The 144179-nt window shown below is 36.1% G+C and overlaps 2 protein-coding genes across 2 annotated transcripts in view; both read left to right on the top strand.

Moving 5' to 3' along the window:
- The window catches only part of Tomosyn (syntaxin-binding protein tomosyn), a gene marked incomplete in the record, with an annotated part of 588696 nt that extends 566591 nt beyond the window's left edge, over window positions 1-22105 (top strand). Inside the window, 4 exon segments of the mRNA XM_081728737.1 lie at window positions 299-382; window positions 6511-6606; window positions 12370-12494; window positions 15682-22105. Of these exon segments, the coding sequence (XP_081584863.1) occupies window positions 299-382; window positions 6511-6606; window positions 12370-12494; window positions 15682-15929 (553 nt within the window).
- Window positions 22106-65039: 42934 nt separating this feature from the next.
- LOC145662823 (putative ATP-dependent RNA helicase DDX10) lies at window positions 65040-120120 on the top strand. The gene is made up of 15 exons (XM_081728723.1): window positions 65040-65423; window positions 70129-70320; window positions 73004-73154; window positions 77940-78061; window positions 80584-80705; window positions 83720-83921; window positions 87978-88140; window positions 90555-90741; window positions 93984-94160; window positions 96159-96370; window positions 99446-99654; window positions 100640-100800; window positions 108105-108401; window positions 116212-116367; window positions 120052-120120. The coding sequence occupies exons 1-15, from the start codon at window positions 65268-65270 to the stop codon at window positions 120053-120055; spliced, it is 2511 nt and encodes an 836-aa protein (XP_081584849.1). The 5' UTR covers window positions 65040-65267; the 3' UTR covers window positions 120056-120120.
- The last annotated feature ends 24059 nt before the right edge of the window (window positions 120121-144179 follow it).

Raw genomic sequence — 144179 nt, 5'->3', positions numbered from 1 at the left:
GCTACACGTATGGGATGTATATATTTATAGATATATCATTAATACTTCCTCAGAATATTTCGTTATGTGATATGCTCTATTGTTTTAAGAACTATTAAGTAGAAAGTTTAAACAATAAATTAATTTCGTTTTATTATTTCAGCTGTGCTTTATTTTGTTTTGAAAAAAAAAATAAAGAAAAAGAAAAACAGCCCACCTTTTCTTTGCATGACTTACAGACGATTTCAAGATCCGTATATCTAATCGTAAGATATACATTTGTAACAGACCCACCAAACTTTCTCTTTCCTTTCAACAGTTTTCAGACAACCAAACAAGGCATTGTAGACCCTATGTTATCCATATGGGGACAACAGATGTTTGTAAACGAAGATACTGACCAGTAAGTCAACACACACATAATATACACACAGCGGCGGGAAATTGGGAGACCGATTCTGACTGCCGTTCTGTGTTTGTGTTCTTCTGCATGACATGCATTTAAAGCATTCGTTCTATATATAGCGTCCAGCACGCCCACTGTATGTGCCTATAACTTTTCCATTGTCAGAAACAAAATTTATAAAAACTTGTCTGGACATCTCTCTCTTTCTATATATGTTGAAATAGATTGTAATTTACGAAAAAAATACTTAAGTATTGCTCACATACCATTTACCTATGCAGTGTAATTGTATTTATGTAGTAGAATTATCGTCCTTTCCTTTTTAGTTTATTGCTAAATATATATTTATATATATCCATATTCATCCGCGTGTTTCCTCTTTAATATATGTTATGGAATAAGCACGTAGAAACAAGTATTGTTTCCTTACCCTTGTGTCGTTAAACCCTTCGTACTACTGTCTACGAACCTAGCTAACAGTTCTACAACCTGCATAACTTATCGCTTTTTCACCTTCAAGTGTTCTGCGTGGATGTGCTTATTTCGTACTAATATTAGTTGCATTTATTATATGTAATTGTATTTTATGTACGTATATTTATATATTACTGCACTATAGCACTTAATTAATATTACTTTTAATAATTAATTATCAAAGGTACCTGCATGAAATGTTAACATGCACATTCATGCACTAATAAGGTTTGAAAAGCTGACACCAATATTCCTTCTTGTTTGTATTAAGATCCAATATGTATAGTTGAATATGTGCTATCTTACTGTAACAAACAAAGAATAGTAATTCTCTTTAATTTAGATCTTGTTATAAGGTTTTTGTTTGCCGATAAACCCTAAAGATTAACAAATGTTTGAAACATACAACCGTCAGACTTCTGAGTTGGGAAATTTGATCGAAACTTGTGAATTGAAATTCACTGGAATTTCGAACTCATCCCTTCTTCTTTCCCAAAGTCACCCCTAAGTTACACTTTCCCCGAAGTTGAATTGCTTTCCCATTGAGGGCTGTAGATTCTTCCAATTTTTTCATATAACACATTAGACAAACAAACAAGAATAAAATAAAAAGAAAATAGTTACTTAACTTTTATAACGTAATGTTTTACAAGTTTCTAATCATTCTAGAAATTTCAGTGAAGATATTTGTAAGGATTCTGTTGAAGTCGATCCAGTAATTTTTGGATTAAATAAAACCAAGTGCTTTTATCATTTAATATACCGATATGTTACATTTCTTATCTCTAGACCAGCCAATTTCAAACGACGACGTAACGTAACAACGGGAGAAAGTTAGGATATAGAAAAGGTTATTATTTATATGCTATGAAAAGAAAGTTAATTTTTATAGGTGTGTCGCATGGTTTTAAATAACACTGTTAGTGTGCCAAAAACGAAAAGAGATTGTAAACTGCTACTCTAGACAATGTTTCGAAAATTAAGGAAAAGAGATACGCTTTTTCTCATATTTGAAGTCAGTAGAGTAGCTATAATCTTTGTTTTTGTGTGTGTAGAGAAGAGAGATTACCGATATTATTATTATTATTATTATTATTATTATTATTATTATTATTATTATTATTATTATTATTATTATATTATTATTATTATTTATGCAATGTAACAGTGAATTTATAATGTATTGTTTTATTAAATACAAATATAAAAATATTTCATGGGAATGTAACAAAAGAAAGAAAGAAAATTTCGATGCTGGCGTAGATTAGCAATAAATGTGAATATTTATATCTTCAAGGATGGAATGAATTTAGGATAGATCAAGAGCATATATCCCCCTAATAAATATAAACTGTAGATTTATAAAGCAAAGATACTTGAAATTAAATACTTAACAGATGAAAAATGAGGAAGTAAGAAATCTTTTCATACAAAAGTTCGAAGGAAAGTACTCAAGCGAGAAAAAGGTAGGTGGAAATAGTAGTAGACGGTGGAAACATATTAAAATTTGCATTTAAATTTGATTTAAACTACTTGCTGAGCAAAACAATACGTTTATTTAAAAAAAAATATATATATATATATATATATTAACGTGTAACAGTTTCGTCAACTATCCACTTTGGCTCCATCATACACTATTAATAAATAAAGCCAAATGGTGTGTGATGAAGCCAAAGTGGATAGTTCATGAAACTGTTACACGTTAATATTTTTTAAAATAAACGTATTGTTTTGCTGAGCGAGTAGTTTAAATCAGATTTAAGTTTGTTAAAAGCAAAGTTTGTACAGTGGAAAATATTAAATTTGCATACAACAAACTGCAGAAGAAGCAGTAGGTTACTGCAAACACAAGACTGCTAAGAAAAGCATGGGTTACAGAACAGATGTTACAGAAAATGAGGGAAAGAAGGACGTGGAAACAAGTTAATACAAAAAATGGCAGAAAGATTTATAGGAAGTTAAACAACTACTTACGAAAGGAAATAGAGTCAGAAACGAGTTTTGCAAAAAATAAATAAATAAAAATAAAAAATAAATAAAAATGAACATTAAAAACTTAGAAAGAGTTGAGAACTATGAGAAAATGTACAAAGAGGTAAAATCTGTGGAACTTCGGAGGAAACAAGGGGATATTTCGGTGGCAGTAGAAAATAAGAATGGAAAAGTAGTCAGCGAGAGGAACGAAGTCTTAGGAAGTTGGAAAAAATATTTTGAGGATTTGTATGAGAGTAGGGATAGACCGCGTGGCCTAGATGTTACAAGTAGAAAATGGAGCAAGAGTTAGGAAAGCTATATCCGAGATAAGAAATGGAATGACAGTCAGGATAGAGTTCATTGAGAATATGGGAGACAAGGGCAAGAAAGAGTTGTTCCGACTATTCAATGAAATATATGAAACAAGAGAGTGGCTGAAAGATTTCCTAAAGCGATTGTGATACAATTGCCTTAGAAATCAAACCCAGAGAGATGTGAAGACTAAAGAACTATTAGTCTCATATCGTATGCAGCAAATAATATGCTTTCCTGGGTTGGTACGAAACTGAACAGAAGGTTGTACGAAAAATCAAGTGGAAAACTTGACGAGGAACAGTTCAGTTTTAGAAGTAAGGGCACAAGAAATGCGATTGACTTGTTAAGGATAATCAGTGAATGATTTACAGAAAAAGAGAAGAGGTTTATGTTGTATTCATTGATCTAGAAAAGACTTTTGATCAGGTGAACTTGGAATTATTGCTAGTCTTAAAGAAGGTTGGGTTGAAATGGGAAGATCGAAGACTCATAAGAAATTACAAGTAATAGGCAAAGAAATTACAGGAGAGTGCAATTAGAAGGGAAGGTCGACAGGGATGTTATCTCTCGCCGACGTTATTTCGGTAGGAGATAGAATGAGGTGTATACGGTTTACAGATGATATGGCGCTTGTTGCGGAGTCTGAAAATAAAATAAATTAATGTTAGAAAATTTGAGGATGAGCCGTGAAGAATATGGCATAAAAAAAAAAAGTTAGAAAGACAAAATCAAAATCCATGGTGATTGAAACGAAGCAGTTGGTGTCAAATATAGAAGCAGGAGGGGAGACAATGGAACAAGTGACTAGTTTTCGATACCTGGGTAGTATTATTAGTGTTAAGATGAGAAGCGAACGTGAAATAAAAGCAAGGATAGGAAAGACGAAAGAAGCGTCTAGGAGGTAGCAAAAGTATATTTTGTCGGTTCTTGAATAAAGAATTGAGAAAAAGGCTCATAAAATGCTTCGTGTGGAGTATTGTATTATATGAAGCAGAAACAACGCAAAATCGATTAAAAAAGAGCCGTGGAAGTGTAGGTGTGGAGAACAATGGGGAGAATTAGCTGGGTTGAACTGAAAACAAATGAGGAAGAGTTAGAAATAGTGGGTGATAAAAGGACAATTTTGTATCTAACTGAAAAAGAAAAAATATTTGGGATATTGGCTGAGAAGGAACTGTATCATGAGGGACTTGCTAGAGAGAATGGTAGTAGGAAAGAGAGGAAGGAAGGAGGCTACAGTTGATAGGCAATATCAAAACAGAAAAATCATACGTGAAGGTTAACTGAAGGCCATGGTGCATGGAAGCTTTTCAGTTGCAGCAAGTGATCTTTCAATAATGGCAGAATACCTATTATGATGATGATGACTTCCAAGATTAAGTATCTTTTTTCATCCGTCCTTGAAACAATTTGTATTTCCTTGTGGGTGAAAATGTATGTAGTCAACAGTGCTCCTATATCTCTAATTTGGAAATATTCCTTTAACTTTGTAACAGATTTAGGGGTAGAAATACTGAATATAATTCTGTGAACAGTTTTTTTTTCCTTTTCCTTTTTAAGGATATCGGATTAATAGATCTAAAAAATTCTCTCGTTCTCGATACATTTTTTCAAAATTAAAATATAGTGTAGTGTTCTTTTTTAAAAAAACAATATGACCATAAAACGTTTATGAAAAAAAAATTTTGGAAATTCTAGTTATAGTAAAAGTGTATTGTAACGTGTGTGTAATGTAAAATAACACTATACAAAGAGATCCTGTACACAAGTATTTGCAGTAGGGAGAGCCTTTCATAAGTAACGTACGAACATTTTTTCACTAGGCCATAACCCATTAATGTAAAAATAGTAATTATTATTATTTAGAGATGGTATACACATCAGTGGAAACATTACAAATCCTTTACATACATGAATAGCAGTAATATGTTAGTTAATGATTCCAGACTAAATCCCTGGAGAAATCAGGCCCATGTTAGATTTAAAACTGTCTTGTGTTCATTAATGTAATCTTATTAATCAGAATTTGATGCGATAATGTACTTAATAATTTCAATTCATATGCAGCAATTATATTTGTTTGAAACTTCTGTGTAAAATAATTGGAATATTGTTAGAAATGAATGGAAGTAAATGCTTCTTATAATTAGTTCGTTTAAAAATGTAGAGAATGTATTTTTCTTTTTTTTTCTTTCTTTTTTTTTTAAAAAAAAGGAAACGTAATGTATGTGTAAACTATTATCTAATATTGAATAATTATATTAGCGTGATATTGGTGTCAGCTTTTAATAAATAACTGCACTTTAAAAAAAAAAATAATCTGCTAGTTGATCACAATTTTGTTTTATTTATGAAAAATTAATGATCATTATACTTTGCTCAAAAGTTAGCAAAGCACAGGCTGTGAATGGTAATTACGAAATATTAACTCACGGAATGTTAGCTATCTTTGATCCCACCTAAAAAAAATACCTGTAAGAGATAACTGCATGGTATATCTACCGTTAAAATGCACTGAATTTTTTCACACTCCAAAAAAGGATTTGCACTTGAATGTCATTTGTGGTGGATAATTTTACTTTGAAGCAATCTATTGCAACAATGAAAAAAATATTTTTAAAAAAACAACCCTGTTAATTTCTCTATGGCTTTACTGGCCCTTCAATGAAGTTTTTGCACTGGTGCTGATATTCTCTTTATCAACTCTGCATGTATTTCCTATCGGTTAATGGAGCAAGTGCTATCCTTTACTTGAAATCTCTCACTAAAATGAAACTCTGAATAAGAGACTTAAGACTTTTGCATTTAACTTTGTTTGATGATTGTTAAGCTGTATACTTTCTAAATTCTTCATTAACATTTTTTGCCCTTTTTTTGCATGCCTCCCAATGTGCACAAGAAACATTGAAACCAAACACAGCACCAATTCATCTAAAACAGCCAAAAGACATTCTCATATGGGCACAATTCCTGCATTACAGTCACACATAAAAAAAAATTGCACTGTGGCTGTTTTCCTATATCAATGGAAACAGAAACAAGAACTAATGCCCGGTATCGAAAGCCTCTTTATCGTAATTTAACTGAAGGAAGTCAACAATGCTTGCGACAATATTCTTTCCGTGTTTGTAATGAAGTGTTACTTTTGTGCGATGTTTTACTGTGTGCATTCTTTATTTTTATTCTACATATTTTTTTAATTAATGTTTACTTGTATCATATGATATTATTTAAATATTAATTTTTTCATGAATTATTTTTAAACTATTTGTTGCTTATTACTGGTAACTATACGTACTTTCCTCTATTACTTCAAGACTATAACGTAAACTAATGATGTGGCCTAATTTCTTTTACAGGATAGCGAGAACATTTTGCTTTAGTAATCGTGGACACGGTTTATATTTATGCTCACCATCCGAAGTTCAGAAATTTACAGTGTCCGCAGAATTCTGGTATGTATTTCTTTCCTTGCTTTTTCTTTTTGTTACTTACTTCTTTTCAGGTATCCTACCAAACTATTCCGCATACTATTACACCCAGGTACGAGAGTTACTCCATAAAACCAACCTTGAAACTATTCTTTCTCATTCCTTCACGTAATGGAAACGCATTTAAGAACACCCTGTATACATAATTCAGACCACAGAATTATCAATAGAGGACACACTGATTTTAGTTTGAAGATCCCAGTGCACCGACCATTATAAAGAATAGGCTGATCTTACTGTTTATAAAGGGCATATTGCTAAGGGTTTGTGTAGGATTCCCTTTAGTGTAGATTTCATTCTTTGTCTGCAATGCAGAAGGACGCAAGCGAAGGGATGTTGTTCAATTAAGTAACTTAGAGCGTGGCTGTATAGTAGAGCTACGACAGCCGAGGTGTCATTACGCGAGATTTCTTCTTGTATAGGTTGTGACGTGTCAGTGATCTATCAGTGGTGTATATGATGAAAGGCAGAAGGTACCTGCGGAAGACGTGCCCTCCGTGCCCCTGCGACGCACGAGGAAATCCCTGGACACAGATATTTCTAGCTCCTTAATTGAAAGAACAGCGATTACCTGGTTGCGCTCGAAACCAATGTGACCATTTTGTGAGAGCAGGAACCCTAAACAATCGATTTTAGGGGACATGTTTATGAGAGGAACGATTACACTTAATACCCATTTATTACGAGAACATCTTACCACGGTCTGTAGTCGCGAAACAAATTAAGGACAGTGGTATTTTGTGATGAGAGTTGTTTTTACCTCAGACACATGAACGGCTATGTATGTGTGCAAAGACGTATAGATGACCTGGAAAATCTTGCATATATTCGAACTCGCTATAGAGCACCTTGACTTGACATTCTGTTATGGAGGCAGTAAGCTGCTCGTCTCTGATCTGAGTTCAGAGGAGTATGAGTACTGACATCGTCTGTCATTTTCTTTGTCATTATCTGGATACTTTGTAGGACCCTATCTTCCAATAGAATAATACACGGAATATTCCAATAGAATAATAATACAATCCAATAGGCCAGGGTGCACGCCTTCTACTCTGGCTTACACCCTACTTAATAGTACGTAATCCGTATCAACCACGTTTGAAAAATGGGAAGGTGCCCATCTGAATGACGGTAGTCTGAATGAACACCTGGTTACGTGACCTCTCGGGATTGTTACGTGTGTTATTAAGATGAGTATTGCTTTTTTTTTTTTTTTTTTTTTTTTTTTTTTTTTTTAACATCGTGTGTAACATCCTGAATATCTTACAAGGGCACCATGTTGAGATCACTATCACCTTCTTGTTTGCTAATTTCGGGCCAAATCTGTTAATTCATCCTGGGCGTTCTTAAGTGCATTTCCACCAGTCTATTTATTGGAGGGATATGAACCAGTTACATATGGTAATTTAAAAGTCATGTTAAAATTCTACTTACATTAAAGTTAAAAAAAACTCAGCTAAATAACATTTACGTCCGATGCGTATTATTCGTGGTTTAATCCACGTTGGAGATCATTTTTCTTTAGTCTCCAGGTCGGAATCATGGAATGCAAATTAATCTGATGAATGAACAGAATATTGCATGAATTCTCAGATTTTCGAGTAGACGTATAGTGAATTTCTAAATACATTTGTTTTATGTTTTGCGTATTTTTACTTTGAATAAGGATAGCATAAAATTATCAGGCTGGAATTAGTTTCCTCTCCCCAGTAGTTTATCGTTATTATCGAATGGGAATTCATGTTAGCGAAAAAGTATTCTTAATGTTAATTTATTTAACTTCGTAGCAGTGAGAGCCTTTAAAACGTATACACATTGTGACTTTCCGTTCGAGCGTAACTTTTAGGCAGAATATAGCGTAGTAAGTAGCTTACTATGCTTGTATGTAATTAGAATGTTGCATGTGTTTGCAGGGTTCCTACTGATCAGGGAAGTCAGACTGGAAATCAGGGAAAGGCAGGGAAATTTTATAGAAACATTAATTGTATATCAATTTTATCTTAGCCGACCATTATAATACCTATTTGGTTTCTTTTTTTTTCTTTTTTAAGTTGTTGATAGATACTAATCATAGTGTGGGACGTTGCTCAGATTTTTATGAGGGAAAGTGGAATGTACACTCATGTCCAAAATTATTGTCGCATGTCTATAAATATGTTGTTGTATTATTATAATTTGATAACGAATTCTCCCGGTATTTCTTATAATGTTAGTATGTGTATAATCGGCAAAGACATGTATGTGGCAAATTTCATGTCAAAAGAGCAGTAAATAAGAACAATAAAAGGAAAATAAAACTTTCTTGTCCATTTAGCAACATTTTGTTTTACTCATTCTAATTTTCGTATTTATAATTCTTTTCCTATGAAATTTACCACAAATATACATTTCCCGATTATTCAATAGTATCAGTATTAAAAGTACCCTACAAAATCATTATCAAATTATATTCTTACAAGAAGACAGTTATAGATATGCGACAATCATTTTGGACATGAGTGTACGTATGAGCAATTGATTACTATTTGTCTCTATAGAATACTATTACTATAGAATAAATTTATGTCAACATCGTCCGACACCTGGCATGAAAATCAGGGAATTTGCTGCCAAAGATAGGGAAAGTTAGGGAGAAGTCAGCGAAATAGACTTCTCCCGATCAGTAGGAACACTGGTTTGCAGTCTACAGAAGCATGGTGCACTTTTTGAAACTACTTGTTGTCCTTCGCTGTACGCTATAGGTTAAATTAAAAGTTCTAATTGTTTACATTTAACTTCTTTTTTTAAAATTTATTCACCAACTGTCTTGCGGTTATACAAATAATAATACTCAAATCCAAATATGGTTACGGTGCTTGTCTTAATAATAGTACGTTCATTTTTGTCCACTTTCAGATATTCAATTCAAACAATGTTTCAATTAAATCATCACAATATATTAATATAGAAATATACAAATATTAATGCCCAAATCTAAACTGATTACAATCTGTCTAAACATGATTAAATACTCTGTTTAATATATGTCTATTTTATGATTAATTCGTTATTTTTTTATTATTATTATTATTTTTTTAATTGAGATTTCTGTGCAAAATGAATCTATGCATCAATGTTAACAGTCCTAAACATTTTGTATTCACAGGCATTTTCTAAGTGTAGGACGCTTTATTCGTATTTTTCAGTTCCTTCACTTAAACATTTTAGATCCTTACAACCTGCCGTTGTCCACAGTCTATCCCCACAAATAACACACAATAAAAAAAACAAAATGGATTTTTCTTCTTTTCAATCACTGTTAACAATTACTTTTTACTGGACCATGTATTAGAGAAGGTTCTTTTCTTCTTTCCGTCAAGTTGAGAAAATGTGATATCGTTTTGTTGATTTGCGCCTAACTGTGTAATCTGAAGTTTTTCTTCTGTATTTAATGAATTAAACGGAGTTTTTAATAAACAATGTACTGTGTTCATTTCAAAATCACACTTTCTCGTCTACCAAACAATTCAGAATTACTGCAATAATCAAGCTTTCCCACACAGCTATACTATTGCAGTGAGCCGGTCCTTCTTTGCCCAAAGATCGTGATGACGAGCGTACTGAGAAGGAAATGGAAGTGACTCGGTCACGTGATAGTCACTGCTGTTGTTTGATTTGTAGAGAGGCACTTTCTCTATGCCGAGAGGTGCAGGGAAAACCGGGCCAGCAGATGCTATCACGCCGCCTTCTACGAAACCAAATTCAGTCAAAGTTAATCAGCACAAATCGTGTCATTTATAGAGGCGATTTGTGAGTGAAGTTACAATGATAAAACATAGCATTTTATCTCTTCAAACTAAGAGAGGAAAACTTACTTAATTTTCTAATTATTGTATAACTTTAATAATAATATAATAATAATAATAATAATAATAATAATAATAATAATAATAATAATAATAATAATAATAATAATAATAATAATAATAATAATAATCACAAAATTAAATGGAATACTTATTACTATTTTCGGTGGAACCTGGGTCCTCTGACCATTAACAAATATCCGCCCCTGCAATGAACAGTGCGTGGAAAGTTTATCTCGTACTATTCAAAGTGAGTAAAGTATACTACCTTCAGGTACAATTTTCGTAAATTAGATACTTTCTTCTGCTAATAAACAGTTTTCTACAGCAGGCTCTATTTCTGGCACATACTGTATTTATTTCATGTAATTTTCTCAAAAATATAGTGGATTGAAACAAGGAATTTTGTGTGAATATATTATTTATAACTTTTGTTTTAAACATTCTGCTTTCATGAAATGAACTTCCTCACTAAATTAGGCAGAGTTTTGAAGTACAGAGTCTTTGGACACCCTTTTATTTTATAACTGGAGAGAAAAATGTAAAATTTGCTAATGGGAGGTGGTAGTAGAGAGGAAAGGGCGCAACTTGTAGGGGACATATCGTATATAAAGTAACAACAATGTTAGTTCAAGAATTCAAAGGTGTAATTGTTTCTTTCTTATTTTGTATGATTTGCGCGTTATGAACACTGACATAGTGAAAAGTTAATTTCTACGGACAGGATCTCTTATTGTTTGAGGTGATCTATGATGCCTATGACAAAAGAACAGAAGTTAAAAATCATCCTAATATCCGGAGAACTTTGTCTCAGGGACATTGCAAAAAACTACAGCAGACACCCAGACAGACATTATTACATAGCGCAGTGATATATGTAGTCGCCAAATTCCTAGAAATACTGGCACTGTGAAAGATAGGGCACGTAGTAGACGACTAAAGACTGCTGCCGTTCAGGAGACGGCAATAACGGTTCTTACATCGGTTGTGAAGAGTCCGAAACGCAGTGTTCATCGTCTCTCACTGAAAAGTAGAATCAGTCAATCCTCCGTTGTACGGATATTGCACACAAATCGCTAGCATACTTATAAGCTGCACATGTAACATAAACGAAGTGGGAATGACACAGACCGACAGGTAGAGTTTTTCACGTGGGCTTCTAACCAACACGAATTGGATCCTTCCTTTACATGTGACATACTGTTCAGGATGGTCAGTCAGCATAATTGTCTGTCCTGGTGTGGTGTGGCGTATGGGACACCTGCATAATTGGCCCATTTTTCATCTACATTACATTAACGACACAACAGTACTTGATACTCCTATTTCCTTCCACTCTAAATCCAGACAGAAACTTTCCTTCTAATTTTCAGCACAAGGGGCCCTTCCCCTATGGCGTTGCTATGCTTTAATGATTCGATACACAGCTCCCAGGGAAATGGAATGGCCGCCAGGATTACATGATCTCCTTGATTTTTGATACGCGACATGTCTCACTTCCCATTTGAAATTTCGAACTTGCATTCAAGATTGTGGCTATGGTCGCCTTGTACGTATCCCCACAAGTTATGGTCCACCCTTTACTACCATCTCCTATTAACAGATTTCACATTTTTCTCTCAAGTTTCAAAATAAAAGTCTGTCCAAAGACTTCTGAATTACCCTATATAATGTGTAAGTATGGCTGTTTTGAAATACGTAAATAACTATTAAATAAATAAATAATGCCAAATATTTAACACCATAATTATCGTGACTAGAAATAAAAATTACGTCTACATTAGTAAGATAATTGTAGCCTGTAATTACTAGATGTAGATAGATTAGTCCTTCTCTGCATTGTATTGTATTGTATTGCATTTACTTGGTTCTCTTTTTACAGTACCACTTTTACTGAAATGGTTGGTGATCTTTTCCTTCCACATGATATGCCTGAACCACCGAAAGAGAGCTTTTTCAAAGGGTTATTCGGTGGTGGTACAAGGTCATTGGATAGAGAAGAATTATGTAAGTATTAGAGATGTATTAATCTGTATGAAAGATTTTTTATTTTTATTTTAATAGGGAATTATAATCTTGCATTATAACAGTAATAGTGAACAAATAAGTAATGGTTATTCAGCGGGTTCTAATCTGTTGGAGAGGTTCCTGGTATCTAAATGTTTATTGCACTCGTCTTCGGTACGGGAAATCTGGATTTGATTCAGCTAATATGGTTAGGATCTCACTAAAGCTGCAGATCCATGTTGTATAGTCTGAGTGCTAAAGGTGACGTTCAACTTTAAACTGTATCTTATAGACAGGTATTTATCGTTGATGTTAAGGAAAAAGGCATTAATTAACATTTTACAGGTTTTGTGAAAAACTGTTTTGCTTGAAAAGATTTGTATAGTATCTCAAGTGAATGGCGACGCCCTGTTTGTACCTCTAAATATTATTGCCTTTTCGGTCAGCAGACAGCATTTTTTATTGAGAGAGCAAATGACAAAATTCTTACATCACCGTGCTGTGTGTGTCCAAGTTGACAGTCGTTACTTGTAACACTTGCTATAGATATGTCATTCGAAAGCAATTTTTTAAATATCTTTCTCGCGTTGCTCGAGAGTTTCCCAGTTCTAAGAAATCTTCGAACACAATATCACCAATATCTTCGAACACAACAGTTTATCGTCCAGTTGATCGCCAGTTTATCGCCTGTTTGATAAATACACACAATAGTTTCAGAGATATGCTAGTTTTAAAATCGAGCTCCCAATTTTTAGACGGACTAACTCGGAAATAAAATTCTCTTGAATTTATGCTTAAAAAATCACAAAGGCAGTATACATATTATACGATATACAAAACTCCACAATCTTGCCCAGACTTGGCGTGGGGGTAAATATTGACTTGCTTAGAAAACGCGTGTAAAATATTTTCCTGTGAAGACGTTTGATTCCTGAGTTACTAACCATCAAAGTTGGGGTTCAGGCTGTCAAAGTTTCAGGAGAAAAAATATTTGAAAAAATCATTGATTGCTCTGTAGAACAGGAAAATACTAGTACACAAACAAAACCGTTAACCGTTAATTTAAGGTTAAATGTTAAGGAAACGCAGTGCATACTTACAAAGAAGATACGCCAAAATCAATTAAAGACTTTTTTTCTACAATTGGAAACTCTTAATCAATTCATATTTTTTTTCTTGACCTGAGTTATCGTCTGTATCATTTTGATCTTATTAATTGGGGACTATAACTACGTGATATTACGGTATTGATGGCAGAGTACAAATAGTCATCAAATCGTGTCGTAACAGCACCAAAAACTAAGACGACAGTAGCCCGCCCGGTCTTTGGTTGATAACATCAAGGCATTCAAAGCATTCGTCTGTTGCAAGGTCAACGTAGAACACACGTTACATTCCAATTCTTCAATTCCATGTCATTATATTTTTTTTTAAAAAAAGGAATAAAACACTTCCTGTGTGTCAGTTGTTTGACTGGCAAATTCGGTGATTTGAGGTGAGTGGGTAATTAAATCAAGCCATGTAAGAGGATGGAACACGTCACTTGCAATGCAAATGTGCGTGACATTTTAGTTAAGAAGCGTATGGGGAAATTATGCTCGGCTGAATCCATCAAATGACGGAACATTTATGTAAATAAGAATCGTGAGGAGCGGGTAATAGCTGTTTCGATTAACGGCATAGTACACAAGTAGAAAATGAACACCTAGAAATCTTGTTGTCACGATAGTGAAATTTTATACATACACTCTAGGTAGTGTAGAGAAAATATCATATGTACAGTGTCAATGTCAAACGCCTACAGACACAATATACGGCGTATGTTAAAATGCCGTGTCAATATTGTGTATCCTCTTCGAGCTTCAATGCAGGGCTGTACCCTTGCATAGAGACGGACCTAGAGTTGGCGGATATCATCCTGCGAAATAGAGTTTCACGATTACCCCACCTGCTGACGCAGTTGGTCAAGGTATGTTGCTTGGGTGGCAGGCCGAGGAGTTGATGCACTCCTTAGAGAGTGCATTGGGCAACTCGAGTGTGTAAATGGTCGTTAATGTGTTAAAGAGGACATTTCCGTGAAGGCGCGGAAATACCAGCACGACACTTCGGGTTGTGTTCTGGATGTACGCTGCACTTGTTAATGTTCCTTGCTTGAACGCAGAAATGTATTGTACTGTAGGTTATAGCTTTCTACACCATGATGCTTGGCATTGGTCTCTGTAAATTGTCTCTCTGCCACACACAATATGATAGGTACAGCTCATCTGAACGAAGCCACGCCCACCTAAAGTAGATGTGGCTCATATCGCTGAACACAACGACGCACTATTTATCCCACCAATTGCTTCTTTCATTACACATTGAAGGCTGGCTGCTAAGAGTCGAGGCTTGAGAAGAAGTTAGGCAAACGCCATCCATGATCATATTCCTGAGTGCAACAAGCGGTTGGAGATTGTTCTTGCTGATATCCGAGATGCGTCATTAGTCTCAACCTGTAATGCGGTTCCCATGTGACTCCCAGTAGCAGCTTGTCTGATGCCTATCTCCAAGCTTACATCCATATACAGCTGCATCCAGAATAGGGATTACGTACGTGTGTATCTTCATCGGAACAGTAATGCAGAGTGTAAATTTCCCGTGCAACGTATTACTCGATTCTGTGTAACAACCACCGGGCGTCACAGACACACGTTATGTTCTCGCTCAAACTCCGTTAACTATATGATATGAGCTCATCTCGTCCTGGTATGTCTCCAACGTGTAAAGAACACTCGTTCACTCTTTTGGCAAGATCATCATATGTACAGCCTATACCAGTAATCCACATGAATACTTCTGTACAGTATTTCAACATTACGTTGTTCTGGGTGCTCGTTTTCTATCTATAATTGTGATTTCTTAATTTTAAAGATTTGTTGATATTCATGTTCATACATCATTTAACCTTGTGTACTTGAATAGGAAAATAGAGAGTATTTACGTAGTTTTTCAGTAGTAGAATGAACAGCTTGAACTTCGATAGCACTTTGGGTTATCTTTGGACGAGAGAGACTGTTACATGTAGAAGTAATTACTTAACTATTCATTTTTATTCATTTTTGGATTAATAAAATTATGCTTTAGAACATATATCTATACTTGTATCTACCACATGAGGTTAATATCTAGTTGTAACTTTTTGTTCCAGTTGGAGAAGCTAGTGGCAAAGCCTCTCGTACTGTAGCCAAGCATGTCGGATTACCTGACATGAATCGGCAAGTAACTTCCGTAACTTCTGAGATATCTCAAGCAAGGCAGATGATGATAGAGCGAGGTGAGAAACTAGGTCAGTTGGAAATGCGAACAGCCCAAATGACATCAGAAGCCGAAGCATTCCAGAACAGGAGTCATGATCTCATGATGAAATATAGAGATAAGAAGTGGTATCAGCTTTGAAGTGGGTCTGACTCAGAACTGCTGTTATAAATCTTTTCATATTCATTTCATGTGGGATAACATGGAAGTGAATGGCAGGAATTTGATATGCCAATTTGTACTATACCCGCATTTTAAACTCGTATTGTGGCAATAGTCTGAGGGAAGTAAATATGATTGAGTATTGTTTAAAGTATAGTTGAGAATTGAAGCTAATTTATTGGCACGTAAAACAACTGGGAATACTAGCTTGCTGCTAGCAGCGGTTTGACTTTACTCCTGTCCTAGTTTAACTATAAATCACTTATGATTAACAGTTGCTAGATGCCATCAGATTGAGAGATAACATAGTTCTGTTTTTGTTTTGTGTTTTCATATTTTATTACAGTGTTATGCTTTAACCCGATTTTTTTTAATGAACTTAATTCCGTTAATATACTTTACAAATTAAAAGTCATATTTTTGTTAATAAATGTGGCTTTTAAAAATAACAAGAATTGTAGTTAGTGTTAAGTGATTTTGTATGTATATTGACATTGAATATGTTGTAAGACAGGGATAAATTATCCAGATATGTTGTATATAGTAAGCTGTACTGTTTAGGTACAAGTACTTCTATTCTGTACTTAAGATATGTGATATTCTATTCTGCCCACTCTCATTATCTGTTGAGGACCTAATCTTTGTTATAATGTGAGGTTCATTAGGTACCTGTTTGTTGACATTGTTGGAAGAAACAGCAGTTCCCCAGGTTCTAATATTAATAAGGAAATTGTATAGTAGAACTTCTTCCCAGAGTTTTGGTAACAGCGTACATTAATAAGTATAAATATATAGAAAATGTACTTAAGAAAATCGAAACCTTAGATGTATGCAAGTCTTAGTAGGAGGCATGATAACGAGGTAAATGGTTCTGTGACCAACCAAAATGGTATTTTCTTGCTGTATTTCTACATCAAAGTCATCACCTCTTTTTATATGATTTTTTTTCTTTCCGTGTAACTTGTACTTTGTTGCAAATTAAAAGATAAAAAAAAAGAAAAAATTTTGATCATTCTGAAATGTAGAAACTTTCATCATGCAGCCAATTATGTTTAACGCCATGTATGAATAATGTCATCGATGCAACCAGTTGAATTTGTATCGTGTTTGAATACCATATCATTGTCTACACTGATTGTTTGTTGTTTCTATTTTGTTTCTTTGCGAAAAAACTAAACAAAAACATTTTGGTGTAGTCTTGTAATGTAGGAAGTACGTATAGAAAGTTACAAACCACTGCGGATATTGATAATCAAATAATTTCATTAAAGACTTAGTTCACAAAATAATTACAAGGTACATATAGATATATAGATATATATATATGCTAGTGGAAAAAATCAAATTTTATAAACTTATTTTACACTCGTAGAAAGAAATTAGTCGTACAACCCAGTTGATTGTTTTCCAGTTTTTCTTTGTATAAAAGAAATGTTATTGCTATTTTAATGTTATATATAAAAGTAATGAGAGTACATAATTTAGCATGTAGATCACAATTGAAGATCCAGTTTGAGAGTTGCTAATAATCAAAGCAAAGATAATAACGAAGAAATTCCTGTGAAGATTTCTTCAGAAGTTGTTCACTATGCAAGGCTGGCTGCGTGTCAGGAAAGAATCTACCATTTCAGGAGTAGATAAAGAAGACCAATATATATCTAAAAAAGCGATTGACAAGTTCATCACTTCCTTCTCACATCATTGTTATCATTAAGAAAGAAAACATTATATGTCATAAGCATGGTAGAGAATAAACCTATCCCTGCCTTGAATAAAGTATTAATAGTAAGAATGTTCGCACTACATAAGTGCATGTTTACATACAAAAAAGATAAAAATGTATTGAAATGAATGAATGTTAGAGAAAGATCATTAATTTGAGACATGTTTATATGTGAATAGTTGTCTACAGATATTTAAAGAAAATTAATCCTATTTTTTATTTAGTATATACTCACCACACTTTCCTCTCTTTCCTCTCCTTGTGTTATGGTTGTTTCTTTTCCAACAACCGAAAGTAATATTGTTGTTGACCTAAATTGATCTAGTTGTATCTACTTTCAATTTTTTTACCTAATTTTTTTGTTTCGAAGCCTGTTGTATTTTCTTGAGCATTTTGTGACTTCTGTTCATTTTGTCGGCTTATAATGTATTAAGCTCTAATTTGCAAGACTGGAAAATAGAAAAAAATCAAATTGCATTTTATATTTTTCCTTTTTTTTTCTTTGTTTTAAAAATCTGGTATTTTTCTTTAATTTTTTTCACATTAAGGAAAGGCGTGCACGTTCTACAGCTTTGTAAGTATGTTGTTACTTTTTTTTAATCGACTGCATTCAACTTTTGTAAATTTTTTATGATTGCTTGAAGCAATATTTGATGTAGTACTGACCAGATTCTCCATCATGTACTATTAATATTATATTACTTTTGTTATTTTATTATTAAAGATAATACAAGCTGCCTTCAAAAACAAAACTTCGATATTAATTACAAATTATATGCTAAATTCTTCTTGTAATCACATATAATGGTTGGTTTAACGAAACACAATCCATGTATTAGATATTCACAAACATTAATTTGATACTGATGTTTATTTCTCTTATCTGTGATTCTCAGGTATTGTCAAGGTATCGCCAAAGGTTTTAGAATAAAAATGTGAGTGGTGCTAAGTTTTTTATTTGTTGATGACTCAAATTCATTTCATAAATCATTCCAAAATTCACCATCACATCGCGTAATGTATTTTTTAAGTTAAATATGTTTATTTGTTGTATATGTTACATGAACCTAATATTTAATTAAATACCGCCGTATACTTTGAATATCTACAGATTGATGTATTTTTGAAAAAAAAAAAAGTTGTAATAAACGATAAAAAGGGACAATCGCTTATTAAAAAAGAAGAAATTTAATATACAGCAACGTGTTACGTCAGATCATTGCTTTCTGAAGATGTTTTTTATATTATCTGATATTAAATTTAATGTATACTGTTTCGTCTTGAGTACGTACTGACTTATATTTTCTTTTGTTCACTCAATTTCTCACCTTTAGTGAAGTTCTTTGGTCATTTTAGACCCCTCTTCAAGCCACATTCGTTAGTTTTTATGTAACTGATGTTTTTTTTTCTTTTTTTTGAAACATTTATTGATATGAAATAAAATCAGTATTCGATTAATGATATGTATACATTTCTCTTTCAAAATTCTAATCAAGCAGTTGGTTTTGTAATTACGCTTAAAAGAAGGAAAAATAAAACTTTCAGTGGCAATGGGAAGGCTAACTAAAAGCTAACAAAGACGGAAGAATGTCACATTAAAGATATTCCAGTGAAATTTTAATGTACATGACAATTCAGAAATAAATTCTATATCTGATTCACTCTAAACTGTTCGATTTCAGAAGGACTGTATTAGCGAGTTCTCCGTAACAAACAGAATATATTCAAACATATCGTATCACTTGCCGTCACTATAGTTTTGGTTCGATTCCCAGCTGTATGTTATATTGTAACTTAATATTCGAGGAAAAAAAAAAGAACGTGCACTTCAGATGTTAGTAATTATTTTTCAGAGTAATTCAGATAAATAATAATATAGTGGTAAGTTTTACATAATTGGATTTTAATGTACTTGAATTTGTTAATGAATCCCATTCAAACTTCATCGACGTTGAATGGTAAATGTGATAACATTTGTGGGGAATTTGGTCAGTGATTTTGAATGCAGTTCGTGTTGGTTACTTAATTTTGTACATTTATTGTATATGTCTATGCTGGTTATTAGAAGAAAAAAGAAAGAAAGAGAAATACTAAATGTATATGATAGTTTTCTAGTTTTATCAAGTGTTCAAATTGTAACCACACGTACATATATGTATGTATATAAGAGATAAATTATCATGAAGAACTATGAGATACTGAAGAACATTCGTTGTGATATTTTTGTTAATTTTAGTACAAAATATTATAAGTTTAGCCACTTAATATGGCCGAATTTTCGATAATTCTGTGACACAAGGGACAATTTTGTCACAGTATATGCTGCTTCATCAAATGAATATTCTTTAGATAGAGTACTTAAAACAGCATGACTTATTCTTCAGTGGTGACCAAACTTCTGAATTATATTTGTCAATTATGTTTATTTTTTAAAATTTATTATTTTATACCATGTTTTATTTTTCCTTTACATAGTTGAGGTGGATTATGTTTTAATTCAGCTACATGCATTTAATAAATGCCCATTTTTAATGTCTTGAAGTACTTAATGAGGTGAATTTAATAAATTATACCTACATCACTGAACTGTAAGTCTCTTTGCATGTATTAAAGGCCTTAATAGATTTTTATTTATTAAACTATAATTTCTAGTCAAATTATTATTTACACTAACCTCAATAGTAATGTACTTACTGAAGAACAACAAATGTGAAATGATTAAGAGAATAGGTTAACTATTTACTGCAAATTAGAAAGAAATATATATATATATATTGTAGCTTTTGTTGAATCTCTGTTATATAAGTTCGAGAACATGAAATCTGTTTACTGATAAATGTTTTGACAGTGTTGGGTCAGGACATTAAGAATCCTGTATAATTATAACAATAATATAAAATACTTTATAATTTACATTTTGATCATTTCTAAATAAGAAAGACTGTTTCCATAACTAACGATGGTTGTCATTAACTAGAGACATAAAAAATAACTATAAACGACCTTCAGTAAACTGACTTAATATTAAAAAGTAAGAAATGTTGAAAGATTGTATTATCATTTTTATTGTTGTTAAATATTATTATCATTACTATTATTATTATTTAGTTTTGTCATTACTGAAATGTCTCCTCATAAATTAAAAATATTAGTTGGTAGAAATAAAGAAAATGATTTTGTACTTAAAAACATTATAGAGCAGAGTTAATGCTGTAAATATGATGTTAAAATAATATATATGTAATTATGAGCTACAAACTGAGAGAAAAGTAGTCAACTAATTTTAGTTGAAATAGAAAATTATATATTTAAAGAAGAAATATACTTTAGATATTATTTAGAAATTGTATATAGAATGAATTTATTGATGAGAATATAACTTTCCATCATTGAAGATACGAGAGGTATTTCTGTATAGATGGCGGTGCTTACAGTGATAATCGTAATTTATACTAACGAATGCTGATTTTAAAATAATTTGGAAGCACATTACGCTTGTTTCTCTCTTATTGACTTATGTAAATAGGTAGGTTGTAGCATCTAAAAAAACAATAACAATTGTTACATTAAAGTTCTCTATCGCTCAATCTTAACATTAAAACATATACATACTACATACATATATATATATATATATATACATACATACATAACATATTCCTTAATTCGATAACCTGTAGCTATATTGTGTTTTTTTATTTGTTTACTCTTTAACAGTAGTATTGTGGTGTGCGTAATCTGTTTTGAAAACAACCATCCATTGTTCGAGAGTTGTTTTCCTCTGTAAAACATAGAGAAAAGAATGTTAACAAAACACTTAGGAGCGTAGAATATACTCCTTGCCGTTATTTTTATAAGACTTTATGTTTAATGAAACCTTAATGGAAATATATGTTGATCGTTAAAAAAAGAATTAAAAAAAAAATTGTTGGTCTTTCATTAATGTAATGCTGTTTTGGTAATTAGAAAGGACTGAACTTTGAAACAATAATCAGGCATGTAGCTGAAGCCCATCTCATATCGAATTCTGTAGACATTATTTGTAACAAAGATTTGTGTTTCAATGTTGATTTCCTTGTGGTAACAATTATCTGAATGTTAATTATTTTTCACTTTTCTTTGTAGTAAATATTTTGTGGTGAGTCACTTCGCTAGAATAATTTGATATAAAAATCACCGTGAAGTCATTTCTGATTTTAAAAGGGACTAAGTAATGGTAAGACAATGGGATATGACTATTTTTTTAAATATTAAGAAATAACTTCATTAATGAAGAAACATGGAAGAAAATATTTCGTAGTGCTTCAATGCTTGATTACAATAAAGGTGCTGAAATGATTTAAGACCATTATGTTGAAAACATGTATTTAAAGGCTGTTTGAAGACTACTCACTGTAAGGAGTCAATATAAGAAGGTAAAACAGCTATAAAATGGAATTTATTTATTCCCCTTTCTTACTTGCTTTAAAAAAAAAAAAAAAAAAAAAAAAAAAAAAAAAACCCTTGATGTTGTTATTGATAACACATGAAATATTCAATATTAGGTAATAAGTAGTAGAAGTAACAGGTAGCATTAACCTCTTAATTTCAAGGAATTGAATTATAGGAACGCAGAGAGATTTTTGCAACTACATGTCTTTACAAAAATGATTTTAGTCTACTTTCGCTTAAAATTTCAAAGAACTAAAATAAAGTTATATATAATGGAATTAATAAATGAAAATAAATGGCAAAATAAATAGGAAGGGAAGGGAAGTAAGTCGATGAAAATTACGGATATTGTTCATCACATTGCTTGGGATCGAAAGTTCAACTCTGCTCAGGAGAGACGAACGCTTTACCACTATGTCATTTTCCAATATCTCCAATCTTTAAGTTTTACGTCCCACGATTATGCTGGCTAGGCTAAAGGAGACGGTGATGATGGGAAATGAATGCAATGGTGGAATGAAGAAAGTGGGAGAAAACGGAAAACCCCGAGAAAACCCACACACTCGGTGTTTGTCCACCACAAAGCTCCTTTAGCGCGATCCAATATTTCAAATATGATGTAGAACTAGATTATCATTAAATCTGGAAACGTTAGTAATTACCGTAGAGTATAATCACATACAACATCTGAAAGTGTTGCAATATGGATAAATAACGGTACTTTTCTTCTTACGTACAAAATTAATTGGGAACGTATGGTACATTCACGTCAAATTAGACAAGAAAATATTAAGAGGCGCCCATGCGCTGGTTGTTCCGTTCTTCGCAAACAGCAAGATTAAACGCCAGATTTTTTTTTCCTGTTGAGTGGTAGTGTTACAGCCATGAGACGTGTGTACGGTTTGTCACTATTTGACCACGGACTAATTGTTGGGCCTAGTAGTAAGGTGTACCTCTCGTATTACAGTTAATTGGCATAAATATTGAAAGTATAACAACCAAGCAGGGGTACACAACTGCAAAATGGTATCTACATTGACTGACCACTGAGTTTAGTGACCACTAAACAAAATAAAATAATTATTCTTATATTAATTCAATGCTAGTTTATTTCAGATCTCTAGTCAACATTTGTACAGCGTACACATCATTCTATAGGTTTTCTAGTCATCGATTAAATGCGAAGATTGAAGAGTAAGTCATGGCAACCCAATAATATTTCGATAATCGAAAACTGTATTAAAAATGTTTTATATACAACTGAAATAATATCCATAATGGATATTTTGTTTTTAGGAATCATGAAAGAAAACCTAAGCAACCCTGTAACATACACTTGTATTAATGTACATGTTATAAAACATCTCGTTATAATAAACCCTCCAAATAAGGGTAATCAAGTAATTTTAACATGATGTAAATATGAATAGAAAATGAAGATTGCGGAAGGAAGCCAACACTAGTACTTTACCCTCTGATCAATAGATGGCTCTGTGTGTTGTACTGGATGAGCGCGGGGTGCTGGTAAAACAGTTGTGAGTCAGACGAGGTGTAAAATGGAAGTGACCAAAATGGAACAGCGAAAGTACATCAAAGTGGCCGTTTTCTGGGGGAGAAATGCGAATGAGTGTAACCAAATATTGTTAGAGGCGTTAGAGAAGAATATTCTGCATGTCAAGCTGACGCAAGATGCGAGGACGCCAAGCAACTAGCAACATGGAACGGTCAGGCCGGCCTTTTAGTGTGCGGACCGATTGTGTCACATGCCGTATTGGAACATTTATTGGAGAGCGAGAAACGATGGACGCTGCGTGAGTTAGAGACGGAGACTGTGATTGAGAAGCACCCCATTCATAAAATTTTCACGCAAGATCTGATCCTACGTAATGTTGCATCGATATGGGTTCCACATGCCCTCACGGTGATTCAAAAATGGATATGATATGCAGATTGTTCCAATCGCCTACAATGGTGTGAGAGTAAAAGCAAACTTTTTTTTTTTTTTTAATTCAAGATAATCGCTATTGATGAATTCTGGGACTGGTCGTATGAACCTAAGTTGAAATCGCAGTCCTCAGAGTGGAGACATCCAGGGTCACCGCGTAGGCAAAAGTTTCAGCAGAATCCCTCGCCCACACGATTAATAGTGGTTGTGGCATGTGACACAAGGGGAGTACTTGTTTGTCTCTTCATTCCTCATGGCACCACAGTCACATCAGCGTATTACAAATACTTCCTGCAGTGACATCTACGCGTGCCATTAAGGAGAAGCGTCCAGATCTACTGCATAATGCAATCATATTCCATGATAACACAGAGCCATATAAGGCAGCTTGTGTACGGGACCTATTGCGTCGATGGGAAGAGTTGGAGTACCCAGCGTATTCACCGGATTTGTCACAGTGTGATTTTGACCTCATCCACAAGGTGAAGAAACCACCGCGTGGTAGATGATATGCAATCTGCCTGGACATTGAAAATGCTGTGAGCCAACAGATAAACTGTTTCAGGCATGGTGCAGATGACTTTCGACATCTTTCACATCGATGACAGCGTACTGTGCACAAAGTAGATCATTTTGAGGGTTCATCATGATCAGACAAGGTTTTATAGCATCGTGCTGTGGATAGCGCGCGAGGTTTTATTCTGAGGGATTATCATAATAAGACGGATTTTTGTAACATATGCATTAATATATGCGTATATCTCACAGGGTTGTTTAGGTTTTATTTCATGATTCCTACCAACAAGATATCCATTATGGATACTCTTTCAGCTGTATATGATGTTTGTAATACATTCGATTGCCAAAATATTACTGGCTTGCCATTACTTACTTCCTTACTCTCGTACAATTAATACGATTGTTGGTAACCTGACAGCAGTTAATGCGCACTGCTAGCCAGGGTGCGAAATCATCTCATTCAAAGTGAGGGGGAAGTACTTTTAAGCATAATACTTGTACACAAAATCATAACCTATCAGAAAGGAAAGAAGCTAACCTAAGCTTACCAGTTTGTCGCAAAACACACTCATTTCCAATTGTGATATTCCGTATTGAATAAAACTTGAACAATGCAAGGAAAGTGTACTCTGAACTCAAACGTTGTGCTTTATTTTATTGACTTACAGTGTGTTCTACAAGCTTGCATTTATAAGCCATCAAAAATAGAAATAAGGGTATTGTTCTAACTGGTGATCTACCAGGCTAGATTATTATCTAGTGTTACACCTAAAAATGATCGGCTATTTAAGTAATTTTATTTTTGATCAAATATAAATCCGTGTCTATTGGTTCATGTCCTTTATTAATATAACCACAAGTTAAAAGAATACTGGTTAGGTTAGAGCTCGATAGGTTACCAATTAGAACAATACTGAAATGAGAAACTATATTTTAAAAAATAAGAATTACAGCCATACGTTAAATCTGACAAACACGAGACTATCGATAACCTGCTAGTACTCCTTATAGAAACAAATTATGTTCATACTCATCTTCACTGTTCCGTATACTGGTATATTTACTGTCCGCCATATGGTTCAACTCCTTAACTCAAGACTGTACTACACTTAATGCATTCTACAAATTCAAGGGTGGTCCACACAATTTAACTGTCATTAAGGCTTCTAATGTATCTATTGTTAATCGATTTCTTTCATAGCTTTTCAAGTCATGTGCAACGCTGAAACCACGCTCACACTCTGCAGTCGACAGTACAACTGATTTTATTATCCGTAACACCAGTTTAAATACGGGAAGATCAGCAATAGATTTGAGACCAGATTTCAAAAGTCTCCATTCCATTACAGCTATAGATGGATTTATACTCAATAATTTAGCAGCCTTATAGACATCAGAATTGCCGTACAATGGACTACTTTTTTTTAACTTAAAAATTTCATCAAATACTTTGAAGCAGGAAATCTTCTTTCAGTTCGAAAATCTTCGTAGTTCATCTAAAATCTCTTGTAAGATTTGACATCTTACTCGCTCGAATTGAAATGATGTCGAGTCACTGTCAACACAATAACCCAGATACTACTCTTTGCAATTCGTGACAAACGTCATCATTTTCTTTCGTTTCAGTAAGAGTTGTGCACGCACTATGCAGCTGAGTTTCTATTTCTCGATATAATACAGATTTTTTGCATTGTTGTACTGACGGTAGTTAATATATAGTACGCGACAAAACATAACCAATTTTTTCCTCGAAGGTCAAGATCTAAGGGTTTACTTGTCCCTACCATAAATCTTTCATTGTAACTAGATTCCGGCGTTGCCGCTCCAACTCAGATAGAACTGTATAAAGCTCTCAATCATATTCTATTTTCCGATCATTACCGAAAATGCACAGTAACCCGAAACGGCTCGGACGTAAAAACTATCATATTATTATTATTATTATTATTATTATTATTATTATTATTATTATTATTATTATATATATTAATAGGAGAGAAAATTACTTGTTGAATGACCTATACATATTTTATCCCTATTTTAAGTGGTTATTCTGGTTTTATGTATCTGCTTATTGGTTTGCAACACTGAGAAAGAATAGTTCGAGACTTCATTGTTTATCCTGGCGACAGGGAGAACGGATAAGCTTTTGTAATATCGGCAACGCCCAACTGGTTGACAAACCGCACGTGGCTGCTAACAACCATATGACACTTTTACTGCTGATAAGAAAACTTGGTTTAGCTTTGAAAACCACTATATGTGCAGTGTCTAAAAGCGATCTTAACATAAGTATGGTTTGTCTTGAAGTTAGCTTACGATACAAACCTTCAAATTTTGCCATTGTTTGTTCACTTGACTCTTTTCTCACTTCGGCAAAAAACAAATAATCAATTATGGATAGATAGTATCTGTATAGGCTAAGAGCACATGTTTTTTTTTCTGGAAATCCAACTAATTCGAAACAGTTTCTTACTCTCTTAAAACCCTTCTTCGCCAATGGCTTTGGCAATGTTTTCGAGGCGAGCAAACACAGAAGGCTTACTGAAGACTATAAAGTTCGTCAAGCAGATTTTCGAAGTGGTGTACTGCGTTCACGACTCCAAAAACTTTTTCTGTTACTAAATCAAGCCTATGTTCCATGCAATGAATACTGACGAAGTGGGGAGCAAAATTTCTTCTAATGCGAGCAGCAACTACATCGTGGCGCCATCTGATCCAAGACCCACAAGCTTCTCTTTAATAATATCAGAATCAATGCCATCCTTTGCGGAAGCTTCAATGATCTTCATTTCTGTTGCTTTTGGATCTCCTTTCACGATGCGTACTAGTTCATGAAAACAGCTTCGAGCAATATTCCTCTCACCCACGTACGTAATATACAGAATCAAATGTTTTTCAGAGAATCGATCTGTAGACTCATCAACGGATATAGAGAAGCAATCAGTAAAATTCAAAAATGTTACCAATTTCTTGTGTTGCTGGTCTGCAATGAAACGTGTTATCAAAGCAGCTATTTGTCTGTATTGAGGTGCGTTCCCATGTTTAAACCATTTGCACGTTGTAATTTATTCATTTCTGGGTGATCCCTGAAAGTCCAACCTCGCTTTGTACTAGTATATACATTACGAAATACTTTTACCGTTACATCCAATTGCAGTTCTTGCTTTCTTAGACACATTTCCCTTGCTGTTTCTGCGCTTTTTTCCAGTGCCTCTTTCTGACGAGTAACTTCTGCATCTAAGCACAGTCGATGAACTGAACTTAGTTCATGTCTATACGGGATTCAAATTTTGCTTTTTATTTTTCTGAGAAACACCTTTCGATGACCACAGCAAGTCATTATTGGCAGTTTTAGTCTTAATGTTTTTACACACGAAAGAAGCATGCAGTTTACAAACATTACACATCATCATCTCCTGTCCTGCTTTTATTTCGAAAACAAGCCATGATCTATCTTGTTCCCACGAAATCTGAATTCTTTTCCATTCCATGGGCTGTTGACTTCCTTCTAACAATGTTACATTTTGGTTCATTTTACGAGTACTTTACATTGTTTTATCGCTTCCATCACACAAACTCTCTGACAAATGTATTTTAGACGCTTCCATCACAGTTACACTAAAACATTTCTTTTCAGCTTCACCCGTTTTACCACTACTGCATTCGTCACTACTTTTGTTCGTGAATAGTGGCCCGTTATTAGTAACATGCGAGTTGTTACTATTTAGTTTCCGAACTTTATTATCTGACTCGGAATTAACGTTGAAGTGGTTTGTAATTACATTATTTGTAGCACTCTTCCTACGTTTCATTTTTGTTGCATTCAAGAAGTCAATAACACTGCACTCAAGTATGGTCACCTTAGTAGTAGAAGGACAAAAAAGAATAGTTACTTCAGATCTCATCTCTATTTTGTTTTCAGATTTGCAGATCAAAGCACAGTTTAATTATTCACTGCATTTTTACCTTTGCTTAACGCTAATTGCACTTCGATGACTTTTATTATACTTTTCCTACTGAAATATTTGCAAATATATTGATAAGTGTGTTGAACTTGTATTAATGGGATATGTGTACTTTTAAAAGTATTTTGTAGCGAAACTAACGTTACATTTTCTAGAAATATGTATGACTTTTGACAAATACCGTCATATTCTCTTCCCCCCGGTAACTCTGCGGTGGGGGGGATTATTTTCCAAAAAACAGTAAGTGAGGGGGAATTCCCGCTCATCCCCCCCAGGATTTCGCACCCTGCTACTAGCCAGAAAACATCAAAATGTCGGTATGGAACGATAACAAGGAATACAGGGAGCATGGACTAAGTTGATAAATAACTGTATCAAATTTTAAAGTACTTGTTAAATCCATGTGAGAAAGAGGTAACAAAGCAATGGGTCCCGTCGACAACATTTGCAAGCTGATGTTGAATAATGTTGGGGGTATTTACGAGAGTGTACTATGTATTGACGTATTCAATGTAGACTTAATTTAGAATGTTTTATGATCAGTCCAACTAACTTTGAGGTACCTCCTCGATTCGGCGCTCCTCACTTTTATTCTGATATACTGGGTGTCAGAAATGAAGGTTCTTTGTAAAGTGGAGTTGAAATTAGAGTACTTCTACCAAAGGCTTTGAGTACTACTTAACACTAGAAGCACGAAGCAGTCAAATTGATTGCTTTCCACTTCTGAGCAAAATAAAAAATAATGGTAACACAGGATGACTGTTTTTATTGATATTCTCAATGAGACACATCTAGAAGTAAGCCTAGAAAGCATATTATTTATTTTATTACTTTTATTTATAAACATTAAACACATCAATATGTAATATTAAAAATATTTATAAATAAAATAAGTTTAATATCAGAATTTTAAAATAATAAAAATAACCAAAGATTACTGTCAACTGTTAGATATTCAATGTTTATTGTAAAATAACATTTGCTATGATATCTTTCGTAAACATCTTCTTAGGAGATCATTACAAAGTCATACTTCACACAGATAACTCGCTTTCGGATCTCTGCAGTACGCTTTCAACAAACATACCTTCAATACTTGAAACATATGTCAGCTGTTTAGTCGTTTTTACACAGTCGTACTTGACATTACTTTTGCCTGCGTGTGGAAGGATTTTCCCCATCTTCAGATACACTGTTACTGTCATTAGTGACATCCATCATCAACCACTCGGCCAAACGTTGGAGCTATTTGAATTTCTTTCCGGTAACTTCTCTGTATATTATCTAGGAATTCAAACATGACAAATCAACCACGTTAAAAAAAAAAAAAAAAATACATTGGTCACCGTCTACACGTACATCTCAGTGTGTGTGCCTTCACCATTTCATTCACGATGTCTATACCAAACTTCGTCTGATTGTAATATGTTATAGTTTCGGATGTTCTCTTTGGTGCCGGTGCAAACTGACACTGACTTATGCATGGAACGCAATACACAAACGCTTTTGTTCCGCTTATATTTTTATTCACTCTGATCGCGGTAAACATCATAGTATACAGGTCTTTTGGGGATGCACAACCTTTAGGAAGCTCTCTTCTGTTTTGTTTTATTGTCCCAACCAAACTATATCTTTAACCCTAAGAGATTCATCTAGTTTTCTTGTTGTGAAGAAGTTATCACATGTCACTTTTTTTTTTTTTTTTTTTTTATAGTAAAAAGATTTATCAAACTAGACACTACAAATTCACCTAACTGTGTCCCAGCAGAATGTTCCAAATCCTTGCCCAGATATAGAAAGCCATTGACGACATATTTTGATTGTACGTTAGCAGGTAACCAGAATTTGATGCCAAATTTATCGGGTTTATTTAGTATATATTGCAGAAATCGACATTTGACTTTCGTAGGATGGAATTGCTCGTCAACGGTCACGTTGTCGTGTGGTTTGTAACATTTTATGTAATTCTCAATAAACTCATCCCACATTTCCGACGCGAGTGAGAATTTGTCTGTTTGAAGTTTTGCAGATCTTGTTGCCTTTTCATCAGATTTCAAGTACCGCCTTATTTCACAGAACCTATCCCTATTCATTGTTTTCCTATGAATTGGTGACCCGGTTTTTCTATTACACAAGACCCTAATAGGTATTACTGAAGCACCAGTAGCACCTCGGTAAATAATAAGGCAAAATAAGATTGTAATTTCAGGGGTGAAAGTGGATCTGAAAAGGTAGGGGGACGCATAACGTAACGCTCGTCCTCCGTGTCTATTTTTGCCCATTGTATATATATATATATATATATATATATATATATATATATATTAGAAATTGTGGGGACGCCACAGATATTTTCTGGAAGGGGGTTGGCGTACCCTCACGTTCCCCTTTACTTTTACTCCTGTGTTGTTCTGAAAGAATTAACTTCAGTTGCCTATGTGCTTCAGCAACGGTGCACTTTAGGTTATGCCTCATCATTGACTCATCAAATAGTAAACGAAAAACACTACTACATTCTTCCTTAGACACTCGCCGCTTGGCAAAATTTGTCGGTCCTGGAGCTTCGTGAACAATATTCTGATTAGATGTACGGCCAACGTCACCTTGTCCCAAATCCAATTTTGTCCACATTGTTCTATCTGGAGCAATAAAACTGTCAGCACTACTGGCGTTGTCTTCTCATCACTGTCTTCCTCTTCTTCATCACTTGAGTATTAAATGTTCTCTTCAGGTTCAGAATCACTTCAGTATCCATCCCCTTCACTCGAATCGTGCAAATTATTTGAGGTATCATGTAAAACCCGAAGTATTTCTTAAGGTCTCACCGTAAAATGTCCCATATACACGGTTCAGCTCAACCAACTACATGTACACTCATGTCCAAAATGATTGTCACATATCTATAACTGTCTTCTTGTAAGAATATAACATGATAATGATTTTGCAGGGTACTTTTAATACTGATACTATGTGTATAATCGGGAAATATATATTTGTGGTAAATTTCATAGGAAAAGAATTATAAATACGAAAGTTAGAATGAGTAAACCAAAATGTTGCTAAATGAACAAGAAAGTTTTATTTTTGTTTTATTGTTCTTACTTACTGCTCTTATAACACGAAATTTGCCATATACATGTCTTTGCCGATCATACACATACTAACACTATAAGAAATACCGGGCGAATTCGTTATCAAATTATATTCCTACAACAACATATTTATAGACATGCGACAATAATTTTGGACATGAGTGTACATGCAGATATTGGCCGCATGTGCATGAACTAATTTGTCGACCATAAAACACTGCGAAATATCTTGTAAGACAATGAATCTTGTTGGAACTAGATATCACAATATAGCTAATAGAAGAATAAGTTTCTTATTTTTTTCTGTCTCAAATTACAATCAATAAAGGTTTTGTCCAGAAACAGGAAGTGTTTAATGCTGGCATCTGTAAATCACAAACAGAAACGCTGGTATTCCATACTCTTTATAAGGCTGTCAAAATGGCTGCTTCGTGCTTTTAGGTATAACTGACACTAGCGCCCCTGTAAAAAGGAACGTAAACTTATTATTAATACTATCAACAAGTGGGCACAAAAATATAAAAAGTCAACGAATTTCAGGGCCTTAGTGAAAACATTACAGAAGTAATACGAAATTATATTTCTTGAAGCAGTCAAAATGACTGCTTCGTGCTTCTAGTGCTAATGATTCAAGGGAGGCAAGGTATGAAGAATGAATGAGAAAGTAAATTACTTGTACGTAGCGTTGTTATTTTTTTATTTTATCTAAATCCTAATTATTTTGATACCTATTTCAGTAATTTGGCATCTTTTTTGACGTAATCCTTGAGTGTTTAAATCGAGTCCTCCAAAAAAGACATCAGATTGCTGAAATAGGCATCGAAATAATTAGAATTTAAATAAAAAGGAACATACTCAAAGTACTACTACTCAAAGTACTCATACATAAACTAACTAACTTTATGGACTTAGGAACCGGAGGTTCAATATCGTGTTCACAAAAGCTCCCTAATGACTTGTGTCCTTAGCCAATTGGATCCAATTTCTACTTTGTATTACTATTTCTGCGTGATCTATCTTAATATTATCCTCCCATCTGCGCCTAGATCTTCCTAATGTTCACTTTCCAATTGGATTTCCAGTTAAAACTTTGAAAGTGTTCCTACTTCCTCCTATTCTAGCTACATGACATGTCCACCTGAGCCTCCTAGACTTGATGGCCCTAACAATGTTTGGTAAACTGTACGGCAGTTATCAAGTTTCCACAATTCCCGTTCCTCTTGGGTCCGAATATTCGTCTTAGGATTTTATTCCCAAGTACTTTCAGTCTGCGTTCTTTCCTCAGAGTGAGCGACCATATTTCGCAACCACACAACACAAAAGGCATTATTATCGTTTGAGCTTCAAATTGCTTGACAGTTAAGCGTCAAAATTCACGACGACAAAAGATTTTGGAACTGAATTATAATACGAGTTCCCTGCTTTCAGTCGTCACTTAATTTCTTTGTGTTAATTTGCAGTATTACGATCCCCATCAGGATACACCATAACCTGGTGAATAACATTCGCTGTAAACCTTGGTCTTTGATTTTCCCTTATAGCGTACTCCAGAACGAAGTTGAATAATAATGAGGACGACCCATCACCTTGTTTCAGGCTATTCTCGGCATGAAAGCTCATGGACAAGTATTTTCCTATTCGGACTTTACTTTGGGATTCATTTAGACACATCTTAATTAATCTAACTAGCTTTTTTGGTATTCCAAATTCTAAAAGAATGTTGTACAATGTTTCCCTTCTAACCGAGTCCTAGGTATTTCTAAAATCGATAAATAAAGAAATGGCGTATTATATTCCCATTTCTTTGCGAGTATTTGTAAAATGGTAAATATCTGATCGATAGTTGATCGATTTCGCCTATCCGTACTGATATAATCTCCAATAATTTCACCTGCGTATTGGGCCAATCTTACTAATAGGATTTTAGAGAGTATTTTATACAATGTTGACAGAAAAAAAATGCTTCGATAATAATTACATTCAGTTTTATCGCTTTTCTTGTGAAGTGGAGCAATAATTGATTCATTCCACTGTTGTGGCCATTCCTCCTTGTTCCAGAGAAGGAGAATTTTGTTCCACATTTTCCCTCTCCAGCTGAAATTAAGTCAGCCGGAATTTCGTGTACACCCGGATATTTGTGTTTCTTTAAATTTCCTTATAGAGATTTCTACTTCTATTCGGTTAGACTCTGGAATATACGGTTCTGCTGTGTGCATTTCACTTTCTCCACGAACATTAGTTTTTGGCTGCGTCTTAAGTGAATCATTCAAGATGCTATCTTGTATCAGTAAGAATTGTTTCGCCAGCTTTCTTTAATATATAAGCACGAGATCGATAGCATTTCTTAAAGTCGTTGATCCCCTTATACATGTCCCGATTTTTTTTCTACTATTATCTTCAAGTTCGTTAATTTTAGCTTTCAAAAAATCACGTTACTTTGTTCTAAAAGTTCTGAAAGTTTCCCGCCTGATGTTAATATATATTGAACCTTAAAGACAGAGAGTAGCATACAATAATAAAACAAAATTGAGTGTGTTCAACTAGCACCATCTCAGTTCCTCCAATTTTGCGTCACAGTCACATAGCTCCATTTCTCATGGGTTATACTGGAGGAAATATGTTAAGTGTACATGTAAATCTTACACTAACATTCATAATGTAAGGTGAGACAAATGCGAAGAGGTATCCTGCTGCTAGAAAAGAAGTTTGTCGCACTCCCAAATGGGCGGATGACATGAGTCATTGGTTTCAGATGTAGGTGGCATCTTAGCCCTAATTTGAGGTAGACAGGTACCCTCCCTAATCTGCAGGGATTTCCTGACCATGGGATGGAATGTGTTGCTTTCTGGTTATATCGTGGGATTCGGCGTTCTGCAGTGTTAGGATGGCTTCTGGTACTGTACCAAAAGGTAATGTGAGCTTGCCTTAAAACGCTCAGGTGCTAACACTGGGGACCCTGGTATACATGCATTCACTAGAGGAATTCCCTCTATCAGTAGACATAACTGAGGCCGTGTCCAAAAGATACAAGTGCACATTTGAAGTACGCTTAATTCCGGAACTGACGTCACCTAGTGTGCGTCAAAAGGTCCAAGTTCACAAGTCTGCGAGTGCATAGTGCATAGTGTGCGAGGATGTACACTATGTTAGTGTACTTGTGTGCTTAACATGGCGATATCTAATAAAATAACCTATTAAAATTTTAAAAGCCATATTTTTAATATTTTTGTTGTGAATTTATTTGTGAGCTGATCTAATAATAATTTACTTGATAAATATACAATTTAGTGATATTAGAAGTAAAATATAAAAATGTTACACAAATAACAAATCTATTTACATTGTTCTCAGCATGCAAAGGGAGAGTTTCTTTAATAATGATGTAAAGCATTTGTGTTTAAATATTACATGGTTTATGTAGCTTAATTGAGATAGTTAGACTATCGGTAATACAGCTATTTGCACGTAAATGAAAAATGTCAATTCCGTATGAATTAAAATTTTAAGCTCTAGTATAGAATAATAATAACCTAGATAATTCATTTCTCTATAGCTACAGTTACAGCTGCAGCTGCAAATGTTAATTCTTAGGTAGATAGGCCTAATTTTCTAGTTTTGATTTTAAACAAATTCCATTCAAAGCTACCATATTTCCTTGCATTTGTGAGAGACTAATATGCCAATTATCGTACATTTTTCATTTTTGACAGCTGCCCAAAAGTGAAATACATATAAAAAAATGTCTTTCCATACATTTATCAAAGATTTCACAAATTCCTCTTGGTAAGTTTTTACTTTGGCCATTTGATTCATTTTTTCGGTTCTTCGATTCAGTGATTTGATCTTTCGGTACCGGTTTTGAAAACTTACCCGTTAGCCCATACATGTAGGTTAGTAGCTAGGTTGGTTCCTTTCTGTACCAAAGTTTAATATTTAGTTCATAAAGTATTGCCGAGCGAGCGTTAGCGAGTGAAGGCGGGTTAGAGCTCCGGAGGGCACGTTGTTTTCTGTCCTCGTTACGAATCGGTTCATTGAACGATTCATTGAACGAAATGGCCAAAGTAAAAGCTAGCCTTCCTCTTAATTCATATAATCCCATTACTGTGCCCACTATGAAACGATTATGAACAAATAATTACTTCCGTATAGTTAAACAATGAGAGCGATTACATAAGACATACTGTCCAATCAGTATACCTGTAACTGGAGCAATACAGTAGAACTACGACAACTATGTGTCATATTCCGTACAAGAAGCATTTATACCCAATTTGAACTCTCTCCCAAAGTAGTTTTGAGCCATATTATTGTAAATAGCGCTTCCCTCAGTACTTTCGGTGTCCTAACGCTCTTGCGAATTGCCTACTTTCGCTTGCAATAAAATTCCTAAGCCACTTCGCAATAGTGTCGTCAGCGCCCTAACCACCAGTGCTACTGTTCTTCCGGGAATTAATAAATAGAACATCGCCAATAGTTTAATGGTTTCTATGCTGTTACAAGTTTATTGTGCACATAAGACAACATACACACACACAAACACATATATATATATAATATATATATATATATATATATATATATATATATATACAGTGGCGGATCCAAGGGGAGGGCTATAGGGGCTATAGCCCCCCCTTGACGCTCAGGTTTACACTATGGTTTAGCCCTTCCCTTGATCATATTCTGGATCCGCCACTGTATATATATATATATATATATATATATATATATATATATATATATAATATATGTATTGCATTTGCGCTCCGCTCTTGTTAATCTACGCGTGAAAGATCCGAAGTGACAAATGTTTGCAGGTACGGCAAAGCTGAACCTACTGGCGTACATGAAAGAAACTCTTAAGTCATTTTATGGTTACCCCATATTGTCAATCTGTACGATATATTTCTATTTAATATAACTGGAATATCATTCATCCCCAAAAAAAGCACGTTTATTTTTTCTAGTACACGAAATTCTCCCTTCTTCTGTTATCAATGTTCCATGTTCCACCACTATGAGGCGTTGGAATCAAGTGCGGATCAAAAGCTAATTTGACGAAGTGTACACTATTTAGTGTGCACTTCGTTTGTAGACTTCGAGTGTGCATCCTCGAAGTGTGCACTATGTACTTTTGGACACGGCCTGAGATGATAAGCTACATGGATACGAGGGGAAATGTTCTTAACCTTGAAGGTGATAAAAAGTCATTCGGTTAAATGAAGTTAAAGAGATTAACATTAGGCATACAACACATAGAAAGTATGAAGAAATATTAAGAATTTTATTAAGTATGAAAGATAATCCTCTAATCAAAACAAAAGTGATTAAAATTAGCCATTTTCGCTTTAACCGTTTATCCCCATAGAATGAAAACGGTAACAGACAGCAAGAAGTCAGGGGTGCCCACAAGGGGGGCTATGACGCAAACTGCGTCATTGAAATATTTGGGGGGGTTAAAATCTATATAAATATGTTTGATGAGGGGGGGTAAAATTAATCGAAAAGAAGATTTTTTTCATGGAAGAACACCTACGGATAGACAATTGGGGGGGTGCGTCATAGACATAAGGGGGGGTGGGCACCACTGAAGAAGTGGTTTATTTTAAACGATTCAGCGTCTCAAGACGACATACCGCGACCTACAACACACTACCAAAACCGGAAATGATTCAAATTTATTATTACTTTCGGTTTCAATACTAATTTACGTAGAGAAAAATGGTAAATGCTATCAAGATGTGATTTCTGGCAAACAACTCAACGTCCCAAGAATAGTTTTAATCTCCTCGATTGAAGCTCTATAAACTGGAGGTGGTTACAATCAGCCATTTCCAGTTTCAACGTTTATCACCACATAAAACCACAGCAATAGATACCGATAAGTATTTTTTTCCAAACGATTCAACACTTCAAGACGACATATCATTACTATTCACAACACTATCTAAACCGGAAGTGGTTCAACACTATTACCGGTTTCTATATTGATTTCCGTAAAGCAAGAGCCATCAAGAAGCGGCTGTTTCAAATCGATTCATTGACCCAAGAATGGTTCTGTTTCCTTTCTTAGCCCTCTTCATACCGAAAGTGGATAAAACAAACACCTTTTAGTTTTAAACTTCTTCGCCATAGAACAGAAACGATAAGGGATATCGAGTAATATCTTTCTTATGTGGTTTCAGCGTCCCAGGAACAAGTTCTACTTTTGATCATGTTACTCTATTGGAACCAATACTTATAGCTGCAGTATTTCAAGTTTGAATATTGAATTCGCATAGTTTGGGAGTCTTAGTTTCACACTGTGAAACAGTACTCACTTGATTTTTTTATGTTTATTTTACTAAATACTAAAACACAATGTTACAGAATCGGTGTGCACTGCAACGCACGCAGCCAAGCTCCGGCCACGCTGGAAGCTAACTTTACATTGATGACTACGTACATTCAAATGGTAATTTTCAAGATAACACTGCCGAATAACTAATAATGTGTGCAACGCCGAATTACATAGTTACTAGTATTAACATGTACAAAAGTATCAAATCTTACGTTTGAGGAACCATTGAGGGTTGAGATACGAAACCAATCAAACGGCGTTTTTCGTGGTTCCTGGTTAATTCATTCAATCACTGACAAATGTTTAGTATGTTCCCGACTATATAGAAATACGAAATTTTGCATATTGATAGGGGATAACATACACATCTCCTGAAGATTCCAACATTTCGAATACCACTGCTAAGGGGTAAAATAGCACCATCAATCCCTCAGATAGACCGAATTGGTCACTTCCAAGACATCATAGGCCTTATGCAGAGTCGTTCTGACGCATGATTAGTGCCATACTAAAGAGTTCGACTTAACGGGCCTTACGCACAGTCGTTTTGAAGCATGATTAGTACCAGTGGCGGATCCAAGGGGAGCTATAGGGGCTATAGCCCCCCCTTTCCTTGACGGTCAGGTATACACTAGATAAAATGGACTTCAATCCTGCTTTACACTGGATAAAACGGCAAACTATGGTTTAGCCCCTCCCTTGACCACATCCTGGATCCGCCATTGATTAGTACCATACGAAAGAGTTCGACTTACATATGATTCTCGCAGTAGAAAGATCTTTAGCATGACGCTACGTCAAAACAACTCTGCATAAGCCCCAACATGTTTCCTGCAGTAGTCAGGCTTCTAGTATGACTCTAATCATTAAAACGACTCTGCATAAGGCCCCATAAGTCAGCAACGCTAAATAACACACAATTACTAGTAGTGGCACGTATAAAAATACGAAAAATCATGTGGGGTATCAAATTACAGGGAATTTAACCACTTTTGGACTTCTGTCGCGAATCCGCGACATACTTCTTATGCGTGCTTGTACGTGCCGATGTGTGGCGGTGGCTGCAGACACCGATTGCAACGAATTTGCGACGTATTGGTCAACTTGTCCTTGCTTAGTATACCGTCTATGGACGATTTTGTGTACTTTTGTAAGTGGGAGGATTTTGGCGGTACCAGAACAACGAGTTTTTGTGTTTTTGCTGTTTCATCTTTTGCTCTACTGCAAAACAGGTAAGTGCTTGTAACATAAAAAATGTCTTAACACTTACGAACATTCAACGGTTACAGGGACGTAATATCCCCATGGGAAATTGCCGCCGATGTTCGCTTCCGCAGCGAAAGAGCCACCCGCGACTTTCCGACTAGCGGAAAATATACTACGAAAGTAGCCGTGCCGGTACAACAACGTCGAAACAATTTCCCACAGGTCGATTTTGGGTTGGCAAAGGCGCGGCAAACCTACAACATTGGTTATAAAAAAGACGTCGGAAAGACAACATTTCAACGATTGATTTACGGCCAACAAAACGGCTACGTAGCAGAAGGCAATATGGCGTTTCAAAGACTGGTTTAGGGTTGAGAATTAGACCTCCAGCGGCTAAGTCGTCTCGAAAACGACACACAGTGGACGAAATGCACAATCTAGCTGTGCAAAAGTCCAAAATGAAGTTGCTTGGAATAGCACTCATTGTACCCGTAAGGGGTCACAAACATACCACAGATGGCAGAAACAACAATAGGAAAATATTACGTTATGCAGGAAAATGGTTTTGCACGTATAAAAGAGGAGTTGTGATACAGCCGCTGGTGTTACTAATGGTAGTCATATTTAGAGAGTAAAAGTTAACCCAACCTGCTCCCAAGTTTTTTCCAACTGTTAGGAATTGAGAGTTGAGGCATTTCCTGTTATAGGGATGCAGTGTTGCATAAATAAAAAAAAATAACTAAAAAATAAATAGGGTACCACACTAGCACGCATATAACATCAGAAGATGATTTTCCTTTTAAAAAAAAACGTTATATTGCATTTTAATGGAAAAACAGTAGAGATATCCGCCTATATCCACCTTGAAATATGTTTATGTGCAATAAATGAATGTTCTTTTAAGCAATAATAGTGATATCAGCTGCAGAAAACTGCAACTTTTTTTATGTTTTATATTTTCAGATACGATATCTATATCCCGGAGACAACTATTTCATGTTTGGGATGAAGAAAGAACCCTAAGTGCCAAAAATTCTGCAGTTGCAACGTATGTCTGGATAAGACTGGGACTGACAAGACAAACACAGATAAAAACGAGTACATTCAGCAGCAAGTAAACAATTTTAATAGCAAGGTGCATCAAAAATTGCAGAAATCTAATCGTATGCTGAAGGTATTTTTATCACACGAAGGTAATGTCACCTTTGTGCCTCAACATCAACAAGATGATCCAGAACCAGGGCCATCGTCCTGCAGCACACTCGGAAGGCCACTGAAGGAATTTGAACAATTGTCTGTATCATCGAAAAGGAGGAAAGTTTCCTCGTTAGTGAAGACACATTCAACAGAAGAATTAGCATTTGCCGCCCAAAGTAGTTTACGTTTGTCTGGAAGAAAAGATGCCGCAAGCGTAGTGCGTGAGGTCACTGAAACAACACCAACGAGGGCTACGAAAATTTAAAAAATCACGGAAATCATCGAACGTGGAACTACTAAGTATACGCCGGAAGAAGCACTTGCATTGTATATAGACGGACGTTTTACCAAACATTCTTACAAGTTAGTTCAGTCTGGCGCTAAGGCACGTAATGCTAATATATATCCTTCCTACGATCAAATCCAGAAAGCAAAGAAAGACTGTTATCCCAATATGGAATCAATTACAGTTAGTGAAACATCAGCAGAGGTATCAGTTCAGGCACTGGTGGACCACACAATAACTAGATTGGTCATGGTTCACGAAGATGTCTTATCTCAAAACGTCGATCATTTATCGGATGGTGTTACAGTTATTTTTAAGTGGGGTTGTGATGGAAGCTCTGGCCATTCCACATACAAGCAAATATTCTATGATAATGATGAAGGTGCTAAAGGGCCATTCCATCGTCACGGGCAGGACATTTACACTACATTTTTGATGCATTAAAGTTGTATATTTCTAAAAATACAACATAAATTCTACTAATTGTATGATATATGAGCAGTTCAGACTTAGGAGTATATGTAGCTGATGTTTTCAGTATTTTTTTCTGTTTAGAATAGAAAATATTAGTTCCTAAACGTCTGTCACGGGTGGGGACAAAAAAGAGAAGTGACTTTCGACACACCAAGTGAATGTTACAAAACTCGGTGAATTCTTAGCTCAAAATGTTTTTATTTAAACGGAAATGGATAAATGATGAAATTTTTTACCAAACTTCACTGAAGAGAAATTTGCCAAATATTTATATTAATAAAGAAACTCAACTTTACTGTGTCACGGGCAGGACACCGTGTGAATCAACACACAAAATCTCAATAAGAATTATTTGAAAACTGAAATAAAATCGAAAATAAGTCAATTTCTGCTGTTCTGTTATAGCATTGTACACAAATAATTATATTTACTTTACTTGGGGTTCGCTTTTATCACATAAAATAAAAATATGCTGTACACTTATTTCTCACCACCTACACTTTAGGTAATGGTTTTATTTGCCCATTTACATCCACTTTGTAGGGAACTTCGTACAAAATACTATCCAACAGTATATAAAATAGGTGCTGGTATCCAGTGCCCGTGCCGTGGAAAATCAGCGCCCGGAGCGAGAGTATACGACGGCGCCCCCGTAAATATGAGTGAGGTCGACAGACCTGCCGCAAAGCGTCACCATGGTTGGCGCCATGCGTAAGAAAAATTTCAAAAATAAACCCTGCTTTTCCTTGATTTTGAGCACTATTTAATACTTTTCCTTCCATTTTTTATATATCTTTTATTTTTTCCTCCTGAATTTTTCACCCCTATCCTTTGACGCCCGGGGCCGTTGCCCCGCTCGCTCCTTCCCCCAACGCCCCGGCACTGCTGGTATCACAGGTATTATTTGATTGAAATGCATGTAAGACACGTCTTCAACAGTCTTGAAAATTTTACCGCAATCGCTTACGGTCTTCATACGAATTTCCTTGACTTCTTCGTTCTCTTCCACTGGGCTATGTGCGATAGTTGCATGTCTATGCTTTTTCTGTCCACTAGAGAAAAATTCCATCAACAAAAATGTTCCTTGTGTTATATCTTCAACAGCTGGCCTAACACAAGCCTTGTTAATATGCAAACCTAAGTCGTCGCTCAGGATAGCTTCATGGCTTTCGGAATCATCATTTTCAGAATCTGAATAAAAGTCTGTTAGGAATTTAAAGATTTTACACGGATGAAGCTCTGGTTTAAAAGTTCGACGAATTACTCAATTTTCGCTGTCATTTCATTTTATTTATCCTCCATTCTGTACAAACTTGGAAATAATTTTCCGATAGTACATGTCAAATTGCAGGGGGAAAAAAAAGTGTTTTGATTGGAGACATTCAATTGAGAAGAGCATTTTCCCGTCTTTTATTCAAAGCGTCTTTTTTTTTTTTTTTAATTTCTGCGTAGTAAAACATATTTTGAAACGAAGAGCTTAAAGCTGCTACGAAATCAGCAGCACAATCTACAATTACTTTCTTTTGTTTCACAAAGTTCCATACTGGCCTTCTTGTACGTACTCCGATCCCATCCACTTCTCCCTTGAAACGAACAAAAAGGTGACACTAATGATATTGTTCATATGACACTTATTTTACGTTAAAACATCATACTAACAGTAATAGATCATCCTCTATTTAAGTAAATAATGTTCATGCTTAGAAAACTTTATTTTAGTACACATGAAATCATTTTCTATCATGAATAACCAATGTACACAAACTTTCTCACCAATGGCATGCCCACTGTCACGGGCAGGACAAGTTTTCAAATTGAAATAAATCAAAATATATTATTAGCATTAGTCCAAAATTTGGTAAATGTAAAATACACATGCAAATTGTTACTTCTACTAAGTACGAACCACATTCTCGAATTTAATAACAATAACTTTTAGTAGTTTTCTGTCACGGGCAGGACACTCAAGTTGACGTTTATATCTTTAATGATATTATAAACAATTTTTATCCTGTAAACACTTATTCAAATGCAGCTTGCAGCAAAAAGAAGCATCTTGAATAGTTCGAAGTTACTTCAGCCAAACATGCACAATACACCGTAAAATGTTGCCGATAACAAGAATAAAAAATTTCCTCGCAGCTGACATGTTACAAATTCACTACTTAGATTTAAAATTTTACGTGAATTTTAAGTATAAATAAGTTTTTTTTTTTTTGTGAAAAAGTAAATTTCGTTCTATTTACTTCATATATATGTAAAAATGCATTGGTTTTGACAGTTTTCGAAAATTTGGGTTCAGGCTCACTTTCGCGTGGAATGGCCCTAAAAAAGATTCATTTCTATTTGCAGTGTGTATAGTTCCACTCAGGAGCGTCATTTAGGGGGGGGGGGCAGGGAGGGGCATTTGCCCCCCCCCCCTGAGTTTGGGATGTATATAGATGTCATCAATAGAATAGTAGTAAATTAGTGGAAAACGCGAAATTTTGCTTATATCAAGGGGTCTTGCCCCCTCCCCCAAGCAAAATCTGAAATGACGCTCCTGGTTCCACTACATATGCGTGCAAATAAAACTAATGCTATTATCTGGCAGAATCCTCGACCTTCCTCCACAAGATTCTGTAGGCCTATTAAACTCTTATTTGAGCAAGAAACTGTGAAGGTGTCCAAACGTGAAATAAGGATTGTCGAAGAGCAGATACAAGGACTCTGTCCCACTGTTGTCAATATTTGTGGCCACGATATCATATTTACTTCTATGTGTAAATTAACAATGATTGATGGGAAAACGTTTGGGGTCATTGCTGATATTTCAACTCAAGCATGTGGAATTTGTGGGGTGATTCCAAAAACTATGAATAACTTAAAATTCATAGAGCAACTTTCGACGGATGAAAGCAAATATGAATTTGGTCTTTCAACACTACATGCTTGGATAAGGTGTTTTGAGTGCATTCTACACATCGCATATCGTCGGAACGTCAAAAAGTGGCAAATGTGTACGCTAGTGGATAAGGAACAGTTTAAGCAAGCTAAGAAATGCATTCAAGGTGACTTAAAAAAACTAAAATTGAACTCTTAGTTGACATTCCAAAGCCTGGCTTTGGTATAACAAACGATGGTAATACTGCCAGGCCCTTTTTCGAGCAGTCTACTGTAGCATTGTCCATCACAGGAATCGACGAAGAGTTAATAAAACGGTTCCATGTGGTATTGAAAACAGTTTCATGCGGTTATGCGGTGAATGTGGAAGCGTTTTGTAGTTACTCAAAAGCGACTGCTGAAAGGTTTGTTGAACTGTACCCTTGGTACTACATGCCATCTGGTGTGCATAAACTGCTCATTCATGGGGCAGATATCATCACAGCTGCTCTCCCTATTGGTATGTTTTGAGAGGAAGCTATGGAAGCGAGAAATAAAGATTTACGACGATACAGGGAGTTCCATACACGCAAATTTAACCGTGTGCAAACAATGACAGACTTAATGAATACTATGTTATTTTCCTCTGATCCTTTCATCTCTTCCATTTCTCAAAGTGGCCACATTACTCGATCACGTAAGATTTGGGACTTGATGATGACGTCAAATCTCTCTTGACACAACCTTCTCTCATTCCTGACTTATCCCCAGATTGTGAAAGCGACCCTGATAGTGAATAATGTTCCGGTAACTGCTTCATACATTCATATTTAGATAAAATGCACACTTATTGTAAGTACAGTTTTGATTTTTCGTACCGTAAATTGAGGTGGCTTTGAACATCTTGATTTTGTCACACAGAAATTTAACCTTACACCTTGTAACTATGTACCTATTGGAAAAAAACATTTTTATATTTAAAAAATAAGACTGAACAAATGAAAACTGATAGCAGAATAACCGGAAAATGAAAACAATAGATTTCAAAGTCACCCCACCGGTCAAATTCACCCCACTTTACGGTACTCACGCTTTTGTTCAGTTTAGTTGTTACTATAGTGTTGCAAATAAATGTTTATGTAGCACACTGGGGCATTGTTTTTGATATATGACTTTTGCACAGCTAGATTATGCGTTTCGTCCACTGTGCGACGGCAGCACAGGCTCTCATTTTCTTCAGCAGAGAGTCGGATATATAACCAGCCCTGTCGCGTCTCTGCCGACATACAGTCGGCGGCTACCGGCTACTCTGATCCAAGCCGGCAAAAATATGTTTTTTCTGTACATAGTCTTGTATAATCCGTACCGGCGGCCCGCCACCGTCGACTGTGGCCCTCCTACTTTTCGACCAAGATATCTTCATGGGGATTGTCAATTTTAGACGAAACTTTTCTCGAAGTATTACAATAATGTGCTATGTTGCTTTTTCGCGATCTTCGGTAGTAATAGCTAACATTTGCGGTTATTCCGAGTGGTTTGAATCATCTTATTTATTTTGACAATTGGTTTTCACCGCCACAGTTGACCGAAATTGCAAAAGAGGGAAAATGGGCATTAGGAACAGTACAACTGAACCGAATGCAAGGATGCACCTTCAACCCAAACAGCGATATGAATAACAAGGGAAGACGATATTTTGAAGAGAAAGAAGCACGCGTAGACAGTGTGACCATTAGATATGTCAAGTGGTTTGACAGGAAAAGCATGACAGTATCAAGCACTTTCGCTAGTGGGCACCCTACATTACTTGTGGGAAGATGGGACAGAAGTGAGAAGAAGAAAATTACTGTCCAATGTCCAAGCATCATCACCCAATACAATAAGTTTATGGGTGGAGTCAATGCTCTAGATGCTCTCAGTTCATATTACCGAATTCGTGTGCGCTCTAAGAAATACTATCTAAGACTTTTCTTCCGTTTCGTTAATGTTATTGTCGACGGCTGGTTACTCTACCGTCGTGACTGTGAAACTTTAGGGATCCCGAAGAAGAAGCAGAAAGATCAACTTTCCTTGTTGCAGCATCTCTTTGTATGGAAGGAAAAAATATGGCCAATCGAAAAAGAGGGCGCCTGTCCTCATCCATTGATAGAGAATTCCAACAGAAGTGGCATCGTGGTCCAGTGCAGGCAATTCCGAACACTGAAGTGCGCACAGATGCAGTAGCGCACTGACCTCTTGTTATGAAATCCAGGCAGCGTAGCAAGAAGCCAAACTGCAAGGGACATACAGTGATAGAGTGTTCCAAATGTGATGTTCATCTATGTCTGAAGAAGAACAAAAGTTGTTTTCTGGAATTCCATGTGTAGTTGAAAATACAATTGTAGTAAATATGACAGAAAGTTGTCAAGTAAGATGAAAAACTGAGTAAGTATTAATTTAGAAATAATTTGTAATATTCTAAATGTAAAATTTGTAAGCATTCTTATTTTCTGTACGAAGAGTGAAGTGTAACCTACCTGCCGAATATCTCGAATTCGCTACATACCGGAAATACATACTAAAAGAATATTTTTCGCCTATTCATAAGTTGATTCAACTTTAGTAACCCTAATCCATGTAAAATACCTAACTGAATATTTTTCGAACTAGTTGAAGTAATTCCGTCGTTAAAGGGTTAATGTTGAACGTGAATGTGACATTTGTTTCCTGGAATCTTATCTTTTTTTAACCTATTTACTGTAAAATATACTGAAGTAGGCTACATGGAGTGCAGGGAGCAGTCCAATATATATATATGGTCCAGTATATATATAGGGTGTTTCAGATAAAACGTTCAGTGCTTATAAATCAGAAACGACTAGGAATAAAAAGATGAAACAAAAACTGAGGCAGGAAAATGTCATAGGGCACATCACATGGTGTTGTTGTGGTGACAACTAGGGCCCTCCTTGAAGGGGGTCCAGGGGCCAGCTTCAAATTTTCAAATGGAACATGTATTGAATCATACCTCATTCCGTAGTCCTTGAAAAACGAAACAACTTTTGTAGGGAACAATTTTCGATTTGCGCTACCGTTTTCAAAATGGCCGCAAAAAGTGGTTCCGGAAAATTTTCCAATTTATAAAAACATACTCCACTCATCCTACATCGTTGTTTAGCCGTGATGTAAGGTGGAAAATTTTCTTCTATATTTTTCCGGAAAATTTTCCGTTCTTAACAAATATGTGATCAAGTAATAATTCCTCAGTATTAATAAAATTGATTGAATTCATGTATAGAAATGAATTGTTTTAGTTTTACGTCCCAGGATTATGCCGGTTAGGCTAAAGGAGACGGTGAAGACAAGAAATGAATGAAATGTTGGAATGAAGAAAGTGGGAGGAAACGGGAGAACCCCGAGAAACCCACGCACACGGTGTTTGTCCACCACAAAGTTCACTTGGCGGAAGCAGGGTTTGAACCCGGGATCCCAAGCACAAGAGGTGAACGCTCTACCACTGAGCCACCGCGGCCCCAGAATTCATGTACAGAAATGTTAAAAAGCGAAAGATCGTTTAAAGAATCTGAAAATTTTCATGGCTCAGACAATTTTCAATACTATGTAAGAACAAGTGAAACAATTTTTCATGAATCGAAAAATTCTGTCCTGTACAGTGATGAAAATTTTCCGGAAAATTTTGAAACGGAAAATTTTCCGATTCAGAAAAAAAACACTTATTCCTACATCGTTGTTTAGCCGTGATGTGAGATGGAAAATTTTCTTCTATATTTTTCCGGAAAATTTTCCGTTCTCAACAAATATCAGTGATCAAGCAACGGTTACTCAGTATTCATAAAATTGATTGAAATCATATATAGAAATGTTAAAAAGTGAAATATCGTTTAAAGAATCTGAAAATTTTCAGTACTATGTAGGAACGAGTTAAACATTTTTTCATGAATCGAAGTATTTTCTGTTTTGTATGGAAAAATTAAAGAACTTTTTATGAGTCGGAAAATTTTCATTATTTTGAAGCAAAAAGTAAAACAACTTTTTGTGAATCGGAAAGTTCTATTGCTCTGAAGAAACAAGTGAAAGGAATTTTCATGAATCGGAAAATTTTCATCACGATATAGAAACAAGTTTAAAAAAAACTTTTCATAATCCGGACATTTTTGGATATTATGTATAGTCATGTTCTGTGGAAAATTTTCCACTATATTTAACTGCATATTCAGCTATAAAATTCAATTCCTGTAGAGGAAAGTTAGACAGCAACAAATTATAATTTTTCCAATTAGCTTTCAGAAACTAGAAAATTTTCTAATATATCAAGTTGGAAAGTAAAAATATACAGTGTTTCTCTCTCTCTCTCTCTCCCTCTGTGTGTGTGTGTGTGTGTAAAATGCGCGGAACATACATCGATTTCGTAGAGAACAAACATCCCATTCCAATATTTAAAATGCCACAAGAAATTGAAAAGAAACCTTTGTGAATTTATCAATTTCAGAAACAGAAAATTCCACTATTTCTTCACATGTAGGACTGCCTATGTAATGAAATAACTACATAAAAGTTCCTTATGAAGATTTTTTTGTAACAGAAAATAAGAAAACATGATTTTATTGTGTTTAACACTCGTAAATCATAATTTCAATATTGGAATTTTGTATAATCAACATCTTAGAGCAGATATTTGTATTGTAAAACTACCATTATTATGTATAAAATGTATTAGAAATAATGACGATTCCATAGAACAAGTATATATATATAAGAAATATGTTTTTTATTTTCTAAATTAAAATGAAATTACTTGTTGTTTTTAGAACGCAGCGCTAATAGTGCAGCTTTTTATGTTTCTTTTATTATTTTATTGGAAGAACAACTACACAAATCAGCTTCCTTATTAGTTATATTTCACTTTCTCTTCTGAATGAGTATATGAATAAATAAATGTTTATTTCCAGAAAATGGTCAGTATTTGCATTCATGAGTTACTTAAACTCGAATTTTGGGTATTCGAAAATTACAGTAGGCACTTTATATTATATCTACTTACTTATAAATGTTGCAGTATGTAAATCTATAAAAGTAGTAAAGCTATGAGAAAACCGTCTTATGCGTATTAAACTGACGAAATCTAATATTGTAAGATCAAAGGTGGATTCTGAGGGAAGAACGCATTGAAGTTTTTGAAACATTCTTGAAATGAAGAATCGTTAGATTTTCCCTTCATTAAACTTTATAAGACAATATTTATTACCAATAAATTTTATGGCTAAACAACGATGTAGGAATAAGTGGAGTATGCTTTTATGAATCGGAAAATATTCCTGACTTTTAATAAATTGAAATTTTAAATTATAGAATGGGATATTTGTACTCTACGAACTCGATGTATGTTCTCTGAACTTTGCATATATATATATATATACAGAGAGAGAGAGAGAGAGAGAGAGAGAGAGGAGTTGAATTGAGTTGATTTTGAGTTTAACGTCCCTTTCAGCAGCGAGACTATATAAGGCGGGACCAATAAATTTTCCCATCTATGAAAATTAACGTGGAATCTGAACTACATGGGCTCCCGCTGGGAATCGAAGCCAGGTCTTCCATGCCAAAGGCGCGTATGCTAACCACTTAGCAACGAAGGAGCTCGCAGTGGAAGAGAGAGTGAGAAACACTGTGTAAAATTTTACTTCCCAACTTGAAATATTAGAAAAATTTCCGGTTCCCGAAAGCTAATTGGAAAATTATAATTTGTTGCAGACTAAACTTTCCTCTACAGAAATTCAATTTTGTAGCTCTATGTGCAGTTAAATATAATGGAAAATTTTCCACCTAACATCACTATACATAATATTTAAAATTGTCCGGCTTAGGAAACGTTTTTTCCACTTGTTTGTACATCGTGATGAAAATTTTCCGATCTATGAAAATTCCCTTCACTTGTTTCTACAGAGCAATAAAACTTTCCGATTCACAAAAAGTTGCTTTAATTTTTGCTTCAAATTATGAAAATTTTCCGACTCATACAAAGTTCTTCAATTTTTCCATATAAAACAAAAATATTTCGATTAATGAAAAATTGTTTAACTTGTTTCTACATAGTACTGAAAATTGTCTGTGCCATGAAAATTTTCAGATTCTTTAAACGATCTTTCAATTTTTAACATTTCTATACATGAATTCAACCAATTTTATGATTGCTGAGGAATTGTTACTTGATTAGTGATATTTTTTTTAAGGGAAAATTTTCCGGAAAAATATAGCGGGAAATTTTCCACCTCACATCACTACTCCCAATGTTGAGGACAACTCTGCTCCCTCGATCCTCCACAGTATTGTTTTTCAATTTCATAAATATTTTGAACATCGCTTAAATTATATATATATATATATATATATATATATATATATATATATATATATATATATATATATATATATATATATATATATATATATATATATATAGATAGATAGATAGATAGATAGATAGATAGATAGATAGATACATAGATAGATAGGAACGGTCTTACCTTTCCCCCAATTTTGAAGACAGATTTGTGCCCGCTGTTTTAATATCCACGATAAGTCACAACCTATTTATCTTTTTTAAAATTCTCATTCAAAGACGATTATACAAGAGCGGTACGAATAATTATTTTGTTTTACTCCATCTCGTAATAATTCTGTAAGTGAAAAATTTTCTTTTTTTTCTAAAAGAAATAAGAGAATTAGTAAACTTCGACAGACCTTCAATTCTCTGTTTTGGTTATAAGCGAAAGTCCTTATCGTCTACACCGACCTCTTTTCTATTTTGATTCCACTCTCTATCTCTCTCCAGACCAACTGCAACCACAGAGATCCTAGGAGGCAGGATGGTGCAGATAAGATCGATTTTTTTTCTTTTCAAAGGAAGAACTGATATTTAAATTTATTAATCAATATACTTTGTATAATTGTTAATATGGCCTTTCAGTTTTATCCTAATCTTTGATCAAACTTTGAGCTATGATCGTGATGCACCTCCCATGTATCAAACATTGTATTCTCCTACTACCCAAACCTTCTACCGTAACCTATCCATGGACCTAAAATTAAAAAATACATGAATCATCCTTGTGCAATAGTCTGTTAACACAAATGTTTTTAATAAATCCTTCTGCACTTAAAATTGTTCTACAGCATTGAAATTTTAACAGATTGCCTATCAAATTCCCAAAACTTTTGCTATCCTATCTGGCGAATCTTCCGCTATCGTAAGTCCTCACTGCGAGCCTATCGGGGAGCAGGATGCCCTGTTTAATACCAAGCCGCTGTTTAACCCCTCAGTGCCACATCTGCAAAGTTTGTTGTCTATCTTTGGAGCCGAGGTCACATCTAGAGTAGAATCGTCGTTTGGAGTTCTCGCTCTATCGTTTGCTGGCGCTATTTTACCATCTTTACCACTGAACCATCAATCTCATAGGCTATAAACAGGTAAGACACGTTACAGAATTATTATATTCTTCCATTTGGTATATAAATGTTCTCTATGCTTAGTCATCACTCTTCAAGTGCTGACTGGAAATTTGTGTGAATTATTTCAGTGGGTATTACTTTCCCGCATCAGTGAAATGTCTATAGTATTTTTGAAATTGACCCAGCTGAATTTACAATCAAGAGTTCCTCAGTAGAAAGACGTCTCACTGAAAAGGGTCATAGTTATTTATTTTGTCGTCACCATTACTCTATTATGGTCCTATTCTTGCGTTCATAACCAATACTATTTATGATTACTAACGATTATTTAAGGGGAATCGCTTTCTCAATTGGCCTATTGTTTTATATTGTAAACATGTTCTATTATTAGCTCTTGAATGTTGTTTATTAAGCTGCTTTTATCGGCTGTCTTGACATATAAATTAATTGCTTTGACTAATCATAATATCGTAGTAATTTATCTATTTGCTTACAACCCCCTTTAATTTTGGCATTGGCGTATTTGTTCATGTGTTCTTACTAACAACTAACTATTTAATGTAATTGTTTATTAACGCGATCTACATGTAATCCCTTTGTTTTGTTTGAGACCGCTCTCTGTGTCACTGAGCGCATGTGTGGCATGATGCATGTGCATAGTGTAGTTCTTACTAACAAGAACTTATCCGCCAACCGTGTCCACTTTTAGTATTGAAACAATTCCGACTTTCAGCAGTGACTTTAACCCGCTCTCAGTGCTTGGTAAACGATTCCTCTTTTTGGTATTAATATCAGGCGCTATATTTTTAAATTGGATACCTCTAAAAGGAAAAAAAAAGCATAAGTCAGAAGGGTGCTGGTATACTTTTGGCGCACCACATTTTAGAAGATTTACAAGTAAAATTTAATACTTTGCATGAAAAGACATATTTATAAGGAACACATTTTTTGGAAGCAACATAATTAAATACAAAGTAATACACCTGTATTTTATGTTTACAACTGTAGGGTTACTAGTGTAAAATCATTATAAATGTTTTAACGACGGTTAAAATAGGTGAGACAATGTTTAGCAGAAAGGGTCCAGCTATTTTTTCTAAGAAATGCTACAATTTCGGTAGTTTATATTCACATTAGTTTAATTTAGGTTGGTTCAGGTTAGTTACGGTTATGTTACGTTAGATTATATTAGTACATGGGTCTAACACAATTTTCAAAAAGTGATAGAATTTCGCTCACTTCTATTAATATTAGGTTAGTTTAAGCTAGTTAACTTCATTAGGTTAGATTTAGTTAGGTTGTGTTAGGTCTAAGTACTTGCATCTTCCATTTCTCCTGTAAATTTTGTATGTTCTGCTTACTTCTGGACCCCTTCTGCGAAACTTTTAGGTAAGTGAGTGCATATGAAAGTTGATCGGTGTTACTATTTTCCACCACCGGTGTATTTCTGCATAGTTTACAGAAGCTATAATTTATGTTTACGAGTGGAGCGCTACTACCACGATACCATGACAAGTGCTATTCAAACTCGTATCATTGCCAAAACGCACTCGTTTTCACTACATCAACTGACGCGCCTGCTTCCTTCGCTCGCACCCCCTCACTGACGCTCGGGACTCCGCTTAGCCCTACTCTGACGATTAAATAGCATTCCTGCTTTCTAGAAACAACCTAGCACAACTTGGTTTGCGTTTTTTGCACTATAGTTTTTATATTATATATATCTTGACCCCGTATTTGTACGCAAATCGTAAAAGAATTGTAGTTTATCAACAATTGCTTTTGTTGGTCCCCTTCAGGGATTTTATCTATGCTATATAAGATACTTTCATGTCGGTCAACGCAAATCATTTAGGAAATAGTGACAAATTATAATTTTTCAACAATTATTTCGAGTGGTACATCTAAAGTAAACCTGCACGATCAGAAGATACCTCATCATTTGTGTTTTCATTTGTTTTGGTTTCACTTTCTCTCACCTGATGTCGCTTAAATCGAAATCTTACGAATTTTCTTTCCGAAATAGAGCGTGCTCTAAACAAGAGAAATCTCATAGGATCATTCAGAACACAGGAAATGACATGGGATCTGTTGCCATACACGTTGAGATTTTGACTCTAGGATAGATCGTAAGAGATTTCCTAGGATCTATCTTATAGTGTATAGCCGGCCTAACATACCATGAACCTGCATGTTCCTAGTAGACTAATTTAGTGCATGGGTAATATATAGAGCTCAGAAAACATCTTTCTGTTTCTGTTTCAGATCTCCACGAGGATCACTATCATGAGACAAGGATAAAAGACGTCTCAATCGAACCTTTAACTACTCTTGCATTAACATAAAGACACCTCAAACAGATGTTTATTTAAGTAAATTCCATGATACGAACTTTCCAAGTTCACGCACTGATAGGCGATCACAGAGGACGACAGAAGAAACAACTAATTGAGAAGAAAGAAGCAAGAAGTATAAATCACAGAAAATAGGTCCACTGGACAGCTATAATAGCTTGCTTCCAATACAAAAGTATTCTATTCACATACCTTAAAGTCAAATCCCAATAAACCCTAATTCGCCATAAAAAAAAATCTAAAACAGCCAAATACACTTTGGAAAAAGTAGTCATGAAAGGCTAGACGTCCCTCCCTGAAGGGGAGACAGATTCAAACTTACTTGACTTGGATCTCCGGTCTTCATCACAATCTCTAAAGATGAATGCGAAGTCTACATTCAAAATGCTGGAAGTCAATATTTTCACATGGCACAATCTCTAAAGATAAATGCATAGTCTATATTCAAAACGCCGAAAGTCAATATTTTCACATGGTTGATTACCCAAGAAAATTCTTCCTTTAACGCATATGCTGCAACTCCTCATTATTATTACAGAAACTATAACTCCTATATAATAGTAATCTCCACACCAGACGCCCTTATGATCAACAATTATCTTCGGTTTATCGAGCATATGCTAGTATTCGTACTTGGCTAAACCACTTATATCGAGGACCGAAACTACATTGTTATACTATGCAGCCCTTATACACCCCCCAAACTTGAGCAACCGGTGATTTCCTTCAAGCATCTTCGTCTCAGTCTCATATAGTGTGTCATCTCTGAGAACATCACATCCAATCCCACTACTCAAATACATTTTTTCTACACGGATTCTTCCTAACAGCATACAGAGCATGAACCTATAGATGGACCCCATGGGGAATTGCCGCCAATGTCCGCCTCCGCAGCGAAAGAGCCACCCGCGACTCTCCAACTCGCGGAAAACATGCTACGAAAGTTGCCGTGCCGGCTCAACAACGTCGAAACATCTTCCCACATGTCGATTTGGGGTCGGCGAAGGCGTGGCAAACCTACGACATTAGATATAAAAAGATGTCGGAAAGACAACATTCTGACTATTGATTTAAGGTCAACAAAATGGCGACGTAGCGGTAGGCAGTATGGAGTTTCAAAAGCTGCTTTAGGGTCGAGAATTAGGCGGCCTAGCGGCTAAGTCGTCTCGGAAAGAACGGCGGCACAGAGGCTCTCAGTTTCTTCGGCAGAGAGTCGGATTTGTGACCAGCCCTGCCGCTATGTCGCCTCTCTGCCAACATACAGTCAGCAAAGGGCCGGAACAGGGTCGTCGGCTACCTGGGGCCTCTGATCCTAACCGGCAAAAAGATGGTTTTTCTATACATAGTTGTGTATGATCTATACCGGCGGCCCGCCACCGTCGGCAGTGGGCCTTCCATTTTTCGACCGCGATTTCCCCATGGGGAGAAGGAATATATGTACTTGCACTCAACTAAGCCGACTCACAGACTTCCCCCAAAAAATCAATCTAACATAAAGTTGGGCAATTCGCACTGGATTGAAAGTCGTCCTTCAACGGAAACTAACTATAGTTGGCATTTGCGCTGACAGCCTTAGTGCTGTACAAGGAATATGTAACAACCTATGGACGTCTGCAAATACATGGTTTCGCTTTAATATTCGTCAGCAGCTTCGAATACTAGAAAATAATCATTATATTGGTACGTTAATTTATACACTATCCCAGAGAACGAAGTCAGTAAAATCCTTAGGAAATATGAAACTCAAAATGACACGCCTACTGATCTTCGTTTTCCAACATCCACCTTTCCCGAGATGTTGCTACAGAAACGGCAACCGAATGGCGTATCTACCAACGACAACTATGATCAGGGCCTGGGATTTATTACTGGCAAATTAAACCTCTTCCTACCACGAGAAAATGGGAAGCTCCTCACAATTGGACAAGAAAATATAATTTTTTATATTCTCTCCTACGTCTTAATACTGCTCAGACTCCCATCCAGCAATATACACAATAGCAGAGCCTCTCTCATTTGTGTTATTGTGGAGAAGAAATAGATTCTACCGACCAGTTAGCATTTGATTGTTCTTTAACGCTTGTTTACCGTTCGAATCTCAACGTAATTATTCACTTTATATAAGCTGACACGAATCCCATAACAGTAGCAGAAACCTTCTCATTCTTTATCATCTGTTACAATATTACATAGTGAACAACTATGATTTATAATGCAGTCAAAGCGTACAACAGTGGAGTGTTCTCTTTATTCATAGCAGCAAGTGGTACATAGTGTTTCGGTCATAATGTTTCGCCTGAATTGGTTCCTTCTATTGCACATTCTCACTTCATCCTGGATCCAAACTTTGGAAGATACTTCTTTAAGGCCGCACCTCCATTGCATCCGAATGCGACTGCGAACGCGAATGCAAACTGCGAATTCATGTGCCTCTACTACATCCGAAGTTTGGTGAATACGAATCAAGTTCCAATATCTCTTTCAAACCTTCAATGTGAAATGTTTTTGCTTAAAAGTTCATATCTTAAAGTTTTCAGAGCAATAATAATAATAATAATAATAATAATAATAATAATAATAATAATAATAATAATAATAATAATAATAATAATAATAATAATAATAATGCAAAATAAAGTGAATGTCGTTCCTGTTTTTATTATGCTTCTGTGGTAACCGCAATTTTTACTTTAAAATAAATTAACTAAATAAAATTAGAGACTGCAAAATCAACCAACTTTCTAAGAAAATTTTATCCATGAGTAAAAAGCCCGTTTTTGCTATTTCAAACATATTAGTCAATAATTACATGTATTCGTAAAATCATTATTTGAGGAACAAAGGGGAAATATAAATTGAATAAAAAGTTGCGGTTCGTGTATTAATTAAATCTTCATATTTTAAAGAGAAAACAAAGAAAATTATACCTGCTTATAATTTGTTCACGACATGTCGTTTGTGGTAATCTAGATGAGCTTGGATCCACAATGGAACTTAATCAAAAACACAATTTATTAAAACATCAACATCTATTGCAGATTTCAAATGATAAGCGGCATGGCCTTGAGTTGGCTTCACGCGGCGTCCAATTGGCTTTGAGCGGTGATGACAATTCGCGACAAGCAGTCCTGCACGCTGACTTCTCGCGCTACTGCGAATCTTGACAATACCAGAGGCGCTTATTGGAAATATTGTATTAGCACATCAACTGCTCACTTTACGAAATAGAGAAAAGAATTACGAACACATGCGTGAAAACTACATCTTTTTATGTCAACTGGTTGTTATGATACACGCTTTTAAAGGTTTCCATATAAAACAATTAGTAAAACGAGCGATGAGTCCCGCGTCTAATTTCCAGTGGATTTTTCTTCAATTTGGAAATAGAACTGAACATTTATTACAGAATAATCATGGGTGTAACCAGCAGGTTGTTCTAGGGGAACATTACTTTCAGGGGGAGGAAAGCTTTTCACACATTTAAAAGAGAACAAAATGATCTCTTTCAGAATATGAAAGCATTTTAACTCACCATACATACTATACACATGTTATATTTTCACGATGCTACCTTATCAAAAGACGGATCTTGACAGTACTGAGTTGAAAACCGGATTGTAGATGAATCAATAAGCTATTCATAAGAAAACAAATGCTGTTTATAGAAGTCTGTTTATCTGACTTTGTATTTATATAGGTTAAGATAGTAAAGGAAAAAAAAACTTGAAAAAATATCAACCCAGATATTATTATGCAATAATCTAATAGAGAGTTCATACGGTGTGCTCTCAGTTAGGGAAATGAGAATATAAAGCATATGGTTAATTTTAGTTGTTTTAATTAGGTACAGAAACCGTATGATGATGTTTGATATTTTTTTTTAATTTTCATATTTTATTATAAACGTCCCTCATTTGCATTAACTATTAAATAAGTTTATTAAACACATACCACGAACCTCATTTTGAAGTTGAAAATAGTTTGGAAAGACAGGGCCCCCTTTTCTTCCGTGGCTACACGCCTTTGGAATCTGATTCATATATATACAGGGGCGGATCCAGGATATGATCAAGGGAGGGGCTAAACCATATTTTGCCGTTTTATCCAGTGTAAAGCAGGATTGAAGCCCATTTTATCCTGTGTATACCTGAGCGTCAAGGGGGGGCTATACCCCCTATAGCCCCTCCCCTTGGATCCGCCACTGTATATATATATATATATATATATATATATATATATATATATAATATGCCTAACATCGTAAGAACAAAGTATGGGAAGTTCGTAATATTGTTTTGAAATTTACTTCGGGATAAATTCTTCCTTATTCGACAGAAAAAAATGCAGTATGTTTCTTTTCCTTCACGTTTCACTACCTTACATATATGCGACCACTTATTCCCTCTTTCCTCCTCCAGCAGGGATTCAAAAACACCAGGCGTCTGAATGGTGTCGTAAATTATCGTAACCCAAAACAAACTTGATCATATGGACTTGCTTAAGAATCAGACGGATTGTTTTTGTGTGACCTAGACCAAGCCTAAGAATGTTATTTGTTATGAAAACTGAGAAGGAAACAAAGGGCTAGTGTGTAGGAACGTAACTTCTCTTCTAGCACAAACAGAATTCATCAGTGTCTGGGTTAATTTCTTTCGCGGTAGTTCGTTTGTTCTCCAAAATTATAGTTGGCAATGTCTTTAAGCAAACCGAGTACAAGTGCGGAGCTTTCTTTAAAAAAATAAAATAAAATAAAATAAAAAATAAAAAATAAAGAGCTACGAAATCAGGCTCGAAGAATTATTTTTTGTGTATACATTTTTTTAGACCCTGATAATAAATTTATAAGACTCAGATTCAGACAATGACGAAATATTAACTGACATAGACGATAGTGAAAGTTGCGTTGAAGATGAGTGTTTAGCATATCCACTGGAAAAGTTAATAGGTAAGTAATTTAATTGCTATATATACTTCTAGGATGCACAGTCAAAATTCTTGAGTTTGCTGGAATAGTATATTTACATTGCGAATAATGTTGCCAATGTATGTGTCATAATCTCAACTGGAGGAAGAGCGAGAAGGGAAAGGGGAGTCAATGATCCGGCAACACCGCGCGGAATATCGCGCACCATTGGCTATTGCCCGTGATGCTTTACATCTGAAACACACAGGAAAATACATCTTTGTGTTCGTGTTATTTGATGTAGATGCTTCAAAAACCAAGACTTTTTTTTGTTGTTGTTGTTGTGGAACGAGGACGTGGCTGTTGTACAAGATACGGAAATCTTTCTTCATCCTCGGTGTCTCAATTACAGTGACGTGTTATTAGTGTGACATTATCTCTCATTTAAAGTGTGTGTTTCTCGGGAGTGATTTTGACGTACATTTAACTAGTGACAGTTGTGATTAATTATCCCGCCTAATGGCGGAAGTATCCGAAGGGAACTCTCCCCCTCCAAATATAGTGTCCGTGCCACTTCTTAACAACTCAAATGAAGTACATATGGAAGAATCGATTCCAATAGCTAAAGAAGTCACAGGAAACTCTTCCCCACTACCCAATTTATATTTAGCTCATCATGCTCCACCATACGTGGTACATGTGGTACCGAATTCAACCTCGGAACACAACAATTTAACTGTGCGAAAACATCCCCAAGTCTTGGGCAAAATTCTGTTTCAATCTAAAGTTGCTGGCATAAAATCCTTCCATCCCGTAGGGAAGAACCTCATTAAAATTGAATTTCATACCGGTCCACAGGCAAATGACTTTCTCTCTCACGAATTACTCAAATCTCACGGCTGGTCAGCTTTCGTTCCTTATTATACAACAAGATCAGTGGGAATCATTCATGGAGTATACACGGACTTCACTGAAGCAGAAATTCAAGAACACCTAGAATGTCGAGCTCCAGTGTTACATGTGAGAAGGATTACCAAACGGGTAGATTCTGAACTCCGACCTACCCAATCTGTAGTGATAACCTTTAATACACAGCGTCTCCCGGACTTTTGCTCCCTATATCACTCAGGTCATACTATCCATACTTATATACCCGCTGTCAAACAGTGCACTAACGGATGTTATCGCCTAGGCCATATCCAGAGGTCGTGTCGTTCTAAACAAAAACTATGTTACCGATGTGGAACTCCCTATGATGCTAGTTCCTGCACAAACGACCCTAAATGCATTAATTGTGGACGAGGGCATATGGCCACCGATAAGCAATGTCCAGAACGACAACGACACAGTAGAATTAATCAACTCATGGCTATTGATAAACTTACTTACAATGAAGCGCAAAAAAGAATACCCACGACGAAAGAATCAGTTAACCAAAGTTCCTCTTCTCCCCTACCCGCGACATCCCAACGCAACCCCACACCAGAAATACCTTTCTTATTCCACGGCCCATCCTCGTCATGTACACTCATGTCCAAAATTATTGTCGCATATCTATAAATATGTTATTGTAGGAATATAATTTGATAACGAATTCGCCCGGTATCTATTATAATGCTAGTATGTGTATAATCGCCAAAGACATGTGTGTGGCAAATTCCATATCAAAAGAGCAATAAATAAGAACAATAAGACGAAAATAAAACTTTTTTTGTTCATTTAGCAACATTTTCTTTTACTCGTTCTAATTTTCGTATTTATAAATCTTTTCCTATGAAATTTACCACAAATATACATTTTTGGATTATACGCATAGTATCAGTATTAAAAGTACCCTGCAAAATCATTATCAAATTATATTCTTACAAGAAGACAGTTATAGATATGTGACAATCATTTTGGACATGAGTGTACATCCCTAAAGACCCGATTGCCCCGTCCCAATTTACCTAACCCTGTCAGGTCAACCATCTCTCCTCCTCGGCAGGTGGGACGGATGAAGGAACAATCCAAAAAACGTAGAGTACCACGACAAGACGACGAGAGGGAAACCTCTCCTCATCCTCCACACCTGAGCAACCCAGGAACTTCTAGCATTAAACAACGTCGAACTCTGGAAGACACAGGAGATCACCTGAATGATGCTTCGCTAACATATAGACGCAGGATGATGATCCAATCGAGGACGTCCGACAATACAGATCAACGTGAAGATTCCTTACAAACCTTTCTCCAGAATTTACTTCATAGTATTGAAAAATACGCCGCCATTAATTCTGGTTATAAGCCCGCTACGCAAACCACAGAAGACTCCGTCATATACACTCTTACATGACTATTTTCGATCTTTAGATAATGGCCAGTAGATCAGCTTTCACTATACTTCAATGGAACTGCCGTCAACTTAAGGGTAAAGAACCATTTTTATGGCATTTATACCGTATTTTTACTCCAACCATCTTACTACTACAGGAAACATGGAGTTCAGTAGACTACTCACCACGGGTCCCGGACTATCGACTATACACTCAGCATAGAATTGATGGTTACGGAGGCGTGGCAGTAAGTTTTCATAAACAGATATCATTCGATGAAATTCAACTCTTAGATCTTCAGCATCCTTTATTGAAACCTCCCACTCAAGTGCAAGGCTTTCGATACCAACAGCTAGCACTCATAAACGTTTATTCTCCTCCAGACCAGATGATTTGGGATGGGGATCTTCGAGTACCAACCGGGCCGCGGATCACCTCATTGAGGCTTTGGAGGGCAAACCACTGCTGATAGCAAATGATGGTACGGCTACACGTCTTCCTAATTTAAATTCACCTCCTTCTGCACCGGATCTAACGTTACTTAGTGTGGACACCTTTCTACAGCACACCTGGCAGGTTTACGGATTCACAGGAGGCAGTGACCATTTTCCCATTATCACCACCTTGGACCACTTGCAAGGACCTAGATCATCTCACCGACCCGGTTACGCTTCAACACCGTTGCCATATGTCACCAGGAGTTACGACAGAGACCTTTTCCAGGCTTACCTCGAACACGCTGGCACTACAGGCTACAGATGGAATACATTCATTACAACTCCTGACGGAACACATCGTAACTGGCGCAAACCAGGCTAACAAAGGACAGGCACTTCGAAGGGAAAGATCTCGACGTTACAAATATCCCTGGTGGGATATGTATTGTCAAAAACTGCTTAATAACAGCAAATCGGCCCAGAAACAATACTTCCAAGATCGAACTCCTGAAACCTATTTTCGCTCCAGATTGGCGCAGTCACAACTAAAACAACACATGCAAAGATGCCGTAGAACTCATTGGCAACAATATTGCAAAACCTTACAAGAAGGAACTAGCGCTATCTATCGGGAAATTCATACGGACTCAATTGTTAACGCGTTCTCCTCACCATGCGCCACATCCTAACCCTTCCTGGCTGGAAGAATTTCATTGTAATTTAACGGCTCCGACTGTCTTGTCTTCCCGCAAAACTTTACTGTCGAACCTTACTACTGTACCTCTATCTCCTGCCATCGCAACCATTCCCTGAAGAACTAGCAGAAGCCCTATCAACAGGACGTCAAACCAGCCCAGGCGTGGATCAAATCACATACCAGCACCTTAAGGACCTACCAGCTTCAGGTATTCAACTATTACTACAGTGTTTTCCAGCTATTTGGTCTACGGGACATGTACCGCCAAGTTGGAAACATCATTTAGTACTTCCAATCCTGAAACCGAAAAAAACAGTAGGTCAAGCTACCACCTCTAGATCTATCACTTTGCTTTCCTGCCTTAGCAAAACACTGGAAAAAATCGTATTGAGGAAAATTGAATGGTACACAGAAGACCATAATATCCTTCCTAACACAATCATCGAAGCTCGTAAAGGAAAGGCTACTCATAATGCGCTCTCCACTTTTCTACTAGACATTTGGCAAGCATTCCAACATCGCCAATGTGTTGTTGCGCTTAAACTGGATTTCGACAGAGCTTAAGACCGGATAGATTTAGACAGATTGGTATATCATCTCATTGCTGCTCATCTGCCTTCACAGTTCATCAGGTACGTACACAACTGGCTAGTCAATAGAAGAATCAGTATAAAATACCAAGGGAAAATATCTGCTCCACGACTTACATCTCAAGGTTTGCCTCAAGGTTCATGCCTCAGTCCACTGTTATTCAACATCTACATGCTTGACTTTCACCTTGCACTTAAACAACATGTTAGAATTCTTAATTACTTTGATGACCATCTCGTATATGTCCGTAGTTCCTCTCTACAGGAAGCCAAGAGCAAACTTCAAGCAGCACTAACATTTATCTCACACTGGAACTTGTCCAATGGAATGCAGGTCAACTGGAATAAAACGACATATACCGTTTTTACACGCAAAAGACAAGTGGGAGATATTCGATTGCTCATAGACACTCATACACTGAACCGTCAATCACAGCTCTCTTACCTGGGAATTGTTTTTGATGCACGTCTTTCCTGGAAGCCCCAACTCGAAACTTTTCAGGTAAAGATACAACCTTATATCAATATAATAAGAAGTGTCAGCAACAAAAAATGGGGGACGGATATTGGCACCCTACTCCGAGTTTCTCCACTATGTATAGAAGCTATATTGAATTATTGAGGATTCTTTCTGTCACCGATTCCAGCTAGACTGAGTTCTCTTCCTGTACGCCTTCAAGCATATACTCTCCGCACAATTTTCTCGCTACCTCAATCTGCTCCAATCAACGCTCTCTTAGAAGCTGCAGGCATAATACCGTTTCCAATACAAACAGATCATTCTGCTGCTCGTTACATAATGAGAAGATTAGGCATGACTTCCTTTACAGTCATCCCCAAACTGGAACTACTATACACACAAAACAGAACCGGTTCTCTACCGTACCGACAGAGGCTATCCTGGATATACCAGGCATATGTCAATCTACGCCGTTGGATACAAGTTATATATCGCAATCCTTGTTTACCGTGTTACTCCATTCAATACCTTACCACTCTTCAAGCCGTGGAATTGGAATTTCCGATCACCACTACCAAACGAACGAATCTCTTAAGTCCGAACAGTGTAGCGCCGAGATGGGAATATTATATGGCTCAGCATCATTCACACCGCATCCTAATCTATACAGATGCTTCCAAAAGAACTCATGGTGACTTGGAATATACCGGAGTGGCAATATACATTCCACAAACATCGCAGTTTGTAATTCAACGAGTACGGAATCAGATGTCTATATTTCATGCAGAACTATGGGCTATTCGTATAGGCTTAAAACATGCCATAGAGCATAAATATCGTTATTTTGGCATCTGTAGTGATAGCCTTAGTGCATTACAAAGTATACACACAGCTGCTCTTTCGAACCGCATATCATGGATTCACAGCAATATTAAACAACAACTCTCGATTCTTAGGGAACGAAATCAATGCGCTTCCTTTTTCTATTGTCCTGCCCATTTCGGCATACCTGGCAACACTGTACTCGATGAGTATGCGATGGCCGGTACGCTTCAGGATCGGATAATCAACATTCCTTTTCCAGCGGAAAGTTTACATGGTTTCTTACATCAACAAAGACAAATAAAATGGAGACGCTACCAAGAACAAACAAGACACTGCGAAGGTAAACACTACTGGAATATCTTCCCAAATCCCACGATCAAAAAGTAGACATCACCCGAAGGATGGACGAGGAGACACGTATGTTTACTCTTTAGGTTATACCTAGGTATCGCTCAAACACCGTACCGTTTATATCAGCAAGAATGCCGCAATACACCCTTGTGTTACTGCTGTGAAACGGACGGAAGCTTACTTCATCTCATATTTCAGTGTAAATTAACGCCAGCTTATCGTGACATCCTCTTTATGATAATACATCGTTTCCACAACACTTCCCCAGTGACCATTTCGTTTATCTTAGCGAACAATATACGCTCTGTAGTTTACCATCTTCTCCAGTACATTATAGTCAACAACATTTCAATATAACTATTCTTTATATAACCGTTCAGTGAATATACTCCGCATGTGGACTGTGTAAAACGTACCTATACCATCTGGCTCATATATACCTGAGCTGTCCAAAGGTCTGGCGCCAGGGCAAGAAAGCAGCGAAGAAGAAGAAGAAACACACAGTATTTCCATTTTTATTTTTATCTCCGCACCTCGCAACGTCGTCTACTTTCACGCTAATCGCTAAACCAACTTTCTTCTCTCACGTAGCGCTCAATTTTTCTGCAGACGAATTTCCATTCGGATGAACAATCCCAGCATGTTGGGATCATTCGCATTCGCATCTTTTCGTCGATTTTCGCAATTCATTTACACGTGCTGGCACTCCAATTTATTACACGTCTTGGGAAATTCGCAATCGCATTTGGAAGCAATGGAGGGGCGGCCTAAGTGTATAGATCCCCATTTTACCATTTGGAGTGCTCACTAGACGTCTGTGTAGAGCATAAAGAGAGAGGGAAAGAGAGAGAGGGACGAAGAAGAAAAGAGGAAAGCATGAGTGAATTTTAGTGAAGATGAAGGCAAAACAGCACGTAGAACAGAGGAATGGCAAGTTTGTTTCCAAAAACCATCAAAAACAAAAGAAGAAAATCAAAGTTTTTCGAGAAAAGAAGAAACAATCAGATTTTGAACAAGTGGAGATCGAAAGACTCCTGACACAATACGAATCTGTAAGTACAGAAGAATAAATAATTAATGTACCTTGCACTGTGATAATGGTGAAGTGTGATATAATTACACATGGTTTGATAGTGGTGAAGTGTGGTATAATTACATATGATTCAGAGTGTGTAGAGATGTAACGTAGCAAGTGCACCAATAGTTTTGTATAGGCGAAAGCTCTTCTCACTAAGGGAAAACGCCATTATGCGTTCTGTGTATGATACCACCCTCTTTTACAAACGCAACGGACAGAGTAGCGAGTTGCTAACGCGACATTACTCGAGCAGACGGTTCTACCAAATTTTTACACTTTTTTTTTTCAAGATTTTTAGAGCCTAGCAGAGTATGCACTAAATGAAGAGCCCTATTACTACTTACAGAATGACTTCAGGAGGACTCAGCGTAAATACAGTGGAGTTATGGCATAAAAACTACATGCATAAAACGCGAACCAACTTGTGCTAGGGGACCATTAAAAAGCACGAATGCTATCTTATCGATGCAGGAGCGCAGCAGTGGGCCCGCGCAGTACCAAGGAAGTGCGTCCGTAGAAAGTAGGTGCGTCAGCGACGGGGAGTACAAGTATATTTGAGGATAGAAGAGTACACTTACGTGTAGGCCTACAATACAGGGTGTCCGAGAAGTCCTTCCCTGATTACAGAAATTGATAACTCAGGCTAGAAATAAGATAGAAATATGAAACTGGTGTTGAATTATTACAAACTATAAAAGTTATGTCAAGGATGAGGTCTACCGAACACGTGTACCAGATCTTGAAACCCTGCAGCAACGAATAACCACAGTCGTTGCAACGATCCCTCCAGTGATGTTGGCTAATGTGTGGATGGAAATTGAATATCGCCTAGATGTGCTACGTGCTACCAAGGGTGCTCATGTGGAAGTGTACTGATGTGACCAAAACTTTTGTAGTTTGTAAACAATTCAACACCAGTTTCATATTTCTATCTTATTTCTAGCGTGAGTTATCAATTTCTGTAATGAGGGAAGGACTTCTCGGACACCCTGTATATTCACTGGGGTTAAGTTCCAAAGTTGGGCGTCCGTTTTCAGCAAAATTTTTAAAATTTACAAATAAGATATGGATAATTTGATCGTTTGTGTGCTTGATAATATATAAGTGTCTCGAAAAATCTGTTTATTTGTTATATATAAGCGGTTATAAACATAGGACTATACGCCGAGCGGAAGAACTACTTGGCGCAAGGTAACCGAACAGTTGCATTGTGGGAAAGTAACGAGCATTTATGTTATCAACATGGCGAATATACAAGGACCATGAACTAACAGTTCTAACATGTGTGAAGCTATACGTTGATAACGAGCAAAATCTTTTAGAACTTTGAAGAGCACGGATTAATTAACCTAATAACAAATTGCAGAAAACGTGGAAAGGAGATAAGAGCGAAAAAACGTGGCGAAAGCGGACGCCCAACTTTGGAATAAATGCCTATTCACTGTCACTCAAAATTCATTTAAATATGCTGTGCACTTATACTAGTTACGTATATTCGCACTCTCGTTTCCATCACGAAAAATGTTTCACATCCTATTTTACCTATAAATTTTCTAGTTGGTAGAACCGTCTGCTCAAGTGAAGCCGCTGACGCAAGTAAGGTAAGCCTAAGATCTGGGTCGTACATGTTTCCACTTTTTGTATATTCGCATCCGTTCAAGTCAAGTTTGGACAGGCCAGTCGAAATAATTGTTGAAAAATGATAATACTTTCAGTAACTTCCTTCTATTGTCCTCGAAGAGATTTGCGATGGGCCATTGATAATATTTGACTTAGCTTAGATGAAGTTGAAGGAGGCGACTATAAGTAATTGTTACAGCGTCTAGACGTGGGATAAAATCACACTGGAAAAAAACATAAAGGTCAAGTTTAGACACACCATTCGAAGTAAATGTTAAAAGATCATCATTCTTTCACTAATTTCCTTCTGTTGTTCTAGAAAAGATTTGCATTGGGTGACATGACAATACCACACTTAGCATAGATGAAGATCAACGGGGTCACCAAAAGTGATTGTTTAAAAAAATTACAATTCTTACACGATTTGCGTATAAATACATCGTCTGGAAATGTTTTCGCAACAAAAACTACGATGCAAAGAACACAAGCTAATCTTTGCCAGTTGGCCACTGAAAAGCACGAATGCTATGTATCCGAGTCACAACAGGACGAAGCTGGTGGGGGGGATGCATACGAAGGTAGCAGGCGCATCAGCGATGGCGAGTATGCACGTAAGCAAAGATAATAAAAGCACTTAAATTCTTGCAATTACATGAATTCCTAGCTCTTGAAATGATTTCGCACTAGTAACATTACATTTGTAACAATAAAATACAGCTTTTGTACACTGTACAGAAATCCTTTGCCGGCAGAAAACAGTCATTTTTTTATATGTACTCATTTATTTTAACGGGGTATTATTTAAGGCTGTTCAAATTCAAAACACTTTACAGTGTGGCAGTTTTTCTTTGCATGAGTTGTAAGTCTCGAAAAGAGTACCGTGTTGTTTACAACAATTTTCTTACCTTCCATTTGGATTCCTTTCTTTAAATTCACTAGTGGTTGTACTTGTTGTGACTTTTTCATCTGGTATTTCTTGACACTTTTCCCAGCTATTTTCAATTGTAATTTACAGCGTAGAATTATATTTTCCAGCTACATATCCTGAATAATATCAGTTGGAATTGTAAAATAACGCCAAAATACTCTTGCTGCACAGTAATCTTTTCCTATCGAGAAAAACTGTCTAAAATGTGTGACGGCATGCGTTTCCTGCTATGCCAATCAATAGCTGTGACAACTCTGAAGAAGTCTGTAATAACTGAGGAGGTGATGACCATGATTTAATGACATAAAATAGCTATACGATTCGTAGGAGATAAATATGCAAAAGTCTATGTACATTTATTTAGGGTTAGAATTAAATTTCGGGGGACTTTTGTCATCTATGGCCATGTTAGCCTGTCACGTATGAAGGATGGCGTCCCTCGGCGATCTTACTATTTGGTGAATTGGGGACAAAGAAAGTAATGGAGAAACGTGGGGTCATTACAGTTCAAGCATTTGCGTGGTGAGCGAGGAAAACCCATAAAACCTCATTGAGGATGGCTGGCTCGAAAAAGCGTTCGACCGAATGTCTCCACGTACCATAGATGAGAGCGTTAGCGACTACGCTACGCGGGGCCACTCCACATTTATTTGTCAGTGTTAAATGTTGTACTGTACAAAATTGTATATGTTAGTTCAACAGTTTACCACGATCCATATCTTGTCCTGCAAATCAGTCTGTGAACTGTAATATATAGTCGTTTTGTTGATTTAGGTACGTATATTCATTAATTAAAGGCAAGTCTGTACCACTGCAATACTCTTGTATTAAGCAAATTTTAAAAACAAATAAAAAAGACCAAGCATTTATTCGTAGATGTGTACAGGCATGTTTTGGCTTATGCACTTTCGAGTCCCCATATGAAGCAGTAATAATAATAATATTAGATTGGTTTTGTATTATTTTTATCTAGGACGAATTCAATTTCGCCTCCTAGACTTTTTCAACAGTTCAGTTGAATCTATCTGAATACATACCTATAATATCCCCTTAAAAAAAAAAAAAAGTCATAATAAGATAGTTACAGTTCATTTATGTTTATAGTATGTAGTAACCAAAAGGCACTCCCTTTACAGGAAAACTTAATTACAAAATCGAGAATATTTGACTGCGTGTGAATTTTTTTTCCCCCTAAGCTTATTTTGACCGATTGTGGATACATTGTGAAAACCACCCTCTTCTGTTTGCGTACCGGAATTCAGCTTTGTATAATTTTTCCCCCTGACCTTATATTTTCACCACGACTCTTCTATATGGGTATAGCCAGTTTTGCATTTCTTTTCTAACATTGTAAGATTGGTTTTCGAATTTGTAATATTGTTTTTCGAATTTGTAATATTACCATCTACACTTTTGGACCAAGTTAAATGTCTTCTTTCCTAACTACAACTCATATCCATTCTCACAATCCGGCTAGTTCTCGGGAGCATGTGAACTATCATTCTTCTATTCATAAAGATACTGTCACGCAATATGCTTTCTCACGAAAACTGACCTAAACCTGACATTTTTGGAAAAATAAAAAGAGTAAGAAAGAAGGTTGAAAGGAAAGGAATTAAAGGCAACATTGGCTGAAATTTTAGAGTACTTCTGCATTTCCTGGAAAGAAAAGCTCTCTATCCATGTCCTTACTGTACAATATTTGCAATGTTGCAGTAGTTACTTGAAAAGTTTAAAGATAGAAGACTTATATAGTACAGTACATTATAAATAATGAGGTTTTACTAATCTTTGTTGATTCTTGTTGCAGATCATATATATAAAGGGCTTGAAAAATCTTGCTTGCAAGTACTCTGCAGCCAAAAAAATCTACTAGCCAGTGTTTACACAAAACAAGTCACTTTGCAAGACAGTAAAATATCAATACATTTTTGTATTTTGTTTATTGGTATGTCTCTTACAAACTAAAAAAAGATTGACATTTGCTATTTACCCTTGAATTCACGTTTTTAATTGATCGGACTTGATTTGCCAAATGTAAAAAAGTACTCGCCACTGGCGAGCAGACGAGTGGAATTTTCAAGCCCAGTCTATATATATATAAATTTTTTTTTTTTTCGGTGTGTTGCAGATTGACCCAAGTAGAATAAGGGTGTTCAAAGATCTACCTTTGTCTCAGAAGACGTTGAAAGGCTTAAAAGAAAATGGCTACGTTGAACCAACTGAAATTCAGAGAGAAAGTATTGGTCTCGCATTACGTGGTTTAGATATATTAGGAGCTGCTAAAACTGGAAGTGGAAAAACATTGGCATTTTTGATTCCGGTAAGTCTGAAATATTGTAGAAGAATTGGGATTTTAATACATAAAGATGTATTACTTAATGCATTGTTCAGTTTCGGAGTGCTATTAAATCAATTGATGATTTGAAACGATGTCAAAATAAATGTACATTTCATTATTCTAACAAAGGGTAATGCCAACGACAATATGTACTAGTGATTCTTCGGTTTTAATTTTATTAGAAATTTAAATATTTGACAAATATTGGTGAAAATTACATTCAAAGAGTTTATTTTATATAACATAATAAGAAATATGTACTGTATATGCATTACCATCCTTCATTTGACTTTTTTTCTAAAATATTTAAAAATCAATAATAAGGATAATATGTTTTACGCGATCGATGAAGCTCGATCTTGAACAAATTTGGAGTGCTGGCAAAACTTTCACGAGCGTAGTACATATATCAAACATTATACGCTGTGCAGGTCTTTGGTTCTCAGATTATTGGTCATCGAAGTGTGGATTTGAAGTTATTTTTGACTAAGTCTGAATCTAAAATTTGATGAACAATAGCTCGAAACCAAAAGTCTGCAGGAATCGCGCTGGCTCAGTGGTAGAGCGTTCACTTCTGGTGCGTGGGGTCTCTGGTTCGATCCCAACTCGCGCCAAGTGAACTTTGTGGTTGACAAAACACCGTGTACGTCCGTTTTTTCGAGGTCCTCCTGTTTCGGTTAGCCAAGTACATAATCGTGGGATGTAAAACTGAACGATTTCATTTCATTTCCAAAACTTTGCGCATGTTTCACTACTGGCTCATCAAGATCTACCAACATTGCAGATTTAGTCATGGTTTCCGAGTTATGGGCCATCAAAGTTTGGGTTTCTACTTAACAAACCTATTAAATGCTAGAAAATGAAACTGTTTTACCGTATGTTGCGTGTTTTAATCCTCTTCGGAATTAGTGTATTATATTTAACCAGGGTGGATTGATTTAGATCAGCCTGATTTAAATCACCTGTTTTTTTAAATAAAAATCGTTGATTTCAATCAAATTCCGAAACAAATTAATTTAAAGTGAAAATAAGTAAAATCCCGTTTCTTATCTATTATTTCGATTATGAAAGATAATAATCATAATACAATGAGACTCAAATGTACGTATGTAAGCACAGTATAAAAACGAGTATCATGTAGAGGAAGATTAGGGAAATTCCCGTTTTGAACGGCTAACGGGTGAATCTTGCTTTCTTCTCTTCGTAACATACGGTTTTTAAATCGTTAACTATTTCAACGGGAAAATCACCATGGACATTTAAGACGAAAATTCTTTTGTATCTCATCTATTTGTTTGTTTCCAAATAATAGGGGCGTATTTAGAGGGGTCCGATCCCCTCTCCGAAACAAACAAAAAAAAAAAAAAAAAAAAGAAAAATTGATTTTAAAACTAAGTGAAATTTATGTACTAAATACAAAGAAAGAAGTTCCTCGGGATCGTAATACGGCAAATTTTGGATGCGTTAAAATATCAAATGATACTTTTGATAAAGTGGATACTTTCAAATATCTAGGATAAATATTAACAGGCAAAAGCAATATTTAAGAAGAAATTAAATGTCAACTAAAAGCAGGGAATTCGAGTTATTATTCAGTTCAAAATCTCTTGTCGTCACGAATTCTGTCGAGAAATTTGAAGCTTAAAATATATAAAACGATAATCATGCCTGTTGTTCTGTACGGTTGCGAAAAAATAGTCCCCTATTATGAGAGAAGAGCATAGACTGAAAGTATTTGAGAACAAGGTCCTGAGACGAATGTTCGGACCCAATAGAAATCAATGAAGAGCTTTTGTGAATGTGGCATTGAACCTCCGGGTTCCATAGACCATAGAGTTAGTTACTTAATTTTAGGCGAAATTTATGTACTTTATATGTATTTCGTGCCGCTAGCTAGTTCCTTTTTTTTTTTTTTTTTTTTTTTTTTAAACAAATATGCCCTTGCCAAATATCAGTAACTTTCGTGAAGAGAAAAGTATCATGTTGATAAACGTTGCTGTACTTTTTCCTTAATTCTTACGAAACATTGTTTGGGATTGAAACAGGTTAACGATTGGGAATGAATTCAAAATTCAACCCCAATACTTTCACTTAAATGGCATAATTGACATTTAATACTAATTCCTAATGTTTTTTCTTTAGTTCGCGACTTGTATTATACGAGAAGAACTATTTAATTTAAATAAAAAAAATCAACAAAAATGATTTTTTTAAAAAAAAAAGTCATGATTTTTTTCCACCTTCTATTAAACTATGTCGAAGAGGGAATAAAACGCGTAATCTAAGGTAAAATTGTATGTTGTGTAAACTTAAAAATGAAATCTTTAACATTTTACTTAAGTTAAAGAGTTCAGCGTTTCTTTTTAGCACTGAGACGTGGTCCTAAATTGAAGGTGAAATCCGAACCATTGTAATACGTTTAAATTTCAGAGTTTTCCCACCGGGAATCGAACGTGGGACACGTGCACCAAAGGCACCCACACTAAAGACTAAACCATCAGGGAGGGCAAAATATTAGATAAATGAAGTGGGTACTTCTAATAAATAATTGTTAAAAATCAATGAAGGACGGTTCTTTTCTGCTGTAGGGGGACTCACTGGTTAAAAAAATCTTCATTATGTCATTGTCAAGTTATTTAGCGTCTAATTGTTTACTTTAATACAGATCTTGGAGATACTGTATTCCAAGCGATGGACTACACTGGACGGAGTTGGCGCCTTAGTGATCACCCCAACCAGAGAATTGGCGTATCAAATATTCGAGACATTGAGGAAAGTTGGCCGTTATCATGACTTCTCAGCAGGTCTCATTATAGGTATGACTTAACGTTTTGCTTAAGAATTTTATATAAACAGGGCTCGAAAAATCGTTTTGTATATCCAATCGAAAAATGTATTTTGATTGGATATACGAGTCTGGCGCCTTGTTTTTTGATGTTAGCATTTTCAGGTTTAATTTGCCAGTAGTTCAGATTGTTATGGACTTACACGTGTTAGGTGAATATTATAATGAATTTGTGATAAGGTTCAGTGTTTCCAGTTGTTCTCTAAGTCTAAACATGAATGGCTCAGCGTTAGAGGATTTTGATTCTTCCAAAAATGTGGACAATTGGTATTATGTGCTCAAATTACAATGTATGTACATAGACATAAAGCAGACACTGCTGCTTTGTAAAATTTTACTTACATGGCCCCCAATTGCTGTTACTTTTGATGGATAACTTGTAGACTAACGTAAGCATGTACTATTTATACCCATAACTATAAAGCAAAAAGATACAGGTATTCGTAGCAATTGGATTTGCATTATCCTGACACCTGATTTTCAGAACTAGCGCCTAGGTTAGAAGAAAATATTTCGAGCCCTGATCATAAATGTATTTACTTTCAATTAGTTTCGATCTTAACTACACAACAGGGAGAGGGTGGCGGGGCGAGGAAGGAGGCATAGTATTTGGTCTAGGAATTAATTCGTGCGGTTGGTACGCACACATTGAAGCTGTAGTACAAACACAAAATACATAAATACCTTAAGAAAAATATTGTCCATCGCTAGCCACCACTTTCGCCCATCTGTCAGGCAATGTACGGATTCCGTGGCGAAAGAAGTCCTCATCCTTGGAAGCGATCCAGTCAGAGACCCATGTTTCGATATCTTCTGAAGAAGTAAACCGCTGTCCAATCAAATCGTTGTTCATGCAATCGAACAAGTAGTAGTCCGAAGGAGCAACGTCTGGTGAATACGGCGGGTGGGGTAAAACTTCCCATCCGACATTTTCTAAATAGGTTTTGACCGGTTTTGCGACATGTGGGCGAGCGTTATCATGTTGAACAATAAGTTTATCATGTCTGTTCTCCCATTCTGGTCGTGTTCTGGCCAGAGCTTGCTTCAAACGCATTAATTGTCGTCGATAACGTTCTCCATTCATAGTTTCACCCGGTTGCAGCAGCTCATAGTACACCACACCTTTCATATCCCACCATATGCACAGCATAACCTTTGCACAGTGAATATCTCGTTTTGGTTGTGATGGACCTGGTTCACCTGGTTTCACCCAGGCCTTTTTTCGTTTAGGGTTCTCGTAATGGATCCACTTCTCATCACCCGTAATAATTCGATGCAGAAACCCCTTTTTGCTCTGTCGTTGAAGCAGCAATTCGCAAATGGTTTTTCGTCTTTCAACGTCTCTGTCTTTCAATTCATGTGGAACCCAATGTGACATCTTTTGAATCATTCCCATGGCTTTCAAGCGTTTGGAGACTGTTTGATCAACGCCTAATGCTGCTGCAAGTTGTTCCTGCGTTTGACACGAATCCTGCTCGAGTAATGCTGTCAATTCTTCGTCTTGAAATTTTTTTTGGCTGTCCAGCTCGCTCTTGGTCTGCCAAGCCGAAATCACCACTTCTAAACCGTGCAAACCACTTCTGACATGTTCGCTCAGCTAGAGCATGGTTACCATACACTTCCACCAAAATACGATGACTTTCAGTCGCACTTTTCTGCATGTTAAAGTAATGCAGCAGGACACCCCGCAAAAACACTTTATCAGGCACAAATTGCGCCATGTTCACTTAACTATAAACTGGTGTTGTTGACGCTTTAATCCACTGCCCTATACTACGACCTAACGCGATGACAGGGGTTTGCAACACATGTGTGGATACACGGAACTATGGGACGCTCCGTTCGTTGCGCCATCTCTTGTCCCTTGTCCACCCGCACGAATTAATTCCTAGACCAAATAGCTCAGTAATAGTGCACTCACCCTTGGCATTCCATCCTAAGGCTTGTGTTTTTATGGCGGACAGCATCTTGCCTATGGGTTTTCTAAATGTTTCCCCGCTTCCTCTCACATGTTCATTTTGCCAATAGTTTTCTTGGTAAGATATTTACTGAATACGCGTATTACTTAGTTTTACCATAAATACTGTCCCAAAGTTTTAACTACATTGACTCAAAATGGTTAGAGAATTTTAATATCCTGATAAGATGAGTTACATGGATTCATTGTGAACCAAAATCACAAGTAATCATTCAGAATGTTCACCATTTTGCACACAGTCCTGAAGTCTGTGGTTACTCATCAATTGCATTACGCAACACATCAACTGGAAACTCTGCAATTTCCTTCCGAAGAGACTTCTGTAAAATTTTAATATCGGTATATATATATCTTCTTGGAAGGCATCTCTTGAAGCTTGGACCACAATTTGTAGTCCAAATGGTTTAGGCCTGGACTTGCAGAAGCCCAATCTGAAGTAGAAATGAAGTCCGAAACATTTGTCTCCAGTCACTTCTAGGTTGTCCGTGCCTTATGTGCTGGGGCTGAGTCCTGCTGGAAGCTCTAGTTCTGTCCATGGAAGAGGAAGTTGAGATTCTTAACTAATGTTTCAAGCACTGTCTTCTAGTACACTTTGGCTGACGTTTTGACCCCTTTTTCATTGAAATGGAGCTCTGCTGTGCCCTCGTAGCTTACACCCCATTACACCCTGAGTCATGCAGGATACTTACCCCTCTGGGTCCTTGGAGCCTTTTCACCAGCTTCTAGAGGATGTGGCATGTGTCCTATCATTTTTGTATTGGAAGTCTCCTCAACACTGAAAGTCTTTTCATTAGTAAAAAGGATTCGATGGTGCACATTTACTGTGTAACGCTTAAATAAGCGCTTTACTTTTAGGAGCCTCTGGCGCTTCATTCATTTATCAGGAGATACAGGATATGTCCTTTGCGTTGTTTGTGAGCATGGAGTCCCAGACCACTGCTTAACGTGCGAGACATAGACGTTTTCGATATCTTTAGCTCACGATCCATAATTGACTATTTCCTAACTAGATTTCGTCGAACACCTGCCGCCACTGCTTTGACAGGTTGCAGTGTTCGTATTGTGCGTGGTCTTCCTTGCTGCGGGCGATCTTTCACAGTTTCAGTCTCAACAAAGCGCTGGATAGTACGGTAGACGAATTTTTTACTAATTTGCGGCTTCTGGAGGATTTTGGAAATCCCCCCTGGTGATTTTGCCTACCTTGTGCAATGCTATCACGATTTTCATACTCGGCCCATTCCATCTTGAACACTTACAAGTGACACTTCACACTTCTTCAGCTCGTCTAGCATTTACTCACGCTTCACGATATCGCTCTTGACGTCGCTTGCTTGTACGGATGGAAATACAACCACCCGCAAAAAGTTGGGACAGTATTTATGGTAAAACTGGGTAGAAATCTGCAGATATTGTGTGCAAAATGCATGATAGAAATACGTAGTATTTTCTACCAATAAATTGCATGCCTATTCTATTTCTAGCTACTATGTGCTTCCTGTGCTATGGCAATATATGTATTTACTTTTTCATAAAAGTGACTTTCGGTCTGAATATTTCATTTATATTTTTATTTTGCTTAATAGAAGAAGAATTTGTAGAAAGAAAACGTTAAGTATAGCGAATGTAAGAAAATAAATAAAAATAGTTGCATTTTATTTTCCTATTACCATTCTAGAATAGTGTTCAGCGCATGTGAGTTGATGGTGTTTTGCCCATTTGTAGTATATGAATTTTTAAATATTTGTAGATCCAGGTTATTCTTATATATATATATCTAGAATTACGATTGGGCAATTGGTATACATCATTGGGTACTGGCCGTCTAGATGTGATCCTGACACATTTCATCTCACATATTCTTGTTCATTGTGTGGCGCTAATTTTCGTATTGCGAAGACTTGTTTTCCGCTGAGTATTCGACACATTTTTGTAGAATGTCCAAAATACTCAGACTTCAGAGAATATTTAGGACTGCGTAAAAGTGTCAATCACATTTTGGGGTACAGTGATCTTTATTAACCGTATACTCACCTATATTCATGAAATTTGAGAAGTTAACAAATCAAATGCAAGTACTCGAGTGGAGCATGAAATCTTTTGAAACTAATTTTAGAACTAAATTCTCAGGGACCAAGCCTAAGCAGGCGTAAATCGATAGTCGGCGATTTTACATACAAACACTTGAAACTTTATTACTTAGGTATTGATAAATTTGGATCGTATGGATTTAACGTTCCTTTTCAGCTCTGAGGATATATGAGACAGAACTTACCGTTGAGGTAGGGTTCGATCATTCCGGTTTCAATACGAGGCTTCGTAAACAAAACGAGGATCTAATTCATGATCACGGGCACAGAAGGCACACGGGTTAATCGTTGGCTATAAGGGAACATTTTATATCATTTCCTTTTTGAATATATTTGGAATATATTACAGGGAAGCTGTTTACAAGAACTAGTGCATTAGGTAAGCTTTTTTCCCTTAGGTTCTAATGATAAAATTTATTTATTTATTCTTTTACTGATGTAACTTCCCTCAAGAGCCGCCATTGTTAGAATTCGCGTCCATGCTAGAGAGAAATTGGTTGTAGATGCTGAAATAAGATCAAAGTATTAATTCTTTTGTTTCTATGTATCAAATTATCCTTTTGTAACAATAGAACGCAGTGAATTGAACATAAGTGCATAATATTACTATTTTCAAGTAAGTCATATTTCTCTTTTGTTATGGATTCAGATATATTTACTTTCATCGTGATTTTTTTTTCTTTCTTTTAAGGAGGTAAAGATTTGAAGTTTGAAAGAAAGCGCATGGATCATTGCAATATTATTATCTGCACTCCAGGGAGACTTCTGCAGCATATGGATGAGAACCCTTTGTTCGATTGTATAAATATGCAAGTAAGTATTTTTTCAATTCGTTCAGATTAATTGACAAGTGGGAATTTGAAAGAAACATGTTCTCACAATTCATTTTCAGAATTGTCAAATATACGAGACGTGTCCGCAAAGTAAGTACCATTTTGAAAGAGTACTAAAACTGGTTTGTTCAAGCCAAATTTATTTTTACATGAAAGAGCACACCTTAAACTATTTTTCGACATAGTTTCCACCAATTTTGAAACACTTGTGATAGCGGGTGAGCAACTTGTTTAAACCTTCTTCAAAGAAACGCCAGTGAATACAACCATAACTCTACAATGTTCTTTGTGTCGCAGACATTTGTCCACTCTTCATTGAACTGCCTCACCCACATTCGCACTTCCATCTTATTGCGTTTTCATCGTAATTCTCTACAATTTGACGATGAATTTCGGTTGGCGTAACGTTCCGGACGCAAGATCCCAAAACCGGATAACAGAACTAATCTCACAGTCGATGGGTTTAACAATTGTTTTAAACATTGTAAACGATCAAGGACACAGTACACTCGCGACAACTCAACTGTACTGGAGTCAGTGGAGAGACAGAGAGGTAGCGCACATGCGCGGAGCGCCGACATTACGCTGTGATGGTGTTCAAACGAAATGGTGGGTACTTGCCAGACACTGGCGGGATGTTTCATTGAGGAAGGTTTGGACAAGTTGCTCACCTGGTCTCACACGTGTTTGAATATTGGTGCAAAGTATGTCGAAAAAAAGTTCAAGGTGTGCTCTTTCATGTAAAAATATACTTAGCTTGAAGAAATCTGTTGTAGTATTTTTTTATATTTTGTTAAAATGGTACGTACTTTCCGGACAGGCATCGTAATTTGATCCTTTAATATGTAAATTACATTATTTTCAATTTAGATTTCCTATTGAATTAATCGGAAAGCTGGTAAGAACACAAACAGCTATAGAAATAATATGAATGATGGTTAGTTGAATTAAGTATCATTTCTGTGGAGGATTTCAAGCACTTCACTATCAGAATTGTTTGAGTTTCATTTCAAAGCTAGTTTTTGCTAACGTAAATTGATGTGTTATTGATGGAAGTAGAAAATATTCTCCGCAAGAAAAATACTGCAGTATTTTCTGTTATTTTTTCAAGTGCAGCTTCTACCTCGATAGGCATAGGAAATAGTATGGATAAACATTTTGTTCCCTTAATATTGGAGGGACGCTAATATTAATATTGTAAAACTCTGTCTCATATAGGTTGTTGGTAGAGCATTTAATAAAAAGAGCGCCCGGAATCGACTCCCACTACCAGTTTTATTATAAAAGCTTCCACTATAAAAGTATTTTTTACAAAATAATCTCTCTAATATGAAAGGTTAGAGATAGGTAGTCTTTGACCGTAAGGTCGCAGAGGGGAATTAAGGAACCAATGCTCCGCAGCAAGCAGAGGCGGGTTAAGTGGCCAACAGAGCCCCGTAGCAGGCTAAACGGCTGAGGTTAGGATTCCCAGACAGAGCCCCGTGGCAGGCTAAGCCAGGAGATAGGATAGGCGTAGTCCCGTAGCAGACTAGAGGCCTGGGGTTAGGTTACTCCAAAAGTCCCGTAGCAGACTAGAGGAGGGTCACCAGAAAACTGGTGTCGAGTCGCCTTCGTCCATCCAATTTATAGGGTTCCTTGAGTGGCGGTGGCGCTGCTGCTCCGATGTTGTCTTCCGCTCCGTAGGAGGAGCCAGAAGCCATCGTCTGCATGTGACCGTAGATCCATCTGGTGGGAGACCCTTTTGCCAAACCACGTGGTGGTGTTTGTAAAAACTGATGCGTGGAATTGTTTGTTTGCAACATCACATAGGATATTACAATATTGATCCATGTAAATTTTAAAGAAATGGTCAGTTTTTATATTTTTGACCATAAACCATACAATTATATGCGTATCACTTTTAAATAAAATTAAATTGTCTCAGTTTTTGAGTATGTAAATATAATGGATGACTTTAGAGAACTCCTTTCAGCGATTAGTTTAATGCATTAAAGTAACGTTTCATGGTATGATACAGCTTTGCATCTACTATGGCTTAGTATGCTTCCACCTAACGTTTCATTTCAGCTTAATGTTGTGCATCGTATTCTCCTAAGTCACTGCTGCAACTTCATTTTCCTGGTACTCAGCGACTGAAACTAAGGGATCATTTGTATATAAACAAAACCACCGTACGATGACACGGTGGCATCAGTGGTGAAATACTAATCTCTAGTGCTAAAATCTCTGGTTCAGTCTCAGACGATGTAAGCTTCTGGTAGCCATCATAGTGTTCATATGTTTTCTAGGATCTTTCCGTTTTATCTTGTCATTTTCATTCTATCGATTCTTTCATCGTCATTCTCGTGCTGCGTCATCAATTTTCAGCCTATAAGGCGTAACCTAGAACGTGAAACTAACGATATTACTTCATTTGTGCATTTTCTCCAGAAACTATTTTTGATAAAGTGAGATAATTTTGTTTTGATATATATTTTTTTAACACATTGTGTGTCGTTTCAGATACTAGTTCTGGACGAAGCAGACAGATGTTTGGATATGGGTTTCGAAGAGACCATGAACAGCATTATTGAAAATTTGCCTCCTAAAAGACAGACTTTATTATTCTCTGCAACGCAAACAAAGTAAGAACATAATAGAATTTATGCTTATGTATAAAAAATGTCGGTGAATAATCTGTCGTTTCTTTGGCATTTGACTTATGATTTTATTGGTGTTGATAGTAGATTTCATGATTACAACAAGTTTTATTATAAGACATTTCAGTTATTTTAAAATTTAAAAGCATTTTGGGAAACGAGATCGATTTGCATGTTAAGATACACACTTCTATAAATGTATAAAATTTAAGTGAATTTCAATCCTAGGATTGTTCGCAATTCATTCCATGCTTCCAATAATCGAAATGCTAATTAATGTACGAGTATTTACATTAATTATAATACATTTCTGCCTATTATCGTATAAACACTTTCAGTTTTTACAGAGAGAGAGAGAGATTCTTTAATGGTATGTAATACTAACAACTGCTATCAAATCATGCCCATTCTGACATGTTTAGCGTCTTACCTACCAATTTTCTGATAGAGAATATTTAATATCGAATGATATATAATAGCAAAGTAACGGTCTGGATAAATAGCACAGATGTCTATCTATCTTGTCTGTTGAACACTAAACTGTTATACTAAATTAAATAAAGATCGAGTAAGTGTAAGTGTGAGTTCAAATCTTGGTTTGTGATGAGCTCGCATTTCCTAGAGTTGGTTTACAGTCTGTAAAATCGAAATTTACCATAAAGGTGAGGTGATTTTAGTTTAGCGTCCCGTTCAGCAGCGAGGCTATGTGAGACGTGGACCTACTGATTAACGTGGAATCCGAACCACATGAGCTCCCGCTGGGAAATGAACCCGGGTCTCCCACGCCAAAGGCGCATATGCTAACCGCTTAGCCACGGAGGAGCTCGAAATTTACCATAAAGAAGAAAAGTATTCTTCGATAGTGTTAGCAGTAGTTGTTGTTTCTTTTTTAAATGGGAGATGCCAAAATGCATTAGCAGCAGCAGTCTATGTGGGTTATTTCATGGAAGATTGAGAAAGCTGCCTAGTTAAATATAAAAGAGCAAATATTGATACTTATGCGCAGTAACTCATTTTAGATTTTGCTGAGGAGGGGTGGGAGCAAGATTGGCCACCGACATCATTTCACGCTTCTTATTAGTATATTAGAGTACAATTCATTAAAATCCACGTGTTTCTTAGTTTGGGGCAAGGAGGCAGTTGCCCTCCCCAAATGACGTATCTTCCTGTGCGGTCGTGAAGCTGTATTTTGCTGCTATATTTCATAAACCTTACTCTTTTCTTTATCGAGCAAACTTATTTTTTGAATTACTTCTCGATCTGCTCCGTATTCATGTTATTCCTTTTGTTTACAGGGAAAATGATTACTTCAGGACAAAGTCTAAAGTAAGTAAATTAGTACTTCTTTCCCAAGTGCTTTATGTACAGTTTATAGGGTGATTATAATGATTAATCGAATTTGAAATTGCCGCTTTGTAAAATGTGTAACACATACAATAACGGATGATGCCTGAAAACAGACAGAAACAGTCCAAGTTTCATACATACTGTTACAGATGTTTGATGTGGCTTCCTTTCATCACACAACATACGTCTATGCGATAGTCTAGTTTGCCCTACGTGCCCCGTAGCATATCCCTACTAATGGTCGTAAATGTATCTTTGATGCGATCCTGGAGCAAGCCTAAAGTTGTTAGTAGTGGAGGGACATACACTGTATCTTTCACATGGCTCCAAAGGGAAAAAATAAACTTCAGATCGAGAGATCTAGGAGACCATGGGAAAAGTTTCAAGTTACCCAAACTCAGTGGCATGGGAATTTGTCCTGTGCTTTTACCTTAACACTTGATATCTCAAAATGCTTTGGTGATCTGACAGTGTAATTGCAAACTGCCTGTGGAATGCTCACTGCACGGTAACAGCGGAAAACCCTTCTCATATTCTAAAACACGGAATACTTTCCGGTACATAGAAACCATTTCGGAAAGACTTGTGCTGCCAACTGTCGCCACTAGCCAAGATTACAAATATGAGAAATTAAACTTTCAAATGTGTTCTTTCATTCGTCATTAGCACAAACATATTGTATTAATGGTTTTCGACATATTTCACTTTAAAACTGACGAATCGTTTATAATCATCCAATACTTAATTTGGGCTTTTAAGTGAAAAAAAAAAAAAAAAGATAATGTGGATACATAGCAGATCAAGAAGTAATCCAAAGGAATAGATCTACTGGATAAAGCAAATTGCGAAGTTTGTGAAATGGTGCAGCAAAATAAACTTCACAACACACCACACAAGTAACACTATTTGCTCTTTTATATAAATTAGTTCATTAAAATAGATACGTTTCCTACCTAATGAAAGTTGTGTTATAAGTAATAGATTATGACATTAATAGTATGAAGAAATATCTTCCTAAAACTGTACGGATTTTAATGTTTGTATCTAATGTGAAGTTCGCAAACATGAAGTATCAAATATTCACTTAGTTCTGTAAATGATAGTGTACTTTTGTAAGCCGTTTTGAGGCAATACAAAGACATCTAAAATTGGATGGTGCCTCTACAAAATTACCAAGGCAGCAAGAAGCTATGGAGAGTTTGTTTACTTATTCTCGGAATTATATTTTTCGACGTTGTTCTTAGGAAATTCACAGTCTTTTAACACACCAGCTTCACCTATCTTTTTAAACGTATATATGAAACTTACTGAAGGGAACTAAAAAGTTCTTTAGGAAAAGTATTTTTATAATGATGTATATGCAACCATAATTTTGGACTGAATAATATCGATAATTTCAACCAGGTCATCACTTATGAATTAGAACAGGTTCTCAACTCATTATTACGAAATACTATCCAGTTAGTTTGCAGTATGTTCATATTAAGATTTAAAATAATAATAATAATAATAATAATAATAATAATAATAATAATAATAATAATAATAAAACATATTAGTAAAAATGAACTTTAAAATTCTATATCGTAGTTCGTACAAAATGAATTGATAAGTGGTATTTTATATAGGTATATCTTGTATTTTTGTTACAGGTCTGTTCGAGATTTGGCTCGTTTGAGTTTAAAAGATCCTAAGTATGTAGCAGTACATGAACATGCAAAATATTCCACACCAGAGAGCCTTGTCCAGAGTTACATCGTTTTAGAACTTCATGAGAAAATGGACATGCTGTGGTCTTTCATAAAGAATCACAAGAAGCAAAAAATTCTCGTGTTTATGGCTAGCTGTAAACAGGTATGGAACACGCAAGTGCATTGAAGAAAGAAGAATGAAATCTTTCACATTAGCAACACATTGTAGAACTTAGCTAATATACCCCGTTTTTGGATATTTGTCATGAAATTACAATCTTTAAATGTTAAATGTAAACTGTGAAAAGAATATTTTGACATTTGATATAGTCAAGCAATATATATATATATATATATTGGTCTAGGAATTAATTCGTGCGGGTGGACAAGAGATGGCGCAACGAACGGAGCGTCCCACAGTTCCGTGTATCCACACATGTGTTGCAAACCCCTGTCATCGCGTATCGTTCGTAGTATAGGGCAGTGGATTAAAGCGTCAACAACACCAGTTTGTAGTTAAGTGAACATGGCGCAATTTGTGCCTGATAAAGTGTTTTTGCGGGGTGTCCTGCTGCATTACTTTAACATGCAGAAAAGTGCGACTGAAAGTCATTGTATTTTGGTGGAAGTGTATGGTGACCATGCTCTAGCTGAGCGAACGTGTCAGAAGTGGTTTGCACGGTTTAGAAGTGGTGATTTCGGCTTGGCAGACCAAGAGCGAGCTGGACAGCCAAAAAAATTTCAAGACGAAGAATTGACAGCATTGCTCGAGCAGGATTCGTGTCAAACGCAGGAACAACTTGCAGCAGCATTAGGCGTTGATCAAACAACAGTCTCCAAACGCTTGAAAGCCATGGGAATGATTCAAAAGATGTCACATTGGGTTCCACATGAATTGAAAGACAGAGACGTTGAAAGACGAAAAACCATTTGCGAATTGCTGCTTCAATGACAGAGCAGAAAGGGGTTTCTGCATCGAATTATTACGGGTGATGAGAAGTGGATCCATTACGAGAACCCTAAACGAAAAAAGGCCTGGGTGAAACCAGGTGAACCAGGTCCATCACAACCAAAACGAGATATTCACTGTGCAAAGGTTATGCTGTGCATATGGTGGGATATGAAAGGTGTGGTGTACTATGAGCTGCTGCAACCGGGTGAAACTATGAATGGAGAACGTTATCGACGACAATTAATGCGTTTGAAGCAAGCTCTGGCCAGAACACGACCAGAATGGGAGAACAGACATGATAAACTTATTGTTCAACATGATAACGCTCGCCCACATGTCGCAAAACCGGTCAAAACCTATTTAGAAAATGTCGGATGGGAAGTTTTACCCCACCCGCCGTATTCACCAGACGTTGCTCCTTCGGACTACTACTTGTTCGATTGCATGAACAACGATTTGATTGGACAGCGGTTTACTTCTTCAGAAGATATCGAAACATGGGTCTCTGACTGGATCGCTTCCAAGGACGAGGACTTCTTTCGCCACGGAATCCGTACATTGCCTGACAGATGGGCGAAAGTGGTGGCTAGCGATGGACAATATTTTTCTTAAGGTATTTATGTATTTTGTGTTTGTACTACAGCTTCAATGTGTGCGTACCAACCGCACGAATTAATTCCTAGACCAAATATATATATATATTCATTTTAACAGTAGAGCTCCTCCGTGGCTAAGCGGTTAGCGTACGCGCCTTTAGCGTGGGAGACCCGGGTTCGATTCCCGGCGGGAGCTCATGTGGTTTGGATTCCACGTTAATCACTAGGTCCACGTCTCATATAGCCTCGCTGCTGAAAGGGACGCTAAACTAAAAATCAACTCATTATTTTAACAGTATGGAGTACTGGAATTAAATGGAGAGACAAGAATTAGAGAATCAATAAATTTCATTTGAATTTACTAGAAGATCAAATATAGAATTATCCTTGCATTTACCGTTCGTATATTTCTGCAAGAAAACAACGACGTTTTGAACGTATACGTCGTCAGGTTTTAGAAGGCCTAGGGAAGAAAGTTGAGGTAAAAGGAAAACTGTACGTGTAGGTAATTCGACTAAAGTAAATTCCCCCCGGGAGACTTATCTTCACATTCCTCTATGGTAGTGGAAACATCGTTAATTTATTATTAACCAATTAAAATTCCCGTTCTTCGCACGGAAAGAATGGGCTTATGGAAAATATTTTGAGGTATACATTATATGAACTCCCTTGCTTCCTCCTTAGGATGCGTATTTGAATGGAGATGAAATGATAAAAACTCAGACTTAAGTTCTGAACACACAAAGAAATTCATTTCAAGCCGTGCAGCATTTATTCCTTGCGAACAACCTTCCCCCCCCCCCAACCACCACCACACCTACACACACACACACACACACGCTAGGATCCGCATTTCAATCGAAATGTAATGATTAAATAAAATGTCAACTCTACTGCTATGTTCAAAAATTCATTTGAAACGGTTTCAGCCATTTTTACTTCCAAGGAACGATAGTAGAGCAGGAAGTATGGCGATTGAAAAAAAAAAAAAAAAGTCGAATTCGAGATTTCAACGGATTTACACGTTTCATGACTCCTGCGTACGAAAGTGACTTTCGAATATCCATCCGTTCTTTCATTCGTCTCGGTATAAACATGTTCACTCGCCTAGAGGCCATACCGTTGACTAAACTTAAGGTTTTTATAAGATTTCTTAGAAATTTTTATAGAATTTTTTCCTACCCCCGAAAATAAATGAAGTTTACTGAAGAGTGATAATATTGCGACTTCCTCGAGAACCGCTTAAACGGTTTTGTTTATATTTCATTAACAGGTGCCTATCGGTCACGAATTCAGGAAACGGTCATGAAGGTCAAGAAAAAAATCATGAAATATAGCTTTTGGGTCAAGAATTTTTTCTTTTATCTGTATAAAGATAGTACAGACCAGAAAATTTTGTTCTATAAAACGTCAAACTTCACCGCCAAAAATGTCCATGATCGGCTTTAAACGCTACCAAATCGCAAGCAAAGCATGCTTCTATCGCATGCATGAAAATTCGGCCTAATTCGGATCCAAATTCGCTCTTGAGAATGTTACGAAATTTTATGGTTTGGTAAAGAAAGGTCACGAAAAAGTCACGTTATTTTTGAATTTTAGTAGACACCTTGATTAACAACCCTATATTGTGGTATAAATAATTTTCCTGGGAAGAATCTACGGTGAGTAGTTTGTTCCTGGGGATGAGTTTTTTTTTTTTTTTTTTTTTTTTGACGATTTTCTTAAAAGCGACTCAGGCAATTTTGTTCATATTTCATAAATTAATATTCCATTCTTAAATTGACAGTCTGGCATAACATATTTTCTGCGAAAGAATCCACAAGGGGTAGTTTATTCTTTGGAGTAAATACTTTCGATTTTTTTTTTTTTTTTTTTTTTTTGAGGACTCCTCGGCGATTATGCTAATATTCCATAAATAAACATTTCATTACTAATTGTACTTAATGTCGCGTAAATTATTACTTATGAAATATCCAGTAGGGGTAGTTGGTTCTAGAGCGGTGAGTTCCTTTTTGGACGAACTAAGTGTATAGTTGTTCTAGAAGCGGACTGAGTAGCTTAGTGGTTAACACATAGGCACGGTACGCCGAAGATCTCGTGTTCGAATTCCGGTGCAGTCGTGAACATTTTTACTTTTTGCGTATTATTGAATCCGCGTCTACAGAAGATTTGGTATGTAAAAAGAAGTTTAGATCAGTTGTTACCCTCCTTTCATTATTAGAATTGACTTCTCTAGTTCGAACATAATTTATTCTATGATATACTTAATCTCGGAATGATTCGAGCCAGTGATTGCAGTATATATAATCAAAACTTAACAAAAATAGTCTTCGGAACAAATTGACAAATTTAAGTATAGTTTTCGAAATTTACAGATATTATATTCTTACATCAAAGAAAACTGTTTTCGAATTAATGTTCTTGTTTTTAGTTATTTGGAAAAGAATACATATTGGTAGTTAGTGAATAAAGTATATTCTGTTACAATGGGGCTTTTTGTGTTAATAATAACGGTCACAGATGTAAATTAGAATGTGTCTTCCTGTAAAATACTTTGCAAACGAGCGTCAGGAGTCTATTATTTAAAATAATAATATGTTGGTATTTTACTAAGTAGCTAGTACTTATTGGTTGTAATGTAATGATCTAAAGAACTGTGTTTCCTTTGCAGGTAAAATATACATATGAGGTATTCTGCCGTCTAAGACCAGGGATCAGTTTATTGGCATTGTATGGAACACTCCACCAGTTAAGACGTATGGCCATTTACGAAACATTTTGCAAGAAGCAGAATGCAGTGTTATTTGCCACTGACATTGCTGCTCGAGGATTAGGTATCATACTTTCATTTGTATTGCCGACTGTAACTTAGAGGTTTGGCAGTTAAAGATAATTAAAAATGTAAATAAGTAAAATAAGACTATATGGATATGTGTTGCTCTTTTAATAACAGACCTTAAATTACCACAAATTTGAGAGCATTCCTGTAATAAATTAAGGAAATGTTTAGTGTCACTTTTCAAATGTTCGTTTTTATATGATAACAATTTTAAAGTTTTGTATGGCGTGAAAAATCACGAAAATTCTGCGAGCAGGTAGGTATTTAAATTCCAGTCTACTTATTTGAGTATCAAACAGACAAAGAACAAAAATAATCGATATTGTCATAGGCGAAGAAGTGAATATATTTCCGTATCACCACAGATTTAACAGAATATATTGAGTATATTGATGTATTAACCTGTTAATATGAGTAATACTTCGCTTCAATTCGTTCTTTTAGTATTACTATTTATATTTCTCTACCCAGATTGAATCACTTGCTGTTGAAATTACTGAAAACTAATCTATATACATATTAGGAACCTGGGCGTTCGATTGTCTGAATAGGTTGCTATTTGCGGCGTAGTTAGTATAGATTCTTTCTATTTTGATTCTAGTTTCTCATTATAAAATTCATTGTTTTGCTTCTTTCTGGTCTGTGTTGAGACCAAAATATTTTTATGTTATTATTCTGCAGCAAACTTATAATCAGTTACATTCACAAGAGTGCTCGGGGAGACAATATAGAAGAACAGCTGTGGAGTGAAAGGTTATGTCCGATCCCAACCTGCTTATATATGTATGGTGGTGGACGTGCTACTATGTGTGTGTATATTTTTCCCTCCGGATTCTCTCATATCCTTCAGGATGCCATACGCGTACGTTTCTTGGTACCTTCACTATTAATCAATATATCCATAATAATAACAAGATAAATAGAAGAGGGAACGTGAGGATAATCTAAACAATTTAGTTGTAGAAAGTCTGTATGTACTTCCTATGCTCATACCCGTTGGAAGTACGGGTAATTTAGATCCCACATTAAATTGGAAGTCCACGTCCTGCATAGGCAAGGTGATAGAAAAGGAATGTGAAAACTTCAATCAGTTGAGATCAGAAGAGAACAATAATAATGTCACGGCTATCTTCGTCAACAGAGTTTCATTGTGGCCTGGCGAATAGTCTTCTTGGACCACCTTACGCAAAAACCTTACTTAGAGTTAGTGGTTAAAGCAAGTTTTCTTTTGTTGAAGCTTTTTTTTTTCTTTTTTTAATTTATTTCACTCTGAATTATAATGTTGCAAGTAGTGATAATTCAACCACTTAACGGTACCAGCTAAGAGAAGAATTTGTGATTTTCAGGATGGGTTGCCTTAAAGGCGTATTCTTTTTTTGTGAATGAGGAGAATCTAGAATCTTGAGACAAAAACTTGTAGATTCTATTATTCACATTTCCACCAGTCGCTTGGAAACTAGTCACCCAATTTAGATTCCGGATAAGAAAAGATCATGTAATGCAAACAAAAAGGGGAAATGTAAGTTGTCAGGTAGATTCAGTACATAATAATGAAGTTCTTACTCAAACCATATCCAGCAAAGATGAATTTGCTTGTTTAATCGATCACGGGTATTATTTACTCAATTACAAGCCAACCTCTCGGAAATAAAAACAGAAATTAAAAAAAAAAAGAAAAAAAAATTATTAATGCAAAACATAAGGAATAAATGTTCCTGCTTAATACTAACGAGTTCTGCTAAATTAATATGCTTTTTCTGTAAATAAATTTATTTGTTTTGCTGTGAATATGTTAAAATATGTTATAACCAAATGTGACCAATATAAAATTTGCATTTCTTCATTTATTTTTTTTTTAAAATTTATCTGCATTTTGAAGAAAATCCACTGACTTAGTAATACTGAGTCTACACGGTGATTAACTTGTGGCTGCTTCTGGCACTTATTTTTTTTTTCTGTAGCGTCGATAAAGGGTATTGTCTACTTTACGAGTCGTTTTAACGATACCGATTTTAAAATAATTTATAAATCTTAAAAGAGCTATTGAGGATCCTAGCGAGTGCTGATCGTTTGTTTTATTTGAGTAGACATTAAATCATGTTTATAAATGTAAAGGGGTGTATGGTAAATTCATGTGGAGTTAAGTTCGAAGTGGAACCACGTTTGCGAATTTTACTGTTAGTGATTTTTTTCCTAAAATGGAACCAGAACTGTTCAAAAATCCTGCAGATTAAGAAGTCATTAAACAAAACGCATGTGAGATAAGTACGAGACACAGTTTCTGTAAATACGCATTTAAATGTAATATTGATTGAGGAAACTAGATGAATTTATAGTTGTTGTTGTTGTTTTTTAAGTTTAGCACGTAGTACTCCATATGTTTATTTATTTATGTATTACTTTTAATAGATTTTCCAGCTGTACATTGGGTTGTTCAAATGGATTGCCCAGAAGATGCAAATACGTATATACACAGAGCAGGCCGTACTGCAAGGTATCAGAGAGGTGGAGAATCTCTGCTTGTATTAATGCCAAACGAAGAGAAGGCTATGATTGCACAACTGCAAGAGAAGAAGATACCTATATCTAAAATAGAGTAAGTTATAATGATATTATTTGGTTTATATTAAAACAAAGAGAAAAATAATAATAAATAATACTAGAGAAGAGCATAAATATTAAATTGAGGAAAACTAATCTAATGGATTCTGAAAACATATCTTTCAAAGTAATTGCTAAAAAGTAAGGCAATAATATGTATATTCTGAATTTGTATTGTTGTGTTCCTTCCTTTATGCCTTCTCTTTTCGTACGTTTTCTTCAAAAAACGATGTAACAGAATATATACTTAATCATGGTGAATGTTTGAAACATAACAAAGCCATCCAATTGATTCGAGGTTGAATTCATTGGAATTCGGGACCTCCTCTTCCTTCCCGTACATATCTACTACATAATTTGTGTCAAAAGTCAAGAGACTTAGCAAAATAGTTTTCTCATTCCCGATAACGGTATAGTCAACTAAAATAATGAGGTAGGAGATCTGCACGATATTAATAGTTGAATTTGTATCCAAACCTCATCCGCAACATCTGTCTGCATTCGTAGAGAATGAGTACTCTTATGTATAAAGCTTATTTGAGGTGTTCTGATTTTCAAAAGTAATTTATGATTATTTTGGTCGTTCTGAGTTCAGAGTTCGATTTGCAGGCCTTTGTTGAGCCTGCCCGAAACGCCTCATTTGTTTTATAAAAATTACGATTTCAAAAATAATTTAACCTAATAATAATTTGAACGTGCGTAATGATTTTAAGATAATGATGCCTAATGATTTTAAGATAATTCCAAGGTGATGCCTATTTGGATGCTTCACAGTCAATTCTCTCTTCTTTTTCTTTCTTTCTGATGAAGTGTCTAGTGAGTTTTTTTTTTTTTTTTTGTGGGGGTGTTGTGTGGTAATACATTCACTATTGTATATATATATATATATAAATAAAAAAATAGAATAAAGAACTTCCAGTGTGGAGTATATAAAAGTAAAAGTAATTTCGAAAGGTATTTAGATAATAGTTATGGACAAAAGCAGTTTCAAAGTTTCGACATAATTGTCTCGTGAATAGAAGATATAAGGAATAGAAAAGGAAGAAAACGAGCATCGTGTCATTATATTTAACGGTTGATCATTTCTAAGTCCGCAAATTAAACGATTTCAGATACAACCGACCGTTATATATAACCAAACAATCTTTTTCCTTTGATCGTCTTTTTCTCTTGTATTTTGACGACGATAAGATTACATCGAATATAAGTCATTATCAGTGGTACACAAAAATACGAACACACTTACTACATATATAATGTATATAAGGCACGAATGCAAAGAGAGAGATTTAGGGCTATAGCCCTCTCTAAACATAACATAATTACCAAGCATGATTATCTGAAAAATAAGAAATAGTAAAAAAAAATTGTAAACTGTATACCCTTTTGCACCCCATTGTACCTAGGTAGAATTCGTTTGAACTCGAAATCTCCCACGAAATTGGAACGCCTCGTATGGGCATGTTTGTGAACCTCCTTTTTTTCTTTCAACCATTCTCGGTCAAACATCTTAAAAGCCGAATCACGTGTTTAATTATTTTAAATGAAAAGTCTAAAAACCAAATTTCATGACTAACCGTAAGGAATTGCGAGATGTGGACATCTTATTATAATAATTTGCAAACCCGACTGCATGTCGATATCTGTTACCGTTTTTTCTCTACAGAAATCAGTATTGAAAACAGAAGTACTAGTAAATTTCAACCACTTCCGATGTTGGTAGAGGGTTGCGGGTTGTGATTGTATGTTCTCTTGACACCCTGAATCGACAAACGAAAACCACTTATATTATCATTTTATTCTATGGCGATAAATATTAAAACCGGAAAATGTTAATTTGAATCTCTTTTGGTTTGAATAGGAGGTTTGAACTACGTGGACCTACTCTTCGGAATGTGAATCGATTGCAAAGAAACGGGCCGCTGTGGCTCCGTGGTAGAGCGTTCACCTCTGGTGCGTGGGTTCCCTGGTTGCATCCCAGCTCGCTCCAAGTGGACTTTGTGGTAGACAAACACCGCGTGCGTGGGTTTTCTAGAGATTCTCCCGTTTCCTCCCACTTTCTTGATTCCACCATTTCATTCTTTATTTCATCATCACCGTCTTCTTTAGCCTAGCCGGTATAACGTGGGACGTAAAACTCAAAGATCTATTTTTTTAAATTTTGATTGCAAAGAAACATATCTCGATATGTCTTACCGTTTTTGTCCTATGGAAATCAATATTGAAACGGGAAATAATAGAAATTTCAACCACTTCCAATTTAGGTAGACTCGTATATAACCTACTCTTGGGAATCTGAATCGATTGTAAAAAACTATATCTCGATATCTCGTATCGTTTTGGCTGTACCAAAATCAATATTGAAACCGGAAATAGTAGTTAATTTCAACCACTTCGGGATGTGGTGGAGTTTTGGGGGTTGTGATAATATGCTCTTTTAAGATACTGAATTGATTGCAGAAAATCGCTTCCCGACGTCTATTACTATTTTGTTCTGTGACGGTGTGTTGAAACCGGAAATAGCTAAATTGAACCAATTCCGGCTTGAAAAGATGATTAATAGAGAAGTTGGAACCTATTCTTGGGACAGTGAATCGATTGCCGAAAACCACATCTCGATATATCTTCTCGTTCATGTTCTGTGGAAATCAGTATTGAAACCGGAAGTAATATTAAATTTGACGTACTTCCGATTTTGGTATAGTGTTCGGGATAATCATAGTACGTTGTTTTCAGACGCTGAATCGTTTGCAAAAGAAACACTTCTTACTATCTGTTACCGTTTTCATTCTGTGGTGATAAACGCTGAAACTGGAAATGAGTAATTTGAACAACTTCCAGTTTGAATAGAGAGTTAGCGGAGAAGATGGAACGTACAGTATTCTTGGGACGCTGAATCGCATCTCGATATATCTTACCGTTTTTGGTCTGATACCTATCGACAGACAGACGGACAAAGCTGTTCTATAAGGCTTTGTGTATAGTATAGTTGTGTATAGCATAGTTTGGAAGTCTAATAATTGTAACCCCCATTTCCCCCAACCCTTCTACGTCGAATTTCTAGAAATCTCCCTTAGTGGTACTTACGTCAAAAATCGTATGTACTCTAATAATTTTAAGTTTCTAGCTTATGCGTCAATCAATCAATCAGGTTTTGTTCTTCAAGCCAATGAAGTCTGTTTCGTGAATATGAAGTTCTTCCTGGTGTGTACATATTCTTCTTTCTTTCTCTTATAGGGTGAATCCCAACAGACTTCAATCGGCACAGAGGAAAATTGAAGCTTTATTAGCTCGAGATCCAGAGTTGAAAGCTTCTGCGCAAAGGGCGTTTGTCTCGTACGCTAAATCAGTATTTCTAATGAAAAACAAAGAAGTCTTCAACGTTCATGCTTTGGATACAAATGCGTACGCAAGGTAAGGAAAGCATATGGTAGAAAATTGAAGAAGACACGTTGGATCATGAGTATATAGCTGCTTTTTTGAAGGGTCGTAGGGTGATGTCTTACTTCACCACTCCATTTCTTTTTGCCTTCCATTTGTTTATCACTTTGCTCTTTTGGCTTACAAGGTATAACATTGGGAATCTGAACTAAACAATTCTTTCTTTATTTTCCTAAATGTAAAATTGCTTCTCCAAAGAATTTGTATTCGTTCTGGTAGTATCATCTAAACTACTAATGTAAAACTTTGTGTTTTATAAAGGATTCATCGAAGAATATATTACGCATTGTTTTCATATTTTGAAACAGAGCTCTCCTGTGATTATATGGTTAGCGTACACCCTTTCAGCACGGGACACCTGGAATTGGTTATTGCTGATATCACATATGGTTCGAGTTACCTATAATGCCAAGTTGGAGCAACATTTGAATATGTTAATTGACCCAGCGGTAAAACCATCCATTGGAAAAAAGTGCCAGGAAATTTAAGATCTATGACAGACTCGAATGAAAAATCAGAGATTTACAAGAAAAAGTGCAGTCAAGAAGATTACGAAGAAAGAAAAAAAAAAGTACGTCAAAAAGTATCTTTACGGGTGCAACAGCGAAACATCTTTTAAGACTGTTGCGGAATTTAAACCACAGTATTAACATTCAAGAATTTCACTTGGAATTAAAAATAATCCTTAAAAGAGTTTATGTATATGTATGTTTGAGCATACTTTTAAAACAGCAGACGTAGTATAGAGTTTGGTTACGTAATGATTAGAGGGCAGTGATAAAAATATATCTAGAATACATTAATAAAAACGTTAACAGCAGTTAGTAACCTTCACTTACCAAACAAAGAAATGCCTAATTACTCTGTTTCACAGGCTCATATTATTACTTGATGAGCAGAGTTTAAACAACTCACTGGTGAATCTACTCTTTATTATTATTATTATTATTATTTTGATGCTAATATAGTTCCGATATTTTTGATTAAATTATAATAACACATAGAAGAATAAATTATGAAGGAAGATGTTAAAGATGAAAAGTTTGGAAGGTGGAACTGGTATATCAAAGAGCTTTTTAAAGTCATGAGTCATGTACATTTGTTGAAAATAATTGTAAGTTGAAAAATATGTGTTGTGTCATATTAAAATGGCTGCTTATTTTGTAAATGGGTAAGCAGCTCAGTAATACTTGAGAAAATAATAATAGTAAATAAACTTTCTATTTTAATTTTCCGTAGTCTACTCGCAGATGATCAGTTTTGAACATAACTATAGATTTTTTTGTGATAAACTATAGAAGAAACACCATAACATCGGAAATCACAACTGAAACATATTGCGTGTAAACAGAATTAATTTTCGATATAATAAGGGGGCAAACCCGGTTCCAGCGCCCCTTAATTACCATGATACTGGAAATTAATTCTGCTTACACCACTGTATGAGCTAGCGGTATACAGATGCCTGAAATATTTATTATGTCGTGTGTTTTGCATGTGTTATGTTTGTGTATATTTTTTCCTTACTGAACTTTAAAAAATTGTCCTATGAAAGTTAAGTAATAATAATAAAATAGCATTACATCACAATTCAAAAATATGGTACACTCTTTATCAAATAGTACTGTGTTGAAACATAATTGATACGTTTTGAAAATAGGTCTAATACGAATTTTTTTTTTCTGTCTTTACTTGACAATATCTTTTACACATTCCAACACAGAGCAGTTGGCTACTTTTTGCCATACAATTGGAAAACGAATGACTGTTCAATTGGCAACGCGCTGGTAGTGAGAATCAAATTGATAGTGGCGCCGATTGTCTCTCTAGTGATAAGGTTAATAACTATAATTCAGAACTTTACCAAGTTGACATTCATAATAAATGAAAAGGATATACACCCACTGATTACGCTTGATGCACGAAGTGTGAACGTCAACTTATGACATGCTTTTCTTTTTTTCTGTATAGGTCCTTGGGATTAGCAGTAGCACCGAGGATTCGGTTTCTCCAGAGACTTCAGAAACAGATGAACGCCAAAGTAAAACAGGAAAATGATAATAAAAAGGTATTTCTTGAGACAGTAGAATCCAATGAATCTAATGAATCAGAAGACGACAGGAAAAGATTCTCAGACCGTGACATGATTCCAGACTCGAAACAGCCTTACGTATTTGGTGAAGGTAAAGTTATTACTTATTTACTATGCGTTCATTATGTTTACTTCCTTCATTGTAGGATAAAGTGGTTCAGTCATTTGTATATATATGATTCGTCTTACACCTTCAGAAAAGAGAAAGTAACGGTGTTAAGCACGTAAGCCACTTTGTTTGTTTAGGTCATTGATTTATATTGGGAACTATTTTTTTAAAATGATCTGGAATTTCAGTGGTGCGATTTCACTATTTCTTCCTTAATCCTTATTTTTTCTTAACATTATTTTAATTAAATTTGAAATGAAAATGAAATGAAGTCTTTCGGTTTAACGTCCCACGATTATGCCCTTTAAGCTAAGGGAGACGATGATTAAGGCAAGTGAAGAATGATGGAAGAATTGGTGGAATGAAAAGTGGGAGGAAACGGGAGTACCCCGAGGAAACCCAAGGACACTATGCTGTCCACCATAAGCTTGCTTGGCTGGGGATCAAACCAAAGACCCCACGCACAAGAGGTAAGCACTCTACTATTGACGCACCGTACCCCCTTAATTAGATTTGATTACTAATGTTAAAATTATATATTACAAATGTAATTTTCAGGAAGTAAAGGACATTTAAATAGATTTAAAGAAGGTTCATTTCAAAGAAAACTGAAAATAAGTCTCCCTATAAATCAAAGGGCCTGAAAAGCAAAGAATGCTCGGGTATTCCAACACCGTTAAGGTTGGAATAATACGGGAGAAATGTGATTATTGTATTGGTCTGAACTGGAACTTCGTTCGGTCTTCCTCTTGCCTGGAGGATCTTTGTGTCCCTGGTTGCTTAATTGTCGGGGTTGAATTCCCTGACGGTTTACATCAGATTTTTTTGTTCCGTACCTACTGGTATTAAGTACAAACATTTATTCACACAGCGGCAATTATATCAAATTCCTCTTTAGCGAATTCAGATTTCCTTGAAAATACTGCTGCCTTTCGTGACTCCCCGTTACTAACTTAAACGTTCAGTGACAGTAAAATAAAAATTCTCATAAGTTAAAAACATCCAGAAGATTAGATTTAAGAACGGTTTCAAAGCACTCTTCACTTCTTCGTTAGCACATCTAACGAATAAAACACATGACGTATGATATTCTTTGCTTGTCCATCAGGTAAAATCAAATTAATGGGATAAGCTCGATAGTAAAATTTCCTTTCTTCCCAATTTATGGGCAATGAAAAGCCCTTGGTATTTACAGGACTTCTACATAAGATCACAAATAACAACACACACTTTATTGACGATGTTGAACTAACATTCAATTAACGGTCTTGAACTTCGAATCACTCAGTAAACTGATGACGTAAAATACATCCACAGAATTTTTTTTAACATGAAACACACATATACTTACTTAAGAAGTACCGTAGATGCTGTGTAATAACATTTTTGAATGCCAATTATAAACTAACTTGTTTGTTACTGTTCTATGTAATTCAACTTCTTCATTTTCTCTGTTGCAGATCAAGTATTTCACGAAGATCAGACTGCGATAGGTTTCGTCATAACCAGTCTCCTCCTTCATATGTCTTCTTCTCTTTGGATTCGTGTTTATTGTGCTTGCCTGTACTTATGTTAATGCTCTCATGTAATTCGCAGTTTAAAACCAGTAATTGAATGTTAAATTCAAGATCATCAATTGAGTGTTGGTTATTTGTGGTCATACGTAGAAGTGCATACTACAGACTCTTTATTATTCATAAATTAGGAAGAAAACGATGACTTAGTAGTTCCCGTGTATTCCATTGTGTCGGTTATTAATTTTACAACGTACATGTTTAAAATTCTCTCATCCCTTAGTAGAACTCCGCCTTAAACTTACAGTAACTCACATTTGTCTTACCATCCTTGCCCTTGGCACACTCTCCTATTATCTTATCCATGGGAATAGCAATCTACTTGCTTCGCCACTTCCCTTCATTTGGAGCACTATTGTTGTTTTGCAGACCTAACTTCCTAATCAAACCGGAGATACACGACTATCGTACTCCGTCGCGAACACAACACAACCTTGGACACACTCCCCGAGAAGAGAAAGTCTTAGAGCCAATCAAACTAAATTCCATTCCGATTTCATTCCCTCCGCGTGCAGCCTACGCTGGTAATACAACTGGTTCATCTTTCCAGATAGATCTAATGATGATCCTCATGTAGAGATTCATACAGCATTGTCATTAGGACACTTTCCCATCCTAACAACCATCCCTTGGAAATGTAATTCTCTCTTATTTCCAAAATAGATGACTCCATTTATCCGAACGCTCTAAACACACTACATCAAATCTGTCGAACGCAAGCGGGCCTCGCTGTTACATTCTGATCACAGTCTCTCAGGTAAGGGCTTCACCGTAACGGTCTTGTACTATCGGTCAGAGACCTTACAACAACTTCTCAGCCGCAAACACAAAGGTTACCCTAAATTTTTTTGAGAGACATAAATGAATAACATTGACCCAAAGTATACACATTACTTTTTTTTTTCAAAACAGAAATGCGACGCTACTCCACACAGCACATACAGTACTCAGTATTCTAAGCCATCTAGTCAGTTATTTGTGCTAATACGCATGAGTAAATGAAAGTCTCGTGATGACTCTCAGAAACCGGTATATCCATCCCTCTAATGGTGATTTTTTTTTAAAAAAAAAAAGTACTTTTTGATCTAGGTTGCACATGATTTTTTTATTTGGCTTTTATTTTCTACAAGTTTTAGTGAGAGCAAGTCAAATGTTATAAGCTACAGTTACCAGCAAAAACATACCCTCTTTATAATTTTATTTTTCAGCATATTGGAGCAAATCAACACTGTTATTAATAACTTACAGCAAAAAAGAAAATTCAAATTACAGTGTACAGAAAAAAAGAAAATTCAAATTACAATAGAATATGCACATAAAATCCATCAAATAATTGCACCAAGAATACTTAGTATATTTAAGTATATTTTTTCGTTGGCCATTGTATAATATTACAATATATTATAGCAGCTTTTGGTGTTGGGTATAGCATTACAATTTCTGAACGATGTATTTATTAGAGTTCACATCATTTATTTTCTAGGTGATTCTGACGACGACGATGGAGATATCTTGAAAGTGAAAAGAAGAGACCATGAACTAGATGAAGTACTATCATCTATTCCTGTTAAAGAGCCACTTGAAAACGAGAAAAAGAAAAAGAAACCATTAACAAAAGTCGCTGTCGCAAAGAAGATACTGAAAAAGAAGATTCAACCAAATAAGAAGATCGTATTTGATGACGAAGGGGAGGTAGGTATATAAATGAAGAGAGCGTATACCATTTGGCAGGATCTGATTTTGGTTAAACTTGGCATGTGCTTTCTGATGAAAAGACGAATAAGTATAACGTGGAAGTAAATCTCGGCTTGGAAATTTGTGCATATATGTGTGATAAAAATACTTCCCATGAAAACTTCTCACTTAATTCTCGGTGGGGCCACTCGGTCGAAAAAGTGTACCGGGGTAACAACTTTTTCAGTCAAGCCATCCTGAGTGAGATTTTTGCTGAGTTTTCCTCATTCACACTAAGCTAATGCCGGGGTGGTACCTACCATGCAGGTTCCAGGTCACTTTCTCCTTCCCCGGGTTAGGGATGCTTCTCAAGAGATATCATTGTTCATAGTAGATGAGCTTACGGCCATAGATGCCGGTAATGCCCAAAAATATGTATAAATAACTTTTCGTTAAGAAAAAAAAAAGTTCTTAGGATTATGGCATGTGTGATTAGCACAAGGTAAAGGTTTCATTGAGATGAAAAATACTGTAGTCTTAGAAAATGATAGATACTGCATGCAAGAAGAAAGAAAACACTGACCATACATGAATTAGAAACTCCAACCGGAAGTAGGCTCAAATCTTACAAACAGTGCGAGATATCGAAAAAATTCCCCTTTGCGGTACCCCTTGCCGATTTTAATCAAGACTTCTTTCACTTGTGTCTGTAAGGGGATATGTACAGATGTTGTGAGGAATGCCAAGGAGATTCATGCTTATATTTGAATGATGTGTTGTGTAGAGAGCGCACGTTCAGCTAGTCTGATACTAAAATTAGACCTGGAGTAGTCATTTACTCCAGGCTTACGTGTTAAAAACTATGATAAAAAGTATGTTAAAAAATCACCCTACAATTAATACATGCATACATCACGCTTTAGAGTTTTATATAATAGTATATTGATATTGATTATATTTATTATATTTATTCCAAGATTGTACTCTTCTCTTTTTGTTTTAGGCTGTAGTAACGCAAGGTAAAGAGAAGATGTCAGAGCTAGCTAAAGAGTACGAAGAAGAAGATGCAGGTGGAGTGGACATTGAAAAAGCGAAGCAAGTGTTGAGAGAGGAAGACAAATTTGATAAACAACTGTTTAGGGAGAAAGTAAAGGCTAAACACAGGTAGGTTTTGTTTCGATCTGTGATTATTATTATGATATATATATATATATATATATATATATATATATATATATGTGTGTGTGTGTGTGTGCGCGCATATATATGTATGATAGGTAATCGAAAAAGGATAAATAAAACAACAATGAGAAAAATGTATAGGAATATTGATAGAGATGGAAATAACCTGAGAAAATCCCTACACGATGTTGACGTGTACAATTGACTTGAGATCCGCTTAGAGACCCTATCTGCCGTGTCGCGACAAAACGCTGTAACTTGAGTTACATTGTTTTGTCGCTATAACATTTTTGAATTTCCCTCATCCATACTTATGTTCACCAGGCCCAGCATTGAGCTGAGTCAAATACTTTTGAAAATATACCAAAGAGAATTTCGATGTAAGTAGGAAATTAGCCGGTCTGTAGCGACTTTACGGCTCATTTTCTCAAAACTGCTCCGCCAAAGTTACAGCGTTTTGTCGCGACAGGGCAGCTATACTCCAAAGGTCAATGCAATTAAATGTTCTTAATCACATGTTCATTTTTTTATGGTTATGATTTCTCATAGTTGAGGAATCTTGACTCTCATTACTATAGGTGTGGACGCTATTCAGAGAACAGTCAGTGCTTATCTTGCTCTTCGAGAATTTGAGTATACGATGGACAAATCGTTTGTGTATTCCTATACAATGTATAGGTTCTGGAACATTTGTAGATAGTGATTGGTCCTAATAACACATTGTGTTGTTATTAGTCTGAAGACTGCTCCGATATTTATCCAATGTTATTGGAGCAGGTTTTCAGAACTAATCAGTATGGCGGGTCTATAGAGAACTCGAATCCATTCCACCGTGCTCATACTGAGCTAGTAACGACGTTAACTACTAGATCATGCAAACAATGTGTTTCCTAATTAAAACAGTGTTTTTAATGATAATGAAACGATTGGGGCATGATGTAATAAAAAAAAATGTACAATGACATATGATCATCTATGTGTATGACTTACTGCTGTTTTAGGATGGACCAAAAAAAAAAAAAAAAAAAACTACAAAACGCCCTTTCTCAGTTAATATCTTGACTAATAGATAGAAATTGTCATATTTAATTTTATCATTGCGACGCACAGTCGGTTTTGTGGGAAAGAATCATTTCCTATGGTTTATTTATCTACTAATCCAACATAGTCAACTTTGTTTTGTAACTCGGCTCACTTGGAAGTTCTAGATCGGTAGAGACGTTGGGATCCCTCCTTGAAAATAGGCTTCGGATAGGAAAGAAAAGAAGAAGAAGAAAAACAACATTAACACTACCAAATAAATAACTTTATAAGTATTTGTGGATTCTCAAAAGTAAAGAGCAAATTCTAGTTCGCTATCTTCAAATTGATTATAATCGAAATCATGAAATTAACTACCATCTATAGTGGGATTTATACCGTGCTCAGCGTGCGGGGTAAATACATACATCTACATATAATAATAGGATCGAGGAAAGGCAGCGAACATGCATAAATTCTATACACATTATTTCAGATAAATACAATTGAAGATTACTTCAACAAGCTGATAATTATAACGACTGGCGTAGCATCATTATATATATGATGGTATTAAGTTAAATCAACTCTGGAATTTATTTAACATTTCGTTCATTATTCCGTAATAACTCGTTTTTCATTGCTTCGTAATAAATTAATTATATTTATCTTCGTCCTATTTCTGTGCAGCTAAGCATACGTGTTACAAATGGCTTCTTTTCACAAGTTACTATACTTATCACTAGAGCCCGTATTTCTGTGCACAAACCAGCCCCGAGATATCCATGCAGATATGCACGAAAAATATAAAAAATTTGCAGTAAAATACGCATTAAAAATTTAACATATGTGCTAAAATATACACTAAGAAAATAAAATCTCAATTTCGTACAAAAATATCTTACCTTAATGACATGTTGCATGCACTATGAATGCCTTTCTTACATTTTCTTCTGTAAACCCTCTACGTTTATCAGCAAGGAATGTTTTGTAGATGTTCCTTTTTTACATTAACAGAAGTCAGTGGTGCATGTGAAAAACACCAAATGTCTTTGTGTGTTAGGTCCCCTCCCAATTCCTTATTTTCAAGAGTGCATTTGCAATGTCACAGATTGTTTTCTTTCATGGATTTTTGTCTAATATTTGGCAAAGTTTATCTGACGTTATCTTTGTAACACCGTGAGTTTCGCTGGACAAAGTATGCGATAATTCGGCCAACAATGATAGTAAATGCTGGAAAGCATTGTTACGGGATTCCAAGTATCTAATAATTTTAGGAATTCTCGAGAAGTGGCTGTGTTGCCACCTGTAGAGAAACATTTTTTGTGACACATAAATAGCGGCTGCATTATCGGCATTTAGTGAGTCTACAACTGTCTTCACTTGATTTAAGTTATTTGCATAATACGACACAGCTTCTAGCCACGAGCCCATTAGGTTAAAACTGGTAGCGGATGTAATGGAACATTTTACGCAACTTGGCGGAAGATACGTACGCGCGATGGAGCTTTTTTTCACAAATACTTTCGTTACATTTGGTACAAGCGCGTGTACTTCCGAATATTGGCATCTGAGTGTTTCTGCTACGCGGGAAGACTGTGTGCAAGGCAAGTCGGGTGGACTAATTTCGGATACAACACTTTATTCTAACCATTTATTCTACATCTAGGTTTACGAATTGATTCAGTTCACTTTGAAAATAACCTACTTTCTTGTGATACACTTTCAAATATGCTAGTCTAGTATGCAGCAATAAAATTCGGAAATATGCGGTATTCTACAAAGTTTACGAAGTATGCATGCACATCAACATTTACTCAAAATATGCACTTATATGCGCTATCATGTGTGTCGCAACTGAATCCTTACAAGTTCGTCGGAAAGAAAAAAGATACTTTCCATACGTTTCTGCATGTAACTATAAACATGCATTTTGCATATAAATCCAGGCTATACTTATCACCATGTACATGAGGTCTGTAGCTAAACGTACAAAGTTTTGTTTCTAGTCGGATATTTAAATTAATGTTAAACAAGAAACTGCATTTACTCGTATTCGAGGAATGAATAGCTATTATTCGTAGCTTATCATGCCCATCTATTTACTCACACGAACAATAACTCAAGAAAACAGAAGGTTGACCCGTGTATATGTGTCCGATTTTGACGTATCGCCTGTGTTAAGAAAAAACACTGGACCACCTTCGGTTGACCTCGATGTGACCAACATGCGTCTTGACAAGAGTAATGCACCGTAACTTCCATTGTAGGAGGTTTCCTTGAAGTACAGGAATGTTAATCGTGAGCCACTCCTGCTGGCAGGCTTTCCAGAGGCCAAACAAGGATAGTGGTAACACGACGAGATGCAGGTGCTCTTGTCAATAGGCCAACCCCGCAAAAATTAAATTGGTATCAGGTGACTTAACTGGTATGTCCTGGAAGGGAATAGCGTAGATGGCGATGTTTATCGCCATCTGTTGCAGAAATTTCTGTGTAGAACGGGATGTATGTGATGAGGCCTTATCCATATGTACATTGATTTGATGTATTTCATTTCCATACAAACGGGGCAGATCTTCTATGTGAGGATATGTTACTGATAAAATGTGGAGTTGAATTTGTAGATTTTAGGCACCTTCCGAATCGTTAACTTGCCATCATTGCGATATCTCGCGACAACCAGAAATCCCTTCAAGAAACTTAATTACCACTGATAGATGAAGTCATGGTCTAACTTTCTATCCGATGAGCCGCAGTAAGGACATGCTCTTGACTTTTAAACACTATCCGAAACTTTAAATTTGCTGCGTAGGTTGCGGTTCACAGTTGATTGTGCCATGTGCAGTCGTGTTGCCATCACACGTTGTGTAGTAGAGTTTTCCTACAGGATCGTTCGGCGCCGCAGGTGAAGTCACCACGGTACATGGTCGCTTTCTGCTTCCTTACAGGGTGAACGAAGTACTGTGATGTCGTGGTGTTTATGTCGATTAAGTATGTTCTTGATGGTCGTTGATTCCAATACACATTCATTTTCTCTGCACTGTTTTTTTGAATCTGTGTCACGGAAAACTTGGCGTGGAAAAGTGCTACGACGTAGCCTTCCCAAAACCAGTTCAACTTGGGAGCCATGATGCATACACCACATACGGGAACTTGGTACAATACTAGAAGCCTTTGGCTTTCTCTGCTGTTTGAAAAAGAAAAATGAAATGAAATCTTTCAGGTTTACGTCCCACGTTATGCCGGTTAGGCTAAAGAAGACGGTGATGATGAGTAATGAACGAAATGGTGGAATGAATAAAGTGGAAGGAAACGGGAGAATCCCGAGGAAACCCACGCACACGGTGTTTGTCCGCTACAAAATCCACTTGGCGCAAGCTGGGATCGAACAAACACCGCACACTTCAGAGGTGAACGCTGTACCACGAGCCACCGCGGTCCCTCCCGCTGTTTGAATCATTCGGATCGGTCGATTCTATGATCAGAGGTCAAATATTAAAATCGGACACAAATTGAGGGATTAAAACTCTGTATTATGATAAAATAACTTTTCCAGTTTTCGTCCCACTACACTTATTTTACTTTTGAAAATTTTAAATTACCGGTTTTCTTATCGTCGATAGAGATCCTTTTTTGTAACATGAACGAGCCATTTTTGTTGTAGCTCTTTATTACCACAATGTAAGTACATATGTACTAAATTATCATCAAAGTAGGCACCCTCGGAACACACACACTTGCTTACACACTCCTGCTGTTGCTGGAAAAATCGACGCAAGTCCTCTTTTGATATCTTACGAAGTTCAGCGTCGCGTTGGTATCTTCTACAGTGGCAAAACGGGTACCTTTGGGGCCCATTGTTAACTTTGGGAAGAGCCAAAAATCCGATCGTGGTAAACTGTTTTTAAGGATCAAAGTCTGAAGCAGACTTCTCCAATTTGCACTTGAACTTGATGTGTGTACACCGATCGTACGGTGCTCGAACGGCAACATTACGCCAACTTCTCACACACTTCTCCGTTCAGACACACTACTCATACAGTGCTTATTATGACCTGTTCACACTTGTCAGATTCATAATTAGGCAACGTAAGGACTGTACTGTACAAGATTCATTGTGATTACATCATAAATGCTAAAACTACAACATTCTGGGAACTTTTTGAGTATCCGTCGCATATTTTCTAGATCAGAAAATGAAAATATCTCAATTTAACGTAGTCTTACAAGTAAGAAAATTGCGTATCGGGGCCATGCTCGATTACTACTACCTATCCGAAACTATTGGAACCCTTTCACAACGTTAATTTTAACTATTACAGCTTAAAAAAAAAAAAAAAAAAAAAAAAAGATTTATATCGTATTAGCTGTTACGGGTTCATCGTTCGCTGAATAGCTATTTGTTTAATAGAACCGGAAAATGTAATTACTTCTGGGATGTACTAATGTTCCGTGCCACAAATTTCATAACGGTATTTATTGGTATACACATATCTACTAATATTTTTGTTGACGACTTTGTTGAATAGTGTTAAATTAAGGGCCGCGGTGGCTCAGTGGTAGAGCGTTCACCTCTGGTGCTTGGGGTGCCGGGTTCGATCCCAGCCCCCGCCAAGTGAACTTTGTGGTGGACAAATACCGTGTGCGTGGGTTTTCTCTGGGTTCTCCCGTTTCCTCCCACTTTCTTCATTCCACCATTTCATTCATTACTCATCGTCACCGTCTCCTTTAGCCTAACCGGCATAACCGTGAGACGTAAAACTCAAACCATTTCATTTCATTTTTTAGTGTTAAATTAAGCTGTGTTTCGTAGTTGTTGCACTGAGAATATTAAAATGTAAAATAGTTAACTATGGGTAATATATCTCTTTTAGAATTAATAAGTATATATATTTTGTTTGTAATGTTACTGTGTATATTTTGAGTATATTCTAATTGAAATCACATTCTTGCAAAGGCTTCTAAAAGTTGATTCGTTGCTTTTGTTATTAAAAAAAAAAAAAAAAAAGTTTGATTTATTTTGTTCTGAAGTTAACTAAAAGTTTACGTAAAGTATATTTCATTTTAAAATTAATGAGCCATTTTATGATTAATGAGTTGTTTTGGAAACGTAAGAAGTAAGCAAGATAAACATAAGTTGATGAAAGCGACAAAGAAAAATAAGAATCCATTTGAGACCCTGGAGACGTACTTTATTTATTTGGGTTTAATTTATCTTACAAGGAAATAATAATTTGTGAATTATTTTATATTGAGTTATTAATCTTTCGTAATAAAAGGAAATTCTGGTTGAGTCAGTTGATCAGCAGCTTAGTGAACGCGCAGACCTTTCGAGATCTCCTATTAAACATTATATTTCGTCACAAACTTTTTCAAATTTGGAAATTTAAAATCAAATGAAATATGCAGTTTAAAGTCATACGATTGTGCACCGAGCCTAAGGGAGACGGTGATGATGAGAAATGAATGAGAGTGGAATGAAGAAAGTGAGAGGAAACGGGAGAACCCCGAGAAAACCCACGTACACGGGGTTTGCCTACCACAAAGCTCACTTGGCGCGAGCTGGGATCAAATCAGGGACCCCAAGCATCATAGGGGAATACACTACGACTGATCCACCCCGACCTCATTTGGAAATTTGAGTTACAATTTAAATAGTAGATGAATACTAACAAGAATTAAAAGTACTGTACAATACTAACAAGTGTTTAAAAGAAAATACAAATATTGCCGAATACTTTATATATTTATTTTACTGTAATATTATAGTTCATGCAGTTCAGTGATTCCCAACGGAAGGCTCATGCTCCACTGGAGGGCAGTTTAATATTTTAAAGGTCCAATTCGAGAATTTCGGTCCATTTAACAATTCATATATAAACAATATATTTATATGAACATACAATAAATGGCGAAGAACCCCGTAATTTATGGTTTTACAGCAATAGAATAAAGCAGCATATAAATGATTTCGAATTAGAAAAAGTCAACTTGTTGAATTTTACTTTTTTTTTTTTTGACATTTGTCACATTTATTTTATTGTCACAAACCCTTTAAATAAAATGATAGTGCAAGCAAAAACGAAACTCACAGTGTGGAACATCATAATTTTAGAGAGGCCTAGGTGGAGCATGGCTGAAAAAAGATTGGAAACCACTGATTTAGTTGATATTATACGATTGTAATTAAATGACTCACACTTTTCCTGTTTAAATGCTCAATACACTATGCTGATTGGAATGTAATTATTGTTATTTGTTTGTAGAGAAAAGAAGAAAAAATTGAAGATGAAAAATAAAGAGGAATCCAAAGCAAACGCGGAAGAGAGCACAGGCGATGAGGATGGAGGACCTGATCTCAGTTGGCTGCCAGATCCCGACAAGGTCTACGGAAACAATGAAGAAGAAGAAGAAGATGATGAACCTGACCTCAGTTGGTTGCCCGATCCTGACAAAGTCTACGGAAATAAAGAACAAGAAGAAGAGGAGGTAAAAGGAAGTGCCATATCTGAAGAAGAATGTATGAGTGCTGAAGAGTCGGTAGAATCGAAGCATGAGAAAAGGTTTGTATATAATTTTTAAAAACCTTTTGTTGTAGAACAATAATAAAACTAGATTAATCGTTTGTAAGTTGTATAAAGTATATTTCTTTGTATTGGACTTCAAATCTATGCTATGCAAGAAACCGCTTCTTGGAATCTCTCATAGATTTTGCTATATGGAAGTCAATATTGAAACACGAAATGCTAGTAAATTTCAGCTTCTTTCGGTTTTGGTAGTGTGGTGCAGGTGGTGATTGTCCGTTTCCTTGAGACGATAGATGGATTCCTTCCGCGTATCGCTGCTTGTTGCCATTTTTGATATATGGTGTTCAACGTTGAAACCGGAAACGGTTGATTTCTACCACTTTCGGTTTGAATAAAAGGTTAAGAGGAGATAGAATCTATTTGTAGGACGCTAAAGCGATTGAAAAAGACGCTTCGTGATATCTCTTACCATTTTTGCCCTGATACCTATCGACAGATAGATGGACATAGGTGATTCAGCATACAAAGAATATATTCCATCTCCTTCATTAACACCCTATAGAAACCGTTTTCCAACTTGAACGTTGATATCTAGGACAGAAACGGTAATAAATAACAACTCAAGAAAGAATATAATCTCAAACCGTGTTACTCTACAAGGTGTCTATCGGTCACGAAATCAAAAAATGGTCATGAAAATCAAGAAGTAGTCAAGAAATATAGCTTTTGGGTCTTTTTTTTTTTTTTTAATCTGTACAAATATAAGTAGAGACTGGAAAATTTTGTTCTATAAAACGTAAAAATTCATCGCTAAAATGTCTATGGTCGGCTTTAGACGCTACCAAATTGCAAGCAAAGCACGCTTTTATCATATGCATGAAAATTCGGCCTAATTCGCACCCAAATTCGCTCTTGAGATTGTCCTTCAGCTAGCATCATTGACCAATGGCGATGCAAATCGCATCGCCGAAACCACCACCGCTTCTAACCAGTTTATTCAGCTGTGAGAAGACTCCAAGTATTTATCACTCCAGAGAACAACCTTTGAAAGTAGATATAAGTGCTAAAAAATACAGATACTATTATCAGTTTTTGAATATTACAAAATTTTATGATTTGATAAAGAAAAGATAACGAAATTTCATTTTGGAATATTAGTAGACACCCTGCTCTACTAAAACAGGAACTGGCAAACATTTATTAGTACCGGTTTCAGCGTTGATTGCTGTATAATAACGGTAGCGAGAAAATGTTTTTCAGAATCGATTCAACGTGTAAAAGAATACTTGTGCACTCATATTACTTTACTAAGATCGGAAGTATTAAAAATTTAGTAGTACTTCCGATGGCCGTAGAACACAAACTGTGATAGATAGTGACAAGCGGTTTTTTGAATTTATTCAGCGTCCTAAGATTAGGTTACATCTCTTCCATTAACCCACTATTTAAACCACAAGTTGTAGAAAACAACCATTTTCTGTTTTAACTTCGTTCGTCATAGAACAAAAAGCGCTATAGCAACAAGCAGTTTATTGGACTAGCAAGAAACTGTTTTTGATATGGATTCAGCGTCAGATTAGCAGGTTTTATCTCACTATCCTTGTGTTATAGATCTGTTTCAATATTGAATTCACATAGTTTGAAAGACTACCGTAATTTCACAACTGTAAAACAAAACTCATTTGTTTTAAATGCCCATTATTTCTTATTCAAAAGGTACAAATAAGATAACAGAATGAAGGGGTTAGAGGATGAAAGTGATGTTACAAAGTGGTGCTGTGTAGCAACAATAACACACAACACTTCCATTCACCACTAGAACCAATCGTTTCGAAATATGTATCATGACACTTTTATCCTCCAACCCTTTTAATTGTATTCAGATACATCAGTACAACCATACTGAATATATGATTGTAGTATCTATATTATTTACTTAACATAAAAGTGTAGGTTTTGTTTGATTCTTTTTGTTGAATGGAATCAAATCCGCTTTCATTGTCTTACCTTGCCGACTTGCCTTGCAAATAAAAGGACTTCTTTGTGACCGAATGGTTAGCCCGCTTGGTTTGTTTGCATTAGATCATGGATTCGACTTTTTGTAGGTGCACAGATTTTTAATTAAACAAATACCCAGTTCAATTGTGAGATCAAATCAGGTGCTGTATGTCCATTGTTGTGGGCTCCTGGAAATTATGTTTCGCCGGGACCACACGGATAAATGGTCATTCGGGTATTGAGTTACATTGGATGGAACAGGAAGTTCGTTTTAGACAACTTACACTTTTATTTTTCTTTAAAAAAGGGGATATAACTTTTTTCAGCCATAAACTTTTGTCATCTGTTCAGTAGAATCGGAGTAAATCTAATACAAATAAAATAAAGAGTTTGTTTGTGTGTTTGTCTGTCTGTCTGTGTGCGCGGCTTGGGGACCAGACGAGTGGACCGAGAGCTACTAAAATTTGGTCACGGGTACCTTGGTCCGGGCCATGTAAATGTAGTACAAAATGCCCGATATTAGTGTCAAATCCATAGTTTTCGCGGTCGCTGAGATCAATGGTGACACTTCCATCAGCGATGACTTGAAAATTCAGCTACCATTATATGCGGGCCGGGGGTCAAGAGGGGGATACCGAGACTTGTAAAAATAGCCCAAAGTGACCGATATTAGTGTCAAATCCATAGTTTTCGTGGTCACTGAAATGAATGGTGATACTCCTACAGGTGTTGATTTTCATGCGAAGAATGGGTATATTCAGCTAGTAGTAAATGGGTCAGTATATATAATCACCGAAATTAGAAAAAAAATCCCCAGTCGACCATCTGGGATTTTGATTAAATTTGACACACATTCACCTACATCCCTCGTAAGAAATCCTGTAATTTTTTTTAATTTTCTGTCTCTACCAGTTCTTGAGAAATTGACTTAGAAGTGAGGCAGTCCGCATCGTGACTTGCTGAACACACTGATTATTTAAGTTTTCAATGAGCAAGAACTTGGTTACTAATTATGTTATATGAGTCAAACTTTTTCTGCAATAAATATATGCATCGTAGTAATGAAGTAATATATTGAAAGTGGCATGACCTTTTTTGTTCGGATATATAAATGTTAAAGTCAGCACTTTTTTACATCATTGTTTATAAAGCTCATTTTTTAACGTGTCACAGATTTCCTAGATAAAACAATAAATGCCTGTGTTTGTGTGCAGTACCTCACAGGGTAGTGAACTATATGCACCAGTAATCCAGAGCTGTTTACATTTTATTTACAGGATTAGTGGGAGGTTAAAGTTGATATCATTGTGAAAAACATTTTTTTTTTTTTTTTTGCTTATTTTCAGAGTCCTATTCTATGTTGACAGTTGAATATGAGGGTGATATTTTGGATGAACATTGCTACTTATGTAACAAACAACTTGTGTGAATTTCAAACCCCTGATGTACTTCCTTCCATTGTAAATCATCGCCTTTGTCAACAGGTGTCGGTAGTCTTTCAGGTTTAGAACGGATATGGAGAGTGAAAATAATTAGAGAGATTCTCAACAGATGGTATTACTGGAGCCTGATTTATCACATACTTCTTATACCTGGCCACTAGATGGAATTAGTATATGATTATCACAGTAGTAGCATTTTGCATTTGTGAACATCACAGAAATGGAAGATTGTAGTTTAGTTGTTAGGAATGATGAGAAATGCCACAAATTATCATTCTGCAGGAAATCAGAATTGAAGAAACTGAAAGATACTGAAGAGACAGTGTATGTTCCATTACTTTGGCAATTGTGGAAGGGAGAAGGCTGTGCAAGATTATCTAATAAACCGTTTTGATGATCACTTATTTGAAGGTGATAACTGTGTTAAATTTAAAAACTAGCTTCACACAGACCGGTTGACATTACAAACCCTACAGCTCTCGGTGAATGAGTTTTGTGACACATTGGCTCAGGGAATTAATAGTCTTAGAGAGCTATTACATAGCCAAGGCTCAAGCTGCATACCTGAGTAACATAAAAACTTCACTTCAGAAAGCAGAGCTAATTGTTTTACTGGACTTTGCCTAAATTACACGTTCGTTATAGGTCGAGGTTCAGGAGTACCATTGGGAGAAATCCCAGGCAACTCTGCAACCTTTCGTGGTGTACTGTAATGATAATGGAACCCTGCAATGTATCAATTTCTGTTGTATATCAGACAGTTTGCAGCATAATGCTGCTACTGTCTTTATAATCCTAAGCCATTTCATGACACACCTGACACAAATCCTTGAAGATAGGCAGATTGATAAGATAATTTACTTCAGTGATGGTGCTGGATCACAATATAAAAATTACAAGAACATTTACAATCTATGTCAGCATGAAACAGTCTTCGGAATCAAAGCAGAATGGCACTATTTTGCAACACCCCACGGCAAAAGCCTATGTGATGGTGTGGGAGCAACTACAAAAAGATTGACAGCCAGAGCCAGTCTTCAGTCACCTACAAGACCAATTGTTACTGCACAAGGAATGTGCGAATAGGCTGACAGCAACATTAAAGGTATACACTATTTTTGTGTGTCTGCTGAAGATATCTCGAGGGAAAGTGAATGCATAGAAAAGACATACAAACTTGAAGATCATTCCTGGAACTCGCTCTCACCATGCATTTCTACCAACTCAGGCAAACACAGTCCTCATGAAGATAATTTCTGTAGACGAGTTTGGTACCACAATGTATCTGGTGGAAGCAAGAGAAGAATGGCAACGTAAGCTTCATAGTGGTGTGTACGTTGTATGCTTGTATGACAGTAGGTGATACATTGGTATGGTCAACGAAGTGTCATGTGAAAATAAGCATGTACGTGTGAATTTCATGGTATCAGCTGAGTCCTCTGTGCTGTAATGTCCACTGCGGAAAGATGAAGTCTGGGTACCATTCCATGATATTATCTACACCCTACAAGTACCTTTATTACAAGGTAGCAGTGGACGAACATACAGACTGGATTGTAATAGTTATCGAAAAGTACTAGCATGTCTTAAAAAGTAAAGAAAGGTATGTTGTTTTGCGAAGTGTTAGTTCATATAAGATTCCACAATTTCAAATCATTTATGTTTCACAACATACACGTATCATTTGCTTACGTAACCTGTTCCACAGGTTTATTATGTTCCTTTTCACTTTTTCTGCATGTCTTGTCTTTACTTATTTGAACACTCAATTTCTTATTACTAATACTGAACTGTAATTTTGACCCACTGAACTGCACTATTTTGTAACAATTAATTTCTTTCTATGGCGGGTTGTTTCTTCTTACAGTCTTACAATATATATTTTCAAGTGCACAATCAGTGTAAATGATTGCACCTGGCGCACACGTACGTCTTTACTTCCATTCTCCATATCCGTTCTAAATCTGAAAGACTACCGACACCTGGAAGTGTCGGCGATAATTTACAATGGAAGGAAGTACATCAGGGTTTTGAAATTCACACTTATGTATTTAAAAAAAAAAGTTAGCAATGTTCATCCAAGAAGAACGGGAATGGGGAAAGGCGGAAACTTCATAAGGAGGAACTACATAATTTATACGGTTTACCAAACATTGTTAGGATCATCAAGTCTACGAGGCTTAGGTGGGCAGGTCATGTAGCTAGAATGGAAGAAAGTAGAAACGCTTTCAAACGACCATTAGGAAGACCTAGGCGCAGATGGGAGGACAATATTAAGATGGATCTCGCAAAGATTGGAATACAAAGTAGAAACTGGATGCAGTTAGCTAAGGATAGAAGTCAGTGGAGAGCTTTTGTGAATGCGGCATTGAACCTCCGGGTTCCATAAGCCATGGAGTTAGTTAGTTAGTTAGCAATGTTTATCCAAAATATCACACTTATATTTAACTGTCAACATATTCAACTTTCAACATATTACTTCATTACTACAATGCATATATTTATTGCAGAAAAAGTTTGACTCATATAACATAATTAGTAACAGAGTTCTTGCACACTGAAAACTTAAATAATCAGTGTGTTCAGCAAGTCACGATGCGGACTGCCTCATTTCTAAGTCAGTTTCTCAACAACTGGTAGAGACAGAAAATAAAAAAATATAGGCTTTCTTACGAGGGATGTAGGTACCTTTGTGTCAAATTTCATCAAAATCTCAGATGGTCGACTGGGGAGTGTTCGACCATTTATAATGGCATAACCCAAATAGAAAGCACAGGGCCTAGTAAATACAGTGGGTTGGGAGGAGACCCCTAATAAGCAGTATACCTATTTCTGCAATCAATCGAGTTCAAACCCTTCAGTTTGATCGGATATTCAGTCGATTGAATTACAAGGAATAAACATTAATTAATTGTTTCGTTCTGTAATAAGAATTCGTATTTCAGCATTCCGTCTGCAATCTCACCAGATAAAAATTTTCTTCTTCTTCGGATGACACTCTATTGTTGGAATTAACGACATTTTTGTTTCCTAACATATTGTTGTAAACAATTCCTTTTCATTTCTAGCAGGTTGACTGCCATGAGCATCATATGTGGTGCTCACCTTATTTTTCTGTGGGGCCATGAGCACCATATATGATGCTCATGCTCGATATCACAAATTACTAACCTATTCAGGTTCTTGAGCATCATATACGATGCTTATTGTCACAAATTACTGTGAGACCATGAGCATGACACATGGTGCTCGACTCCCATTGGTACATTTTCGGGAGAAGCAAAGTATCGCGACAAAAATGTGATATGACTATCCATAATTGAGCCGAAGGTAAGAAGAAATTTATGGCGTTCTGGGAGTAGTATCCTCAAATCACCTTTGCAGTCAACTTGCAGAGTCCGGTAAAAAGACCTCCTGGGTTTGGCGTTATTGGAGATTGCTGGATGGACATTCTCACACGTGCCACATATTCCGGCGTTCTTACGGTCTGAAGTCGGTTAGGCGATTTTTTCTGAGTGCAGAACCTGTTGCTCTAAAGTTTAATACTCAAACTTGAATAGTTTCTCTATCCGGAACAGAATCATGTTGGCCAAGTCCGAACCGAATGCAAAATGTCCGTTGAGTAGTAATCAAAGAACCACCATTACGAATATACTCTTCAATAACAAACGCACGATGCTGACCGCACCACGCCATTGCAACTACTGAAAGTGACACGTATACCGCTATCGATCGATACCCCTCCGCCGCCGTATTCCCATCACAATTCACCCAGCGCCCTCTCTAAATACGGAAAGTCTTTTGCCAGACCATGTATATATAATTTTCATTCTGACGTGTAAAGTACATTGTAAGAATTCATACCAATAAATGTTCTTTCTTTTTTTCCGCCACCTAACATCGGGATTTACATATTTAAACTCTGTAAATGTTCATTGTGGATTTTACATCATTCTGAAGATATTCTCAATCAATCGCTGTATTATCAGAAAATATTTTGATCCCATGTTACCAGCGTCAAAAAGCCGTGCTTACTGTAATAAAAGTGAGGATAAATTTCAGGTAAGATGGCTGGCTGCGATATCGGAACAAGACTATTTCAATTGAATTACCAATCGACAACGGTAATCGTGCATCTACATCCTTTGGTAACATAGGCTTGGTGGACTTTATACTTAGAGAATGTATGTCTATTATCTATATTAATTTTCCATTCAACGTAGGGCTTAAGAATCCACAGCTTTTGCAAATTGGAAGATAATTAACGCTGAAATAACCAATAGGAGAAAAGGTAAAGAATTTAAGTTAAAACTTACTAACGCTATTATGCTTTTATGCAGGGACAAAAAGATTCTAATATTTCTTATCGTACAAAGGTGATATTATATGAATGTTTGCAATTTCAGAGGGAAGAAGAGGAAACACAAAGATAAAGATACAAAAAGGAGAAAGAAGAAGAAGGCTGCTGAAGTGGACTCAGATGAGTTTGAACCGTTGGATACAGGGCTTTCACTTGCAGAGGAGGAGGAACTAGCGTTACACCTATTAAATTCCACAAAAAGGTTTGCATTATTATTTTTCTATTTAGATCTTAATTTTACTTGTATTTGTGTTCTCTTCCCTTCTAATATTAACCACAAAATTGACGACAGATGGTCAGCGTGGGTTCTGGTTCGCTTCTTGCTGCATTTCAATCCTCCATACGTCAGATTTGATACAAAAAGTGACAAGCAGAACTCGAATCAGTCATTATCATATACTGGTTGATTTGGAGTTTAGCGTCTCATTCAGCACCGAGACTGTATGAGACATTAACGTACATGGGATTCAAACCACATGAACTTCATCGGGAACCGAACCCGGATCTCCTGCGTTGAAGGCGCTTACAGTAAAGCCACGAGGGAGTTCATCACATTCTGTTGAAGCTAAGTTGAAGCTAACTTCTAATTTTTGGAGGTTCGATGATTCCATGTATTCCATGGCACTTGTAGTTAATCCCTAGATCCTGTATAAGTTTGAGTGAATCGTTTTTGGTTTTTCCACTTCTTTCACTTACCAGGCGTCTGCTTTAGCCTATAGGGCAATCATTGGACATTGAGCTAAAGATTTCATTTTCGATTATTTTACTTTTTATTAGCAGTTTAAAACTCAATAAACATGTTTGAAATGTCAAGCAATATGCAGTAGATTTTAATATTTTCCCCAAGATTTTCCGTTAGATTTCTTCACCTGTAACAATTTTCGTTTCAGGCTAAATAAAGCAAAATTTGTATTAGCATCAGGGTGGGCTGGTTTAAACCAGCTGGAAAAAAAAAATGGTTTAAACCAAAAAGAAAAAAGAATGGAAAATGCTTTAAATTGTGTGAACTTCATGGTGACGTTTCCACATATCAGACCATCTGCATTAGTTTTATCTCCTTTTCACCTTCTAATCAAAGTGTCCCATGTTCAATTCTTGGTCGAACCACAACCCTTCTTTCATGTGTAAATCAAGTAGCGGTTTGAATGTCACTTTAAAGCAAAAGTCTTCTTGATAACCTTAGTATTACACAAAGATGTTAAGCGTAAACATACGAAACGAAGCCAAATTGTATATTTCTGCTTGCCTGAATATCTATTGTTTTACAAAAGCCATGGTTGCTTAAATATATTGATAGACATTGGCAAAATTTATCGACTGGTTACGTAGCTTTTAACATTAACTTGGATTGGACTTCGTTTTAATTTTATTGAATGATATCTACATACTATATTTGGAATTCAATACCCTAGTACTGATTATGATACGTTGACCGTAAAATTTTACATGCAAAGCAATAACGGGGTTTGCTTTGCATTTAAAGTAATAACAGGATTTTCTCAATGGCTAAGGTGGGAGTTTCCCGATTTATATTAATTCTGTATGATGGTTTCACTTGTGCAACTATTTATCTTTTTGTCCTGAAATGACTCCTGACAGTTATATTAACAAGTATGTAAAGACCAGTACAACGTATTTTTATCAGGAGTCCTTCATGAGTGAGTCGACAGACTCATTGCATTTGTGGCCAATTAGTCCCGATTTCGAGTCCAAATGGAGAACAATTTCTCTCGGATGTAAGCTGGGAAGCCGTTTGGATTTCGCTTTAAGCTTATATGACCCCCTTCCAGCATAATCCTATTGTTACATAATAACAGCAAGGCGAAACAAACTTATTTCTGTCCGTATGTAATATAAATACATGGAGCAAATTATTTAAACAAACAAACAAAACTGGTTTAAACCAAAACAACGTTTTTTTTCTTCAATAAAATCCATGAATTTTGCTAACCCTGATTAGCATAAGGTTCGTCGCTCGGTCAAGAATTCAATTTCGTACTTCCCTGAGGTATTTTGAACCACTTACACCTTTCATTTAGGTGGTTTCTCGCACAGAAACAACGTTTGTCTTCTTACGATCACTGCAATGACATTAATACCATATATTTGTATTATATACACACACAACTACGATCAAACCAAACTTTGTCATTGAACCACTATGCTTAAATACATTAATGTTCAGTTTTGAGGGATTTTAAATATATATATACACCATACTTCTGTAGTATCCTTATAACATTTTTTTTTTTTTTTCGTTTCTTGAGGAGAGACGACACTTGAGAGTAGCAGTCCTCAGAAAGTGTTTCATTGCTCTCACCTGCATCCAGACGGAAAGAACACAGCTTAATTATGAAAACATCAGGGAATTAAAAAACTCAGGAGGAAGAGAAAATTGTAAACTTCTTGCGAGAGGTATTAAAAGAAACAAGTTGCTCAGTATTAAAGTTAGAATTCAATATTTAAATTATCGTAGGAAATTATTCGAGGCTTAAATCCACAACAAAATAGAGGACATTATATATATATATAAAATGTTCTCTCATCTAAATTTTCGTCAGTTATACTTTGTGAACTTTCGCCTTTACCTGCACAAACGCCGTATCAAGATATAATTGTAAAAGATTACAGAGAAATTCGATAAGGAATGAGCATAAATTTTATCTTGAAAAGATATCTGTTTTCCGATTTTTTTTCTTTAATTCGGTCGATTCAATTCTTTATATGAAGTACATACTTAGCATCTGTTATGGTTTAGCTAAATGATCGTTGACTGCACTCTTTTCTGTTTATAAATCAAACATCTCGAGCAGTTCAAAAATAGAAGAGGCTTAATAACGTGTTTCCGTACGGCACAGCTCTTCTCTTAGTAAGTCCGTTCCATTTTATTCGTTGATTTTTTTTCTTCCTGTTTTTATCCTCCGTGACCAAGATTCCAGGTGAAAGTCAAAAGCTTGGAAATTTAACGGAAATTCAAGAATTACAGAAATCTGTTAGTAGAATGATAAATAATTCAAGTTTGTAGCCGTAATAGGTGTTGAAAAAGGACATGACGAGATCCGAACTAATTGATAAGCATTAAAAGATACTAATTACGAGATACAAATGTAAGGCAATTGTAGTTAAATTGAATGTGTTCTTCCGAAGTTTAAAATAATATACTAGATTGAAAATGAATGAAAGAAGAAAAAAAACCTTTAAAATATAAAAAAGTTATACAAGGTGTCTCAAAAGTCCCCTGACATAGGGTAACTGTTATTATCAGAGTTACAACAAAATGTAAGAAGGGAAACCGTCTTTAAATATGATGTTTTCAATTTAAATTGAAGGATTTTTTTTTTTTTTTAATCGGACAGGCCATTTGGGCTGTACACTCCTTATGCACCCAATGTTAAATGAAAGCGCAACGTTCCCATTTACCTAGACCCACAACATAAGTGAATGAAGTTACTGTTTGAAATGGGGGCTGGCCATCGACACGTTAGGATAAAAGACAGTATATATACACAAGTACTGTGTATTGTAAGGTCTCTTTGCTGATTATAAATACTGTGTATTGTAAGAAAAGAAGTTGATAACTGAATAAAAAAAAATAATAAAAGCCAAATAATAATAAAAGAATATTTCCCCAAAGCCGTCATTTTCTTTTAAAAAGTTTTTTTTTTTTTTTTCACATTCATTCATCTGTAACATGTTAACTATATCTTATGTTACATCAAGATCATCACTCAGGTAGATATCGTAGATATCATTCTTAACAGAGGTGTACATTTCTCACTGATTTATGTAAAATTCATTTATAATGTATCTTTCATGCTTTCGACAAAATGTAATTGATTTTAATACTATATTAATTGTACACTAACTTCGTTTTCTTTTTTTGCAGATGACGTTTTTGCAGATGACGTTCTTTGTATATAATTTCGTACAAAATAAACGTTAATTTTATTGGAAATATTAGTTTATTTATTGTATTATTATTATTATTTATAACCTACTTTACATTGTGTATCTGTGGAAAAGTATCACCAAATGTTGAGAGAAGATTCCTGATATAAAATGAACGATGAAAGTGATCATTAAGGCTCGGATTTCTGACATGTCATATTTTTATCGTGACATTTTTTTAAGGGGGTTGTTTTTGTTTTCTCAACCTCCGTTAAACCACCAAAAAGAGAACTACGTAAGATGGCGAAACGCAAATCAGTCAGACCTCTTCATCGGAGATCGCACATCTTCCATACCAGGGTGTCTTTCGACTTGGAATTTAACCAGAAACCTTGATTTTTCTCGAAGTTATCGTTTTCACTACAGATGTTCACTTTCCTTAGGGATTGTGTTTTCTGAGTGCGTGGATGGCGAAAACGAAAATTCTTATTCATGCATTTTTTCTTATTTCTTTACTCTTCCCTGTGGCAGAGTTCCCACAGACCTGGAAAGTCTTCAGGTGGAATTTCTATCCTTATTTTGTATGTCATTTCGAAATATGCATTTTTCTTACAGGTACATCCCATGTAATATAAGAATTCTCATTTTGATTTACGTATATTCATGAAGAACTTTCAGTTCAAGAACTTTGAATATTACCTTTGGAGCAGGCCTAGCCAGGTTGTACTAAGAAAGTTAATTGTGAATCCGGAATATTTTTATTCTGTAATTCGTAACTTTTCTATTTCTGTTTATATTCTCCTACTTTTAGTGAATTAATAATGATCCACTGTATTAGTAAATTTTGTAAAAATAAAGCAACTGTCTATTCCCATCCAAGAAGAATATGTAGTGACATGTAACCATATAAATTAACATATGCTTAGAATTCAAATTAATAATTTATAAAACTTTCTCATGTAAAAACAAAATTGTAAGAAAAAGTTACTATTATCAAGGGATATAAATCATACAGCAGTTAAAACTGAGAACTTTGCTTGCTTTTCTGAGTTACTGCAATATTTTCTGAACTGGCCTTCTGGTAGGGATTATTAACAGTAACTTTTCCTTATTTAAAAAATATAGATGTGGAATTAAAAAGCGAACATTTAGTAGATATCCTGCATATCAAAAGAAATACTCCTATGTTCAATCTTGTGGAATAGTGAGCGTGAAACTGTATCGAGTGCAGTTGATGCCCGCCAACGGTGAACTATACGATGTAACTGGATTTCTCTAGGCAGAAGGCAAAATTGCATGATTAAAGATTATGACGGGAACTTTATAAGTGATACTGTGTACAAGTGTTAGAGAGAGCTTAAGAAAGAGTTGGCGATCTGACTTGGTTCTCTTTCTGGTGGCTTAACAGAAGTTGAAAAGCTATCGTGCATGTGTAACTAATATAAACACGTTTCTGATTTGTGTGGACATGAAAATATGGCTTTTATTGGCCATATAAAGGCATATTCAACCACATTTTAGCATTAAGTCATATTTGGATCCGAAGTGATATAAAGCTATATTTTTGGTCATAATTAAGGAGAGTTTCACTTATTGCTCAGAAATATATTTGCCAGTTTTGCTAACAAGAACAGGGGCATTCAACTTCCTTGTTTATGCGGTCAGCGATGTTCTGTGACTGATGCTTCAGAGTTTAAGTATATTTACTGAGGATAAAATAACTCAGTAAACTTGAAAGATTATTAATAAATTTCTATTTGATACGAGCCTGGGTTCAATTCGCAGTGCGGAAACTTGGTCGAAAAAGTGTAACATTCTTTTCAGGCCAGCCATCCTGAGTGACCTCATTCTTACCAGCCAAATGCCAAAATTGTCTCTAGCATACTGTTCCCTGGATAGTGTACTTGTTGAAGACGTCATCCTTCACACGAGACGGACTTAAGGCCATAGACGGCGGTAATGCCCAAAAGTATGTGTATATAAATTGCTTTTCGTAAAAATTTGTTGTTCATTTTTTTTCGATTATTCTGTCATATTTAGGGCATAATTGCATGCATATTTTCAAATTTTTTTGGCCATAGAAATCCTATACTAGTTACCGTAAAATAAATTCATTTAGAGCTGTTATACTCTACGGAAAGTGCGAATATTGAAGTGCCGTAATGTAAAACTGTGAGATCTATCCAATCATTTCAGAAAATCCTGCACAAATCATTAGAAATTCTATGTAAATATTCATATTTTCGAACAGTGCCGTAAAACTCAAGAAGTTGTCAAAAGTCTAAAGGGTCGTTATTTACAACTAGGCCATGGAACAGATCAAGGTAAAAGATAAATTTTAAATTGTATGGATCTTTGGCCTTTGTTATGTATGTTAGAAATGGTGGGTGAGAAAAGAACACTTTTAGATATTATTAGGAAGAGGAAGAGAAACTGGTTGGGACATTGCCTAAGAAGAGATTGTATCATGAGAGACGTCCTAAAGGGTATGGTGGCGGGAAAGAGGGGGGGGGGGGCGAAGGAGACTACAATTAATGGATGATATTAAAACAGAAAGATCATACGCGAAGACGAAAAGGTTAGCGGAGGACCGTGGAGCATGGAAGCTTCTCAGCTGCGGCAAGTGACCTGCCAATAAAGGCAGAATACCTATGATGATGATGGATCTTTGGCTGAAGAAAAAAAAGCGATTTTGTGAATGAAAAGGTGCTTTTCCGTAAGGATGAAAATGTTTGGCCAAGTTCGTGAGCTCAGTGATAACATTCCCATGGCCATGGAAACTTTCACCGGATATGGTAGTCATGTGTATTTCATCCATCCATGATCGAAGTCCGTCTCTCGTCACAGTTGGGCACAGATTGGGTTCATGAATGCTAAAAGATTTAGGATTTAGATTTCTGGGCTTTCTGCATCTATGATCATTTAGCTCGTTACGTGTGAAGGATGATGTCCCTTGGCGAGCACACTATCCGGCGAAAGGGAAGGAAGGAAGTGGCCTGGGACCTACAAGTTAGGTACCACCCCGGCATTTGCCTGGTGTGAATGAGGAAAACCTCATTTAGAATGGATGGCTTGAAAAAGCTTTTTACACTTTTTCGACTGAGTGGTCTCACCAGGAATCGAACCCCGGACCGTGAATAAATGCTGAAAGAGTCCAGCTAAGGAAGATAATTTTTTTGGAATGAACAGCACTAGTCCATTATTATCTTTCTCTTGATAGTCGGATACCCAGATCTAGATCGATCGTCTTATCTCTATTGATTCCGATTTGAAATACTTACAGGTGATTTTTTAAGGGTATCAAAGCGTCTCTTTTTGGATGATTCGGTAGAGTACGAAGGTTACTTGGTTTATATCGGGCCGATTTTGAAGGCTGATTTGGTGAATATAGAGCATATTCACACTACAAGAATAAGTCATAAATCTTGCAATATTCTAGTACACAATATAACCGTATTTATTACAGCACAATGAAAGCAGGTTAACATTCAAAATATAGCCCTTCGTGTTGCCGCCCCTTCCTGCCGGTTTCTCACTTCCACGTTGATGCCACGTCTTGTCCTTGGAAGCAAAGAAATGAGTTACTGTAGCTTGCACCTCCTGCGGGTTGGTGAAGCATATTAATTTCAGGAAGCGCACATAGACCAATATAGTTAGTAATTCGAAGAGACAAAATGTGGACCAGGTGTGGCATCAGTTTGATGCCATCAAGTTACTGCTTTTTGCGTTTTTCGAGCCGAGTATAGTTTAGTGTTATAGTGTTGCAGCAGGGCGCGCTTTCTATTCAACATTGCAGGATATTTTGGCATGGTGCCGCATACATCCGCTCCAACTGTTCGGAATAAAAGACAGCATTAATGGTACGACCGTTAGGAACGAACTCGAAGTGAATTATCCCCTTGTAGTTCCACCATACATAGAATATGACTTTATAGTTGAAACGGCCCTACATGAGACTGGTTCTGGAAGTTGACCGTTGCTCAGCCACTGATTTTGCACATTCAGATTTCGTCGCATGTCACAATCCGAATCAGGAAAAGCACTCATGCGGATTTTATGGCAGTTGTCGGCACACAAATCCACTTTCCTCTGAGTCTGAGCAGGGATCAATTCATGTGGCACAATACGGCATCTCCTGATGGTTTTCGCAAGTTCATGAAGGCGACGTACTAGTCTGGGGCATGCCGATGTGGTTTGACAATGATCATGTGCTGGTGGATGGATTTTCCTCAGTGGCTTGCCGTATGACCTCAGAATCTTACCTTGGGGCGGCCGGACCTTGTCTGAACTTTGACGTCTTTACAATCTGGGTGAAATTTCTGGAATCAACAAGGACTATGCTGTGGTTCACTGCACTTTCCCCTTTCGCATGATAAATGTTTTTGATTCCTGCTTGAGTTAGGACACATACAGTAACAGTTCACGCATCGATATTGTTGAGCACACATCGTCATTGCCACTATATTAAATAGTCTGCTTGTCACCTACCTCTTGAGCCAGTCTGACGTACTGATGGGCGATCACGTCGTATATGTGTGCCTGTTGTTTGCATTGTGGAAATATTACAAGACTTGTGACCTTTGTACTTTATAATTGTCCTTCCTTAAAATTCATGAGTAATTTCTTGCGGATTTTTTCTATATTTATAATTTGTCAGCATGAAGAACACCCAATCTGGAAGATTTTTTGGTATATCCCAACAATTATCAAAATTGCTTTTAAGTTCAAAATCTCAATCTGCTTTCACACTAATTTGGGTTTCTTGTCCATCGCCTTCTTAACAGCAAGAAATGTTCCTGGGCACTCGGTGCAGACATAGAACAGTGTGCTCTTTCATTATTTATTTATATTTGACAGTTCAGAGTAAATTGCTGGCAGTACTTGTAACTGACAATGACACTCAAAATACGAGGTGCTTCCAGAAAATAAGTTCCGAAAGTGCCCCAAGATGGCATGAATGGTCAGATGGTGCAACCTGCTGTGAATTGTCTCCACCATCCATACCTATATACATCCGGTCTATACATTTCACCCAACTCCTGCGGATCTGACGTCTACTGCTTTTTAGCATGGAGAAAGCTGATTGCCGCGCGTATATTGCATTCTGCGAGAGACTATACTCGCAGCCACGTATACTGTACCACAGTCCTCTTTATCACTGACGCCACACAACAGGCTCATGCCAGGTTAAGGCTAGTGTTCCTTCTCCGCAACGGCGTCCCGCTCTGATCACCTGTACCATCTTGGGGCACTTTCGGATCTTACTTTTTGGATGGGCTTCGTACTATTCTTTTTTACATTTTTGATAATTTATAGTAAATGAAAGTTTGCTTTGATTGATCGCAAAGTGCTTAAAGAGAAAGAAAAAAAAAATACCTCTATGTATGATTACTTTGGCAAACGAAGACTTAATGAAACAATTTCTCACTGTCAGTTTGAAATTTCAGCTTACCGTGTTAAATCATAAACTAACTGCATGACGTGCAAATAGGATTTCTATTTTGTCTACTCTACAATAACACAAGAAATTTTCTCTGAGTGTTTGCGAGTTTGAATAAAACAAATATAAACCCATTTTTATGGTTATTACTCAGACGAAATTACTCTTATGTATGATATAATTTAAAAATGCAATAGTGAAGTTTGAATCGTATATTCATTCACCAAAAATTATATAAAAATACAAATTGTCAATCTAAAAGTTACAACATTTGTAGATTTTTACGATTACATGTTTCGAATAAACACAAAATACGATTACATATACTGCAATGCTTACCTCACCCTGTACAATTTTTCAGGGAAAAGCTGGTCTTGGAACTTTTCAAGCCGAATGTCTAGTCTTGTTCAAAGCACTAATCTTAAAATAAGTAAATAAATAAATAATTTTAAAAAATCGAGTTCAGCGTTTCTTTCAGCATTAAAGTTGTATGAAATGTAGACTTAAAACAGTTTAACGTGGAATCCGAATCACATGAGCTCCATTTGTTAATCAAATAGCCATTAAAGACCTCTTTTTAAAATAATTGTACTTTTATAAGTGTAACTGAGATATTAATGAAATGAAGACTTAATTTCTTGTCTTTATTTTGGTCTATTCCAACTCCAATATCCATAGTAAAGAATTTACAAAAAATATACATACATGTATATATAAAACTACTGTGTAAGTTTCACGAATAAAATCCGATGACCCTTGTTGCATAGTACCGAAGTTGTCACACCATCAGCATCAGTTGCAAGGAAAACATGAAGCAGTCGTTTTTGATTTATCAATTTTACAGAATACGTTGTTGTATATTCTTAAGCAGTATAAATGTTTTTATGTGATAAGAAACATTACACAAGAACAAAAGCGGGATCACAAAGGTATATATAAAACAAATTATTTCCTCTCCTCAAAGAGGACAGATATTCGAAATCTGACGAATAGATTTTAAGTAGAACTCTGTATTTGCTGCCAAATATTAGTACTATTCTATAATGATTTTAGATCTTTTATGAGATTCAATCATGAAATTTAAACAGCTAAAGGTTGACTCGTTTCCATTGGAACAACTTACAGGCAACGATACATATCAAATTAGGGTTTAGAGAGCAACAAAACTGTACTGTACCTCACATGTATCAGTCTCTCATATGCTTTGTAATGGAGTGAAGATTTATAGTGAGCAAAATAATGCACAAAATCGCTTTTGGGAAAGGTACGCAATGACTTTCCCATCCGCATAGTAAAATAATGTCAGAACAATGGCTTGGTGGTAGGACGGGCTACTGTTAGTTTTACAATTAAATGTAACGCACAGCAGCCTCTTCCACAACCAAATCACCAACAAAATCGCATCCAAAGAAGGTATCAATGAAACTAACAAGACTCGTGGTAAAGATGATCAGAGATATGGCAGCCTATGGGAATCCATTAATTACCACAGCGTAAGCAATCGCATGTGGTCCAACCAACAATGAATCGTATAATCTACGACAAACTTAGGCTGCAAACTATCCACAAGGCCAACGCGCATACAACACCACGGTATATTGCAAAGCGATGCCATCTAATTGGTGACCACTACAAAATTTATTGTGACAATGGAAGAAGCATGGATCTACATAAGAGCCGTAGAAACAAACGGGCTATTATATACCGAGGTACAGTCGAACCTCGATAAGACGAATTTTTTCAAATCTTGAAACTTTCGTAACACTCAATGCTAAAAACACCTCTATACAGCATAGTAATTAGGACAAAACCTCCATAAGACGAATTTTTTGTGATTTGGGCTAGGACTGATTAACCTCTATACAACGAATATTCTTAGCACAGAACCTCTACAAGACGAACACGACCTCTATAGGAAGAATTTCTCATGCTCCCGACCTCGATAGTACGTAGTTTTCAAAACAAGCAAACAAACAGTGACTCAGACGCGTGTCTCGACATGAAATCGCAGCGGAATGCACCCCACCCATCCCTCTTCCTTCCTCAGTCATTGTTTGGCACGTACCTATGCAATGTCCAGTACCGTTTCGGTTGAGTTTTTTCCCGTTGTTTTATAGTTGTGCGTGTGTTAGTACGGCGATGGCGGGAAAAAAGACAAAACGGCGCTAACAGTGGAGTTTAAGCGTAAAGTTTTGAAGCATGTGGAAGAAAACCCAGCGAAGAAGAAAATCGTCATCGCTAAGGAGTTTAACATCCCTCCAACCACGTTAGCAACCATCATAAAAATAGAGACAAGTACGATGAAGCAAGTGGACTTCCTAGGTTCCGCAAACGCGCAAAGAGTGATGAATTTCAGGATGTAGACGAAGCCACTTTAAAATGGTTAAAGCAGTGCTGCGACCAAAATTTGTCAATTGGAGGCCCCATTCTGCAAGATAAAGCTCAGCAGTTTGCTGAACAATTGGGACACGCCGATTTTCGTGCTAGCTGCGTAATGGCTGGCTGGAAATTTTTTTTAAAAAAAGAACGATATTGTTTTTAAAAATGTGTGTGGCGAAAGTGCGTCAGTGGGAAGCACGGTATGCGATGATTGGAAAGAAAAACTTCAGGACATTACTCAGGGGTATCAACCGGATGACATATATAATGCAGACGAGACTGGACTTTTTTTCAAGTGCCTACCAGATAAAACAATGACGTTTAAAGGGGACCCTTGCAATGGAGGCAAACACAGCAAAGATCGAATAATTGTGTTGCTCGGTGTCAACCCATCTGGAAAAAATAAGCTCAAGCCTTTGGTTATTGGCAAGTCAAAGAAACCTAGATGTTTAAAAAATGTGAACGATTTACCGACACCATATATGAATGGTGATGCGTTCAGTGCATGGCTGAAAACTGTAAACAAAGAAATGAAGAAGGAAAAGAAAAACTCCTACTGTTTATTGACAATTGTAGTGCGCACGGAACCATTCCAAACCTGTCAAATATCTGTCCAATTTTTTCCTCCAAACACATCAAAGCTCCAGCCACTTTACCAAGGAATCACTAAAAATTTCAAAGTGAACTATAGGAAGGAGGTTGTTCGGCAGTTTTTAACAGATATGGATCGTGACGTACCGACTAAAATCAATTGCTAGATGCGATGTGGGTGATAACTAAGGCCTGGAGTAACGTGAGCGAGAAAACTGTTTTAAAAAATGTGGCTTTCAAGTGACTGACCCCGAAGATGAGGACGATGATCAACCTCTAACTCCAGCACCCAAAGACACAGAAGTAGACCTAGCTCACAACTGGAGCAAAGTCAGCGAAACACTGGGCATCTAGTCTAGGAGCCATACTACTGACGACTGTTGCACGGAGGTGTATACAGAACTTCTCTTCAGAACTTGTTTCTTGTATGTCTAAGGATAGTTTTTAGCTTCGGTACGCGTTTCTGGAGGTTTCTTCCAAAATGGCCGCCAGCTAATGTTACCTTTCGTGAAAAATAACCCATACCTCCGAAACTATTGCTTTTAGCTCAAAATTCCAAAGGATCAAAATTAATCAGTACATATTTTTGGATAATGTGCAAACAGTTTTAAAAAAATCTATTTTAAAGGTTATAAAAAGCTTTATTAATGAAAACACTGCATTCTTTTACATTACTAAGAAAAAAATATACATTTTGATAACTTACACAATCTTAAACGTAGAAGTGATTATAACTAGGCCTATTAAAAAGTAAAAGCAGTAAATGGTTATTAGTGAGGTCCAATCTCTATATATAATATGATAGAAGCTAATTCCAATCATCGTGATACTTTGAAAGTTCACAAATACAGAATCTAAAACAGGCTTCCTTCACAAACAAGTGTTTAGCCGTGCAAAAATCTGACAAGTAGAAATGTGAGGGAAGTCAGGAGGAAGTTGTTCTGCGATAATTTGAGGACTACACCTTGTTGCAAGTTCTACATAGCCATATTCACTACGATTACGTATATCTGTTAACAGACTGTACCACCAGTTAGCTCGTAAATATGCTCTCTCGATATTTAGTGCCGTACTAGATGATGATGGTGGAAGCTTTTTGAGATCTAAACTTTTTATTCGATGGTATTTCATGATTAAGTCATCCATTCTCCTAAAGTCTTTAGACAATATTCATGTAAAAAACTATTCAGCATTTTCAGTTATTGAGGTTGACAGTTCATAAGTCTTTAATCAAGTATGAATAGTCTTCTGCCACCTTTAAAGCTACTTATTTTGTACCACATTTGCTGGTAGTATCACATCCACTTAGAGGATGAATCGTAACTTCAATAACTCCTATTGAAACAGATTGACATACATCGTATACTGGGATATATCTTGTAAATTGTCCTTTTCTAGAAAAGGTCCAAAATTCGTTTACACCATTCGGTTCAAACTCTTTATGAAAATAATAAACAGCATAAACAAACACATCTCTGTCTAATAATGGTATTAACATACTAACGTTTTAGTAGTTAAAGCATGATTTATATGAAAAAATATTCTTTCATCGACTTCTGCAAGGGTACTACACTGATGATGATCTATCACATTGCTTTCTTCTAATTTGTGAGCTTGTTCTCCATCCATACCATGAAAACAAACTATTTTACTTGAGAACCTCTCCTTTTGTTGAATAAAATATTCTACAGAGCTGTTGAAATTGTGTTTTGTTTTGAATTGAAGCCGAAAATGCATCCATGTGCGTAGGCAAAGGTGTAACACTGCTTGAGATTGTTATCTTAATTGGGTCCTTTTTAATTCGTCTCAATCTTTTTGCAGCTTTTATATTATTATCTTTGTAAATATCAAAGACAATATCAACCCTTTTGGATGATTTGGAGAGGAAAATTATCCTTTAGCATATTTTCAGCGAAATTCCAAAGCTTTTCATTGAATTTACAGCAGTAGCAGCTATGGTGCAAAGATGAAGCATAAAATGAAATACTATGCAGGGTGTGTTTGGAAGACATTTGGGATGTAGTTTTTATTTTTATTTCAAGCTGTTTTACTAATTCTGATTTTTGTGATTTTATTAGATTGCCATCTTTGGCCAGAAAGAATGATGTTGATGTTAGCTCAAATGATAAAAATTTATTAATTGAATAGCCACGATATTTTGAAATATCAATTTTTCTCTCAGCATTATTAGATGTTTCCACTTTCACATTAATAATTTTTGATTTTTCTTTACTCTAGTGACTTCTTAACGAAAGTGGATCTATCGTAATGTAGACCATATTCATTTTTTACAATTTCACAAATTCGTCTATGGAGCATACTTACTGAGTATGTCTCATGCTTGATTATGTTTTGTAATGCTACAGACTCTTTCCTCTGGGTCATTCCTATAACAACACATTGCCCTTTAGCTGGTTGATTGCAGCACATCTCCAAGTCCCGATTCATACCCAAATTGCTGAACTTCCTTTTCCATGTTGAACAACGAATTCATCTATTTTTTAAAGACTCTACTATATCAGGAAGTTTCAAACAGTCTTTATAATAAACTTAGTCCCATCTTGCATAATTGACTTTGAGAAAGTCAAAAAACAAATACAAGGTTCTGCCGAATGCACATAAACAGAGATCCCAGTTCCGCTCTCTAATAGCTCTAATGATGTCTCTTAATATAAGGAATAAGTGTTTAGAAAAATAACGAAACATTTGGACTTCTGTTCTTCTTGCTTGATAAAGGTAAGAAAGTCAGCATGGAAGTCCTGTAGAACAACACTCATCTTCAGTTTTCTTCTTCGCATTATAATACGATCCTTGTTCTTGCACAAAATTTCCAGAATTTTGAATTAATCAAAGAGTACTGGTACTTCTCAATTTCATATTTCATAAAAACTGTTGAAAGTAGATTCACTGTACGGCTTCTACTATTATGTTCATGCCACGAACTCCTCTACAGTAATGATTACCTTGTAATGCACTTTCGACCACTTTACGACCAAATACTTCAAACCCACTAATGCTTCAAAGATTCCACTATCTTTGAGATATAGCCCAAGACAGCTTATTATGATTTTAGTTGTATGAAATGAACCCAGTCCAAGAAAGATATTTTCAAATTTATCAGGGAACTGCAACTGTAGTCCCTTGGCTAAATGGTATAGTCCTTCGTCACTCCACGTTAAATGGTACGAGCTTTTAACAGTTCAAACTATCATTCAGTTTTTGTTGTCTTTACCAAATGTAAAACTATTCAAATCTAAGCTCTGAATTACTGTATTATGGGTTGTATATTTTGAAATAGTACTAGGACTGTGTCATACGAGCTACCAATCCCTGATTTTGTACCTTCTTGATGGTCAAAGTTATCCATAGCTGCTCAAAACAGAATACCTCTGGCTAAGTGTGTTGATAGTGGGATACGGTGATTCACTGTAAGTTCCACACCTCTTGCTTCGAAAGAATGATTCATTCTTTGAACAGTATTATAGTTACTGCATAAACCAACCTGGTTCAAATATGTTGTTAAGGATTTAAATTTGCATGTTCTATAAACTGAATGGGCAGTAGAGGCATGAAATGGGGTCTTACATATAACACGCATTTCAAAACTGCTGGTTTTCTTCTGTCGTTTTGGTGCTGGAATAAGTTGTACTTTTTTGTGATCTTTATTTGTATTTTTACAGATGCAGCTTTCTAAAAACCTAAACCTAAAACAAATCAAATAATTAATCTCACATACTTAAAGTTTTATCATCAAGTATAATTAATGGTTTCAAAAATAAATTATATTCACTGTCAATATAAAACTTTATGTAATTAATGAAAAAAAAATGGCGCATCTAATTTAAAATAATGTGCTGATCAATTTTGGCCCTTTGAAATTTTGTGCTAAAAGCAATATTTTCGGAGGTAGCACTCTGGCTGGTCGGCCATATTGGAAGAAATCTCCCCATACCAGAAATGCGTACCCACGCTAAAAACTATTCTTAGACAGATAGGAAACTAGTTTTGAAGAGAAATTCTCTATACACCTCCGTGCGACAGTCGTCGCTAGTATGGCTCCTGCACTACGTCCAAGAAATGGAAGTTTGAAGAATTTGTTGACTTCGACGATGATGTAGCAGTATGTGGAGAGCTAACGGATGAAGATATCCTGGCTTCTGTTCAACCATCAAATCCTGAAGAAGATGAAGCAGCTGAAGATGATGAGGAGGATGCAGGGGCGGAGAGTGATCGACCTAAACTGTCAACGAAAGACGCAAGAGAAGCTATTGAAGTGCTAAAGTGTTTTTCCGTAAAGAAAAATGGTTTAAATGAAAGTGTAGTGAAATTCATCATCGAGTTAGATTGCGTTTTAGATATGGTAACCATTCATGCAGGTAAACAATCAAAAATTGATGACTTATTAAAGATTAGTCAGACTTAGTCCTGTTCAGTAGTTAAATTACTGTATGACTTCTTGATTGCAATTTTTTATCTTTGCAAAATCCTGTATGTACTGTACAGGCCCGCAACTAGAGGGGGGCCTGGCTCCCCCTAAACTTTTCGTGACCCATCCACACCTCAATACAAAATGCCATCACTAATAAATAAATAAAAAAAAAAAAAAAAAAAAAAACGGCAAGCGACCGGAAAAACCTGGAAAAATCAGGGAATTCTGCTAAAAGTCAGGGAAATTTAGACTCAAATCTAATGTTTTTGCAATGTAAATTTCTTTTGCTGGGAAAAGAAAAGCCTAAAAAGAGTCCTCCCTCTGTGTATCGCTAACGTGTATTTAATAACGCTTCTAGCAGGTAATCTACTTGATAGAACTAGAGATATGCTTATAATGCAAAGGGGAAGGGGGAGCTAGAGGATTTTTCGATTTCTATCAAACTGTCCACCTGATAGACCCGGTTCTATCAAAGTCATTTCGAATTTACCGAGGTCCATGCTAATGGGCGCTTCCGAAAACATCCTCCGTCATGTCGCGTAGCACCCTTCCGCTATTCTCACTCGATTATGTCGTTACTCTACGTGTCCGAATTGCATCTGATAATCTTTTGTTTTTATTGCTGTTTCTGACAGCAGGGGGCAGGTGTGTCACGGTCCGCGCCTAAAAGAGGCCTCCATTCTACATATTTGCTCAAATCATTACTTTTGAAGTACTTTCAAAATATTTTTAAAGGTACCGATAAAAATTATCTCTTGATGGGCCAGTCCTACCACCTCTTGTTGTCTCTCCACAACCTGATATAATTATGCGATGCACCCACTGATCACAGTATTAGTGTGTAGCTTGTATGTAAAGTGAGAGTTACTGCCGCGAAATCTTTTAACTTATTAGGCGGATAAAGTTATCCACACATTGTAGGAGTGGCCCTATAAATAGCCCATTCCTTAAGGATATTTGAAATCAAACCAGTAATTATAACTGTTAACTAGTCATCTTACTCCCATCGTTTACTAATTACATTCGTTTTACATTGCTTCTCATTTTAAATAAAAACAATAATGAATATATCAAACCGTTCCTGCTGAATTTGGTCACCCCAAACGTTGGATACCAACTGAGTGATGGTTGATTCGGAGGCGCCAATTATGGCTAGTAGATCTTCTGTTAAATCGGACTATATCCGGTAGACTGTTCGGTAGAAATCGAAGAATTCCCTTTGCGAAATCTCCGTGATGAGCAATCGAATAATTTCGAACGTGCCCTCTTGCTCGCTACGTGGCTTTCACTTGTTATCCAGTGAGACTATTCCTTTGTTGTTTCGAGATGAAGTTGGTTTGTGTTCATTAGTTAAGTTTTCATCGAGTAGCATAATTTCTGTTCGTGTTTAGTGATAAAATTAACTTCCAGTGAGTGCAGTTATAAAACATTCGTGTGATACTAAACATACTGTATTTCAGTCTGATTGGTTAAATGATCCTTTATTTCGTTGTTGGATCCAAAGAGTGCCCGATAACACCAAAGCTTACTGCAAAGTGTGTAAAAAAAAACTTAATTTGAGCAACATGGGCCGCTGAGCTCTTACAAGCCACATGAGTGGTGACAAATACAGAAAAACTTTGATGCTGTACGTAATTCAGCAGCCCCATTACATTGCTTTTTCGAACAAGGAAAGAAAGTTCAAGAAAATGAACAAACTGTGGAAACGGATCCCAAAAGTGTCAGTGTTACAAGTGAAGCTTCAACAGTATCGGAATTTCAGAAGGGAGAAAGCAAGGAAGCTTCTTCAACAACTAATCCTGGACAGACTAAGCCTACTCAAGGTACTTCTAACCGTGAATTAGACTTATTTCTTCTCAACGATAGTGTGACTAAAGCACAAATTTTGTGGTGTCTGCAGAGTGTAATGAGACATTCTTCTTTACATACAAGTGGCAGTGACGTGTCTATGTTTCCAGTTATGTTTCCGGACAGTGCAATTGCCGCCAAAATGAAACTGCAGCGAGATAAAATAGGATATGTAATAACGTATGTTATTGCACCTTTTTTCAAACACGAACTTTTGAAAAAAAAAAAGTGATTTTGTTGTTGTAGAATTTGACGAGTCATTAAATAAAGTCTCCCAGAAACAACAGATGGACATACATGTGCGATATTGGGATAGCGGTGAAGAGAAAGTTAATACACGCTACCTAACTTCAGTGCTTTTAGGCCGGTCCACCGCCCTTGACTTACTTCAAGCATTTAAAGAAGGCATAATGGAATTGGATGAAACTAAGATAATTCAAATATCAATGGACCATAAATTTATGGCCGAATGTGAACCATAAATTTTTGAGAGATTTAAAAGAAGACCTCAAAAGTACCAAGTGGAGAATCTGTCTTGGACATGGGAAGTTGTGGATTACACACAGTGTGAGTATATGTAATGTAGCCCAAGTCTGTGCACATTTTGGGGGTTAAGTGCATGAGATGTCCCCCGTTGCAAACTAAAATTATAAAAAAAAATCTGTGTAGGAACAAGAAATAAGGCTGCTGCTGTGTCGGATAATACATATAATAAGGGAAAGTTCCTAGTTATTTTAGCAGAAGTGTATTGACACTACTCTGATACATGGTTCCACCGATTTTGTTCAGTTCTCAGTTTTTAATTTTTTTTTCGATATAATTTTGCACATTTTAAATTACGCTAGGTTGGACCATCTTAACCCGGAAACGCCCACCGTCCCCTACAAGGGACATTTCTTTAATTAATTATATTTACTAAGTTACTTTTCGTAAAGCAAATATTTTTATACATGTGATTAGTACTAGTGTGTACTTTCACTTGGCATCACTGTTGGATTGGAACACCAACTGGCGGCAGACAGATTAAGCGCGAAGTTATTGTGTATAGAGGATTTTCAAAAACTTTTGATTTCGCTTCGAATGGATGTACACCTGTGACAGGACTACAGCAGATTCCGAGTGATTTCAAGTGTTACTTCTGTGGATTTATAGTGTACTTGAATTGTGTAGTGTTCTTCACCTTTTATTTTCTCCGTGTGTTGTGTATTAGTGGAAGGTTCCTCATTATTATTATTTTCTCTTTCGTCGCTGCCTAATATGGCAACCTCATCGGACGGACACGTGCTTCGATCCACTAATATGGATACTTCTCCGCCTACCAATTCTTCAAATTCTCATGTATCAAATGTGCCCTATGCACATACTAACAATAATAGTTATAAAGATCACCATCTTGGACCTTATGTCGTCCACGTTTCCTCCACTTCTGCTTTGAGCAAACAGCATTCTATGAAACTAGGTAGACTCTTATACAATAATAATCTAACAGATGTAACTGATATTCGTACTCTTGGCCCTCAGGGCTTAAAGGACTTTTTTCGTACTGGCAAAGCCGCCAACGATTGTAATATATATACAGTACCTTATGTAAATCCATTTTAATCTCATTTATACATATCATTATTTTTTTTATCTAATTTGCGTATAAAATATGTTGTTGTCGTATAATCATTTTTTATTTAGTGTTAGGTAGTAAGTACAGGATTAATTGTAGAAGTAATAGTGTAGAGTTAATTCCATTTTTTATGTGTATTATATTTGTGTGTGTTTGATATTATTGTCATATGTGATGGATTGAAATAAGTCAGAATTTTAATAAATATTGATTTCAAATGATATATAATTGTAAGGCGAAGCTCTGGATAAATTCCATATAGAAAACGTAGGAAGTTGGAACTCAGCTCGCATGAAACCATGCACATAGAAAAAAAAGAGAAAAGTTTGAAGACAAGATTCTTTGTCTGCAACCAGAGAACACCCATGATTTTGAAGCAACTGGTACATCGTTGCTAACTCTATGTCCATAGAGTAGGTGTATATGGCTGAAATTCAAGTATCTAAGGGCATATAAAATATGAAATGAAATGAAATTTTTGAGTTTTACGTCCCACGGTTATGCCGGTTAGGCTAAAGGAGACGGTGAAGATGAGAGATGAATGAAATGGTGGAATGAAGAAAGTGGGAGGAAACGGGAGAACCCCGAGAAAACCCACGCACACGGTGTTTGTCCACTACAAAGTTCACTTGGCGGGAGCAAGGTTTGAACCCGAGACCCCTAGCACCAGAGGTGAACGCTCTACCATTGAGCCACCGCGGCCCGGCATATAAAATATATCGACGACAATGTTACTACGATCGGATACGGTGACAGCTGGAGACACCGAGCCGAGAACAGCCATTGTTAAAAACGCTTGCTGGAGTTGAGAGGTATATGCGAAATTTTCATATACAAAAAAGTGTGAACTTTTGTCTAACTGACCAGTTTTCACACCTTTTTCCTTGCAAGCATCATCTCCAACGAAATTTCCGCCAGCCCAAGACAGGCCTAGCAATTTGAAGCTCCCCTCACCTTACCGGAGCAAAACGAGCATTCCCTGTAGAAGCCTTCACGACTGTAAATAATTATACTTCCACAAGTAATTCTTTAAGTGTTGTAAAATTTTTCTTGAAGTTTCGATATCGTAGTATGTAGGATAGGTTAGTCGCTTAATAGTATGATTTAGTAAACAATTAAAGAAAGGCTTATTTCGGTTCAGGACGGCAAGTCCAACAGTATAAACCTGTGGGGGATACATAATAAATGTAAGAGCGACAATGTTGTTGTCGGTGAAACAGACGTCCTGGGGAGAAAAAACAGCACCCACGTCGAACAAAATGATGAATTATTGTGTTTATACGATATGACAGCATGTCATATGTTCATATCAGGTGTATTAATGTATGTCAATATTTATTTTAATGTGTTGTGCGGTGACAAACATTTCTATCACCGAAAAACAATGTAAATAAGCGAAAATCTCAGCTATAGCAACCCCTCATGCAAGTGAACCGACTAAGAGTAATCCCGCCAGGTGGCACCACTGGTGAAAGTGAGAGAGAGGAAGGGGTTAACTCGAGTGCAATGCATGCACATTTTGTTTAAAAACGAATTTATATATTTAATAGTGATAATGTTAGTGAAGTGACATATATTGAACGAAAGCTTGACAGTTCCATTAGACAGTGCAAGCGTCGGATTTTAAATAGTGTTAATCAGTTTCATGTAATTAACACGAGAACATGGCAAAGTGTGAATTGAGGTCAGAAGGTAAAATGACCTGTGGAGGAAACCCTCTGGTACCGCATTCTTCCCCGCCATAAGATTTGCAGTAGGTAGAAAGCGAGCCCAGACTTTTGACAACAAGAAGTGTTTGTTAAAAGAGAATAGGCGCGAGGAAGATGGGGAATTGGTGTCTTGTCAGAGCAGAGGATCACAATTCGCGCCCTTCGGGGATAATTCGTGTCTTGTCGTCAGAAAGCAAGAAAGAAAAGGAAACAAATTTGAGTGTCGATCACCCGAAATATGTAACCGAGTTGAGGAACCGGTTGGAGAAAGCATACCAACGTGCGAACCAAATTAAGGAGGAGAAACATACAGCCTACGGGAAAATGTATAATAAGGGTAGACGCCCAAGCCCTTTTAAAATAGGACAAGATATATGGCTGAGGGTCATTAGAATTTCCTCTCCTACACAGAATATTAGTGCTTCTTTATCGAATCGATACTCTGGGGCCGTGGAGGATAGAGGGCCAGGTAGCCACCAATACATTTTTGGTGAGAAACAAATGGTCGAGAAGAATAGTAAAGAGCAACGCAGATATGATGAAACCTGTTTTTAAAGCTCCCGACTTTGCTAGACATATCGTCGAATTACAAGCGGAGCACGCAAAGAAAATCAGTCCAAACGAGATAAAGAAAAAAGATGGGGGAGAGTAAAACTACCCACCAACCCTGTAGTTTGATTTTTTCCTTTTTCTTTTCTCATCCTCTAAGTTTAGATTTTGCCAACAACTACCCTCCTTAGAGATGTTTTTATTCTAGCTAGTTCTAGTTTTATTCGCTTCGAGATCAGTTCAGGACACGAGAGGAGACCAAACAGATCGGAGCCGCAGTTTTCCTTTTAAATGACATTAAGGCAACATGTCTCGCCAGTTTAAGTCTGCTGTGATGACTAGGTCTGTATACGTAGATGCTAGACCTAATCCAGACAACCCATTAAAGCTTCAACTATTATGTCATGTGGATGCTCCAAAAAAAATAATAAAAGGAGAGCAACGTTTGCTCGAGGAAACAACCGATTCCAAAAGGAGCACAGCTGAACTAACACTCCAAGACATTCGTGACTTGCAGTGCGAGCAGCAGAAAGAGGGGCACAATTTTATTGAGCATCTTCCGGGTCCATCAAGTACACAGCAGGAGGACGAGGATTGCATTGACCTTTTTACGGACGGTGAAGGACTGGGAATACCGAGGACTCCTGGAAAAAACATAAAGTTTCCAGTGAGAAAGGAAGAGGCCTCCAAAATCAAGAGGAAGCTCGATCTGTGAAAATTGGATTTTGTAAGTGAATACTTTTTTTTAATTTTTTATGAAGGTGTAATTTGATTCAATTTCAAAAACTGAACGAGACATTAGACTTTCGAGGCAGCCGTAAGTGCTCGAAACATATTATTAAATTTTGATTTTTTTTTTTTTTTTTTGTGTGTGTGAGTGTTTTGTAAATACTGTATCTAGTGAGTGTTTTCTTAAAGTGAATTTTTCCCTCAATGTGAAAGGGGGAGAAAAACTGTTCCGGACTCCAGACTTTTGGGCATACATAAAACCCAAATACATATTATCAAATTTTTGTGTGTGTGTGTGTCTGTGCAATTTTGTGTTTAGTGTTGAATAAAAGTGATTTTTCCCTTAATGTATTCGGGGGAAAAAGAAAGAGACGATAAACTATGAAAGTGAAGTGGAAAACAACTTCTTTTCTTCCTTTTTTTAAGGTCGCGGTATATGCAATGAGCATTTTCAGGCTCATTGCTAGTTTTGTATATAGTATATCTACATATATTTTAAAATATTTTAATATTCATATTATTTTCTTTGGTTTTATTAATACATATATAATTAGTAGTTAGTACCAGCGCTGGTAAAAACATGATAAAATATTGTGAATACTTATTAATCTTTTATATATATATATTTATATTTCCTGTTTGATCATTTTGTGTATTGTTGAATATATATATATATATATATATATATATATGTGTGTGTGTGTGTGTGTGTGTTAATCTGAAAATTATCTTTTACAGCTTTAGAGAAAATATTTCCAAGTTAGGCTAAAGTTTTGTTTTTGGTAGCTAGCTAGTTTAGTCTGAAACACTGCTGAGCAGAACGACAGCTCTCCCGTTGTTGCGGAGTGGGGGGGGGGGGAGTTGTAAAAATCATATATAAGAAAGAAGGGAAATAACAGAGAGATGGCAAATTCTTCATTCTTTTCAAGCAGTTGAGACGGAACTTTCGGGAGGAGCCTCCGTGCTCCAGTGATCTCGTTTTTTCTTCGCGACTTTTTTTTCTTAAGTCAGAAGAGAGGGTGCAGCCGAGGAGATGGCTGTGGCTTCGGACCAAGTTTTAGATTTGTATTAGAGGAATATGAATCGGAATATTTAAATTCTGGTTGTATGTCCTTGGAGCTTAGACTAAGGATAGGTGCGATCTCTGGATAGGAATTTGGTGTGAAATGTATTTTAATAGGGACCATTAGATCTATTGTAGGCAACGTCTGGCTATTACAGGAATTTTGATTGAATTTTAGGGAAGGCCGTTGCTATGGCAACTGGAGCCGAATAAGTTATTATTATTATTATTATTATTTACAGTTAGTTGTGTTTGACTAGCTGGATTAGATTATTTTACACAGCTGATTCCTCACGTAAGAGGATAACAGGCTGTGAGGTTTGAGATTGTTTCCTATTACTGAGCCTTGAATGAAGGTGCTATATTCCTAGTTGAAGGAAATTTCCCTATTTCCCTTTCTTCCCTGATTAATGATTAGTGGCTAGTTTATTTTCCTGAAGGTTTGTCTAATAAAGGGCAATACCTGAATTAGGGATTTTAGGCCAGCCAGTCCTCAGAATTTTGGGGCTGTCTTTAGAGACTTCGAGGTTTATGATGGCTTTACGTGAACGCATGTTCAGAACCTCTTTTAGAGAAATCTTAGTTATTCTTGGATTGAACGCTTCCGGACTGAAGCAAGCAGAATTTAAGGCATTAAGTAGGCGGTGACCTCTAGATCTAGAGGTGAACCTAATTTTTTGTTTTTTCATTTTGCAACTGAACAAATTAGAGAACTAAGAAACTTTATTAATTAAGAATTTATTAATTAAGAAACTTTAATCCCACTAGGGAAAATTCCTTTTTTTTTTGTTTCCTTACTAAAATTTGGTCTAATTGGAAAAGCCTAATTTATATAAAATTCCCTGAACCTTGGGTATTAAGATTAAGTTATATTTGTTTTGCTAATTACCCTAGACAATTAGTAAACATATTTTATTTATATTATGTAAGCGTCTCTTGGAATTAAGTCTCAGGTTTTGATACGAAGAAGAAGGGACCTTTACAATGTTAGTAACAATAGTAGTAGCAAAAGCAGTAGTAGTAGTAGTAGTTGTTGTTGTTGTTTCAAAATCCTTTTATAAAGATAGTACAAGACATAGCAGTACATGATTCAGACTTTCGCATTTCTTTCAAATCTATCCATTCCTCTTCCTTTGGACTAAGTTTAGCAAATACCCACCACAAAACCAAAATTTTAAAGATTTACCAGAGTTCATGCAAGTAATTAGGCTGTTTCTGTCTTTGTTAGTTCCGGAAACTGCTAGTTATTTTTAGAGATGGGAATGTTTTCAACTAGAGATCAAGACACACCATAATATTACTTCCTATTAGAAACAAAAAGTGCGAACCAACTTATCTTGATCCAACCTAAACTAGCCTAAACAATAATAGTAAATGTAATTATAACCGCTACCAGGTTATAGAAGGATTTTTTGTGGACACTCTGTATATTTCGTAAAGACAGTAATCATTATTTTCGATTTGTACTTTATTCTGCAACGCATATAAGTTCTTTCTTCGGTGGAATTGCTTCTTTCCCACACAATTGGACAAAGAAGTCTTTAATCGTTTTCTCATATATATATATTTAAAACATTGCTTTTAGTGAGAACGTTTCAGTTGGTGACGAACCATTTCAGTGTTTCTCCCTGATTCATTATATACAGAGTATATATTCTTTAGTTATTGGGAACTGAATTCAGTGCTTTCTTTAATCGTTTATGGAAACATTACAATAGATTAGAGAAATACGGGCTGACCAGATGTTCCAGTGACCAAAGTGGCACCAACTGCGTTGTTTCGTAGCTCGTTATCTGTACTTTCTCACGCCAAAGTTATCGTCGTGTCTAGTGCATTATGGGCAGTTGACTAAAATTAACATACATTGTTTTCCATATTCTGTTTGTATGTGCATACAGGTGAGTTAATTGAGTGATTTTTGAAATGAACTGCCAACCCTTTTTAGTTGACCATTGCAACCCGTACCTTGAGCTTCGGTGCTCAGGGAGTTTGACTCCAGGTCTGGAAGCCGTAACCACGCATCTCGCGTCGAGCTTCAAGTCTGACTTTTTGTTAAGGGGCACAAGCTATTTAGCCGGTGAAGGACGTTTTCTTACGGCTAGCCCCAACTAGTGAAGTCCCAGGTCCGCAGACCTTGTGCGTACACGTAAGTTATACACGCGCCCTCCAACATCAGCATTCTACTTTTTTCTAATTTGCTGAAGACTCATCTTTACGCTGCAGGATCGTTAGCGCAGCAACTGGATTCATCGTGGGACGATCCAGACAACTTTTCCCCAGTGCTAATTCCCCAAGTGCGTCAATGGTGTGAGAGAAGCATTTACTGTGAAATCCGAATTATAATCTTATATATTTAAAGCGCTATCGCGCACTGAAAAGGCAAAGTGTGATTTCAGTGACGAAAATTATTTTACATATTCAATGTTCAGTGTTGTGTTCATTCCTCTTCGCTATTATATATATATGTGTGTGTGTTCTAATAAATAAGTATAGTGTCATTTAATCCAGTGTGTTTTCGTTGTTTGTATGAGTGATGTTTGTGTGCGTTATGGTCTGGATGACCGTCTGATCGTCCGTGAGGTTTTCGAGACGAGACACCCGAACCTCTCGGCGCCTAATGTTCACCTCATTATTGAGACCGACGAGCGATTTGGGAACAGTTTGTAACTCTTCTTGGAGAGGTCCTTCATCGTCCTGTCCAGGTAAGTTTCAGTCTCAGGAGAATACTTATTGGTAGGACCACGAACAGCGAACAGATTACACGGAGTGGTTACAAATAAATGGCTGCCCGAACAGTGACTCGAACTCCAGACGGTTACAAATAAATGGCCGCCCGAACAACGACCAAAACTCCTGGTGATTACAAATAAATGACGCCCGAACTACCGACCCGAATCGAGACCGTTGGTGCTCAAATATTTATAAGATAAATATTTTAATATATCACTTCTTTTCCAGCTTAGAACCAGTAATCTGAAGGAAAAAAAAACTTCTCTTTTAGGTGATTTTAATCATATCGTTTTTTGATAGTATATTTTATTCTAATCATATGTTTTAAGTTTTATCTTTGTCGAAGATGACATACAACGAAGCAGATTTGTTTACTAAGATAGCTTCAGTTTTCCAAAAGCATTTTGATAGATTAGAAAAGGTATATGATGAGGGCGTTGCTAAATTATTAAAGCAAAGTAAGGAGTCCCGTGCTGAAAATAAAGAAAACCTAGCTAGATTAGAGCAAAAATTGGATAAAAATAAAGAAAATTTTGTCGAATTAGGTCAGAAGATAGACGGTTTACGGGATGTGTTTCGTGAAAATGACCAAGGAACAGAGAGCGCTGAAAACAAAACATCGGAATGTGAACCCCAGTTACAGTCAGATGTTCCCACTGGATACGAAACACCGGAATTTGAGCCTCAGTTAGTAACTGAAATTCTTAGTGTAAACAAAACATTGGACTTGAAACCTGAGCTAGAGACTAATATTCCTAATGAAAAGGAAACGCAGACACCTGAATTCCAACCAGAGACAGGTATTCTAAACCAACCTCGTCACAAATCTGACAATGATTTTATTCATTCAGAATCTAATAACATCCCTAATAGTAGTAGTAGTGACAATTGCGAACATATGATTGTATACGACAGAAGTCGTAAGCGCACAAGAATAACTACCACTAACCACAGAATGAAAAAGCAATTTGAAATCTTGGCGAGATCTCCGTATTTCTAGCCAGTGGCTTTATAATATATTTTTATTAAATGTTTTAAATTTTA

Source organism: Thermobia domestica, chromosome 1 (genome assembly GCF_964235325.1).
Source record: "Thermobia domestica chromosome 1, izTheDome1.hap1.1, whole genome shotgun sequence".
NCBI classification, from domain to species: Eukaryota; Metazoa; Arthropoda; class Insecta; order Zygentoma; family Lepismatidae; genus Thermobia; species Thermobia domestica.
This window is presented reverse-complemented; position numbering and strand designations above follow the sequence as displayed.

Bases quoted from the DNA above. Each gene is read 5' to 3' on its own strand.
- LOC145662823 (XM_081728723.1), top strand. From the start codon at position 65,268: ATGAAGGCAAAACAGCACGTAGAACAGAGGAATGGCAAGTTTGTTTCC. The intron at 88,141-90,554 runs GTATCATACTTT...TACTTTTAATAG, and splicing joins CATTGCTGCTCGAGGATTAG to ATTTTCCAGCTGTACATTGG. The intron at 99,655-100,639 runs GTAGGTATATAA...TTTTTGTTTTAG, and splicing joins TATTTGATGACGAAGGGGAG to GCTGTAGTAACGCAAGGTAA.